Source organism: Stegastes partitus, unplaced genomic scaffold (assembly GCF_000690725.1).
Source record: "Stegastes partitus isolate 25-593 unplaced genomic scaffold, Stegastes_partitus-1.0.2 Scaffold544, whole genome shotgun sequence".
Classification (NCBI taxonomy): domain Eukaryota; kingdom Metazoa; phylum Chordata; class Actinopteri; family Pomacentridae; genus Stegastes; species Stegastes partitus.
Genome location: NW_007578275.1, coordinates 1 through 130,000, shown reverse-complemented (window position 1 = coordinate 130,000; position 130,000 = coordinate 1). Strand labels below are relative to the sequence as shown.

Sequence of the window (130,000 nt, the reverse complement as noted above, 5' to 3'; positions counted from 1 at the left end):
GATACAGTCCCTCTGCGTCTTTCAATGATTTATCAATTTATAATGTTTGTTAAGATAGCTTTTCCGTGGTGTCCCAGTGGCTCAACGGGTAAAAGACGTGTCACGTGTTCCTGAATCGCTCTGGAGTCGGATGTTATCTGTGCTGCCGTTCTCCCGTATTTTGTCTAAAGCGATCAGAATGTCGCAAATGTATTATTAATACAACAAGACGGCTCAAAAAGACAATATAGTATTTCCTTAAAGGTTGGGGATCTTGCCCGAGGAGGGGTCTTGCTCTCTGACAGTCCAATGGAGTGCATAGATCTGGGGTTAAGTCATCTGACCTGGCAGGCTGGTTAGTTGCCTGCTTTTCCCCATAATTACTGCTCAGACAACCAAACTTTTTCCCTTTTCCTGCTCTTAAATCAACACCAATCCATCCCTCAGACCCTCTGTAACCTCTGCGCTGTCAGGCTCTGACATAACCTCTACGTATTGGTCTCCCAGAGTCCATCTGTCAAATTCACTTTGATTTATCAATATGACACATTTGTCACAGGGTTTGGTAAGGACTTTTTCAAAACACATTGCACCCCGAACAACATCTAAATCCTTATGTTGTAGTCTTAAGACCAAATACTGAAGCATAGAAGTAGTTACAAATACACATAAATCATCATGGAATGGCTGTCTGTGTTCTGTCACAGTTGTCATCAGATTGGTTGCTTTATGCATAAATGTTTTGTTGTTGTCATATTGGGAGCATTTCATAGAAGTGAAAAAGGAAGGGAAGAGCATTGCTGGGAGAAACATGATAAAGAATCTTTGCTTTTAATAAAATTAGTTTATGTGCAGGGCTGCCCTGTATATTGACATTATGCATTCAAGCCACAGCAATCCAGAACCAAACAGCTTGTTCTCACCCAGTGGTTTATTCCAGCAACAGACATGCATATGTAACTACTGCTGCCGCCTGGTTTAAAGTGGATGCAAAGAACCCGGGACGAGGGGGGACAATCGCGGCCTGCGAGTGAAAGAGTGACAAAGAACGAAAGGCAGATTAGCAGGATGAAAGGAAATAAAAGCATAGCACGAGAGAAGGAGACCAAGATGAAAAGAGAGAAAGCAAGCAAAGGGGAGCGAAATCAAGTGAAAGTGAGAAAGAGCAGAATGGCTGCTGTCAGCTGAGGCCCACCACAGTGAAACACTAACTGTAGCGACAGGCTGATGAGTCAGTGTCTCTTTAAATGGCAGCTTGTCAGGCCTCCAGCTCTGAGGTGGGCTGCCGACCTGTCAGGGCCCTCACCACATTAACCAGCTGACCCTATCATCCTTAACATTGCTCCACCACCGAGTCGCCTGTCACTAACTCTGCCATTTGGCTTTCCAGAGATCTGCCAGAGAGGGCAGGCACAGCCACCTCTTAGTGTTGTTTATTGATTTCTGACCCGCCGCTTAATAGTTTTCCCAGTCCCCCTGAATGGCTTTTGTAAGCAATAGGGTTTGTACATCTCGCAGATCAATACCTTTTATATTTACAATAAAATTGAAACGGCTTCTTGGTGGGGCTCCCAGCACCTCGGCATTTGTCATCCTTCTGCAAGGGAAAACTATGTCATTATCTGAATTAAAACATTTATTTCTGATTAAGAGAGTGTCCTATCTCATTAATTTTCCCCTTTCCAATACAAGGGGAATGGAATCCTATTGATTTTTGTACTTTTTACACGTCTCCACTACTGGGAAGATAATTGAGAAGTTAGCCAGAATAAATGAAGTTTCTAGTCTTGCAGGGCAGCCAATACCTTGGAAATGTGAGGTGTTTTTGTGGGAGCAGGCCTTTAATTTTGTGCCAGCAGAAGACAGGGGGACTGAACAAATTGGATTAAGGCTGGGGGGGTGGTTGGGGGTCTGAGAAGGTGGTGGGTGGGTGGCCGGGGGTGTACCAACACTGTGCGTGTATGTGTGGATGGGGGTAAACTTGATATTTCAGCAATAAGACTGAAAACCCCTCCAGCACTGACAATTTTTCACACTGTAAAGATGCGTCAAGAAGCACAGATTAAAGCATTTTAAGACCATTAATGATAAGTCGCTCTCCCCCGCTTATTGTTGAGGAAGAATTGAAAGACAGTAATCAATGTTTGAACTAGACCTTTTAACGCAGCGGGCCTCATTGATTAAGCATTATCAAATTAATGAGATTGAATTAAGTTGTGCCTGTTCTTTGCTTCGTGCTGCAAGAACCCCGGTAGTCAGAAAATATTTAAATTTCGCACACATGAAGTTGTTTTCTAATTTTGCTAAATATTTATCATATTAATCATCTTGAAATAATCACATTAATTAACCACTTCTTTTTTAATTTGTTAATAAATGAAGCATTTGAAAATCGAGTTAGTTTGGTGACGTTTGCGGTGATCTGTGAAATATTTTATTTATCTTTAAGAGGCTTATACAAAAGTGTGCGTATAATTTTGTTTCATACTGAGAGAGCAAATCTTATTTTCGGACCCGTCTTGATGTCCTTATATCTAAGTTTTCCTTCTGTTTATGATCTCATAAATCTGTTTTGCTCCTTGTGACAGAGAGAAAGAGAGAAAAGTCACAGAGTTGGAATGTGTTTAAATGTTGCCCGCTTGCCGTGGCATGGCCAGTGTGCAGATTTTGAGAAGGCAGGGCCATGTGGTCAGCTCCAGTTTGCACAAGCCCTGCGCAGCTGATATGGGGGTCGTGAGAGGGGTGACTGAACACAGCAATTGGACCTCACAAACACTGAAAGAGGCTAGCGTCGGCCTACGTCTGATGCTGCCCGATCTTGCTTCGGGGACTGAGAGAAAATGTTGTCGGACTCGGAGAGGGCATCGTCCATCATGGCCCCAGTCCGCCTGTCAGCCGGCTGATTGTGGGAGAAACGAGAGGGTGAAAGAGAGAGAAGAGAGAAAGAAGCCCAGGAGTCCACCAGCAAGGCAATTGTAAGAGAAACAGGAGGAGAGCTAGAAACTAGAAAAAAGAAAGAGAGGAAGACAAGGAGAGTATAGCCTCTGCGCCCATCCACTGACTCACTGCCTGGCTTTCGGCCACAGGGCCCCTAAGCGGCTTCACTCCTCCGCTCCATCCCTCCATTCCTCAACCACGCTGCTCCACTCTCTCTTCCCATCAAGAATGCATCCCTCTTTCTTCTCCATCACTACATCTTCCCATCCTTTGGCCGTCTGAAGCCTTATCTCTTTCTCACTATCCAATGATCCCTCCGTCCTTCCATCCCTCCTTCATGGACAGCTGAATGTGAGGCTGATAGGCCGTGGAGTGAGTGGGGCAGCTGCCAGCGCCCTGCAGCAGAACCGTCTCTGACAGGCCACTAATTCAACCGACAGAAGAGAAACCACAACCAAACACTCGGATTATAGGTCCAAAGAGAGGGGAAGAAAAGTTTAGAAAATGGGAAAATGAACTAGGAGAGAAAGAGGTGGTAGGGTAAGGTCTGGGGGAAAATATTCTCTTTTTCTCTCCAATGAGTTTTAATGAAAGACTGAATGGGGGGCATGGTGGATAGTGGAAAATGTACTTGGGAAATCTGCTCTTTAAGGAACAAGGAGTTGATTATTTAAATACATTTAAATCACAAAACTGTCAAAACCAGAACAGACTTGAATAAATTACATTGTAGTTGAATCTTTTTTTTTTAAAGAGGCTAAAAGTGATAATTATCGGGCATCTCATAAAAGGACAGCAGTAGAGTAAGTGGACTATGCTACATGCTCACAAAATTGCACATCTGTTGAATTTGGGTGTTAAGGAACTGAAGCCATTTAAATCCAAATCCGGTACAAGAACAGCATCAACTACATTACAAGGTAGTCGAAGCAGCATCTTTGAAAGGGGCTTATGTGATAATTAATAGTAATCTGTTGAAGTTGACAGCATTTATAGTAAGTGGTAAACACTCACAAAATTGCACATCTAAAATTGCAGAAATACCCTCAAACTCCTTTTACAGATAAAACTGTCGAGTCTTTTGAGACAATACACGGACAAAGATTAATCTAAATTGCCTCTTATTGCATGAAACATGTAAAAACAGTGCTCAAGAGAAGCTCAAAAATAAAGAAATAAGACAAAAACACAATATACCTCCTCTGCAATAGGCCAGGCATTAAGAAGCACCACACCACCTCTTTCCATTTGTTTATCTGTATAAACGTACTCATGGCCGGCCAGGAACAGTGTTCAATGAACAGCTTAATTTGTGGATGCATTTCTATGCCTAAAGTAATCTAAGGAGGGATGCAGAAAGGTTGGGTACATTCATCACAAACACAAGCTTAACATAAGTGAAAAATTACAGGATTCCCAATGACCTTCCAACCAATCAGGCCTGGTAATTACACTCATTCATTACAAAGGAAGGGAGAGATGGAAGAATACAGAGATGACCCTTCAGGACAACAAAAATGTTTATAGATGGGAACAAAGAGGAAAATGCTAATGGCTCAGCTATCTGGCTGGATGGCCCTGAGACAATGCAGAATAATAATTTTCCATCATGAGCCAACTATAACCATCGCAGAATTTTACATGAGAATTTCTATTCATATTTCAGCAGCCATTTTTCCGCCCCTGTAGGATAGAAGAATGTCATTACACACCAAAAATATTATGTGCCACATCATATTTCTAAAATAGTATATTTAGAAATGTAATAATAACATAATATTACTACATTTTGAGTTAATCAGCATTTAATGTGCCCACATCTTTCTCTGAGCGTAATTACAAGTCCGACCTTATGAATATCACTGATTCTGCTGCTTTATTTTTGGATTCTTTCCATCATGAGATACCTTTTATTCTTTGTGTGCCGCTTGTAATAATATCACTGGGACTCGATCTCTATGTATATTTTAGTTATCTACTTTACATTTCAGAAAGTATTCATGTATGCATTCAGAACATTGATGTATTTTTGGCCACATATTAGTCAGACTGAAATGATGAAGATTATCAGCTTTCTTTCACATAACTACAGTGTGTCCAATAGTAAAGTGTTTAAGTTTCAGGTAATGAAAAGGTGCGAAAAGTAGATCTTAATTATGCAGTATCTGTAAATGGGTAATTAGGATGAGATTAATTTTGTAATGAAATACGGTGTCTGTATTGGTTTTAAGATTAAACATAGTGTTAGGACTGAGAATGGGTTAAATGTGGATTACGCTGTTGTTGCAGAGCAGACAAAGTGACGTTTTATTGAGTGTGTACACTAATCATTCACAACATTAAAACCACTGACAGATAGAGTGAATAACATTGATTTTCTCATTACAGCGCCACCTGTGAAGAGTGGGATGTATTAGGCAGAAAATGATCAGTCAGTTGTTGAACTTGATGTGTTTGAAGCAGGAAAAAATGGTCAAGTGTGTAAAGATCTAAGGGCCAGATCACGTACAAAACGACAGGTCTTGTAGAGTGTTCCCAGTATGAAGTGATTAAGGTCTACCAAGAGTAGCCCAAGGAAGGATGGCAGGTAATATATTAGGGTACTACAGAAGAGCTACTGTGGTACAAACTTGAATGCTGGCTATGATAGAAAGATATTAGAACACACAGTTATCACATAGCTGATGAGTGCAAATTCTGACCCCGGTTCACCACCAAAAGCACCTACAATGTGATGCTGAGGGTCAGATTCTCCTGGAAAACATTCATGTGGATATTCTCGTAGTTTAGTCATAGCAACTGGAGTTGCTTGAGTTTCTTGAAGACATTTCACCTCTCATCGAAGAGGCTTCATCAGTTCTGAACAATGAGAGGTGAAACGTCTCCAAGAAACTCAAGCAAGTCCAGTTGCTACGACTAAACTACGAGAATAATCCTGTCCTGGATGACAGAGAATCAGACATTCATGTGGATGTTACTTTGACACATACTACTTAGACTGTTGCAAACGAGGTACACCTCTTCGTGGCAGTGGTATTCCCTCATAGATCTCAGCATGATAATGCTTCCTGCCACACTGCAAACATTGTTCAGGAATGGTTTGAGAACAAAGAGTTCAACGTGTTAACTGGGCCTCCAAATTCCCTAAATCTCAATCCAATCAAGCATCTGTGAGATGGATGAGAAAAACAGGTCTAGTTCATTTGGGCCCCACCTCACAACTTCCAGGAATTAAAGGATGTGCTGCTAATGTCTTGGTAGCTGATACCTCCAAACACCTTAGGAGTTGTGTGAATTTCAGACCTCAACAGTCCACGGCTGCTATTGCTTTGACAATATAATACAGGTGGTTTTAATGTTGTGGCTGATCGCTGTGCTCTTTGCTACCTGACGGATAGCTGAGTGACTACCTGAAGCATAATGTAATAGTAGAATAATTGTATCTGATGTGTTTCTTGCGTTATTGGGTTGTGATTACGTGTCAGTTCCACTGCTTCGTCTCATACATAATTTCGCATGAACTATATCTAGCACTGGATTATTATTTTTTTTTTGAGTATTTTGCTTGGCTAATAGCTAAAGCACCCACGGCACGCTTATTTCCCACGCACTAACAACATGGAGATTCCTCACTGACTTTAAATCGAATCACTATCATGCATAAATAGCACGATGCTCCGGCACTGAACTTTTCGATTCATTCCATTTCCCAGACGATGGTACCTGACTGCTTTTCTCTGATTATGCAGATGATATTACTTTTTTTCTTTTTTTCTTTGTTGATATGTGTTTAGGTGTCATTTGCAGTGGATGATGTTCTCATTGCTCAGTTTACCGCACCCATAATAAGATCACCTGTGGTATGAATATATTTCCCCACTCTGCTCGTGTATTTGGATTTGCAGGATAAATGAGTTTCTCTCACCCTCGAAAAGAGCGAGAGAGACAGAAAGAGCGAGAGTGGGAGAGAGAGAACACATCAAGCACGTTCTTAGATTCACTTTAGAGCTTGACATCTCGGCGCTCGGTCAGTAAATGGCTTTTCTACAGGAGGAGGTGGGATAGGGGTTTTTATGTGTGTGTGTGTGTGTGTATGTGTGTGTGTGTGTGTGTGTGTATGCTTGCATCAACATCTGCGGACTCTCTGTGAGTGTCTAGGTGCGATTGCAAGACTGTACGTGTGTTTTCTCATGTCTGGGTGTGTCTTTTGTAAGTGTGTTTTTGCATCACTATGTGTGTGTGTGTGTGTGTGTGTGTGTGTGTGTGTACGGTGGAGAGGCTGAATTTTATAGCCACATCTACATCCATTCGCCCTCTTTGTATTCCAGCCTGCTGCCAAAGCACAGGCCTCAGCTGTCATTATTCCCTGTCCATCCACGGAGAAGTTATAGTTGGCAAAAAACCCATCAGGTGGGCAGGACAACGGATAATTGAGGTGATGATCGGAGCTGTTCAAAGACAATTGATAGTGATGGAGACAGGGGGAGCGGGGAGTTGAGCCGGCTGACCGAGCTCTCCGGGGCTCGGGGAGCGCCAGACCAGAATGTGGAATAACACATAGCATAGATACTCCTGTTTTTGTTTTCTTTTTTTTTCTTTTACTGAAAACCACATTAAAGGATATTTTCTAATTTATTCACAGAAAAAATAGTCCCTTTTTTTTTTTCCTGACAACACAGTACAAAATGCCCTGGCCCTGAGACCACCCTGGGGCTTATTAATAGCCCAAATCCCCTTCACCAAGCCTGCCTCAATCACACAGCAACATATTGAACTAGCAGAGAAAGCCATGACCTGAACATCATATTTCCACCTGCTCCAATCCTAGTGACAAGTTGCCAAACTTCAAAATCCCCCAGAAAACCCAGTTAAGGCAAAGCAAGTTGTAAAGGCGTTTTTCATAAGCCAAGGGACAAGGGGGAACAAATGGAGGTTATTACTTTCCTCCATTCCAAATAGCCCCCTACTGTCTGGCTGAAATAGGCCTGGCAAAAAAATGTCTTTATATCTCACATCCATACCTGACATCATACCTCTGGATTTTTCTATTACCCACTGGCATCTTTTTTTATTCTTTTTTTTTTCTCCCTCCATTTTTCTTTGCCCGCACGCAAATGTTATCACCTGAATGTCATCAATTGTGTACATATAAAATCAGCCCGTAATGTTAACACGTCCGCTGATTGACTAGTTTCAGGAACATGTATCTTCAGAGTCCTTGGGTTGTCTTTGCTGAAAACTTTAGATTCTGCCGGCAAACCTAGTTGTGTGTTTCTGAAGCGTGCCGGTTTTACCTGACTTGCATGCGGCCGTCGTGCTTCTGGGAATCGATGGGCGGTTTGAGTCCAAGTGTGCAATATCAATAACTCCATCACACATATAGTGACACCTTCGCACGCACACAAAAAAAAAAAAAAAGTAATAGACGCCCACATAAACACACACTCTTACATTAGGCAGGCATGGTATCAATAACTCTCTCGGTTGTACGATGACGCGCACACGCTGTCACACACACGCTGTCACACAGAGACACTGTATCGATAACTCAATATTTCAGGTGTCAGTCTAGTGTGGTGTGCCATGCCCTCCGAGTGGCGGAGAAGCGCGGGGGGGGGGGAAGCAGGTTGGCAGCAGAGGACAGGGAGGGACACTCCCTGACAAGGCCATCACACCTTTCAATACCTCCGCTCGGCCTGTCATTAGCTTCTACGTGTGTGTGTGTGAACTTGTGGCTTGAGTTGGCACCGTCAGCAACTATCACTCATACCTCCCTGCCCCTAATTTTCACCACACACACACACAAATTCACAAATTCATGCACACACACTTTGTCGCCTCGACATTCTGCAGACTTGGCCTTAAAACTGGCTTATCTGTTAGGGCGACCCGCTCTAACTCCCCCCCTAACCCGTCGCCCCGCCGCACGATCCTCCACCGGCTCCCGAGTATTGACCCGAGCTGTCACCCTGACCGGCACCCCTGACCCTCCCTCGGCGACAGGGGATCCATGACGGGGCCGAAGGTTCAAATGATTTTCCTCTGCCTCCCGCCACCCTGTTTTCCCAGTGAGCTGATTGCTAATGACAACATTAGAAAAGGGCATAATGGAGATTCCACAAACAATTTGCCCCTTGGATTTGCAAACCTAAATGTCTGCAGAAGTTACAAAAGGGTGATGGATGATTGATGTGTTTGCTATGATGTTAATATGAGCAGCAGGAAAACATTTGGTACTTGAAGGCCTCAGTCGGTGTTAAGCTTTGAACAGTTTATTTATTAAAACAGTGAATTAATTTAAATAATGAAATTGTTACATGGGTCTTGGGGTTTTTGGGTACTGATGATGAAGTAATCCCAACATCATTGCCTCTCTCCCTTTATTTCATCTCATCTCTTTACTATCTAGAAAATAAAGGCAAAAATGCACCAAAACAACTCAGAAAAATGACTTGTGTTGATGTCAAACTGCTGTGCCGAAAAACTCCAACACAAAGAGGGCCCAAAAAATGCACTCAAAGAACAATTTTTGCTTTGAAACTTCATTGAAACAAATGGAACTTGCAGAGGTTGAAAGAAAAGCCCGCGTGATGATAATAAAACAGCCCCTGCAGTCTTTTATCTTGTACCTTGAGGATTAATGCTAATGCAAGTTTCTCTCTCAGCGCAACCAATAACATCCTGCCAAATATCCTAAAAAGGATTCCCACAGCAGCCCTGATGCGCCTCCATTACAGGCCTTATAATACCTGCCTGAGATATATGTATTTATGTGGCAGGAAATAACATTAGAGTGAATTGCCATAACAACTTTATAAATCAGGCAGACAGAGGGGTGGCAGGTAGAGGAGAGAAAGGGGGAGAGAGAGAGAGGGGGAGAGAGGCAGTGCCAAGGTGGCAGTAATGCTGATGAGAGGTATCTGAGATGGCATTCATCACCTCCGTGCAGCTTGACATGCATTGTCAAGAAAATGGGTTTCGACCTTTTTTATCTTTTTTTTTGCAATATTTGGTGCAACACAGGATTTTCAACACCAGAGTCGAGGTTCAAAAGGTGCCAACGCCACCCGCGTTGAGCCTCCCGGTCCTGCAGGTCGCCCCGCTTCCCCGTCTATCCTCACAAACGGGGGAGATCTCCCCCATTAATCAAAAGTTACAAACAGACTTCGCCATGTCATAACTCTTGCGATGGGCTTTTCCGTTGATTGATTCCTATACACACATACTGTCTGATTACCATAATGTGTTCTTGTGGCGCAAATTCTGGCAGCAGGGGCGAGCGAGGGTGGGGGTTGATGGGGTGGTGGTGTTGGTAAGGGGGTGGTGGGGGTGGAGGGAAGGGGGGGCTGTTGCGAAGCGAGCGGGAAGTAAATAACAAATGGCCCAGACCCCACCTCATCCGGAGTGATTTCAATCCAATGTTCCATCATAGCTAGTGGAGAGAGGCGAGTGTTTGGGGTTTGGGCTATCAATTACAGATATGTGTAGGCAGGCAGACACTATCATTTCGCTGATTGTCACCAGTCCACCGCAGTGACATCAGGAAGTGATTCATCAGTCTATTTCCTGTGACACCTGGAGAAAGATGACATGCTAGGGCCCGTGGAATTATGGGGCATCCTGGAAGAACGGCTCTTTAACATGCTTGGGGGGCAAACACATTCTAATGCAGACATTTAACCTCTCTGTGCCTGCAATTGCTCTTAGCTGACTGGGTCCATTCATTCACTCCAGCCACCGAGTCTGGGGCTGCCGACGAAACTATCGGTAGCATTTGTTTACCAACGTGTCAAAAAATGTACAAAAGAGTAACTCTGCGCCACTGGAAACTTTGCAAAGTTTCTTTTAAGAAGTAGCTTCTAATAAAAGTCTGAGCATTAAAAACAAACAAAAAAAAAACTCAAAGAGAAGGAAAGAAGGGAAATAATGGATTGTAAAAATTGTGATTTATAATTATTGCAGCATATATGTAATTGCAAATCTCGTAGAATTTAAATGATGTTGTATTTACAACAAACAATATGCAGCATGAGCCTCAGCGCCGCACTAAACAATGTTAAAGTTAACCGAAGCGTAATTTAATTATGGGATAATTATCAAAAAACATGTGCTTAACAAGCAAAATGTATTTATTCACTTGCTTCTAATCATCTGATCTTATTTTCCCTTTCCCCACTCTTCTGTACATTATTTATAGTACACAACTTGCAAAAATAAAAGCCTCTGATTTCCATCACGCTGATTTATTTCTTTATTTATTTACACCTTTAGGTTGCCTTGCATAAACAACAGAATACTTCATGGACGGGAAAAGAGAGTTACACAAGCAATTTGATGTATTCTTAAAAAATGTATAAAAGTCTATAAAAATGTAAGAAACTTGTGAAAAAATGCAGATTATCTTAAAATATCTTATTTTATTTCACCATTAAATTAACCAGCTCTCTGTTAAGTAATACAAACAAAAAGCATCAAATTCTCTTGTGAGAAGTCAGAACTGTGCAACTTTTGGCATTTTTGCTGAAAAAAGTAACCAAATACATATCATGCCTATTATATGAGAGTCCATTAATCAAATGATCTTATTAGATAGCATAAGAAAAAAGACTTTGGGGTCAAATGTGGGCTTTCAGTGCATCTTTACGTACAGTAATTTTATAAAATAATAAACATCAAATAAAAATAGCATCACTTGTTTGGCAGATATGACAGTGCGATACTCCCACAGCGGCAGGGATACAAAGGAAACAAGTAAATGTCCTGTGCCTGGTGTCTCACAGGTCATCCTTCCTCTGAGATTCATACCAAGTTGGTGGTAAGCACAGATGATACCAACAGGCCAAACTTTATTCCTCCCCATTGCAATTGCGTCTGTGAGCAGTGACTCTATCAATCTGCTGGCGCTTGGGAAGATTGCCTAATCTGGTAGCCAGGGGACTCTTATCATCAGTCTGCCTCTTCATTGTAGGTGTGTGTGTGTGTGTGTGTGTGTGTGTGTGTGTGTGTGGCCAGCCAAAGCTTCATTGGTTGGAAATGTATGTACTGCTCCTCTGCTTAACATTATCACCCTCATTTGTAAACACAGTCATCAATCAGACGCCGGCCCCCCACTTATCCAAACAGATGAAGAAGGTGTATGTTCTTATAATTTGCTCTCATCTCAGAGAGAGACGGAATAATAATAATCTCTCCCTGATGCACAGTCGCCCCCTCCTTCTCCTCCTCCTCCTTCTTTTTTTTCCTCCACTTTCATTCTCTCCTCTTTCTTTCCTTCTTTCTTTTCTTGCTTGCTTGTGGATAGTGTATTAATGAAGCGGCCTAATTTGACACCCTGCCGCAGTGTAATGGATTAAAATGCAACACTGCCATCCGTCTGCCAGCCACAAATAAAGCAGGCAGTATAAATATTGTAATTCGTACCTGCGATAAGAATCATGGTGCCACCTCTTGCCTGTGTGATAATAATCTTAACCTGCTGATGGTTTGCAGATTGGAAAAATCGGACTGTGCGCCTGTGTGTTTATGTGTGTGTTTGATTCATGCTTGTGCTGCAAATAATGCACGTGAGAGGATGAACATCCACCCCTTATGCAAAACTGCACACTTTCTTGTTTTCTAGTCTTCTATCTGGTTCTCTTTTTTTTTTGTCAACGAACACACGCGGTATATAAAATTTGTTTGCAATTATTTAAGACGCATCATAAAACCTAACGCTAGACTATTTGACTAATAGCAATACTACCTAATACTGGACTCCTACATGCTATAGAAAAGTATGGAATTAGATCTTACTCGTCTTCAATAATTCAGTAATCTCTAAAAATAAATTGATCTTAGAGTTTTTTTATGGCAGGCACCGAGCACAACAAAATGTTTCCCACCGGCAACAGCGAGCTTATGGTTATTAAAAGCAACGCTAGAAGTACGGTATAGTACGACTGAAGGCACGCTGCCTCTATACATGCCATGACCTGCAATACAGCTCTAAGTGTTTTTATCTGATACGCTCTTGTATTCTTCGGTTATTGCTATTTAATTTTCAATATGGCTGCATTCATTTTATGCAACTCAGCACCTTCGAAAATGGTGACGGTTGTCTCTCAGTGTGTATTCTGAGGTTTTAAATCAAACTGTTTCAAACTGGTTGTGTTAGGTTAAAAGAAGATGTGGCAGCATCATAATCATAACATACCAAATATGAAGCTTATCTGAACATTTCTGAAGAATGCACAGGTTCCATGAAAATTTAATTATTTACATTTTTTCAACTCATTTTTGGTTGTTATTTACATACTTTTGAACATGCTCGTCCCTCTGCGTCATGAAATAGATGTGCAAACACTTCCTTCTGTTCTTATTTAAAGAGAGAAAAAATACGGGGGTGCAGTAATTTAATATTATTTATTCTGTTTGGGCAGAGATGTTGCTGCTTCTTGTTGCTCACTGTTTTAACTTTGCAGCTTGAATAAAAATGCATCTAGAGGTACAATGCTCTGATAACATAATAGAAAAAGAAAATATATTTTAGAACGTAGCATGCATGTTAACTGTTAGATAGATAGATAGATAGATAGATAGATAGATAGATAGATAGATAGATAGATAGATAGATAGATAGATAGATAGATAGATAGATAGATAGNGATAGATAGATAGATAGATAGATAGATAGATAGATAGATAGATAGATAGATAGATAGATAGATAGATAGATAGATAGATAGATACTTTATTAATCCCCTCAGAGAAAGTCAGGTATCCCATAGCTCACATGTACAGACAACAAATAACAAATAAAAGACAACAACAACAGCAACCAAGCATTAAAAGTTAAAAAGTGAGAAAATGAAAATGATGATAAAATATAGCAAATATTAAAAATGGGGGGGGGAATGGGAAAAATCACAATGAAATAGAAGAAAAAATAGAAACAGGGGACTCTCCTGGATAATGTAACAGTTGTGTAAGTTTATGTAACTGATGCTTTTTAGTTGTTTGTACTTTGTTTGTGGGAAACCAGGTTTTGTCGATTACTTTTACATGCAGGTCTGTTCCTAATATTCCATATACTACATGCCCATAAGCCTGTCATGTGCAGTATCTGTTTTTCAGCAACACAATCCTGACTTTACTCCTGTAGATACTTGCACACCAAGCTGACTTTTTAGAGTATTTTTATTTCTTAGATGAACCTTTTAAGTCCTTGTTAACTTGTTCCTTTGCATGCACACACCATAACAGGTCTGACTTTTTTTGACTTCTACATTAATTGCTCAGCTTTGGCACTGCTGATACAACCAGGAGTGTTTCTGTTAAAACTGTGAGTGTCATGACATTGTCTGGAGGTAAAATGAGTTGGAATATTACTTTTGGAATAGTCCTGCTACTTTACAGCTCTACCCTCACAATGATCATCAGCTCATCCCCTGCCACTTTGTAACCACACCTCGTCATTTTTTCTCTTTTTCATCTTGATGTTCATCATCATCATCCAGCCTTTGTCTTTTGCAGCAGGTGTCTTGACTTTAACAACTCGTCTTTGTAAGCCGCTCAGTCCGTCAGCACTTTAGTCACGCTCCAGCAAGGAGCTTTAGTCCTCGCCACTGATAAGAGCCGGACCATTGTACTCAGAGCCAAACACGGTTGACACGCAGAGATAGTCATCTGTAACAACTTCATGAATGGACACGACACGTGGCGAGTTGCACGAGAAAGATAAGTGAGGCTGTTATGAGAAGAGACACTGCTGCCATCTGTTCAGGCTTCCTCAGAGATTTAGACTCATATCTCTTTTTTTAATTGTATGTACAGATTACATTGTAAAACACTTTTAAACAGGTAATATAGAGGAGCTCCTGCTGGTTCTGCATTTTCTTTTGTCTGCTGAGTTCGGTGTCATCAAATCTTATCGGCTAGGATAAGAAGCTGCAGTGCGTTTTGCTTATTTTAAAACTCGATTACATATTTGTCTCATAATGAATAACGTGTCTCTCATCGTTAATGAATTAATGTTTTTTTGGGCTTATTGAATTGAGTCCTTCGTTAAATCTGTTGAATTATGCTCTAATGTTATGCGGCGGCGCCACAGAATCAGTCTGACCCTCTCAGTATCACGGCAGACTATTGTATTCAGAAGTGAACCTCTTGGATAAGCATTCTTGCAAAGAGGGCCTATCCCAACCGATGCTTTCTGAATAGCAAACATCCCAGTTCCTCCATTTGCAATGTAGATGTGCGTGTGTGTTCTCACTCTCTATTGAATTGTTTTCTTAATCGTTTCCTTTGTGCCAAGAAGTAAAGAAAACAGATTGTGTCTGAAGAGCATTGGAAGTGCCAATGACCCCCGGTCACGACAGCAACATTAGGACTGCCAGGACAGCAGATAAAGAGCCAGATGGGTCAACTGCTTTGTCCTGCCATGATTGCTAGCACCAACATTTTCTTAAAGGAGACAAATTTCGAATTCTGTTGTGCCTCTTGCATTTTAAAGAATTGGAACCTTTACAATACACCCAAAGAATTCACCATTTCTGCTATAAACCTGCCTTTAAATGGATTTTAAACCATTTCAGCTCTCTACTTAATGCCATTATTAAAAGAGAAATGCATTTCTAACTCTTCTCCTGAGTCATACATCCTTCTGTAATACAATTATTGAGCAACCCATCCGGTAAACATGAGATCTCATTGAAATAGGATCCAGTGTTTAACTCAATGCATCTCTAATCTTAGCGAGAAAAAAAAAGGCACATATTCAACTTATAGATGCATCGAGCTTTGCAGCAATGATCAAAAGGCCAAAATAGCGTATGATTGGAAAGAAAGCTAATTGCCTTTCAAACCTCTGTGGCACGTTCTATTTATTAATCTGAAAATGGTTCCAAATCTTGGGGATAATGAAAATCTCTTTTATAAATATGTATGCAGTGAAGTCACAACATAATAGGGGCCTGGTGAAAAACAGGAGGCAGCAAGGCGGCTGAAGGATGAGGCGCAGGCCCTGCAGAAAAGAATGTTCCCCCAGCAGAAATTGGTTTAATTAATAGGACATTTTACATAATGATTACAGTGTAATTGCACCGACTAGCAGAGTGTCATTAAATATATCCTTGCTCCTTTACAACACCCTCCAGCTAAAAATAATGAGTTACATTGGAAATCACTATGCAACAGGTTCATAAATAACATTTAAGCCCATACAAGGCAAGTACTTATAAATAATAAATATTTGCCTTTTGTAATTGAAGAAAAAATGACTGCCTCTTTTTTTTTTTTTCAGCCACCGCACGCCGCTTTGTCCTGTTGTAGCCGTGCAAAGGAGATTTTTCCCATTTTTCCCCTCTTGTAAGTGCTGAATAATTTATTTGCTGGCTAATAGTCAACACTGTCAACACCCGGTGGTTAAAATATACCTGTGTCCAGATAAATGCAGCAGCAGGCTACAAAGCGATTATTCCCTGCTTCCAGATATTTTGTTGGATGCAGTCCCTGTATACACTGCAGTAAATCACCAACTTCCAATTACCTACCTCCATAAAACAAGGCTTGTATTCAAATCAGGCCCCAAAAGAGAGACAGAGACGGGACAACTGAACCCTTGCCTGGGGGCGCTGACTGAATGTGTGCATTCATAAGTGTGCGTGTGTGTCTGTGTGTGTGTGTGTGTCGGGGGGGGTTAAATTTGTTTCTTCGTTTAATGCTTATTCCATTTTACTACAAAGTGACACTGCTCCACCATCCCTGCAATAGCGCTTTCATTCTGGTTAGGTTTTTATTGGTGTTAAAAGTTGGCTACTGAAATATTTTCATTAGTTTTTCTTCAACCGAAGAGCCAAAAGTTTCTCTTGAATATCGTCCAAAACAGGATGAAAGAGTTATGACCGAGAGCCATGATTGGAGAATTACCAAAGCGGTGGTAATTGTTCTCAGGGGATTGTTTCGCTGTAAGTGGACCTATCAATCACTTCATGTATTGGAGCTTGGAGGCCTCGCTTAAGCCCTCGGTACTGTTAGATCATTTTCGTTCATCTCCAAAAATCTGCCTTTTAAGAAGAAAAATAAAAAATGGAATCGCACTGGAATTACACTAATGCAACTATGTAAGTAAGTTTAACCAACTTGTGTTGATAAAAATGTAAAAGTTAGCACCAATAGAAGTTATGTTTTCTAGTATTCAGACAGCGTTGTGTATCAGATGTTCTAGGCATCCTGTAGATTTCTGGATTTTTATGAACCCTTTGACATGCTTTAACGTCTGTTTGCTAGTATATATGATATACTGCATGTATTTATAAAGATCAAGGGGAACAAATATGTTTACTACATTGTCGCCTTTGCATGGATTTATAGTTGAGGAAATGCATTCTCAACAAGGATAACCATTTATTTTACACATAGGTTTGTTTTTTTGTTTGTTTTAGAGGGGGGACGTTTAGGATTATGGTTACATAAGGTAAAGTTCTACATTTAAATCTAACATAACTATGTTGCGTGTTATTGGCAAAGTAAGCAATCAGATAAGAGTTCTCAATGAAGCGCTATTACTTAGATTTTTATTACCAATGCATTGATGTGTAATAACAGTTTTACTGGACTGGTCTCAACTTACAGACATATCCAACCAGTGATGGGGTCACAAACCAAGACCGATCCATCAATGCCAATGCATCACGTTTTATCAATGCTTATTTTGTATTCTGCATAGCTGTGTGGTGTGAAGTAAAAACTACAATATTCCCTTCTGCGTGAGAGTACAGTACCTGTAAATGTACTTGGTTACACCACAGTATGCTATATGCTCAGTAGTACAACTTTGCATTTCTGAATGTGTGTAAAATCCATATTGCTCCCTTTCACACACCTCCCACCCACAATGACCTCTTTCATGTCCCCTCATCATGAATCCCTCCTGTCTTGGCTTCTCTCCACCACATCACACTATTCTTCTTGTCCCCATTGAACTAGCACAGAGAGTCTGATAAACGTCTACCCAGGCGTCATCGTCACACATGCAGATTCCCCTCCAACACGATTCGCTTTTGATCAGTTCCCCTGTGCGCCGCTGGATAAAGAGCATTTAAGATGCTTTCCTTGCTGCTGGCCTCCCTGCCTCTGACTGTATTAAATACCCCGCTTTCACTTTACTCACACACACACACACACACACACACACACACTCACACAGTCAACCAAATGCTTCCCTTTCATACCTATATTCTGGCAGCAGACGCCGTCAATGGATTGCATTTATGCAGAATGCATCAATAACCGGAGAAACTAAGAGGCCTTGTCAGGGACGGGGAGTTGTCACTGGCGCGGGCAAATGATTCTACGCGGTGCTCATCTGAGCTGCAATCAGCCCATAATCTGAGTATACATCAGGCCTCTGTGACATGGAAATTTCCTGCTCCTCCGATCTCATTTTCAGATGCAGTAATCACAGGGAGAGGCGCTCAACCTCACCGAAATGTATAAATAATTTTCATTCAAACATATTAACAGTCAAAATACCAGAATCCATCATGGCGGTGCGGAGAGCTTCTTAAGAAGCAATCAGGGCCTCTGCATGTGTTCTTTGTCTTTGGCAGCTGAGAGACAGGGCGCAGATTACTTGTGCGAGCCCTATTTTGCATAATGGCCTACCCCCTTGGTGCTTTTAAACTTTCCTGCCGATCCATTACGTTTACCAAGCCCAGTTCCCTGCCTCTCTTTAATATCATGCTTCCTTGGGAAGAAGATCTGGACGAGGGTTTAAAGACCTTTTTATTAAGGCAGGCATGTGGGCTTCCATCCATCTTCCCCAACCGGCAGACACGTTTATGTTCCATGGACAGGTTATGTACCGCCATCTTAAAGAGCAAAAACTTGCCCTTTTTACTTCATTGGGAGAGAAGGAATTTTGGAGATGAGTTTGTAGTTTTCAAGGTTGTCAGGCCAGAAATATCTTGACCAAGAGTGGACTGTGCTTCTTAAAGCGTATGCCGTGGACCACCAATCTATGTCGGGTGATTTTTCACCAAATTTAACTGTGAACCTGAATAGAGACCCTTTGTTCCACTATAGATAGTGTCATGGGTTCAACACGTTTATGTCTAAAGATGTAAAATGGCACAAACCAGGCATAACACCATCTCATTAAAGCACAGCAAAATATCCCTTTTTTCATGCCAGAGGAGAAAGAGGATGTTAGCGCTATTCACAGGAGGTGAAAATTAAGGCAGTTTGAGCTTGGAAGCCACCCGAGCTTGACAGGACATGGGCTGCAGTTTTATGTCACGTCGTTTATCTGCAGTTTATATTTTCTATGACCGCATTGTCTCTTTCAAGAACCTTTGGAAAATACACAAGCTGTAAAAACAGCCACCTTTTGTCTGCATTGTACCTCACAAATGCTAATGTTTTTGTAACAGCTGCAGCCTCTTAATGATCCACACACACTTTTTCGCAATTTATTTCATTCTAATATCGGTTTAAATGCCTCTTCCTGAGCAGCAGATGTGGGGTCAGCGAAGGTGGAAACCTTAGGAAAAATAGGAGAGTAATGAAACATTCTGAAAACGGTGTAAAGCTAGTGAGGGATGCCCTCATCGTCTGCGATAAAGCACACTGAGGCAAGGCAAACACCCATGGATCACAACCCTTTTCATTACAACAGTAAGAGGATCCATACTTTCCATTTCTCACCATCAGCTTTAAACGTTAAAACCAAAACTTTGATGTAAAGTTCCATAATAAAAAGAATAATAATAGCTCTCTGTGTGCTTACTGATTAATGGGTTGGATCCTAGCTGTGTGCAGACAGACAAGAGAGTATATTTTCAAAATTCTTCTAGCAAGAATTACGCTAAAAGAGATGTGATATACATTTACTGAACACGTTTTTAAACAAAGGATATGATACCTTTACCCTGACCTCCAAAAGATATTCTCCAAAATGCTGATGCCACTCATTTTTTTACATTCTTATCCCCTATAACCAGTGATGGGGTGGCATTAGGACATTGGCTGAACAATGAAGACAGCGCAGATCACATAAACAGTAACTAACATACAGTTGTGACACATTAGCAGGTATGACATTAGAAGAAAAAACAATGACCTAGTACAATTTTAAAATTGATTCAAATTCATTAAAAGTAGTCACCTTTGACAATTTCAAGTTATGCTCCATCAATATGTGACACTTGACCCTTTACACCAGGGGTGTCAAACTCTGGCCCGCGGGCCAAATTTGGCCCGCTTTGTAATTATATTTGGCCCGCGAGACAATACCAAATGACTACTAGAGCTGCCCCGGGTATTATACTGTACAGTGCATCCACCACTAATACTACAAATCCCATAATGCCCTGTTGTTGTTTTGGCGCGTCAATCAGGACAGGACCCAGAAACTCCCTCTCCTCTGTGACAGTAGGCATAGCGACTTCACATTACAACTGTCACTGTGCCACTGATGTGTTTTTTAATTTATAATTTGATTTTGCATGACTCCACTATTAAGTTATATATAATGTATGGTTATAAGTGTTGCTTGTTCCATATTCAATGTTAAAGCAAAATTTGTTTCGGTCCATATTAAAAGGTTCATTTGTTCAATGTTGGCCCGCGACTTTGTTCAGGTTTTAAATTTTGGCCCATTGTGTTTTTGAGATTGACACCCCTGCTTTACACCATCTCATTTTCATTTAAATGTGTGTTTCCTAAACTCTAGCTTCATAGAAATGTCTTAGGTGGTGAATAAGTAGTTAGTAATTCCCAAAACCTTTTGCTTTAATCCTGATTGGAAAAGCAGCCATCCCATGCAGCCTCTAGTACCATGTATATGGGTTCATGTCCTCAAAGCGGTCATTAAATAACAAATCATAAGAGTGAACTTTAAAACTCTTGGTCTTGTCATATCTGTTTTTTGTTTCTTTCTTGTCCTCTTCTCTTCTTCTTCCCCTCTAACTGCCCCTCCAGACTGTAAGGGCAACAAGGAATTATAGCTCAGTGAAGTGCAGTGGCAAAGCCCCAGAGATTCATAGACAGTTTCAATGATAAAGTCCAGTCCCGGAGAATCGCTACTAGTGCAATAACACCGAGAGAGGGTCACAATAAAGTTTAGTTTAATGACAAGAACAAATAACTTTAACATTTGGCTGGGGCACTGAACCCCTTCTCTGGGATCGCATCTGATATATCAGCAGGCAACTGGCCGTGACTGCCGGGCGATTGTGCTCGCCACTCTGGCACTAGTGATGCATGCGGGGTCTCGTGGCAGGTGTCCATTTTATAGAGTTATTCAGTTGGAAATGCTGGACTCTGGCTGAGGCACAGGACAGGGCGGAGAGGCCTGGCTAGATTATTGTTACGGCACAGCTGACATCTCCCCGGCTCGTCTCCGTGCAGCTATCTGGGCCTGGGACTCTACCTAACTGTTAGCGTCTGAGAAGCTAACAGCCAGCGTCAGAGGTGACATCAAGGCTACTGCTGCAGAGCTTGGACGGGCTCCTGAGGACGGGGGCCACTTAGACACTAATTGCCACACAAACGACGCAGAGCAGAAGAAGAATTATAGGTGACCAGCTGTTGGTCAGTTTACTCTTCTGCCGCTTGCAGCCAATAGCGTTAGATTTATGCATTTCATGTTTCACACTGAACGGGGCTGCAACAATTATTTTCTTGATTTTTCCATCTATTGTTTGGTAGTAAAATGCTGCACTGGTAAAAAATGGCCGTTACAGTTTTCATTAAAATATAGGAAATGTCTTCAAATGTCCTACTTTCTCCAGACAACACATCAACACCACCAAATATTCCATTTCTGATCACATATTGACAAAACATTTGCCCATTTTAACACATGGAACTGTTTTTTGCTGGAAAAAAATACTAAAATATTGAACTTATTATCAAAATAGCTGATTGACTCGTCTATTAATTAAGTTGTAATGCTGAGTAAGTAAAGTAAGTAGTAGACTTGTCTTTGGATGCATGTTTTTATATCATCTATGAGAAAAAAAATTTGACGGCAGATGCTTAAAAAAGTTTCAAGCTGTCCAGGTTTACATCAACATGTTAACAACATGAGTGTTCGCGGTGCATCGATGAGAAAAAATGTATGGATCATAACAATATTCAATTTGCAGCCACAGCACCCTTTGACAGGCTACTTAGCCCCAGTGAGTGATGAGCGCCGACGGCCCTGAGGTGTTGCTGATGGCTGCATGGGTCTGCTGGGCAGCTGCTGGTCTGTGGCTGGATCTGGGGGTTCAGGCTGGCGGCCATATTGTTGAAACCAGCAGGAGAGGCGGCCACGGGGAGATGGATAATGGAAGATAGATACTAGCTAACTACAAGCACGGGTTCATTTTCTCACACCTTAAGCGTTGTGGTGGTTAGATTCTCGATTACACATTGGGAATTGATTTGGTTTAGAATGCAAACATTTTAGTAAGCTCTCATCAACTCAAACACGTTTCAGAAACTATTACCAGAACTCACCTTAAATCTTTCTATCTGCACTTACCCATCCCAGAAACCCTCCTTTTGGTTATTTGTCGCCACATTTCCAGTTTACACGGCCTGAAAAGACCCATTCACGACGGCTATTGTTGAACGCGGGCCTCATATGCAGATCCATTTGAAGGGCCATTATCCAAAAAGAATGTGGGAGACAAAGTGACGACAGGCCGGTGACAAATGATCAACCCGATAATAGGCTGTAAGACACACTTACCATGCTAACAACACGGCGCACAGAACGGACGCGCCCCCCGTCGAAAACAAACAATGTGGTTCCAATCTATCATCGTTGATCCGTGTCATCATTACCCCTCGATGGCCACGCGGACATCAACATGACAATGCAACATGCAGGGGCGGCATTAGTACGATAGATTATTATCATAGAGAATGTGGCACAAATCTCTTATGGAGCATTATAGCCGGTGTGGAGAGTAACAAACAAACAGATTTATGTCGTGTTCTCTCTGAGGAGGCAACTTGGCCGACTGGAGCGCGTGTGCATGTGTGCGTATTTACACGAGTGTGTGTGTGTGTGTGTGTGTTGGAAAGCTTTGCAGGTGAAATGTTGTGCTAATTCTGTACAGGTTGGGCTAATGTCGAGCCCCCGGGTCCTGTTCTGTTGGCAAGCTGATTGGTGATTAGAGATATAATTAAGAGCAGCTTTGACACAGGCACTGTCCTCCACCTCCTCGAGCTCCTTTGTCGTCGTCCCCCACCACCGCCGCCGCCATCACCTCCTGCACACATATACATGCTCTAACTGCCCCAGCCACCCAACCCGCAAAGCCCCCCAGGCCACTTCCCATCGCTGTTTATGGTGCTTCCTCCATTATCCGACAACAAAAGGAGCCCTCAACTCACAAAACCCTGGCCAGCTGTGTGCCTGACATGGCAGGGAATACACTGCGCCTCTCTGGCGACAATAAAACGAAACTTGAGTTTAAACAAAAAAAGTTACACCATATTTGCTCAGACTAACTATGATGAAAGGCAATGAAGACAAGGGATCCTCATGTAGGTATCAATATAAATATTACTGGAAGGTCAATTAATATGTAAATTAACTCCTCCATTTAATTAGCTATTTAACTATTTTCCAAGGCATGGACATATTAAATCATGCTTAAAGACCCCTCTAACTAGCCTCCTGACAATAGTGCCAGGGAGTCGTGGGCTCATAAACTACCGGCTTGACCTATAAAGAGCCCCGAGTCTGCTAATTCCATCTCAGCCTAATTTTATGACTTGCATAAAATAACCATAGTGCAGCTTTGTAGCTGTAAAGAGGATATGGGTAATAAAACGGAGCCGGGGAAAGCATCAGAAATCTCCTCTTCACTAGTGTCCTCATTTATTATTCTATTATTCTTTGCAGGGTACCGGGCTCATGTGAAAGACAAATGACCTTATTATATTAAATAATTTGTGAGGATATTAACCGTTAATCACACATAAACAGCATTTAAAAGGTATTGATTTTCCAGCGCTCTCAACAGCTTGTTAAATTTACGTCCAATAACATGATAATAGATAATCAGGTGAATGATACTCATTTGTAGGGGACAAAGGAAAGGTAATGGGCATCACTGACCCTGACTCCACCATATTTCTTTATCCTGTTCGTTCACGACCTTCCGCCAGGTATTTGACCTTGACGTCGTCTCAGCACAGGTCTGCAGTGACTGACAGCCACGCGTTGGGTGTTATGCTCATCCAGGGATCTGTGCTCATACAAAACTTTTCTGAGAGTTAATCATAAAACCATTCTGTGTAACATTTCAGTTATTTAAGCATTGTGCTGAAATCTACAATTACAAATTAAACCTATATAGAATGAAGGCTGAATTCTGACCTTTAAGGCTGAAATGCTTTGTAAATGAATTGATTAGCTGATCGTCAGAAATAAAATTGGCAACAAATTGTTTAATCTTCTTGAGCAATTTCAAGCCAAAAAATTTGCTGGTCCCCCAGTGCGAGGATGTGCTGATATATTGCATTTTATCTTATAGTAAACTGAATATTGTGAGTTAGAACTGAACAAAAATTGATAAGGCCGATTTTATTGATCAAAAAATTGAAACCACTTATCCAATAATAATGACACTAATAATTATCGATATAAGCAATGAAACTAACACCCCTAAATCAGCTGAACAATTGCATTTTAATACTGCCCTGTAGCCCACAAGAGTAACATTTCTACATTTTCAGAGATCTGACTGGCTGCATAAAGGGACAGAAAAAAAAAATACTGGCACATGCTGGAGGATGAGCTATAGTAGAGCTTGGGCCAAAGCATAATATTACAAATACTGTATGTAACATGTCTTAGCCTGCCGAGCCACAATGATGACCCCTCGGTGTAGCTTTATCAGAGGCAACAAACTTTAGGTGAAAAGTTGATAAGCGTTTCTTTGTTTCTGAAACAGCCTAACACTTCATCAGAGGCATCACTTTGTGTTTGGCACCGTTGACAGCTGTATTCTGATCTCCATGATTACTTTTTGATGCAGCTTTTCCCTTCTTCTGTGTGTGTCTGTGTGTGCGTCTCTCTCTCTCTTTCTCTCTCTCACTCTCTCTCTTTCTCTCTCTCACTCTCTCTCACTCTCTCTCTCTCTCTCTCTGTCTCTCTCTGTGTATGTGTGTGTGTGTGATGTCTATGTGTCTCCTGACCGCCTGCAGATACCATTTAGGTTTGAAAAGTCCTCCAAGTTGCTGTTGGGGAAGCTGACTTGCCACAATAATAAATTTGCAGCAGGTAGCAGAGAATAGCGAGTGGCATGCAAATCCGTCTTGGTGTCCCTCTGGGGCCCCGGTGCTCACTGCGGGAGAAAATGAAGCCATGCTGCTCCAAACACTGTCTCTCTTTCTCTACTTGGCCTAAAGTTAATTTCACCGGAGAGAGCCAAATAGGGTGTCAACTGGTCTCTTTTCTCCAGCCATGTAGGCACACCGAGGCTTGTTCCAGAGATGGATATGTGAGAGGATAGACTCACACTACCTACCTGACACCGGCCCTCTTGATTCATTATGACAGGCCAATCTTTTATTAGCCTGGGCTTCGTATTCAAACCCTATCAAGAAAAAAAAAGTGAAGAAGTTGAATTTTCTCTGGATGAATACGGCAGATTTATTATGCGGCTCCTCCTCCCGACCACCTATATAGAGGCAGATAATTATTAGCCTCATGTTTTTGACAAATCTGGTTAGCGGTGTGTTATTCGATCTCTATGCACCTAGATTGACAGATATAACCGCACACAGTCATACCGCTTCGCAAAAGATTATTCTAAAAGAAATACACACTGGAGGACCTTCGTCGGTGTGCTCTCTCCCTCGTGGCTGAAAGGACGGGATCAAAAACATCCCGTTTTACTATTACTAGCAGATTTCAGAACAGTAAATGAATACAAGGGTGGATGGTAGAGTAATTCAATTACTGTGTGGCAGTGCAGGCCTGGTTTTATAGCCTGTTCTCTGCTCTGTGAGCACATCCACAGCTAAATGAACATGACAGGCAATGGTCATCTCCCCCTGTTGTTACAAGATAGCTGTTAGGCTGCCTCAGTAATGATATAAACCAGGCCTTGGGTTCCCAGAGTATTTATGAGGCATAAAACAATATTTTAATTTGGTCAAAGGATTAGATTTTTTTATGTCTGAGCACACATCACCTCATGAAAACTTCAGCACCAATATTGGCTGTCTCGTTAGACTTGTGAAGGCTTGACACCTCGTGGAGCTGCAGTTAATTGTTTTTTTTTTAGGTCAGGGATTTAACAGAAATGTTCTCAGCAAGATAAAAACGTGAAAATGCATTTATCATACCCTAGTCCAACATATAAATTGATATATGTAGAAATTGAAATGCATAAATTTCATTAGTTGATAAATTTATTAGAATAAAGTAAATTAATCCGCATCTATTTTGATTTTTTTTTTAAAAGATGTTTACCATTATGATTGCTATTATAATACTATAATGATCTAATATCAATCAGTATTGTCCCAACCTTTTTGCTGCTGTTGACCCAAAATTCTCCAGCCAGGCCTGTCTAGTCACTTCAAACAACATAAGAATTTTTAGTCCAAGATGACCATCTACAGAAGACAGCAATAAATCAAACTTGCACTAAATTTGTGAATCAGCTTTGAATCCCACCCCAGGCTTTCAAAAACAATGCTTCTGTAAAATAAGTCCAGTCTCTGTATGACAGCAAGCTGGAAAGCCTGAGAGTCAAGACTCGCAGTCGAACTGATTCTGAGGGTTCGTCGGTGACGGTGTTAGTGGATGGATGTGCTCTGGTGTTGGGCAACACGGGTAAACTGTATTGATCCTGATCCAGTCTCATTTTTGTAAGCAGACGGCATTTCACGCTGTGTTTGGGTACCTTTTTGATGGCCCCTGACAGCTTCTGCTGAATGCTGTCAGAGACTATTTGACAGGCTGGACAAGGGTGAGAGGAGGGGGGATGCAGGAAGGAGGAGGAGGAATAGAGTGAGGCAAAAAGGAGGAGGAGGAGGAGGAGGGTATCTGTTCAGCTCAGTGCAGGCTGGTGACAATCGCTTCAGCCTTGGAATCAATTCCCTCTGTTTACAGACCATTTCACAGTCCTTTACCTGTAACATCACTTGTGTCAGTCCCATTAATACCCCCAGATATATAATGGTTGAATTAGCATAATGGCTAAAGCAAGGCCCTGGACTGTGAGCACATAGCAAATGTCAACATGTTCTCTTACTAACCCAATTAGAGGCCATTAACAGGCCTGCTTGGCTGCAAACATCATCAAAGTTAAAGACAATTCCAAACAGCATCTCTCCAACCCTCTTTTTCACTGTTGTAATAGACGGGCCATAGAAACTGAAATGTTAGTAAACAGTGGGCCAGCTTAGACTTCTGCTGGTTCATCTTTAGTCCGCCAGTGTCTTCAGCCTTAAAGGTAAATTGCTGCCTCTATATTAACTCAGTTTATCTGAGTCTACCTGGCTGATACTGTGCAGCCGCTTAGCACAAAGTAATGCCATTCATGTAACATAGGGGACACAAAAAATTCTGAAAGATGATATTTTTGATTTTTTTCTCTAACAGCAAAGTATCACAAAGACTTAACCTAAAATAATATTTTTCCTTATTAAAATCATAAAACACAGTGTGGTAAAGACAAAAAGGTAGGCAGGCATTTGTAGATCATTGATTTAAGCATTCAAATGCGTGCTTACCATGCTTGGCGAAATTTAATGAATTCAAATGCATATTTAGTGGTGGCCTATTAACTTTTCTTTCAATTAACTGGTTCAAGCGATTTACTCAGACAGCAGGCAATCTTGCAAATGCAAGCAAATTGGTAATGGAGCAGTGTGCACAGTTTTCTTATAAGCAGAGAGTTATTGTTTTACATTAAACAGATGCAATTAATAACAGTACTTTACAAAATATCACATACAACACGGTTATTAGAAAATTACCATGATGGAATTTTGATTCATGCACAGAGAGAAAAATTCAGTCTGACAGAGCCAGATGGTCTCTGTCAGACTGAGTTCCTGTTACAAAAAAAACACAACTATAGGTTGTTTGTGCAAGCAGCTTAGTAAGCCCCATATTTGCTTTTCCTTTTTGTGACAACACCCTGTAGAGGCCGTAGTAATTATAACAGGAGTGAAAGAGGGAAAATAGAGAGGAGGTCAGGGTGGATGGATGGGACCAAAAAAATAAATAAATGGATTTTAACACAGGAGGCCGTAAGTCATGTTCCATTTCAAAGTTTATTGCAACATGATCACTGCATAACCTTAATCACATGTTTATTATTGTAATCATGTTGACATAGGTCCATTGTTCAAACCCTATAAACCTGGGACTGTTTTAACTACATTTACTTTTGAGCTTTTATCGTCAACATAAGGGCTAACCATACATGATGTAGTTTGTTTTTGTAGAACAGTCTAGGTTATCCTTATCTTCCATCATTTAATATCATAATATTTTTTTTTTTTTTTAGATTACCCTTTAAGTCATGGGGTAAAAAAAAAAGTCATATTATGAATTGTTATGTGTCTAAATGTCTCACCATAAAATAGTTGCATTAGAGATGTTTTTTATATACAAGTTGTTCAATTTGAAGTAAACTGAAAATTCTTTCATCTCATTGAAACTTTCCAATAATACAAACTGCTTATATTGTTGGAAAGGTCAAACTGTCTAGTTTTATTGGAGATGTGCTACACCTCACTGCCATAAATTTGTGTACAAAGTGTATCAATTGGTCTTAAAGTGTTAACCCAGGACCTGATTCTTCTCTCAAACGAACCAAGTTGATTTTGCACCTAAACTCAAACAAAGAGAGGCAAAAAGTATCTGTGCTATATTTCCTGTTGCCAGCAGGGGCGCTAACTCTAACGCTGATAGTTATTCAGAAGCTATAGGGACAAATGACCTGCGTGGTCCGACAGAGTTTGGATTTACACATAAATCTAGACAGTGTCCCTTTAATTTCACTCAAGCCTGAGCATTTCTCCCATGGTTGTTGTGATGAAAAACTGAAAGACAATAGTGCAAGTGTTAAGCAAAGTCCTTGAAAGTATTGTCTCAAAACTGCAGAGGCAAGCAAGGCCAAGAGATGACTACTCAAGATCGCACATCGTCTCATATGGCCTTCAGTTAGCTGTATGTTGCCCAGATTACAGTTCTGCTCAGGAAAAGCCCCCCGAGATGTCAACAGACCACCCGACTACCAGCATTATAGAAGTCACATGCTCAGGACCTCGGAGCATCTAAGTTGATTACATAATGTGCTGTACAGTTGCATCCGTAGTCTTAGGTGTGTGCTGATCATATATTAGGTTGTCCTCTGTTGTCTTGCATGATGTAAAATGAATGAATGAATCCCTGAAAATGAAGGAACGAGCGTGTCAGTAGGCAGACTTATTTTGGGGACGATATGCAAAGGGACCACGTGATATGCTGTTGCTTGGATTAACAACTTCTGTCTTTTTTTAAATAAAGTTTTTGGCCTTTATTATATAGGAGAGTGAAGAGAGAGACAGGAAAGTAGGGGAGAAGAACTTGCAGCAAAGGGCCATGAACGGGATTCGAACCCATGACCACTGCACCGGGGACTATAGCCTCTGTACATGGGTCACCAGCTCAACCGGGTGAGCTATAGTGGCAGCCCAACTTCTGTCTTTAACTTATTCTCATCCTCCGTCAGTCACTGCAGCATCTCCAGAGGTGCTGCAATTTTGAGCTGATAATATTAGCTGCATTGTAGTGGGACAATTGCAGGATTAGCGTTTATGCTGAATAATGTGTTCGGATTAGGTTTAATTCTGTCTCCAAGGTCCATTTTTTAGACAAATATTGGACCAAAATTTAAACTGTAAGCTTGCCATAAATAATTTCCAAGTTGTTCATAAATCTCTATATTACTTTAACCCAGAAAAGTGCCCCAGAATGGTTGTATAATTACATTGTAATTTATGGACTATAATGTAAAAGATATTTGCAGAGTGAGCAGAAGTTTATAAGAAGACTCTTTTGTGAAAAGTTCTAAGAAAAACAAACCAAAGTGCCATGACAGAAAAAAGCCATTATGTTGACTGGATTTGCAAAGCACTAACTCTTTGATTCCAGCTTGAAATTGTACAAACAGCCACTATAAATGCTCTGTCTAAGAGATTTTTCCCCCCCATCTTCCTCAATGTTGCCTTATAACAAATTGGTCAGAGCCTGGCAGGCAGGTCACTGATGCAGCCACCAGGCCTCACCTCACGTCTGCATCAGGATGCAGCCCACTGTCTGCTGCCCTGCTCGGCTCAACTCAGCTCAGCTCGGCTCAGCTCTGTGGCCCGGCTGCAATGATAAGTCACCCAGCCAGCCAGTATTGATTGGGGGTCCTCGAGGCTTATACAAAGGCAAGGAGGGAGGTGACTGATTGTGTTTTACAGAGAACATTATCACTCCACTCAACGCAGGAGGGCCGACAGAATTTCCTCGCCCAAGAAATGGAGACGACCACCCAGGCTGGGAGTATATGACTTGACTCACTGAAGCGCTAAGTTCAATTTGAAAGCCAAATTGTGAGGCTTAGAACAAAGGGGAAAAAGGAGAAATGGTTACAGTTTGTCTGGTGATTTTTCTCCCTTTAGCGTTGACCAGTCCATACAATAGTACCCTTTCTATAAATTCATAAAAGCACTGAAACAAATTGCCTTCTTCTGTACGTGCTCTGCATGCTTTCACTTTAAGCCCGAGCAGAGTGAATCTCTAACCACTATAAAGTCAAGCGTAGTCTAACATTTGCACAACTTACTTGATTATTTTATTGCGTTTAGTTGATATAGTAGGATATTTTAGCTTTGGATTAGTTTGTCAAACGTAGGCTTCAAACGAGAGCACTTAAACCAGTCGATGGATTATTCTACTACTTCTGGGAATTTAAAAATAATTTTATTTCAGTTTGTTTTTACAAAAAGGATTTATCCCATATCATCAGCTTCAGTATAAATTTGTTCTTAACTCTGTTTGCTGATTAAATGTGGATCAGGTTGAAACAAAATGTCATAATCCACATCTTCACATAAATGCTATTGACTCACTCCATGTTTCTTAACCCTTTTCCTTTACTACCTCCTCTCCTCTCCTCTCCTCTCCTCTCCATCTTTCTTGATCATTTTCTGCCTAAATAAAGCTTTCACTCTCTCTGAGTAATCAGGCAAGAGTATCAGGATCTAATAGACTCACACAAGCTCCCTTATCAGCCAGGTGCAATCTGAGGCTGCTGCCGCTTAACAAGGAATTAAACATTTTTCCATGCTGCTGCCAGCACTTTAATTGATTGATGCTAAAAGTTTGGAAAATAAAAGCCTGGTGCGTTGAGTGCAGCGCTGCTTTCCAGGCTGTGCTGGACCCCACAGAGAGAAGAGTCCTGGATTAGAAGTGGCAGTTCACATTTTCAGCATCAGCCTCCCCTGTCATGTCGGCCCAGTCTGGATGCATGTGTAGGTGCAAGCGTGTGTGTGTGTGTGTGTGTGTGTGTGTGTGTGTGTGTGTGTGTGTGTGTGTGTGTGTGTGCGTGGCATGTGTGTCTGCCACTTCACATGGAGAGCAGCGGCTGAAAGACACATGTACTTGAAATAAGGGAATCAATAGAACACTTAATGAACAATTAGGAGAACAGCTGTAGGCCTGTCAGGCACCCATCTGCACACAGATCTGCTCTTAGAGTGAGGGTGAGGCCTCGTTACGGCTCTCAGGCTATCGCTTCAGGACATGTGCAACCCCCCCTTTAGCCTATCTACATCCATTTACACCTTGTCCCTCCCTCCGCTCCAAGCTGCGAGAGCCGGGCCCAATTTAGGCAAGCAGACCTCCATCTCCTTCCATCCCTCACCTCGCATTAGCAGGAGAAGCCACTAAAGATATGGAAATGGCACAGGACATCCTTCAGGCTCGTGTCAGGGGAGGGGGGGATCGATAAATTTGACAATGCATGGCATTTAATTAAAATGGCTGCCGGAAGCTAGGCAGTTTGTTTTTCTGTGTGGGACCCAGCCCGGCGTTTATTGCTCAAATGAATACATAAGTGTATTCATAAGCACCCTGTACATTAAATCCACCTCACTCTTTGAGATGGGTTGGGGGGCCTTTCAACTTTCAACGCTGAGCGAGCACCCGGACAGATGAAATTAATATCTCCACCTCTCCCCCCAGTGACTTTTAACGTATTCTTGATGCATAAAGAGATATCCACCTCAACGAGGGCACTGACAAATGAACGTCGACCACAGTCAGCTCTCCTGATTTGCCTGTCTGTGACAGTGGCGACCTTATGTGCCAGTCAGAACGAAAAATAGTCAACAGTAAACGTACACTGACAGAGGTGTTGGATAGATAGGTTCAGCCTTCGTGTGGGTGTCTGACGTTTTTACGTGTAGATCAGCAGGCTATGACTGACAGCTATTATGGCTAACTATAAGCACAGAGATCCAGGATCAGCATCAGAGGATGGGCAAAGTCTGATAATTGACCTTGCTCAGCCTCTCCGTCGTTCTTTATTAAAACTTCATTTAAAGAAGAACAACCCCGGGTGGCTGCTGCTGAAGACTCTTTATCTCCCGCTCCCTCCGCTGCTATAATGGATTACATAGGAATCCATTATGCATTCCACACAAGAAAGAAGTAGGGCCCAAGACCTGCTTAAAAATATATTTTTAGTACTGAAAATTAATGTGTTCACACAAGCCACTGAATCATTTTAAATGTTCTTTTTTAGTATATTAGGTATATGTGTTGAAAAGACCTATATTTCAATGAGGCTGTGGGCCCAGCGGTGTGAGAGTAATGGGCGTGCTAATTTATTCATGATTTTAGCCGTGGCGTTATCAGTGTTTTTTCTTGTGGTTGTTATTATATTGTTTAATAGTATATATTGCATGCTTTAAAATCTATGTTGTTGTGGAGCACCACTCTCACACACCTCTACCTTCTAAACACCATTAAGGAAGAAATAGTCTGCATGCATTCTCTTTTAAACCACTGACACCTTCACGCAGTCAGCAGGCTTTAAGCACACCCACTTTGCACTCCATTGTGGCCATCATACCCTATAGACTATATTTAGGTCAAGATCTTTATAGCTTGTGCCACACAGACTGTGGTCCATAGACCATTTTTAGACCTGGTACCTGCTTGTATCTGCTGAATCACTGAACTCCATTATTTTTTTTTCCACAAATTTGAGAGTAGAAATACTGGAAACAAAAGGACTAAGCAAGCTTTTTGTAAAACTAACTTAGTATTTATTATTGCCTAACATTATATGGTAACCAACATTTTTAGAACGCTGCAGGAAAAATAAGAGCTTTGCACATGGCAGAAATTTCACCATTTTGCAGAAAAAGTACAGGTGTTATTAATAACAGTGTTACTCTTGGTATTTGCATGCCACTTCCTTCTTGTGGCTTACTAACAGAGCCACCATTAAGGTTTTTTTCCATGTGTGCTTTTCTGGAAATGACAAAAGTCAAAATGTCTGCCTTTTAGTGACACCAGATAGTGACACAGTGAAGTTAATTTCTGCACATTGTAAAAGAAAGTGGGCAGAAGAGGATTATGAAACTGAGGTGATACTGAATACAGCTGACACAAAGGCTTTTGTGTTCTGATGAAGTGGTGCAGCGTTGCCAAGTTAGGCTGTAAACTTGGAATTTCTAGTGCTTACCACATGTAAAGAAATGTATATATTCATTGGTGTATTTTTTTCAGGCATATGCTAACTAGACAAAGCAACAATGAGGATGTAACATCATCATATGTTTCCAAATTCTTCATTTGATACGTCCACACTTTAGACTGTCCATAAAGCCTCTGTGACATCTCCCACAGGCTTCATGAAGTGTGGTGGCTCTCCTTGCTATCATTTTGGTAATGCCTGACTCCTTCTAACACCCAGAAAAGAGTAAAGAGGTGGAGCTGGGCTGGAGCTGAGGTGGTCCCTACAAACATCTTTGGGCCTTAGACTGTCCTGTGACTCAAAGTGCCCATTATTTATAACTTGAAGCCTCAATGCAATTTAAAGTAAAGAGTTCTACAAGAGCAGCCAATGTACAACCTGACACAAAAGAAATGAGCAAAAACCAGTTTTTCACCAAACTGTAAACATGTTTAATTGTGATGTAAAGTTGGACATTTTAACATGGGGATCGATGCGTACTGACTCACTTTTTGAACCAGCCTCAAGTGGCCATTTGAGGAATAGCGGTTTTTGGCACTTTGCACATTGACTTTTCAAACCCAATAGCTGTCACTTGCTCCACACAAATGCACATAAAACAATTTTCACTTTAGAAAGCATTTAAATAAATCTTCATTTGAGTGACCTAAACATTATTTGAATGTTAATAAATGTAGAGAAAAATGTCTGTTTTGCAATCGTCAGTATTAGTATGGACAATACCTAATCTAATGCAGCCATAATTAATGTTATTAGATTCATGTGTTTCTCCTTGTTTGACAAGTTTATGTCTTCTGTAAAAAAAAAAAAAGACAGTCTTCTGTAGTCACTGTCAGTGGTCAGTTGGGCAAATTTACACGTGAAAGATAAACCAAAGCCTAATATCACATTTAAACACTTTCTATTTCATTGATTCTATTGGATTTTTTTTCTCAAAATGTAGCTGTTTTTAACATCTGTGTGACAGAGCCTTGCAGGTATTGTGAACTCATACATACGTTGTGTTCAGTGATTGACTGTACATGATAAGATTAAAGTATTACCATGTTGTATTGTATTTTCTTTATTTATTGTTATTGTTCTTTTTTATTCTCACAAATTTGATTTCTTGTGTGCATTAGTCACACATGTTCAACTGTTTGTATTAGTTTTATCAGTCACCTGTAATGTACAGCACTTTGTACTGCGTGTATGAAAGGTGATATACAAATAGAGTTTGACTGATTGAGTAAATGATTGGTTCATGTCACCTTTCGGACATTTCTGACTCTGTGTGGTACTCCCTCCCTCTCTCTCGCTCTCTCTCTCTCTCTCTCTCTCTCTCTCTCTCTCTGTCCTCTGTCTCTCATATGCCCACTCAGCAGACTGCAGCTTTAATATTTGCCTTGGACAATGGTCCACTCATTGTCCACTCAAGAGTTTCAAAATACAGAATGATTATCATGTGTATAATTTTTTACAATTCTAATTTCTGGGGTATTAAAAGGTTAGATTGCACCATTAGGTTGACTGTGAGCACAGGTGCTGATTAAGTTGATTCACTGAGGCAATTACAGCCAGATCCCCTTTAATTACTGTGGGTTTTATTGCAACTGCGTGATAATGGTGCACAGGGCCTGCAGGAGTTTTAGATGGAGATGAGATTGCAAAGTATCACACAAAGACACAAATCTACAGGATGGAGGAGATCCTTCACACACACACACACACACACACACACACTGACATATGCACACACAAAAAGAGGAAAAAGACTAAAAAGAGGAGGGAAAAAAAGACTCACATTGCTTTCTCTCAGTTTTTCTCTCGATTTATCACTCTCTGTCACATTCACACACTCTCTCTACTGTATGTCATTAAGCGGAGAGGTTAGGGAATACTAACTGGACAAAACTTACAGGCCACACCATGGCAAAGACGGATGCTGGTTACAATCCAAAAGTCAGGTGGTGCAAAGACTGGCGGAGTCTACGTGTGTGTGGCGGATGATACGCACTCCTAAATTCATAGCATGTCCTGCCACACACGTTTTACACACACAGACAGGCTGACAACCTCCTAACCTCCACTCCCACCCCCCTCCTCCTCTCTTTCACACGTACACACAACACACTTGCGACCCTGCTCAACACAGGCATGCAATAAGAAACAAGTCGACAGCTACACAGCAGGCAATATCCCCTGCCTTCAGCCGTGGTGCCTGTTTCGGATGCATCTGGTTAGTAAAAGCTGACAGAGGGCTGGCCATGCCTCAGAGGACAACAGAATGAGGAATTTCGGCGTTCCTCCACATCACCCCTGAGAAGCAGGAAACACAGGCGTGCCCTCCCTCCCCCCACCCCCCACCCCACCGACCCCCTCCACAACACTCGCTCACACACTAACACAACCGGTGATGTGCTCCTAAGATTCCCTGTCACCAGGAATGGAAATCGAAAGCGGCACACACATCCGTTATCTAAATGTTAACTCCAGTGCCCTTCTTGTTGTCACAGCCGGGCGAGGTTAGCCAACACTTGGTGAGGAGCTTTGCTTTGGGCCTCTGCCATGGGAAACCCCTCTCTGCTGGAGGAGTGTGATGCAAACCCTTCAGAGCTTCATATCAAATTGTGCTTTTTTGTTTTGTTTTGTTTCGTTATGGAGGTCAAGTCAAGCAAGGAAGGAAGGAATTGCTGCATTGATCTCTTGCGGCACACATTCAAATGTATGTTTAGCACCATTTGATTTGTTTATAGTTTGATCATTTTCAAAGAGGTAATTGGTCGATTCCTTACGAAAGAGAGAAGTAAAATGAAATTTAGTATTTGTAAAAGGCTCCCTTTCACCGTGGTCCAAAGAAAAGTCATATGAATACAAACAGTAATAATTTACACCAACACTTTAACAGGAGCAACTTCAAAGGACGTATGCTACGTTTGATTCAGATAAGATGATGCTCTACTTCTGCTGAATGCTGCAACAAGTTCTGAAGTTGTTGCTTCATAGTATCCTCGCATGTTCTAGTGGAGCAGCTTCAGTTGTGTCAAGACAGTCGCGTAATATTCTTAATGCTTGATTCATTATTATTTGCTGTCTGGCGTTGTCCTTTTGTTAGGTGCATGAGTAGCCCAGTCCATCCATCCTTCCAGTTTTTAAACAGCTTTTTTCATTTAGTGTGGCAGTGGACTGAAGTCACAAACATTAAGCAAGTGACACTTCAGCAAATGAATGAACTGTCTATGTTTGAAATCAATAACATAATGATATTATATTTTCCCAATATTGATGTAAATGTGGGCTGCAAGGTGGCTCAGTGAAGGTCGTTGGCTCGCGTCCCGGTGAGGACACCCAGGATCTTTCTGCGTGGAGTTTGCATGTTCTCCCCGTGCTTGGGGGGGCGTGGGTTCTCTCCAGGTTCTCCGACTTCCTCCCACACAGTCCAAAAACATGTTGAGGTTAATTGGTGATTCTAAATTGTCCGTAGGCGTGAATGTGAGTGTGCTTGGTTGTCTGTCTCTAAGTGTGGCCCTGTGATAGACTGGCGACCTGTCCAGGGTGTCCCCTGTCTTCGCCCTAAGTCAGCTGGGATAGACTTTGGCCCCCCGCAACCCTAGTGAGGATTAAGTGGTGTATAGATAATGGATGGATGGATGGATGGATGATACAAAGTATGCAAAATCCCATTGAACAATTAAACTAAGTTCAGTGATGTACGTTTGACTGCTTTGCATTATTTGGACAAATGATTTACGTCTTTAAAAACCAAAGTAAGTCATTTTGCCATGTTTAAACTACTGGAGTCCCTTTTAAAGGATCTCTTGTTCAATGTGTGTTCAATTTAGTTTCATTTTCTTTGTAGTTTTGGAAGCACCCGTGTCTTCACTGGAGTCTTGTCGATACTTCTTTGTAGTGTGTGACAGTTGTTTTAGCCTCTTTATGTTGTTTTATGGTGAAGTTTTAATTCTGCAAGTTTTCTTGAAGACGAGATTTTAATAATTAATCATCATAATTTGTAACAAATTATATAATTGTACACTCACAATGTGAATCTACTGAAAATGTTGAATTGCTGCCTCCTGTATGATGAATTTTTCTGTTCATCACAAGATGAAACACATTTGTCCTGCTGCCGCATTTATCTGGAAAAGGTCGTGAACATTTTCACCCACTTTGGCCTTTTGTTAGTGCAAAACATAGTGAACATTTTCACCCACTTTGGCCTTTTGTTAGTGCAAAAATATTTACATTCAGAAAAACGAGGAACCTCTGACCTGGTATGTACTGTAGGTCACATTCACGGGGTGGAGCGCCCTCAAAGCTCCCGTCCTGTGTGCTGCTGATTAATCACAGCATCATGACATCTGTCTGGCTTCGGCCCAGAAGAGATGTGTGAGGCATGCGGTGCCTCAGCACTTCTCCAGGAGCTCCTGTGAACGGGATAGATTGGGGGTTGGGGGGAGAACGAAGGGGTAGGAGGAGACGGGTGGAGACAAGTGGACAGTTGCATGGACAGACTTGAGACTCTGAATGCAGTCTGATGCAGCGCGGGCGGTATTTACGCTCTGACGGCTGCGGGATCCGGGAGCTGGGTATATTTAGCCGCCCCAGAGATATCACGCCGAGATGAGATTTCAAAGTGAAGTACCTGTTTGAAGATGCATGGCATTCCACAAGGGTGGGCAACGGCTACTGGGTATAAATCTAGCACCCCTGCACCTGGTGTGAAGACAGGGAGGGGAGTGTGACACCTAAGATTTAGAATGTCTAACACACAAGCCGTACATGTGTAAACTACACATTCATCCATATAAATTTACACACTACTTATGAATGAAAAAGACCAGACACATCAGTTTTTATTATTAACACCCACGCAGCTACACACACAGATGTGCATACTGTGCATATTACAATTTCACCCATGACTTTCCCTTTTTTTTTTGTGAAATCTAATTCCCCTGGACGTTCTTTTTTGTCATCCATCATGGTCTGGAGGAGATCCTGAGAACCACGGGGTTAGAAGGAACGCATAAGGCCCTCGGTGTAACACACTCATCTTCTTCAGTGTGTCTTAATTACACAAATCTTGTATTGTTGTCATAGAAAGAGAACGCTTTTCTATTGACATTGTGTGCATGAGACTCAAGATTGCTTGAGGTGCTCACTCAGGTCTGGATGCAGGCACCTTTCTGTTGATACCATTCATTTTACATTAAGTTTGTTGCTGGGGTTTTGAATTTTTCAGGTTTAGAGACATGTTTACTGCTTCCTAAAAGGTGCACAAACTAACTCGTGATGCGTGATTGCATTGAAAATGAGCACATTGTCGCCAGTTTCCTCTAATGTTTATTTGATACTCATCTAAGAATTCACCTTAAATGACTTCAACAGCTTATCTTGGCATCAAGGTTAATCTGGCTGCTTTCACATAACAACTTTGGTCTGAGGATCAAGGAGCTGTGACGGCTGCAGGACAAGACCTAATCAGCGGTTTACTCTAAAGCCAGGTACCATCTTAAAATATTAGCAGGCCTTGCTTGATCTCCTTCCCCGCTGATCCCTCTGAGGGCTGCATGCCGCGAGCCATTTCCTCCTGTGGATGACACCAAAATAAAATCTTTATAGGGCGTCTCTGTGTCTTTGCGTCCACCAGCTCCCCCCCCTCTCACTCTCACCCATCCGTCCATCTGTGGAACAGAGGAATGACTCTCATGGACTCCCTCTTTGTGAGGAATTTGCTCGGCTGAGATTTTCAGGAATCTGCAATATCATTGACACTTTAGGCAGCTGTGTCGAATGGCCGGCCATGGTCTTTGTGTGTGTGCGTGTGTGCGATCAGCTTGCTTTGTAAAGCCACCACTTGCTTATTGCATTTCCCCCGAGTCTGTGGCTCATTAATCAAATATTCATACATCCCGTGTAAATACATGGAGAACACAGTCAACCCTCAGATCAGTCTGTGCCCCCCAGCTCAAACGCTCTTTCATGTTTCTGACAAAAAATCCCAAATGTCCCCCTCCCGATGCGTCCCTCCTGTCCTTTCAACCCTCCCGCTTCCTTTCCAAGGCACAAGAATGTCGCCGCGTATCCATGGCTCTTGCATATTTGATTTGATGTTCTCACTCTGTCCACTCTGCCCAGCCACTAAAAAAAAAAAAAAAAAACCTGGATGAACACACAGATCAGACAGCAGATCTAAATGATGCCTTTATGTGCTTTGCCATTGCTTCTCCATGGTAGAGAAGAGAACAGATGAGGGATTCTTCTTCTTTCTGTCCATCCATCCTCACCCTTGCCCTGGCTCCCCCACAGACGGGACAGTTCCCTCCTTTAAAAAGCACGGCTCATCATAACACAAGAATTTGTATTGTACAGGAAAACAGTCCGGCATAGCTCAAACTAAGGGGGCAACAGACAGATTATCCATGGTAACAGAGCTTTGCACACAAGGATATTTTCTTTTCCTCCACAGAGGAACACAATTGCTGCCAGTGTCACTGGGTCACATTTTTTCCGGTTCCTGGTTAATGGGCTGTAGAGATGGTTAGCACGTACGATTAGTTTTAATCTACTACATTTGACTGGGAGAGAAAGGGATTGAATACATTTCAACACACCACTGAGGTTTGTATCTAGCACTGAAAACGAGGCAAATAATTTTTTTTTTCCCCTCCAGAGTTGCTTCAAATTCTTCCAAAAAACCACACAAACAGAGTACGAAAGTGGAACATTTAGACTTTATTCAGCTTTTTTTTTGCCTGGCAGTGTTAAAACATTTTCCAAATAATTGTTCAACATATTTTATGCAAACAGACATGCAGTGCAGGTGTCGCAATGTCGGAAAAGCACATGAGAAAGATTCAACAGTCAGAATACTTCAGTATTTTTGAAGTAATAAATCAAAGTGCGTGACTGAGTTGTGTAGCCTAACCTGTCTTATAGTGTGTTTATTCTCTTGTAGTTTGTTGATGTGTAGGTTTTGTAAAAGTGTGTTGTCAGAACAGCAACAAATCTTTACTCATTCTGGAGAATAGAACTGGGAACAATTAAAAGCAAGAAATGTGTTAAGGAACATAACACAAAATGTTACAAAATACCATTCATACGAAAAATCTCTTAAAAACACTGAAATATTTTGCCAAATATTAACTAGTTGCACTTAAAATATACAAGTAATACTACTGAGTCGGACACTGAATATAGTATTTGTTTCTGTTTCTACATGTGATAAACTGCTAGACCAAAAAGTTCAGAAAGTCTCTATATTACAAATCCCTGAAATTAATTTAAGTGTCTTTTTTCTTCAGATGCTGTTTAAAGTGTGTGTAAGTCCTAAACAGACGATACTCTCACATCCAAAAACAATCGTATTGTAAAGTGCAATCTATAACAGATGGTGCTTCGTGAGGTATAGAACATGACACCGTTATCACCACTGGTCGCTTTCACTGTGATGCTTAGCGCAGACAAAACTCTCGAAAACACACAAAGACGAGCAAACAATCATATCGTCACACAACACCGTCGCGTATTATTGCTAAAGCGAAAGAAATTAGCTCTGGTGTGCTTAAAAGTAATGTTGGCAGAGTTATTAAGAGTCTCCCTCAAAGCATGTGTCCCATATGCTTCTGTTGTCGAGGTGCTTCAGACAAGTGAAGAATTCATCTCGTTTAATGAAATGCTTTTGGCAAAGAAGTTTGGAAAAGTTACTTGGCTCTGTCTATCTTCAGAGAGCTCTTGGCTCATACTAATTAAGGGTTTTACCATACCTCTTAGGCAAATGCTACTCACACTAAAGAAGCTCTGTCTAGATTGTAACAGTATTTCAGTCATAGTTTCTACTGTTATCCTTGAATTCCCAAAGCTCCTCAACAGGAGTGTGATGAACTGGACATAAAGAACTTTACAAGCAAATCCCTTCAAGGCGTATGATGTAAGGTGCAAAAAAACAACTCTTCCAAAATCTGATATGTTAATAAAATCGCTATTAACATCTTGTCTACAAAAATACAAGTGATGGAGTGAAATGAATACTGTTCCCCTTAATGCTACTCTTTGCTAAATGAGTATATAAAAAAAATGTTAGGTCATTAAATTCAACAGTGCACCAAAAAAATGTCCCAAGGCTTCCTGACAAATTATTCAGTACTTTTACATTGCCAGGCAACAAATAATGGTCTAACCAGTTAATAACAGTTTTGTCTAAAATTGCCCAGCGACACAGTTTCCAGGACGTATAAAGTGTATTAATGTAGTTTCGAAAAGTTCCATAAACTCCACAACAGTCTCCTTACATGAAGCTCTGGATGTCGAGCAGTCGGATTTATTAAAAGTGGACGTTGCCAGTCAGGACTTTTAAACAGGGCTGTCAAAGTAGCACAAAGTCGCCGGTGGTGGTGACCGTTCTTCGCGGGTCACAGATGAAGGGCCATTCTTTCTTCTCCGGGGTCAGGCCTGCCGACAGGTCGTAATCTCTGCAGTGACCTTGTACGAAAGTGAACGCGGGGTATTTCTCCTTCGCTGATGGCTGCAGCACCTGGATCAGCAGCAGACCAGAGGCGTGTTTTCTCACTCAATGCTAGTTACGTTAATTCTAATACATGTAAAGAAGTCCTCTGAGCAGGAGTGTTGTACGTTTAAGGTGGAGAGGGAGGTTTACAACATATATCTAAAGTAATGAGTGCTGTGAGAAGCCTAGTTTGAATCCAGTCATATTCATGGCTAAATGGTGCCACCTACTGGTCAACTGATATAAGACTGACACAAATAATTTCCTCTGATTGTGCAGTAATGTTCAAAAAATAATAATAGCATTTGTGAAGAAAAATTAAGAGCATTTGTAGAGCGATTTTCGTGCAGCTTTTCCCACCTTAGACAGCTCCTGTGTGATTCTCTCATAGTCTTGAACACTTCTGGAATAGAAACCAATGGTGCAGCTTGGGTCCATCTTGCTGAAAGGCATCTTCTTCGGTGAGGGGCAATGATACGACTAGACAAAAAGAGACAAAAGACATTGGAAAATATTCATCAAGCTGAAGGGCCAGGTAACTGCAGGGCATACATACACCCCATGACAGCGTCAACACTAAATAAGACGTATTCTGCTTCATTTGATGAATGAAATCCTATTTATCTGCTGTCACAGCATCCATAAATTTACAACTGGGGTGTGTTGTCACATTGTATACTACAGCATGCAAAAGCATAAAACAAAGTTGCTCTACAGTGCTGTGTGCTGATTTTTATGTATGGGTCCTGAAATATTAAGGCTCACAATGCCTTATCCTGTATTTGCCGTATTTCTCTTAAGTGGCAGCTTCACTTATCTGAGCGGCAAATAAATCAGCAGATAGGGACTCTGTAATTGGGCCGAGTGCTGCTTTAAGATTCATACCCTTAAGTACTAACAGAAACTATTAAATTCACATTACGTGGGCCCCAGTCAGCTCGTCTGTGTAATTTCACATTACCTGGAGAGGGAAATCGCTGGTGCTGACATCCACAAAAGACTGACAGTAATGAGGGTCCATGTAAATCAAGCTGTCATCTGCAAGGACAAAACAAAAGACAAGTTATTCAAAAACATCAGATTATTACAAAAACGCGCTTCTCTCCAATTTCTATGCAGAGTAGCTCAAAGTCACCCGCTTGGCCTACTGTTAGGCTTGTGTGCTTCAAATATGCCTCCCAGAAGGTTGTTGCTTTTTAATATCCACCAGGGTGGATTAAATTCTGCATAATCAGATGCGTTTGTACAAGCACATTCTTTACGCCCGCAAAAAAGAGGTTGTCATTTAATTTTTGTGTGGGGGAATTACTTTTACAAACACGCAATTATATTCGACCATTTGCATATGATAAATGCAGTGCTGAGCCGCGCCTTGGCAGGGAGAATGTATTGCTTGTCATTTAGACATCATCCACCACTGTATTTCAAATTGGTAAAATGTAAATGCGTAAATATTGACTGCCAAGATGTACAACTGAAGGTTCCTCCTAGCTCCTGAAGGTGATGAAGAGTGGCTCACTTTGGGGCCTGGATGAAATTTAATGCATGCCTCCTATGGAAATCAATTACAGCTCACAACTTGGGAGGTTTACTTGTGATAAATGGGTGAGGCTTTGATGGGTCAGAGAGAATAAAGTAAGCCCTGCTTCACTTGCTTCCATCTCCACTCCTCTCCGTTTTCCTCACGCAAACAGGAATACATTAACTTACTTTGTCTCTTCACATAAGAAGGGTATATTATGCAAAATAATTTGCTATTCACACCAACCGCTCTCTGTGGGTCTTTCTCCGTTTTCCATTACACTAACACTAACCTTGAAATCCCACAAAGTAGCAGGCCTGTTTGGGCTTCCCTCCGATGATGCCTATGCAGTACTCCAGGCTCAGTATTCCCTGAACAGAGAAGAACAAGTTTCCTACTTAATACACTCCCATGACATTTAAACTGATATTCTAAACTCACCATTCGACCTGACTTACTTCACATCTCCAAGCAGCTTTGTTCTTAAATATGTGAATGACCATGTAAAATCTTGTCACCGAAATTTAAATTATATGGCTAAATGAGTTTTCAAAACTGCCCAGACCTAGATGTGGCTCTCACCTTTGCAAAGTCAAAGTACTCGGGGTTCGTCTTCTCCCCTCCCAGCCTCACAGGGATGAGGATGATGACGGCTCGGTCGTCTGGCGAGGTGGAAGCAGACGCTGGTTGGTCGTTCTGTGGTAGAGGAGGGGCGTCTGATGTCTCATTGGAGATCTGCCCTGCTCTCGGTGCCCTGTGGCAATCGACGACATCAGCACTGTACACTATGAAAGATCAATAACACAAAGGTCGGATTGAGGCCATTTTGTCTGCCCAGTCTGTCTGTAAATCCATTCTGTCTGTTCATCAGGCTTTTAGTTGTATTTTGTTGGTTTTTAATAGAAAAATGACTGCCTCTAAAAAAAAGTTTGCCAAAAAATGACCCCGATAACATCTAAATATGCATGTGTTATCTTTCCACCAACATGATTTTGTGGGATGTTATGTGTGTCACATAATTCTTCAATTAACAACCAACATCTCTATTCTTCCCATCCACAAGTGTCCACTAGTTAAATGAGGCTGTAATCAAATTTAGCTTTTCTTTTTCCCCTCTTTCTGTTCAAATCTTTCCCTCTGAAAGATCATTTTGCGGTTGCTTTATCTGTATACGGTTCAAATTACAGTACCCACCATGCATGCTAAAGCCATTAGAGCTGCAACTAAAGGTTATGTTCTTTATCAGTTAAACTGTGTTATGTCTAGCACTGTCCCCCAGTGTCAGAGAAAGAGAATAAAATGTCACACTCTCAGAGAGCCCAAGGTAATGTCTCCATATATCAATTTACATTTGTATATTAACAGGGAAACTCTGCACGTCCTCATAGTTTTAGAAGCAAGAAAATGTTTTGCATTTTTGCCTAATACACGACTAATAACTCTTTATCAAAATGATTGAAACACTGATTTTAGCACAAGATTTTATGACATGCATTGTGTATATGGTGTAAAACTTTCCAAAAGTCTCATCTCTTTGTGACTCTAATACCACACTTCCAACACAACAAGACACCTGCTCTCCCACAAACAGCTATCTTCTGCTATTGAGAAGACAAACATGAATCAACACCCAAGTTATTGAGGTTAAGAAGAGGTCGGAGTGGGAGGTTATAGATTTGGAATGGATGTGTTTGTTGGGGAATAGACACAGTGAGACTCCTGTCACCACTTTAAGCAGCTCCAGTCTTACAGCAGGAGAGAGACGGTAGAAAAAAAAAAGGAGGGTCTGCTTGGGCGCTGTGCCCAGTATCCTGTTTTATCAACAGCAGGCTCATCTTTCATACCTGTGCAGTCCTGGGAGACATAGGCAGTTATACCCGCCAAGCCAGGGTCCATCGCCTCCTCGACAGCTTTCCTAAGAGAAAGAGAGAGGAGAGGAAGACGAGAGGAAGAGAGAAAGTGAGTGAAAAAGGGACGTTTACATCTGGAGGTGATTCTGATTAGGCTGTATCATTTTACAATTAACTTATAAATAATGATATTTAATGAAAAGTTAACTATAGTCGGATCAGCAATCTTTTTAACAACAATTTTACAAGATTAAAATCAATTATAAGCTTGAAATATATAAGCATCTTTACAAACAACCACACAGTCGTTGACACACACATTGCTGAGTTCTTATTATACTGCTACAACTTCAATGTTCTTTTATCACACTGTAAACACGCACTTGGTTTTGTTGTGAATACAATTTGAAGTTTCATTACCACAAATGACTATTGTCCACTGTTCACTACAGGACAGTGCCATTCCCAGGCTTTATAACAGGTGTATCAATCTTAATACTTCCACTGTACATATGCATAGTTATAAGAAATATAAAAATCCTGCAGTATCTGTTATGCAAATTTTTTAAACTGTGATTTTAGGCAATTAAGTAATCATCACTGTGCATTTTTTAATTAAATATTTTGCTGCCCTCATAGAGCTGAAATGATGATAGGAAAATGTGTTCTGTTAAATTAAATGACTTTTTTAATAGTAATTCATTAGGTAATTTTTGTTTTTTACATTTTATATCCATATAAATATTCTAAATGGTAGATTTAATGAAGATGACTGACCAAAACACCAGATGAGAACATTAATTCACAACAAAAGCAGCTTTAATTGTGCCCTAAACAATAGTAAATCATGACAGATTATCATGATTTAAAAAACAAAATAAAATAATGGGGTGAATGTGACACCAACATTCAAGACTTACAGCTATAACACCTGCTGTTACTCACTTGAGGATGTGTGCCACCATAGCCGGTCCGTACCAGTCCCCAGCCTGTTTTCCCATTGTCAGGCCCATGTGGACAAGCCTGTGGAGGCCCAGCTGAGCCGAGGGGCTGTCCCCAAACCAAGACACCAGAGTGCGGTGGTACATCTCCTTCAAATGTACGTCTGCCTCCTCTGCAGATCCAGAAGCCTGTGTCTGGGGCGGCGGTGATGATGAACCCTGATCGGAGGGACCGGGGGAACTTTTCAGAGAAGCTTCCAGAGAGGTCACCAGACGCTTGGCTGCAGTGGTGGTCCACGTCTCTGTGTCTAAAGGCTGGAGTGTCAACGCCTCTGACCAGGTCCAGTCTGTGGGCAAAGGACGTATGAAATAACACATTAAACAATCATCTTTAGATACTAACAACAAAATCAAGCTTTAAAGTTGCGAATGGATACAAATGTTACTCAGGTCTGTTCAAGTCTCCACACAAACTTAACATGACAATTTGACATATTTCTTGCAAAATCTTGGAATAATAATATCGGATGATGAAGGCCAATATAAATACTACCTACCAATGCATCAGTTTGAGAAAATCACACAACACTGATCTCCATTTAAAGAGTGCTCACATTTTGAAAAGATGCTGCTGTCACTTTCGATAAAACTGAATAAGATAGGCTTAAAACTTCTACATATCTCCCACAAACATTATACAGCAAATGCATGTAAGTGATCTGAGCAAATGCAACCTGACAACACAGACAATCGATAAAGAATCCACACATCACACCCACGCGCAAGAAAAGGCTGTGGGTTTTTAAAGCCTGGTATGCAAAATAATGACATGTACTTATCTGACCAGCTCTCTATGAATCTGTCTGAAACTGATAATTCAACACATCAAAGTTCCCTTTAGAGTATTAAGAACAAAAAGTGGTTCAGACCTTGAAATTGAAGGTTTCTGTCTTATAGAGCCGGCACCCTTGTGTGCCCTGGTACAAGAATAGGTGTCATTCTGTTCAATTATAAGTTTGATTGTTCCAGTATTTCACTTTAACAGTGCCTTAGCCTTACAAACAGGGTGGGAGCTGAAGGCGGAGAGAATGGGAGTGGCCCAGGCTATAAAACGGACCAGAGTAGAGTCTAAGGCATTAACAAAATGACCTTGATTCAAAGTGAATCAAAGTGAAATTGATCAATAAATATCCTGAAGTGGCCATTAGTCACTTTATAGAGAAATATTTCATTAGTGACATATTTTAGATTTGACAGAAGAACAAGCTTTAAATATTGTTTTCTAAATGACTGCATTAAACCGACAGTCTTTTCATTATGTGAACCCATCAAGTCTAGGGCACTTGAGAGACAATGGATCTCGTGAAGATATGAGGAATTCACTCATTTTAATACCTTGCATCAACTAAATAAAACTTTCGGTTTCAGGTTGAGAATGAGGAAACTCTGCAAAGTGAAAGCAAGTCTTGCTTCCTGCTTAGATATAACTGATTCTAAAGTCAAACATGAGACACAGTTGCTTAATCCACCTAAATTAGGCTTCTACATTAATAAATGAACATTTTACCGTTGTTCTTTCTATCCATTTACACATTCAGGGACATACACGAGTTCGTTAAAAAAATAAAAATTGGAAGCAGCAGGGGGAGGCAGAGAATTTGCTTTTTCAAAACCAGTATTTCCCAACTAATCACATCAGCAGCCATTCAGCCATGAGCCACACCGAGAGGTCTGAACTATCTTTGTCAACTGGTAAATATGCCAAGAAATTATGTGTGCTCACACACAATAAAAGGAAACACACCAAAGCTAATTCCCCTGCCAAATGATTTGGTAAAAATTATGGTTAGAGGCATGAAAGTAAAATCACTAGTGACAACTCAACAAGAAACCGAGAGAAGAGTTCTAAAAATTAATATTATTTTGTGTAGAAACACAATATTTAGTATCCTCCTATAACCCTTAAAAATGTTTTTTTTTTTTTATTGTCAACTAATTTGTTAATTATTTTCTCAATTAATCGATTAGTTTTTTGATCTATAAAATGTCAGAAAAGGTTGAAAATGTTAATGCTTCTAATATGTTATTACGTGTAGTATGATCAAATGTCTTGTTGTATCCACAACCCAAAGACATTCAGTTTACTGTCATACAGGGGAAAGACACCAGAAAATATTCAAAGTTTAAAATGTTGGAATCAGAGAATATATCTGTGATTTCTTAAAAAAATTACTCAAACCAATTCATCCATCATCAACGTAGTTAGTGACAACTAACAACTGAAAATCGGTAGTTGAATCACCACTACTATAAATACTTAACCTCCTCTTTTGGCATTTTTTGTCTAGACTTTTCAAACATGTAGCTGAATCACTGTAAGGGGTTTCACCGTAGCTCAGTCGGAGAACCATCATGTCCCTCACCTCTGCCCAAGAAGTGCAGCGTGAGTGCCTGAGCCACCATCATCTGTCCGGCCCTCAGCATACAGCCCCAGCCGCAGTCGGAGGTCAGGATGCTGCCTGGCAGAGGAGGGAACTCTTCCCTGTAGGTCAGCCACAAACGGGACGCAAAATCCTTCCGGAAAGCTTCCACATCCCCCATAACAAAGTCCTCATCAGACGCTTCATAGCAGGCCTCAGGAAGACTGTCATCATCTGAAGCAAAGAGATGACAAGTGGTTCTTAGTATTTGCAGTTGAATTTGTTTTAATATTCCTACTGCTGTTTGTGTTTGGTACCCAGAGGTCCAGCCAGACAATGTTCATAAGGGTGTATGGGAACTGACACACCGCGTTTAATGTAACCCTAAATTGATTCAAACAAGGAACAGTTTCCTTTCTAATTGTTGATAAAGTTTATAATGTGATTGCAATTTAAGTTACAAAGACAAGTACAACACAGATGTTTATGATAAAAGCGTCCTTGTTCTGTTTAGGACACTGTGCAGCCTTTTGCTTCTTTCTGTTGGCTGCAGGTTCTGGGTCAGTCTTGCAGTGTTCAGGAGTTTGTCTGACTTGTTTTCAGAGCTCTTTAAAGTAGGTTTCATCCCCACAGTATTTAGGAGTCTGCATCAGAGCTTCAACTAAATCCACCACAAACCTGAATCATACACACATGAAGTAACAAAAACATGTCCAGATTCTTTATTTGCATATAAAACATACTGATACACTTTTCATTCACTGCACTATCAAAATATACCTGTACGGGAACAATGGCTGTAACCACTAGTAGTTGCTGGATGTAACTCCAGTTCTTGTATATGCATAGCTCTCTTATAGGCTTCACTACTGTTTGTTGGGGGTCACTTGACTTTAGTCTGTGGTGGAAACCCCTTAGCTCTAGCCCCGTTGGTCTTGATTCATAAGCTAGAGGCTCATGTGACGCCACATAGTGGGCATTTTTATTTCAGGATAATATCTTCAAAGGGCTATAACATGTACTGAAAACATAGTGGCTGGAGTAAAAATATTTTCCTTCTGCTTTACTGGCTAGACATTTGTTAATGATGCTTTCTCCCAACAGTGAGCAAAGTGCTTGACAGCTACTGATTTACTAGTTAATGGCCTGACACTGGTGCTACAGAGCACGGCCGTCATAATTATTGGTGCACGCAGCCACCTACTTGTACGTAATCGTCATTACAAAGAAAGCAGTGGTTGTGTATTTCATGTGTAACTGTACGTGTTTGTACATGTGTGTGCACCATACCTTTAGCCTTAAAATGGTAACACTTTCCCAGGAGCAGCACCGGAGAATTTCTACTGAATGATGTCTTTGATTTGAGAGCCCAACCTAAAACACACAATAAACAGACAATATATCACAGTCTGGTTGATGGTTTTGAAAAGAAAAGGCGCCTTAATATCCTGTTTGCTCAGTTGACTGGCACACCTACTGCACAACACACATCAGTCAATGTTCTGGCTCAGGCCCAAGATTCCTGCCCACTACAGTTCAGTTTTTTTCCCCTGCACTTTCTTGTTAAGTGGACAGCACAGAGTGACAGTTGTGTGTGTGTGTTTGTTTGTTTAAGTAAGTGGCGAGAAAATAAAAAGGATTGCATACAAACCTGTGTGGACAGTATGACAAAGAACTATTTTAAGGGCTGACTCAACAGCAGTAGGTTCTCGTCTCATTGAATCCTGCTGCTTGTTTATGTTTGAATGTTTCCTGAATGTTTGGGTGGATCTTACTGTGGTTTTCTGCATTTCAAATGTGCAAATTCCACTTTGCTAATTCAAAGATCTGACACGAAAAGTGTGCCGTGGAGCATATTGACAGGTGAAAACAGCACAGCAGTCAGTGATGCATGGAAGCTTTAGGAACAAAGTGGACACACAGGGCTAAGCATGGGTGGCAGAGCAGAGTGTGTGTGTGTGTGTGTGTGTGTGTGTGTGTTGGCCTCGAGCAAATTACTTACTGTACTTCACATTGTGCCACACTGACAAGAACTTTGTCTTCAATTTTTCCACCTCGTCGCTCCCTTTATTCTCCATTTGGACCAGCGAGGGAGGGAACCCATTCCCACACAGCATACAAACCTGGTACACGGTGCACACACACACACACACACACACGCACACACACACGCACACACACACAAACACACACACACACAGCTGAGTGAAGCAGTATCACTTCACTTTGAAACATTACATGGAATTACAGCTCGCAGTGAATTACACCTCGTTACCTTAGAGCTTCTTCGTTCCTGCTGTTTTCCGCTCACATACGCACCGCAGCTCAAAGTACAAAGCGACACATTGTGCTACGGAGATAATTTAACACACAATCTTTCGTCCATGACTTGCCGTGTAACTTAACACTCCCCTGCTTTTGCCAATGTTTACACTTTGAGGAAGTGGAACAGACGAGTCAGGTGATCTCGCGGTGTTTCCGCCGGGACTTAAAGGAGGCGGTTGGTTGAAAAGCGCACTCGAATTGTAAATTGAGGTAGCCCAAGCGGGCGGGGTTTAACTGGTTTTTCTGACTTTTAATGCCGTCTTTAACGATACCGCTCTTCTTTGGGTAACGCTATTGAGAAAAACAAGCGCTCCGAGTTCTACAACGTTCAGGGTGTGGAATAAAAATGTATTTATCACATCGTTTCAAATTAAATTCCCCTCTTCATTACTGTACGTTGCTGATGGCTATGTTAAGGAAAAACACTGCAGGTGAATAGGGTAAAAATATTTAACTAAAACATATCAACTGATTCAACTGAACTGATTACTTAGGCCATAAGTGTTTGAACTAAAGTTTTTTTTGAAAATGTTTGTCAAATTATTTTTTTTTTATTTAAAAAATAAAAAATATATATATATATGTGTGTGTGTGTGTGTGTGTGTGTGTGTATAAAGCTGTTGCAAGTTGTTCACATTTAAAATTTTATACAAATCCAGATATGAAAATACATGGACAAAATGTTTAAAATATTTATATTGTAATAAAAGTGGAGAGTTTAGTGTATGTAAGTGCTACTGAAGTGGAGATTTCAGGCTTGGAGTATACAAAAAATACATTTTTGAGAAAACAGCCTCAAAAGATGTGTTCTATCATTAACAAAAAAAAAAACAAAAAACAAAAAAACAACTACAGACTTAAACATAAGAAAATATACAGACTGGAGTAAAACAAACACCTAAATGTGTATTTTATTTCCCTAAGTCTGAAAGTCTATACCACCAAATATTGCAAAACCGCAAAACTGACCAGTGCATCAAAAAGCTGTTTGCATGCAAGATCTTGACCTAAAATAACTTATTCAACTGTGACTATCATTCAAACATCAATGGTTTACATTAGGTTACATCACATACCATAACAGACATGTACACGTGCAAGATTTTACTATTGTGATGCAATTATGCTGATTAGAGGAACTCTTTGGTATAACCTGTGTAAATGTCTGGAGTCATGTGTATTGAATTGTTCCAATGTTGTGTATTCATATTGTACACAGGACTCGCTGAGAAAATTTAAGCAAGAACAGTTAAAGTAAAAACAACTGACAGCAAATGAAAAGCATGACTGAATGCTGAATGATGATTTTTTTTTTTTTTTTAATATCTGACAGTCTCAGAAGACGTGACCTCTCACTGATTGTGTTTCTTTTGCATTGTTTAAACAGAACAACTTGGTGGTCTTCTGTATCTTGTCTGCATTATATTAATTTAGGTTGTTTAGATGTAAGGTTGTTTATGTTCATTCCAATAGTACATGGGTTTGCGTTTCTCAGCTGTGCTCCATTAACCTTGTTTCAAGAAAAGATAAATAAATAATAAATAAATGAATGAAGTACATTTGTTAAGCAATGTAGTGAACTGCAAATTTCAAGTACTCGTCATTTACTTTATTATTCTCTTTTTGTTACTACTTTACAGTTTAAACTCCACTACATATGCTTTTGCAACTTTAGTTAAACATATGTAGTGGAGTTAAATTAATTAGAAATGCACTTTCATAATCATTATCCCTCCTCACCCTTGTAGTCCCTGTACTGCTACCAGACCATATCTTTTACTGAAACACAGTTTGTTTGGATAATGTTGCAGAGTGTGGCATAATCAAATTAAAAGGCTAACAAGTTTTTTGTTGTGTTTTAATTTTATTTATTTATTGTATTTATTTTATTATTTTTTTATGTAATTTGGTGCAATTCCAGCTGATTTTTTTTTTTTTTTTTTTTTTAGAGCAAGTTTAATGATTTTAACATTACTAAATTGTTGTTACAAGGCTGCTATTTATTCTCTAATTTAGATTTTTAAATAAGTTCCAGTAAAAGTAATTTTAAAAACTGTGGAATTAAAAAAACAAACAAACAAAAATCTCTGGTGATCAGGATGAGCAGAATTATTGTATGTCAAAATGCTCCCAAGTCTCTCTTAGACATGGTGCACAAAGTTCTTCATTTTGGCCTTTACAGCTTTTTAGTTTAGATCTATTTCCAGTTGATTTTGTGTGTTTTTGAAGGCTGAAACTTTACCCAATACTTTATGGATATTCATGTACAAATGCCTGATCGATTCCATGGTTTGACCATCGTTTTCTTACATATATATGCTTTTACTTATATTAATCATTTTAATTAATGCTTAAACATGGTAAGGTTAATTTTTTTTTCAGTTGAACAAAGCAAGCACTGTGAGGAAGCGCCATTTAACTCTCTGCGACTGTGACAATATGTCTCTCTATTTTCAGAATTTAGAGAAACCAATCAGTTGATTTAGTGAGAAATTATTCAGCTGGTTAACTGTTTAAAAAATAAAAAATATTTCAGATTAGCTCCACAAAGCCAGTTAACAAGTGAATGCATCAGTAATAATAATCAGATGTGATAATTTTACGTACAACAGTCATAAGGAACAGTTTTCTGTGATGGGATATTTTTTATTTTATGTACATATTCTCAATTAAACATACATACTTTTTAAAGTGACATTTTCAGCTCAAACTTTTTACTTGGAATTTAGTATTTTTGTCTTTACTTCTTCCGTGTTTAACCCTCCTATTATCTGTGGGGTCAGTTTGACCCCATTTAATGTTTAACACCTCCGAATAAGTGATTGACATATTTTTTTTCAGTTTTATTTAAAAGGCTATACAAACATAAACTTGGGTAATGATTTTATTATGACAATTTCCTGGAGGTTTAAATTGTTGGGGTCAGATTGAACCCAAGGATAAAAGATGTCAGTAAATCTGAAGGTAATAGGAGGGTTAAAATAAGCCTACTGAACACAATCTCGACACTCAAGGTATTATTGCATGACAGTGCGCAGGGACTTTTGTTGGGGTGTGTTCTCTTGCCCAGCTTTACGGTCATTACGGTAATGATCCATTCTCCCGTTTTCCCGTTTTCCCTGTGGCCGTAGTGAGTGAGTGAGTGGAAAGCGGAGTCTGCCTGCTGCCTGCCTGGGAATTTCGCTAAAGCACATCAGCGGCCACTGCCATGGCTGAACGCCGCGCCTTCGCCCAAAAAATCAGCAGGTAAAGAGACGGGAGTCGGAAACGAGGTCTTAGAAATGCACACGGAGCTCTGGGTCGCCTTCATGTAGGTCGCTCTCAGCCCACCGCTGGGGAACCCTGTGAAGGAGGCCCAGTCGCCAGCACAGCCTGGCTGCTCCGCGCTAGCCGCTCGTTAGCTGTGAACGGCAGAGATGCTCAGACCCACCCAGACACACAGCGACACCGCTAGCTCGGCTTTTACACACAATGCTAACAAAGGGGCGATATTGCTGTGTTAATGAATGCGCCCTGGCCGGGGAGGAGGTGGGTTTTTGATAATTAACAGCACCGGAATAGACTTGGCTACTGTAAATTGAAAACCGTTAATTTTGGACAGCTAGCTGTCTCGCCTACAGGGCTAACGATGGGCTGCTAGGTACTACTGACACTGGCAGAGATGTGACTGAACTTTGTTAGCTAATGTTTCAAGCTGGACCACAATGAAAGGAAGGAGCTGATGTCTTACTTAAAACAAAAGCCTCCCTCAAGTGCTATCAAACAGCGATATTGTAATCTCCTCCCCGCCCCTCAGACAGATCCAAGTAATCTCTTTAACAAAGGGCTTTGTGCGAGCTGTCAAACACCATCATCCCAGTCACAGCTCCAGTTCAGATACATGGATATAACGCAGAGATCAACATGGCCATGTCTAATCACTGTTATTGCTGATCTCTTAATACAGTCAGTCAAGTCATTCAAGTATTTCATGAGCAAGTATATGCCTGCCAGCTTGCTGGTCCACTTTTTCCTCTGTGTGAACATCTGCACTAGAGGAATATGATAATGTACACTCCTCTGGTGGGTTCATCAGTCAGAGCTGAGGCTTTTAGAAAGAAACTGCAAAGGCCATGCACATGCTCCTTTGTGTTTTCCTCTTCAGTTATAGAAAGGTTAATGTAGTTAAACCAACTAAACTTATTTATCTATTGTTTTAAAATTTAGCAAAATGATGAGGAGTTATGCTTTTGATTTTAAAGATTTTAAAGTTAATGACTTTTTGCACTTGCAGGGAGCTTTCTTTTTTATGTCTTGATTGAAAGAGCATAAAATCTAACTCCCATTAATCAAGTCCACATCTAATTATTGGGATTTTGTATTGATTGTTGCAGGCTAGACATCCCTGTGGCAGGTTAAATTGATTGGATGCTTCAGAGACGACTAATTGGACGGTCAACTAACAAACCTGCAGATAAACATACACAGTAATATCACGCATGCCTTACATTGTCAGCTGTCATGACAAAGTATACTGTAGCAATAAGTAGTGACACAGTCTGAACAAACTGAACAGCTTTATTGTTGGTTATTGTATCAGATTGCATTAGGTTGTGCGAGTCTTTGTGATTTTATATCTGTTGTGGGCAGTTGGCAGTAGAAAAAAATCCATTTTCTTCTCTGTGGAAGGAAGAAAATGAAGGTCAAAAAGTAACTCTTATTCAAAGCACTGTTTGCTTAAATTATTCATCTGGCAGCTGGAAAAAAAATCCCTTTTGTACCTGTTCAGGTATGCTCACTTTTAGTAACAGAAGTTAATTAGCCGTTGTGACATTTTTTAGGCAAATTGCCTAGCAGTTTACAGTGTGCTTTAAGTTAAATGGTTTGCTTGTACTATAATACTGAGTTGCTGCTAGTTTATATTTTGTCCCAGGGAGTTGTTGTTACCATCTTGAAGTGATCTCCACTAAGTATATTTGCTTAATCAAGTTATTCCTCTGTGCAGTGACCAGTGCTAAGTAAAGGTCTGGTGAGAGCCGTTGGGGAGGACTGTGGAATGTGTTTGTCGGTTCAGCGTTTCTGCTTTTCTCCAGCGGTGACAGCACTGCACTGCAGAGGCCACTACCACAGAACATTATCGTGTATATCTTAAGCTGGCAGGTTGGATCGTGCCATTTTCATTTTAGCTTTCCTCTTTAAAATGATAAGCCAGACTTTGTGTTAGGTATCCTGTTTGTGCGCAATATATTTATGATGAATAAACACAATCGCGGCTTTCAGGAACTAGACTTGGTTGTGACATTTGTGATGACCTCCCTAACTGATTCACAGCTAATCTTTGCTCTCCATTACTGTAATCAGGGCCAAGAGTTTAAAGTCATCTTCAAACTAGTCATTGCGATATTGCTTTCAGGATGGAGAGGGAGAAGAACAATAGATAGTTTGTTGCTTATGGGGATAAAATGGGATTAAAAAAACGTAGTTAATCATATCCATGGATCCTCATAGCCTCTGTGTTACCTGTGTAGCGTAACCTTGAGTCTTTTGTGTGTAGCCTTTTTCCTTGACTCTAATTTGTTATTTGTTTGTGTCACTTTGGGCTACTTGCTGCGTTGTTGTTTTGTTCAAGGCAAAGGTCTCTGAGTGGGTTTGGTGGTTGCCGTGATTTAAAGGACCTTCGTATGTGTGCGGCTCCAGCAGCGGTCGAACACCAGGAGCTTTGTGCTGACCACTGAGGTCCAGAGATTTTTATTTGTTTCTGTCCTTTCCGTCTGGCTGTAATATACTGTACAGTGCCGTCTGAGGTGACACAGGGAAGCAATGAGCAGAAAGAGAGAGGGAGCCCTCAAAGAGCGAGAACTATAATCCTCGATGTCAGTTTGCCTCGTATTTAACATTCCAGTCTATCGCTCTAAGTGTTGCTCAGGGCAATTAAATCAACATTTCATCCATCTGTATTTATGGGTATGTGTCTCATCTTTAAATCCTTTCAGTTGAATAGCAGTATGTTTTGCTGGAAAACAAGTGTTGCTTTACATCGGAATCATGAGAAAACTCTTTCACATGATATTAGCCACATTGCAACAGCAATTTTATTCCAGAGGTTCCCTGAAAATGTAAAACACGCATTGCATTCGAACTAAATGTTAAATATCACCCATGCTTAAAGGTTAAAGGCTTTGAAATGTTTAGTTTTCAGTGCAGTGGCTGCTTCTTTTCAGTCACCGGGACAAACACTGTGCTTGATATTCTAGTGTGTCTTGTTTGACAAGGTTGAAAAGGTGGCACCGTTATTGTGATTATGCAGTGTTCTTTGGTACAGACACAAACATGCTCCTTTCACTGCACATGTTTGACACACGCCTATCATATTTTATTTTGTCATTTTGGGCCTGATATGTTCCTCTTTAGTTACACATGAATTTCTTGTATTAAAACTATATTTTAGTTTTACTCATTGCAAAATCGATTGTATAGTGTGACACCATCCTTTTTGTGGTAAAAACATACGGACAACATTGCATTGTGAGTTTATTACAATTAACGCTGCAATTTGTAGTTACTGATAACGATGCACAAGTTTGATTTTGACTGTATTTCCTTTTTTTCTCTCTTAATCCGTCTCTCCTCTGTTTGCAGGACTGTGGCAGCAGAGGTTAGGAAGCAGATAGCTGGCCAGTATGGGGGCTCCCCACAGCTCTTCAAAAACCTCAACGTTGGGACCACAACAAGCAACACAGTGAGTGATCCGAGTGACCACTGATTACTGATTGTGTTTACATGTAAACAGTTTGCAGTTTTGTTGGTGCTCTCTGCTCCGTTGACTAAACATTATGCAAACAAGAGCCCTCTTTTCTGTATCTGGGGATCAGAGAAACCAGACGTCGTCGGTTCTTCTGGAGAAAGCGGATTTCTTGGCTGTATATACTTGTATATGTATGTACACATGAGCAGGACAAAGACTTTAGATAGGGACAGTAACTCTGACAGCCGAGTAGAAGGATAAGAGAAGGGATAATTACCCGTCAGAACGTAAAACATTATAACCCGCCTAAATTACAATGTCAGTGTCTCTACTCTTAACGGTAGCAATACTGCTGATCCTTCCCATTCGCCTTAATATAATTCCGATGTCACATATGTTAGCACAGCGAATATGAGCACATGAAATGATGAATTGCCTTTCTCAAATACCTTTTTATGTCTTTTGGTTGAAATCCAAAATGTGCTATGCTTGGCTCATTGACGTATGATTTCTGGGTTTTGCCCCTGTGATTTAGTAAAGTCTGACTGCAGTTTTAAATTGAAATGCGTTGTGTAGGTTTAAATTAAATATTGCATATTTATCAGTTTAAAATGCGGGTTTCACCTTAAGCATGCATCATTAAATATTCATTCATAATGTCAGCTTGAGACGACTGTCGTTTTCTGTTGACTTTGTGGTTATCTGAGGGACAACCGCTGATTGGCCCGTTTACCACATTCAGTCTCTGCTGCTGTATTTGTAGGGTCGCCTATGCGTAGCTCAGTAACAATGTTTGTTGAAGGGGAATTGCCAATTGACCCTAAACAGCACAGAGCCCAAACACCAGCAAATACTCCCCCTTTGTTCCTTAATTAGGCTACAGTTGGTTTTTAATTAAACTGTGAAAGGTATTTGTGTTCAAATTCCTCGAGAGTTGAGGGACAGACACAAAAACACACTCACACATTCACACATAAAATGGAGCTGCTGAAACACATTCCCCCTGGGTTCCTCATTTTAGAAGCAGCCTAAGTCCAGTGAAACCATTAGCCACTGCTTGATAATCTGGTTGCTTGTATTAGCTTGAGGACATTTTTAAGGCATTTGCCCAAATCACAGATGCGTCTTTCTCAGAATTGAGTTTCATATTTGAAATGAAAGATGATCCATGATGTAGAACTGCTCCCTTAACAGAAACAACAGAAATGACCTCATAGTTTAGATCTGTTTTTGCTGTGCATGGTGTAAAGTAATGGAATGACTAATAGTCCGTAAATCTTTCATTTGAGGCTGTATGGGCCCCAGAAAGCATTTGTTGAAAAGCAGAGACATTGAGATTTAACCAAGACATTTCTGTACAATGAAAATAAGTGTAGACAGGAGAACTGTGCAGCTGAGTATATCTTCACAGCTAATTAACTTTTCCCCGTCCCTCTGATCTCTCCCTGTCACTCTTTCTCATCGCCCACCAGGTTCCCCTCACGGAGGCGGTGGAGCCGGTGGATTTTGAGGAGTACCTCATCACTCACCCTCCCATCGTTGAGTCCGGTCCCCTGAGAGATCTGATTGAGTTTCCTCCGGATGACATAGAGGTCATCTACACGCCCAGGGAGTGTCGCACAGTGGTACAAGCTGTTCCAGAGGAAGGGTAAGGGTGCTCTGTGGCTGGAAGAGGTTCAAGTGGCAAGTGTGGAGTAAAAGCACGGTCTCATGTCACATTGGCTCTCACAGTGTTGAGCTCATTTTACAGCAGTGAGTGCTGATTGAAAAAAGTTTTATTGGATCTATCCATTTACTACATCTACAAATTGTATTAGTAAGTCTTTAAATTTATACATATATATTTAAATTAGGTACATTTTAGAGAATAAGTTAGGAAGATGACAACAAACTAAATAAACATTTACAAAACAGATGAATCATAAAAGATTAAGGTTCAGACGCAATCCAGATTCAAAAATAGTAAAATGTATAAATAAAGCTGACAGCCCCACATATTCTCCTTAATTGTACAGTGTATTGGGACCATGCTCCGTTGTGATTCTGCACTTTGATTAACATTAAATACATTTAGACGGTGATCATAATTCTGTTGTATTTTGATTTACCACTTGATTAGACATTTCATTTTCATTTTCAAACTCTACAATGTTCATTCACTTGATGGCAGGATGTTGTCACATGCCAAGTCTCCCTCTCCAGATTGTCAGCCACATCTTTTCAGCGTTCTTGCTGCCTTGTATTAGATCCTGCAGACAAGGAGTTTTTTTCTCTGTATAAAAAGACAGGAGGATAGCATGTATGATTGTAATGGTTGACATGGAGCCAAAGCACCCTCTGGTGGTCCATTTTTTGACACATGTAATCAAAACTAAAAATTATCAGTTGTGAATTTACACATATAGCTAATTTTGATCTTGTTTCTCATCTTAAACATCGTAACTACATGTTGTCATGTGTGTTTTTAGGTAACATTTACAGGAAGCTTGTGCAGTGCAGCTGTCCCTCATACTCAGGCCACCAGCTTGCACATGGCTAAAATTATGTATTTACGTTCTAATTTAGAACCTCTACCTACTGTCAGTTGATTTGGACGTCCGGATTTAGTCAAATATGATAAACATTTAAAATTGCATTCGTGTGGTTCTTTTTTTCGCCCTGCCTTTTTGCTGAGGCACAGCTGTTACTGTGTTTACCTTCAGTTCAACGGTGGCACGTCAATTTAGAGCAGCAAATAAACACCTACATCATAGGTGTCTGGTTAAACTGTGCAATTACAGTTTATTCTTGATCTTTTTATTCAATGTAGCTCTGACTCTTGGTATTTCAGAAGAGGTGGCAGATATGCTGTACACCAATCAGCCACACTATAAAAGCCATCTGCTTGATACTGTTGCCAAAACAGCTGTGATCCATCAGCCATGGACACATGACCTTTGGGGGTGTCCTGTGATTTTTGGCACTGGGACATTAACAGCAGATCCTTCGGGTCTTGTGGGTTGTGGAGTGGGGCCTCCGTGGATCTGACTTGTTCCTGTGGATACTTGGAAGCTGGGTGAAGGCCTTGGACTTCTGGTCATGTTCCCCCAGACATTCCTGAGCAGTTTCTGTCGTGTAGTGAGGCATGTTGTCCTGCTGGGGGAGGGCGCTGGTGCTGGGGAGTGCCATTGCCATGTGGGGGAGAGCTAGGCCATGTTGTGTGTCAAAGTACCGTCAACATGAATGCCAGGACCCAAAGTTTCCCAGCAGAACATTGCATTGTAGCAGGAAGATCAATGTTATTCACTTAACTTGTCAGTGCTTTTACTGTTGAGGCTGATCGGTGTAAGTGTACTTTACTGTGTGGTCTGTCAGAAGGATTAAATGACATTAGTATAGTAGCTGGCCTTCTATATCCACATTTACTAATGCAATTATAAACTGACTCCGCTATGGCAATAAAGCTTGTTTGACTGACTGAGTTTGTCTGGCTGCAGGGACACCGATCCTCATGTCAGAGACTGTGTCAGATCCTACACAGAAGACTGGGCTGTCGTCAACAGAAAGTAAGTCTGCTTGTTTGCTGTCAAAATCTGTATTATCCTTGTGAAATGTGTATGTTCTATGTAGAGCATTGCATTTGCTAAGGTACTGACAGTGTCCTAAATGACTGCTTTCTCCTTTAGATATCACAAGCTTGGTACGGGCTTTAACCCCAACACTCTGGACAAACAGAAGGAGCGCCAGAAAGGCCTACCCAAACAAGTGTTTGAGGCTGATGAGATGCCAGACAATAGTAGCTACCAGGATGACCAGGTACTACATCTTTTAGCTTAAACAAACTGATGTGACTGCTGGAGTATTGAAGTGCATAGGTTGTCTTTACCAAGGGGGTGGAAAAATGACCAAAGCAGCTCTGTCACTTTATCCAGTTTGTCTAAAATGTAGTTCCTGTTATTGTCTGTAGTTGTATGTAGTTGCCTGTTATTGATTTGTCTTCATTATTGAACCACACTCGAGAGTTTCACATTTGTGATATAAAGATATCGCTTTCAATGCCTTTAAAACTTTGCTATAGTGTGTGAGTTGGTCTGTCTGTGAGCCACATTTCTGTATTTTGGTTGTCTTGTAGGATGATTTGAAGCGGCGATCAATGTCTATCGATGACACTCCACGGGGCAGCTGGGCATGCAGCATCTTTGACTTGAAGAATTCCCTCCCTGACGCCCTCCTCCCTCACCTCCTCGACCGCGCCCCCAATGAGGAGATAGATAGGCACAATGAAGAGCAGCGCAAGGCCAACCGCCACCGGGAGCTCTTTGCTCTACACCCTGCTCTCGATGAGGTGCAGTATGCCCCATTTCCAACCCAAACCTTTTGCTGCTAGTCAGTGTAAATATTGTAATTTTTAGGGTTACTATGTCAAATAAGCCAATGAATTCAATCTTTGTTTTTAAAACTGGCCCCATGATGTCAGTGGTTTTATTACTTCTATATGGGATCTTCTATTTAAATGTGTAGGAGGAACCCATTGAGCGCCACTGTGTGCCTGAAGTACCTAAAGAACACTTCGGCCAGAGGCTACTCGTCAAGTGCTTGTCCTTGAAGTAAGTGGTGGACAGCCTTTTTCTGAAATAAAAGCCGTGTAGCTCTTTTATTTAACTGCTGCTTTCTGCTGACCCACTCCTTTTTCTCTCCCCGTTGAAGGTTTGAGATCGAAATTGAACCCATATTTGCTAGTTTGGCCTTATACGATGTCAAGGAAAAGAAAAAGGTAAGCTGTTATGCTTTCTTCAGTGCCTCCTCAGCCCTGAGTTGTTGGGTCACTTCTGGAAACCATTAAAATTGTTGGGAGGCCAAAACGAATTTGATGAGTGGACGATAAAATTTTATGTTGTGGGCCTGTTATGCTTTTAGGAATGCAGTTAAATCAAACACTGGAACTATGTATCTATCGGAACAAGCCCATCTAGTGCTGCTTCGGTCTGCTCGCCTTTAGCTCACAAACACTAGAGGGTAGCAGTCATCTTGATAAGTAGATCTCTTATATATGTCGCCCTGCATAGAAGCTCCAATATTTCACAGGTGGTTCATTTCTCACTTAAATGCTGCTTTTCAATCAGGTTAGAATAGCAAAGCCTTTGAATTAAAAATTATTCAGCATTCAGTGATCCAAGGTATTGGATTTTTATTAAAATCTGTTATTTTGCAACTAATTTTGGTAGCTTGTCGATATATGCGCATCATTTTTCAACCTAATTGCAGAAAACATCAAGTTTCTCCCACTTTGGGATTAACATATTATTTTGCCGACTGTTATTGTGATGATCCACGCATTCAGACATAATAAATAATAATAAATAATAATAAAGCACTCAGTCATACCAAGAATAGTACCCAAATGTAAATGCTAACCACGCCATATTTATCTTCCAAACAGTACTGCTGCTTTTAGTCTAACTGTGAGTTTTCAGTTTTTCCCGATTCTAATATTTCATTTTAAAGCATTTTTCGGCTGATACCTATAATGATGGCGATGTGCATCGGTACACATTTCTGTTTGATAATATTTGTGATGGTGTGCTCATATTACATTTCACGATTACCACGATTAAATTATAATCACCTGTTTGTCTTTCTGCATGTGTCTCTCAGATATCGGAGAACTTCTTCTTCGACTTGAATTCCGAGCAGACGAAAGCAATGTTGCGTCCGCACATTCAGACGGCAGCCATCTCCACACTTGCACGCTCTGCCGTTTTCTCCATCACTTACCCCTCCCAGGACGTCTTCCTAGTCATCAAGGTAAAAACAGTTACGCTATAATTTCCTCTGTCCTATATGTGTTGTCTTGAATGATAAACGACCATGATTATAAGATGACTGTAAAAGTGATGGGGGCAAACAAAATACTTCCAATAAACCACGACCTAATGTAGCTTAACAGATGATTCAGTCTCCTGTCTCTCTGTATTTGCAGTAAAGACATCAAGAAATGCTTTCAACTTGTTTTCACTTGTCAGAATTTCCTCAGTGGCAGCAAAAACACATCGTGTAGATCTTGATTTGTAGTGCTGACTTACTCTGAAAGGCACACTGTAAATGGACTTTAAAAAAAAAAAAAACACTGGCCGATCAAATCTGTGGAGGAGAAATGATTACAGTGAAAGTCTGTCATTTCAATAAGACTATTTGGTGTTGTAAGTATGGTCCTTAAATACATGACACCCTCCATTTTTCCGACATAAGATCCAGAAGTAAACATGTAATGCAGCATTTTAAATACTCCTACGAAAACTAATGGACAGTCAGCCTTTGTCTGCTTTGTCATTGCTGTGTGTTTGTGTAACTACTGTAAACTGTGTGTGCTTCATCATCAGCTGGAAAAAGTACTGCAGCAAGGTGATATTGGAGAATGTGCTGAGCCCTACATGGTCTTCAAAGAGTCAGATGCTGCCAAGGTATGATCAGTGTGAATTAGATGTTGAATGATTGCATCAAATAGATAATAATAATACTAACACTTGATGCTATATGAATGTAGACCTCAAACACATGTTTGATTTTAAAACTGCATCTATCAGTGTACAAACTCATTTTTCAGTGAATTTTCAGTGAAGTACATCTTAGTTTGCAGCTTGTAGTACTAGATCTCGTGAACTGTTTTTATCCTTTTTTAATAAATCATGAGAGATAACTCATTTAACGTGCCTTTTTTAATAGAACAAGGAGAAGCTGGAGAAGCTTCGTAGCCAGTCGGAGCAGTTCTGCCAGCGTCTGGGCCGCTACCGAATGCCGTTTGCGTGGACCGCCATCCATCTAATGAACATTGTGAACAGTGCTGGGAGCCTTGAGAGAGATACAGAGCTGGAGATGAGCCTCTCAGGTCTGACCCTTTTAACCCTAGCTTTTAGACTGTCAATTTAAACATACTGTAGAGTGTGTATCACAGCATCTAGTTTTTACCAGTCACAGTGAAGAGAAAAAACATTAAAATCAATATTTACTTTGTAATGGACACTTTTTTGAGAGTTTACACACAAAAAATAGACGGATGGGAATCAATTTATTCATTTGCGGATGTGAATATGACTCCAAGTATGTGTCGAATGAAGGCACTTGTCCTTCACATTACCAACAGAATTTGCTGATGTTAAATTCCTGTCATCGGCTTCTTGTGGGATCCAAGGCTGTCTATACACCTACTACCCATTTCCTTGTACATTGTTTAAAAAACAATATTTATTTGCTTTTTATGGCTGCTTGCAATCTCAATGTCACTTATAGTTATCTGGGGACGTAGACCATAAAAGACCCGGCAGTCACGCATGGGGCTCATGGACATGTCAATACATTGCCACACTTAACATTCTTTATCTAAAAACACGTTCCCATGACAAATAGTAAGGAAAGCAAATTCAAACAGAGAGCAAAAACATCCAAACAATGTATCCAGCCATATTGATCCTTGTGTGTTATTTTGAGTTTGACCCTTGATGTTTGTCTAACCTTTGACCTCACAAGGTATCTTTGATGCAGACTGTGGATGCTGCCGTCTGTTACTAGGCAGATTAGAAAAAATGTTTATGCAGATTAGAGAAAAATATCCTCTGGGTCGCAAAGGACAAAAATGGATTCATATTGAAAAATCTTGGGGGAACCAGAGTTCTAGAAAGGTTTTTAAGATTTTGTCATTTTGTCTGCGCACAGAGAGAAAAGGCTCATGGTCAGAACGGAGGAACTCGAGCATCATGGGAAGGCGTTCTCTGGAAAGGACAACCAGTGGAGATGAATCATGTAGTCTGACAGGTTTCAGGCCTGCAACACTTACCATCACCAACTTCTTTAAACAGGTCTGTGCACCTTTACCTGTACATACAGTATAGTACACGCCCAAATGTACTATATGTTTGAAGTTCACGTAATTTATGCACATAGTGAAATGCATATTTTCTATTTGTAATTTTTTCTTTGTTTTTTTTTGTACTCCACATTTATTAGGAGGGGGACCGGCTGAGTGATGAGGATTTGTATAAGTTCCTAGCTGATATGAGAAGGCCCTCGTCAGTGTTGAGGAGACTCAGACCCATCACAGGTACAGAAAACACTGGAATTGATGCCTTTTTGTTTCTTTGATTATCTTGATGTAAAATTTAAAGAAATGGACCACTTTATATTGACGTTTTCTTTTTCCTCTGTGACTGTCTGCCACAGCCCAGTTGAAGTTGGACATTTCTCCAGCTCCAGAGAACCCCCACTATTGCTTGACCCCTGACCTCCAGCAGGTTAAACCTTACCCAGACAGCAGGGTGCGGCCTACCAGGGAGATCCTGGAGTTCCCTGCTCGGGATGTATATGTGCCAAACACTACATACAGGTACAGGACAACTTCTGTCTTTTCTCACTTTAATCAGTTTAGCCTGGAGAGTATAATAATTTGCTTTCACTCTATTTTACCTTTCAAGAATAATAAGGGTTTCATGCTTACACATGGACTATGATCATCAAAAATGCTATATTTCAGTTAAAGTGTTCTTACTTGGCTGCTTTTTTGAAAGTGAGTTGGTTAATGGGTGATTATACCATCAGTTAGGAGAAGCCTTTAATCCAAAAATCATGCCTTTAAAAACCAGTGTGTGTCAGATTGGGCTTTGTTCAGTGATGACTGACATTGTGGTTGGTTAATGTTCACCTTGTGTCTGATAGTGGACACAGTGTCTGCCAGTAAACTGAATACACAGGCAGACATGACCTGCTTACAGTGGCAGACATGATGTGTGTACTTAGTGCACGTATTCCACCTGAACAACGGCTATTTTTGTCAAGGTCACTGAGAGAGATAGGTTACTACCAGACATAACTGGCACCTGACAGGGTCTCACTACCACAGGCCTTGTTTGTCTGCAAGTAACCAGGTTCCAGACCTCCTTATCCAACACAAGCCATTCAGTTTTTTGGTTGTCAGTGCGCCTGACCCATTCACCCTGAGAGAATATTTTCAAATTTTACAGAAATGTCCACTCAGACTTAAGAACGAACTGATTTGTTTTTAAATGGACAAAGTTCAAGTTGGATGGCCTCACAAAACCCGTTTTTGGTTGTAACTCCAGAATTTGTACACTTACAAACTTTTACACAAATGGGATGACTTTTTATATCCAAGAGGTCACAGGTATACTTCAGTGTGGTGTCAAAATATTCTGCAAAAACCTTTTTCTGGCAAATATTCAATGACATAACTCAGGATAAGAAGGTGAGCTTGTGACCATTTTTCACATTTGATTGGCTACTGAAGTGGTAACACTAATTTTGGATGTCTGCTTTAATGCTGTGGTGATTGTTGAGATCTTTTGCGCTACCTGGTCGAAGACATGTGTGAGGCATCCACGTTCTAGAATTGGTCGGTACTTTGCACCAACATTGATATTTGAAGCATAGTCTGCTGACACGGCTACAACTTTGTGTTCTATCAAAAGAAGCATGTGAACACGAACCTTTGCTTTGTTTCTTTCAATGTACCTAAACACTTCACTACAAATAAAAAGAAAAATGTGGTTATGTTAGATAGTTATTTGGACAGATTTATTTATTTATTTAGTTTTCATAAATATGATTAGTTAGCGAACATAGCTACTTGTCAGGGTGACAGGTGTTAGTATGAGGCACATTTACAGTACAGTTAGTTATGTTGTAATAATGGACAGGAGTCAATATGACTCAATAACAGAGGAAATACACAGAAATTATGTTCTTTTGACAGTAACAGCATAATCATATAATAGCATGAACATGGTTTAAATACTTTACAGAATAAAAAAAACATAAAACAGACAGAAAAACGTAATCAGCTTTGTACCATATTTCCTCAAATAATGACGGTAGTCAATTTAAAAGTCTGGTCTTGGATAATGGCTGTGGACGTAGTTGAACACGTAACAACTGGCATCTAGCTACAGGTGGGGTGAAAAAAAAAAAGCGTTGCTTTGTTGTCCTTGAATACCTTCTGGCTGTTATTTTATATGTGATAAAAGCCCCGTTAAGAATGAAGGGTTTCCGTTCACTGAAAGGTGGCTTTTAATTTGAAACAATTACACGTGGTTTTAAGTTTGTATTAGCAGTGTAATGTGGTCATTTTAATAAACAACTAACTATAATGCTAAACTAACTATACTTATCAAACTGAAGAATTAGAATCAAACTTCTGCCTCTAATCCAAGGTTGCTTCAGATAACGTCCTTTGACCTTCTGCAGTTGAGGAACAAAAGGCTGCGGTAACTATTTGAGAAAATATGGTATGTTCATATAAAACAATATACAATATTTCGTACTGAGTTTGGTAGCTGACATTGTACCCACTTTGTAGATTCTTTTTTTTTTCATGTAACTGAACAAGAAGAAGTCTTCACTAGAAAAAAATCACCAGCATGGGCACTTTTTCAAATACTGGAGATGCGGCTGACTTACATAATGTACTTGCTTTGTGTAATAACCTGTTGGTATTTGTGTCTGTAGCTCCTGGGGACATGCAGTACAGCATCACATTGCTAAGATAAAATAGACTTTACATACAAGCAGTCAAATACATGTAAGTTTACCTAAAAGATACTTAAGCATGTCATTTTTAGAATTGTAGTTTCTTCATAGTTTTTGATCCTACTGCAACACTGTGGCATTTTACAGCCAGCACTGAATTGGGTCGCTGATGTGGATCAATATGTCTATTTTGCAAGTGGTTGCACATGTTGCATAATGGCAGCTCTACTGTCCTTGCTGGATCAGACCCAATAGGTTAACAGCCTACAGGTCATGGTTGCATCATTTTGACAGTTCAGCATAATCTGACTTCTGACATTTTTGACCGGCTTTCTGTTGATCAGTACTAGTTTCTGACAAAATGGTGTTGTGAAGCAGTCAGCTGAATACTGCAGATAACTTGTGTATATGGAAAGCCACTTTCCCCTACTATGGAACTTTCTGGCTGAACATTAGATATACTATCATATGTGGGAAATGCCAGTAGTATTGTGTGAGAAACTGTGGGCTGCTTAGTTGGGGCAATCAGCAGTCAGAGCTGGTCGTATGGTGATTTTGGTCATCTTGAGGGAATATGAGGACCCTGTGCCAGGCTTCCAGTGAATGCCCTTCCTCCTCACAGAGCGTCCCTTTGCCCTCAACCAGAAGTACCTTCCATTAAGGTTTGTTTCCCCGCAGGCGTTGAACCACCAGCCACCTGCCAAAGGGTCAGGACAGGAAACACAAGTTACATCAACACAAATTGGCCTTATCTTAATGATTTTGTCCTCTGAATGTTTTACACAACCGTTGTTTAAAAAATTACAAAAATGCCTGCAATGCGGCTCATTGTTTTGTTTATTGCTGTGATGGGGATACAGGCCATTAAGCTGCACTTTGTGCTGAATCAGCTTGTAAAACTCTGTACCTGTGTAACTGCGAGCGCAGTTGGAATTTCGGTGGTTGTCATTATTTCTGTCTCTTGTGGAGAATCTCATGCCGGTGCTGTTGGCCATGGCATCCGGCAGGTCACTTGAGAGGTGGCTGACATGAAGGGCATAGTCCTTGGAGGGGCCTTCCAGTGAGAAGCAATACTCAGCCCAGTGCTTCTCCTCCTTCCAGTCCTCCAGATCAACACGCAGGATGTAAACTCCCTGCTGTGTAAAGCTGTGAATCTTCTTCAGGCCCAGCCAGTAGTCCTCTGCATGACACATTAATCAATCCAATTAACTTGTGTAGACATTTCATACATAAAAGAAACTCTATTCATAGGTACATGTCTCTTTGTCTGTCAGTAGGTAATCTCACAAACATTTCAGTTGCATGCATCTTTTTTTTCTTCCTTCCAAGACTTAATCAATTTCTTGTTCATCTCCAATAGGCTTTGAGTCATGTGTATTTAATTAGAAAAGGCATTATCATGTAGGGTATAACCATTAGACATGTAGTTGTGAAAGAATGTTGCAACTAAAATTCATAGCTGCCATTTCTTTGAAGTGCAGCGTGCCTGGACCAATGAACGCCCGTCTGAGTGTTTCAAGTGCTGCAGGGAAAGCTGCCAAACTGGCTGTGTGCTCAGACAATACAGGAAGGCACTTTGTCAGTTCAGGGCTGATATTTAACGATCCCTGTTTCCCGTGACCATGACTATAGGGAGCACTTATAAATGCCCCCCCGCACTACTAAAAAACGTATTTGCAGGCTAATGCAGTAGTTAGGACAAACTGTACAATGCTTGTATCACAAAATCAATTGGTTAATTGCTAGAAAAATAACTGACAACCATTTGGATAGTAAGTTAATCGTTTATGGCATTTTTCAATTAAAAATGCAAAGATTTTCCCAGTTCCAGCTTCTAAAATGTGGAGATTTACTGCTTGCCTGGTTAATGTAATATCTTTGGGTTTTGGTCTTTTGGTCGTACAAAAACTAGCAGACCGTATAAATGTAAATGTATTCCTTTTTTTTTTTTTCTCCAGGCACCAATATTTCTTTTAAATGAAACTCTTTAGCGTCAAGTTCAAACAGTATGTTGTTTTTAAAACTTAAAATAAAAAAAAATAGCATTTACTTTATACAAAGTTGAGTGTACTCACTTTCCAGATCTCCAAAACCTTTTTCATACTTTTCCCACGTCTGGTCAAAATCCACTGAACCGTCAACTCTGCGCTGGATCACAGTTGAGCCCCCATCTGTAGAGGAAATGAGAAAGATTTCTAAGCACACAAAAGTTTGCTCAAAGATAAGAAAGACTACTTATCATCGATAATGTCAATAGGATATCCACCCTATTGTCTGCCCTCGCGGATAACTCCTTCCTCCTCCTATCTAGCTTGATAACCTTTTGTTTATTGCTCCCTGCCTGTTGATTGGAGATGTGTGCAAATGCCAGTAATTTATCCTATAAATGTCAGTGCCTCTGAATACAGAAATGGTGTTTCTGGTGCTCTCGCTGAGATTACTGAAGTCTCACTCACCTGATCCCATTTCGCAGTAAACATTGAATGGCTCTGATTGGTTTGGTTTGATAACATAGATTCCGCTGTTTGCCTCTCCTTTGTTGAACAGCTCACTGCAGTCCATAGCCAAGTCTGAAACACAGTAAACAAAATTAAACTGAATGCGCGCAAATTGCAATATCCTTTTATTTCAAGATGTTACGTATTTACTAAAACATTTTGATTGTGTTTTACGTCATTACCACTTGTGTCCAGACCAGTTGAGTTTCCCGTCAAATATTCAAACATGTCCGGCGCCGCATGGTCTGGATCCATCGGCTTATCAACTGTATCTTGAAAACTGTCGAAGCTGAGCTGCAAGGGAATGCAAATTGATGTTAGATAATGTTTTAAACCCTAGAAAAAGAAATCCCACTTGCCGCTTTCCTAAAGCAGAATTTGAATAGATAATTCAAAGTACCTGATCAAATTCTCACAGGTGATGAAATATAGTGAACTCTTGTACAACTACCTTTTCCTCTAGGTTTTTGATCTTGTTTTTCTGGTGGTCAAGCTGATCATGCTGCTCCTTCACAGCCTGGAGAAGATTGGTGATCGTTTTCTCTTGCGCTTCAATCACATCCTGGAAAAATACAGAGATAAAAACATTATTCATCCATTATACGTGTGCATGTGTTGGACTTTACAGTGTTGTTTAAGGAGAGCAGCTTTTTAGTCCTGTGAATAGTACTTTTTTTTTTTGTAGTGTTTTTCTGTAGTGAGTGGAACTATTGATTTTAGCAGCATAATGATGAAATTGACTTGTTATTTGTACCAAACAATTAACACAAAAAATATTTTGCAGTGAGTTAAGTTGCTTTCTATCTGGCAGTAAACAGTTGCAGAGTTCTATTGCCTGTACTGTATTTAGACAACATGTAAGTGGAGTTGGAATCAATAATGCAACATGTAGTTCAGGATTCATTGTTAATCAATAATCATAAATATAGTACTGCAATAGATCACGCTTAAATGAAGATGGATGCTACCACATAGGCTTATCTTGGACCTGTTGCCATTTTCTGCAGCAGTATTTTAAGTGGCATGTTGGTTGATATGAACAAAGTTAGTTGAGATATATTTCAAGTATTCAACCAATTTCAGAAAAAAACTTTTGGTGCACTAAAAGCTTGCCTTCTCTCCATTCACTTCTTTTAATGGACAGATCTCCAACTTGCTGATGTGCTTAAATTTAAATAAGAAAGTTGTAGCTTCAGTAGCTTCTCACCTTAAGAGTTGTGATTTCACTAAGCTGGTCAGCAGGGACCATGTTCTGCGATATTCCCTTCAGCCTCTCCTCAAGGCTCCCCACCTTGCTCTGCAGCAGTGTACGCTCCTGCAGAATGTTGTTGATCTTAGAGTTGATTTCCAGCGACAGGTTCCTGATCTCCTCATTGTTGGCTTTTAAGAAATTGGTGGTCTTCTTGAGCTCTTCCTCCTCCTCCTTGATCTCCGAGGTGACCACTGAGAGCTGGTAGAAAGAGCGGTCGAAAATGTTCAGCTTTTGGAAGATGTCATTGATTTGGGCCTTGGTCTTGTGGACAAACTCCCGTAAACTCTGTCCGAGCTGGAGGAGGCCGTTTGCTAGAAGGCGAACATCATCCAGCATGGCAAAGCGAGACTTTGCCTCGGTTGGACTCGGTGCTGTGATGAAGACGTGCGAAGGCAGGGTGGGGTACTCGTCTCTACCTGAGGTTTCCAGATGTGCGGCAGCAGTGGAACTGACGAGCACCAGCAACAGGCAAAACAGCTTCATCATGTTTTTTCTCTTCCAATCCTGACTTGTGAAATATTTCCTAATAGTGCTCTAGCTTTCCCCCACTTCTCAACACTCTGTTCTCTCCCTCTGCCTATAAGCTAGACTTCCTTGCTGTTAAAATGATGTGAGAGCAGCAGGCTGCCTTGTGTTATATACTGCCCTCTCAGTAGAGGAGGGGGGATTAGCTGATCATTAAACCCTACTGTTTTTAGCTTTGTACCCCACCTCCTCCTAAATCCCTCCCGAGCCCTCCCTCTCCCGAACAAACAAATCACAGCAGTGAGCAAATGACATATATACCCCCCCCCCCTTCTCTACTAACCATTTAACCCCAATCCCCTCTCCATACCACACCCTACCCTACACTGCTCTCCATCTGTGGTGCAGCACTTTAGCTGATCAGCAGAAAGCCAACAATGGCCATCGCTGTTTTTGATGGATCGTCAGTCTGATCAATCTCAAACCTTATAACCCTGCACACACTTTGCTCTGATTGATAATGCTGTGTGTAATTAATGCTCCTGGGTTTGATTTAGCATCCTGCTGAATCAGCCTAGCACCAGGCTCTCCTTTTGTGTGGGGAGGGGAGTGGGCCTGTCATCTGTGCCAGGGTTGAGCTTCTGGGCATGAATGATGTTGGAGAGTTTGGACAGTGTGTACTCATCATCACGGTTTTATTGCTCAGTCTTGTCAATTTTTTTCAGGTTTGTCATGCCTTGTGTGATATATTTTAATGCCACCATACATGAAATAGGGAATATATAGTTTACTGATTAGCTTGCAGCTGAATTCCTATGCAGTGAGTTCTGTCGTAAAAGAAAATGTCTTTATGGGAAATTCTTAGTAAGTTGTTTCACGCAGACTTGCAATGTAGGTAAAATATGCTGACCTTTAACCAGAGAGAGAGGGGGGCTAATCAGTGAAATGACTGGGTGTAGTATTTAATTGTAATATAAATATTATAGTTTTTGGCACTTGACATGGTTCTGCATTTCTGGAATAAGGCATATAGCTTAATGCATGTTCTGCTTGAATTTGTTTCTTGTCTATAAATTTATTTTATTTCCCCCTTTTGCTTTTTTAGCATTTCTGTGAATTAGTGTTTTTTTTGTGGTTAATTTGTTGGTTTGACTAATAAAGAGTTTGAGTTAGTAAAATATATGTTTGCTGTTTCACTTGTCAAAAGAGGAGAAATTTCTTGGGTCAGATAATCAATCACAAGGTTGTGACATCATTATAAAAGCATCCACAGTGTCACACACAATAGAGTACATAGAGTATTAGAATACATTTAAGAGGAACTGTTACAAGGAATTTGATTTGTTTTTTAACAAGTCCTTAAATATGAGAAAATTACAGAATTTTACAAATAAAAGAAAGCATTGGCATGCATTGACTAGAGTATTTGAGTCTCAACAGACTGGATGATGTAACACATGGTCGCTGTGTTAGTGAAGGGAGGAAAATAAACAACAACCAAGATGAAATGCAAATACTCCCGAGGTATGTAGTATAGACTTAACTTCACAGCGAGCAATTCAGTACTTGGGCTGCAGAAATGTTTCTTCATTGTAGTGTGACCAGGGCAGCACCATTTATTAATAAAAGCAACAAGCCGTCTGGCTCTGTTCTTACTACTCGTTCTGCTTCTTCAAATTGTCTGAAAGACATCAGTGCTAACTAAGAGATCTGGAATACTTCCTGGAGCCATGTCTTTGTGAAACTCGCTGTCACACACAGAAGCCCCCTCAATTCCTCAGCAGGGCTGTTAGCTTGTCTTAGCTTGATGATAGAAGGAGATTCGGCTTAAGCATCCCAGTCTCCATCAGTGTCAGTTGTCTGGATGTCTCTGTTTTCCCTCGTTGCGTCGGTTTTCCTCTGTATCCTATTCATGTCTTCCTCTGACTTGCGATGTTAAGTCCTTTGCTATTATTCTGGTCGCCATGCAACAGTGTCGTTGAACAAAAGTGGCAACAACAGAGCAGAGGTCCCAGCCTGCACATAGCAGAAAATACCAGAATACTTGGCTTTGGCTTAAAATTTTAGCACCTCGACTGTTACAGTGTACTTTAAAATACCACATAGTCGTCTTAATGAGCTCGCTCTGGTAATTTGTGGTTCCAACTTGAGCTGTCAGTAATGCAGCTTTTTTTTTGTTTTTTATACGAACATAACAGAAAGCAAGGGTGGTATGGAAAAGAAGAATTGCCCGTGAACTGAGTATGTGTGTCAGGAATTTGCTTCATCAGCATAAAGCTGGTAACATTATTCACTGTCCTTTATTCCAGCACAGTGGTTAGCGCTGTGGCTTAGCAGCAGGAGGCTGGAGAGTTTGAACCTAACCTGCTGGAGCCTTTCTTTCTGGGGCTGACATGATCTACCCATGTTTGTGCCCAAGTTCAGTTTTTCAGTGGAATTTTTACTGAACAAGTTATAAACATGCCACTGAATTCCCTCAGCAGTCAGTTTGAACGATGTCATGTCCTCTGCAGTGTTTGTTTTTTGGGAGTAGATTAGCAACTTCTGAGTTATTGTGTGATGTTTTCTAAAAAATGTAATTCTATGCATTACCCTCCTCTTATATTGCCTGTGGGTGAGAGTATGGCGGATAATTCTTCCAAAAGATATTACCAAATTTTGTGTTTTGATAATGGTGGTGGAGACTGCGGGCAAACATGTCAGTGTAGGTGTTTAATTGGTTAGAGATGTGGTGACTGAAGCTCATAGCATATGATTCATATCATTTTTGTACTCATCAAATCATTCAGTGATCCCCCATGCCCTATAGATGTTGGCATTGTTATCCTGGAAGAGATCCCTCCTATCAGGACAGAGATGTTTCATCATCGGATGAAGGTGATCACCTACAACAACTCTGTTGATTTGCAGTAACCCTTCCCTCTATGGGGACAAGTGGACCCAAGCCATGACTGCAAAATGCCCTCACAGCACAACACAGCCACCACATTCACTCACAACAGGGGTCAAGGGCTCATGTTTTTCCTTTCATTCTTCACCTGCCTGTACATAGTTGACTCCGCCATTAGTCACTGGGATGACAAATTTGTTGTTGAGAGGAAAATGTTTACATTTTAATGCATTTAAACAGAATTATTAAAAGATTTTTTTTGGGACAAATTTTCTGTTCATTTGTGCAAGCTTATAAAAGGCTCTATGCGGCATTGTACTAATAGTGATTAAAATGTCTTTAGAAATGCTTTCTAAACTATTTGTATTTACATCGTTCACCTTTCCCCACAAAAACTCTCAAATTTAAACTTAAAAAGTCTGAAACAATTTTGTCACCATATTGATTTTGAGGAAAATGTGAAAAATCTGTGTAAACTAGAGACAGAGCTGTCTATAGAGATTAATGTCTGGGCCTGGTGGAGTGTAATCCAGGGGTGCTAGATCACTATCATCTGGCATTTAAGACTGTAAAATAAACATACAGCCTCTACATTGATGGATCTTGTGTGCAGATCCGTTTCATTTGTACAGGATGAAATATGTAAAATTAACCGTTCATAAAATTTGGCTTGTTGACAGGATTCTTGAAGAATAAATCACAGCAAGTTGAACTGTAAATTAAGTAAAGCGTGAGAAAACTTTTTAATACTTTCTCTTTTCTTTGGCTTTGTAATGAGCTTTTTAATTTTTTTTTTCCTGTAGCCATAGGCAGTTTTCATTGGAAGTCACACACACTTTTCATCACTATTTCAACCTTTGAAACTTTCCCAAAATCAGTGAATTACTTTGTCGCCTGTCCCAGAGAGTAAACGTCTTCATTTAGAGTTAGTAAACAGTGGCATTTTCCCCCTATGTAGCTCAAAGTAGTGAAAGTGCAGAGGTGCCATCTACAAGTTTAACAAAGTGCTGCAGAGTTTGCAGTGTAAAGTTTGCCTTCGCATGTGTATTGATTAACCAGAGTTAAATATGATGAGATGACCTGACCAATCAGCAGCACTTCTCTTTGTGCTTATATGGGCATTTTAGGTTTGCCACGGTAAACTCATCTTTGGGTCTATTTCAGTTCAAGTTCAATAACCCACTTCAAAGCAGCCAAACGACTGTTAGTACATGCTAGATGGAGGTTAACTTATAAAGGGAATATGTACAATTCTAATGATCAAACAAAGATTCCCACGCTTCCATGTCAGTTGTGGTTCCAGCTGTGGTCTCTGTGGGCCACCCCCTACAGAATCGACTACGTCATTGTGGTTTGTCAGCTGATCCCAGGTTACTTTACAGCCTCCTCTTCCCCCTTCCCAGCAGTGTTGTAAGCCGTGTTTTTGACAGTGTAGTGCCATTGCCTCTGCTAGCAACAATGACCAGGACTATGAAATACCACAGCTTTGTATTTTTTAACTGAAGCGGAATCAGCAGACAGCCACCATATTGTTTATTCTTGGAGAAAGTTTGCAGATGTGCAATATAATTAGATTTTTTTTCATCCAGTGGTTGCTTACAGGATGACCGTGGCTCTGATAGTTTTGTCACATTGGTGCTACACCTTGTAGAGACCTTTATCCTGCAATTATCAAAAAATGGTTGGTGTGATTAGGACCACATTTTTTCCTTTCATGCACAGCTGGATGACCAGTTGAACAAAGAAACGTTTTTCAGGAGTCCCAGACCATTAGTTGCCTCAGAAGCTCCAGATTCACTTTGTATCTTTTGGTACCACACAACAACTGACAATGTCAATTAAGGCAAGGCCTTCAGTGTTGGCTCATTTTGTGTCTGTGTCTTTTAGATGGGCCCTATGCTCACATTGTACATGTTCCTGAGAAAGGAACCTTTTATGTAATTGTCACAACAGGACCCCAACAGGTAAATGTTTACCTGGGGCCCTCCTAACAGGTTAATCTGGGCAAACTTTAATGGAACTTTTCAATATATGATTGAGGATGATAACAAACTCTCATTACTCCTATCAAGTCATCAACTAACTTTATAGATAGATAGTATTGACCCATAGTAAGTCACATACTCATCATTCCTCCCACTTGTTTTTGAAAAACGAAGTTTAGGATTCTTAGGTTTCAACTTCTATGGTTGTGACAGGCCAAGCCTCCCATTTCTACCAATCAGAATATGGTTTACCCACCACCAAGGCCTTGCCCCTTTGAATTGATCAGTTCATGTAACATGGTAGGTAATTAGGTCAAGCCCTTGTAAAGACTTCAAAGGTTTAGAAATCCGAGTAAGAGGTTGTGGATCCTGGTCACTTAGTGGAAAGAAACGGACCTTGTTACTGAAGTTATCCAGTATTTTATGTGTTTATATATATAATCCGATGAGCTGTTTTGCAACATTATGAAATGTACTGTGAAATATTAAACACACTTGTCTGTTTGCTTGATATTTCAAAGTATAACAATATACATGATCACATTTAGATTCATGTATTTTAAATCTGAGCAGCTGTATGCTGTTTTATTTCAAAGCACAACTTAAAGATATGCTGAATTCATATTATGACTAATTTTTGCTTCATGACGCTAATGTATTGTTTGCTGGATTTCTACAATATGACTAACTAACTGCTCATTAAAGGTATTTATGGCCTCATAACTGATTTAAAAAAAAAAAAAAAACGATTACAATGATTTCAGAAGGATGATGATTTGCTTTTAAATCATTTGGTAAACGCTGACATGTCTTTTACATACTATAAAGTTAGTGTCATACTTATGATGTTGGTTGTTCGGCTTTATATTCAGTTTTCTCTATTGTACCAGCTTTTTATGTTGTCATGTGACTTCGGTGCAGTGTAATATAATCTCTGATGTTTCTTGTTTTCTCTTCCTTTGTGTCTGTACACATATATGTATGGTTTTCAGGAATCTACTGTACGTGAACCCTCAGAGTCTTAACTTTGCAAACCGTCAAGGCTCTGCTCGAAACATCACAGTGAAAGTGCAATTCATGAACGGAGAGGATCCAAACAATGCAATGCCGGTACGCCATACTCTAAAAGAACACAATTCTTGTTTGTGAACTGATCGAAGTTTTTTCAGTCTTAATGTTGTATCTTTGCCATTTGTTTTATTTTGTTGCCAACTTTAGACTTTTAGCATTAAAATGTTATTTTAGTCAGTGCAGTGACAGGTTGCAGTATTTTGCAAGTTTATGTTAGGATATGGTAGTAGTTTTACTGTAACATGGCTGAATGCATTCGTTATAGGTTGCTTTTTTTTTTTACTCCTCAGGTGATATTCGGGAAGTCAAGCTGTGCAGATTTCTCTAAAGAGGCATACACTGCAGTGGTGTACCATAACAGGTGAGTACATTTAGTGTCTTCTGCTTGAAAGAAACTGTGAGTGGTGATTTAAACATTTACATTTACCCAAACATTTTGACGTTATAGCTCCATAATAATAGCATAACGTTTCTATGATAGTGTGAATGTAGTCAATCCTGTTGGCAGTGTACAGCAGCCTGAGGAGCTCAACACGTTGCAATTTGAGAAAACACGTAAAAAAAAATAGAGAAATAAAGCAAATCCAGCAAACGTCTCCACAGCAGAAAACACAACCAAATACAGAACTGAGCAGCAAATAAAGAAAACACAACAAATTTGCCATAATCAAAGTGGTTAAGATGTTTTCCTGATTTGCTTGCGTTCTATGCATTTTGTCAAGTAGCAGTGCATTGAGCTTTCAGGACCACCGCAGCAATGCCAAGCTACACATGTAGTTCAGCATCAGCATTAAGTCTACTCTACTCTTTGATGCCTTTATTTTAAGAATAGTCTGAGTCTTGTTCTCAGTAATGTCAAGTAGTGTCCTTGGCACAACTTTCTTCCATCTCTGAGGGGTCTCTATTTTATTACCACTATTAGGTGTTTTTTATGGCATCCAGTAGTTTGTCATTTGTCACCCAGAGGTCACACCTTCATGGCTAAAATGAATCAATCTGTGAGTAATGTACCGCTGTGATTAGGACAAAAGAAGTAGAAGTAGTGTTCATATAGGTAACGGTCAGTAAAGTCTAGGGGTTCCACCAGTGTATTGCAAGCCTGGCAGCTAACTGGGCGGAAACATGGTGATTGTTTAATTGTATTTTAAAAGATGCTTTTCAAATTACAGTTACAGTGTGGCGGCTACATTGGAAACAGATCTAATAGTTGGAAAGCTCACCATCAACTTATACTGTTTAACACGCAATAGCGATATACCACTCAGGTTTCATTGCTCTCATTGGCTTTAGAGTGATGTTTAACACTTGACACTATCAACAGCCAACATTACCTAGCAACCTTAACTATCCAGCCAAACAATAAGTAATAGAGGTCCTTCCAGTTTTGACTTTTAGGGATAATGTGAAGAAGAAACATAAAAGCTGAGTAGACAGTTTTTCAGATGGATACATACTAGAAGTTATGGCGATTAGAAAAAGACTAATATTTACAACTCCCCTCGTCTACGAAGCCCATCAGGTGAGTGCCTCTTGCTCATACAGCCAAGCACCCTGTCATTAGTAAGTTATCACAACAACTCCAGGACCCCACCTTAAGGCTGTCATCAGTTTGTCACTGGCCCCCATCAAAAATTGACTGAAATGGTGTCCTGATTGTGGGACATACCAAGACAAATCCCTTTGGATTGTGTGACCTCTGACTGGTTATAGCTAATGGACATATCGACTTTTTGGGTGGAAACCCTACAGTCTGCTCATTCAGAAATGATGTAGTATTACTCTTGAGAAAGCCAAGCTCTTTATGGCTCTTCATGGAAGATAGGAAGACATTTGATAGGCAAAAAAGACATGATTCTCTTTTATAAGGGACGTTTTGAAGATCTGGAGAGCCTCTGACCTTTGTACTTTGTGCTACCCACTATGTTTTCCACAGCAATAAAAGTTGCTCCTGATGCTGTTGTTCCTTAAGGATCTTTCCTTTTTGGTACAGAACCAAAATGTATGTTCCCATGAGAAATCGGGCCCTTCTGTGACCCTTTTAAGCACTTTTTGTCATTTCCGTCCTTGCGGCAATCCTAGTGGATTTGTTTATAGGCCTGCTTTAGTTGTGGGTTATTTTTCCTGCAGACAAAATGTCCTCCTGTGGGACTTTAAAAGAATTCAGTTGAAGTGAATAATGATGTGTTATATAATTTCTTTCTCCTTAGATCACTTAAAGTCCACAGTGAACCCTTGTTCTGCCTTGTGACCAAGATTTCCGAGTTATAAATAGAATACACAGAAATGTCAGATGATTTGAATATTTATACTTGCAGGGCTGGAAATGTGTTAATATGCAGCTCTATAGCTTGTATGTAATCCTGTCTAGCTATAGAAACATTGATCTAACCTTTTTAAATAACTTTTATATCTAGTTGAACAAAAGTGACATATTTATGACTGACTAAGCCACTTAACCCACATTCAAAAGCATGTACTGCAGAGTACCAGCATTGAAGTGTTTCTGACTACAGAGCAGGCAGTCAGCAGAGAAAAGCAGTTACACACTTGGAGCCTGGATGCAAAAAAAAAAGACTTTCAGTGTTCTGCATACACAGAAGCTTGCTTATGCTTTGGTTATATAGCGTGTTCGAACAGTGGCAGATCCATAGTCTTTTAGTGGATATAATTAGAACCTCAGGCAAGTGGACGGACATCGACATGGCAGTCTGGATTGTATGACTTAACCTGTCTACGTAGCACGGAAACAAATCTATTTAGGGTAGCTGGCTTTCCTAATCTATCAATTAGTTGAATGTAAAGCAGTTTTTAACACAGTTGTTGAATAGTTTTTATACTATTGCTACTCATTTCTGCAGATCCCCTGACTTTCATGATGAGGTCAAGATCAAGCTACCTGCCTCTCTGTCAGACCACCACCACATTCTCTTCACCTTTTACCACGTCAGCTGCCAGCAGAAGCAGAACACACCACTGGAGACCCCAGTGGGATACACGGTAGGTAAAGCCATGATCGCACTCAAGCCATCACTGTGGCTGGAGGTAACAGCTGTTGTCCTGTCAGTACTATGGCTTCCAGTCTTGCTTTAGACATACTCATGTTCATATGTGACACACAATTTGATACATGTTGTCTTCCACACAGGTAAACACTGTCAGTTAAACCGCATGCATTCAATTTTATACAAATGTGTCCACTTCAAAGGAAATTGTCTGTAAAAGACAAATTAAAATGTGTGTTTTTTGTCCTTTGTGTTCATTTTTTCTTTTCTAGTGGATCCCCATGTTGCAGAATGGCCGACTTCGAACAGGACACTTTTGTCTGCCTGTGTCTCTCGAAAAACCACCACAATCCTACTCTGTTCTCTCCCCAGATGTAAGACACAATTTTTCAAAAATGCAACCGTTTCAAAGTTCGAATGATCAAAAGAGGCTGTTCTGATATTTGTCTGTTTGCGGTAACATTTCATGTATGGAAGGGATTTACAGAGTTCAGTCAGAAATCTCAACAAAAGAAAACCCTCTTTTAATTGTTAGGTGAGGTAGATCTTCTTTAAAGCAGCCTTTAAACCCTATTACTATATGCTGACATAGTGTTATTCAATAGCTCTCTCTTGTCACTGTTTGTGTCCATTTTGCCAGTACGGCCTGGATTTACTCAGCTATTTTTGTACTTAAGGTTCCTCTCCCAGGAATGAAGTGGGTGGACAACCATCGAGGAGTGTTCAATGTGGAAGTGGTGGCTGTTTCAACCATTCACACACAAGTAAGAGTACTCTATACAGCAGGTCTACAGTAGCTAACAGTATTATGTGGATTTTTCATAATTCAGCATCCATTTTGGTTTTCCAGAGCATGCACATTTCTCTGTCTCTGTAGCATAGTGACTTCATGGACTTTGCAACAAGTTGGAAGATGTGCAGACATCTGCTCAGAGCCTTGCATGCACGTTCTGATAATGAAATTTATAAATGTATGATACTCAGACCTGTGTGTACTCGCAGGTGTGGAAACAATAACACTAGCCTTACTCTGCTTCATCTTTCTTGCTGTTTTCAGCTGTACATATTTTAGTATAAACCATTAAAATTAGAATTAGTAGAGCAGCATACTGTAATGTTAGTTTCCACAGAATAATTTTCACAAGCATCACTCAGGTAATAATTTGAAAGTTCAATGAAAGCTAAAACAACCACACAGTGTTTTCACATCTAGGCAGTAATTCCTTCCCAGCACCAGTTCATTAGTGGCTGAGTCTTACCTTGCCAGTAATTTACTGAGGCCTACTCCATCTATGTGTCGGCTGTGGTGTGGAGGGCTTGACTGTGGTCCCTAAGAGCCTAACTGGGACTAATGTGCTCATAAATCACTGTTCCTGGCACAGATTAGACTCACTAGATTCTCCTGTGTTCTTGTAGTAATGTTCGTTTTGCGGTTTTTACTCAGTGAGCCAACTTGCCGGCTTTGAGACAAGTACAGAGGAGTAGATCCAAGCTTACCTTATGTTTTTTGACTTCCTTCCCTCTTTTTCTACCTGTAACACAATTGTGCTTTTTTTAAGCTTGGTCACTTCTTTTTGTGCTTTTTTCTACCCATTCACCTTTCTCTCATATTTCATATTTCTCTCTTCTTCTTCTCTTCTGTTCTTTTACTATCCGTCTATTTGTATATACCCTTTTCTGTATTGTCTTGCCAACAAGGATCGTGCCAGGAAATTGCTCACTTTCTCTTTTCCTCTGTGCCCAAATTCCTCCCCCTCTCCCTCACCAGGACCAGTACCTGGATAAGTTCTTTGCCTTGGTACATGCCCTGGATGAGCACATGTTTCCAGTCAGAATAGGAGACATGCGCATCATGGAGAACAACCTGGAGACCGAGCTCAAGTCCAGCATTGCGGCTCTGAACTCTTCCCAGCTAGAGCCAGTGGTTCGATTCCTTCACCTTCTACTCGACAAGCTGGTGTTGCTCGTGGTGCGGCCTCCAGTCATTGCTGGGCAGATAGGTATGACACTGGATTGCACTAAATACAACTAAAAGTGAATAGTTTACATTGGTTTGACAGCAGCTTGGAAACCTGAATCAAACCACCTGCTAATACCATCATTGTGATGCCACGACGATAGAAACCATCAGTATTATACAGAAAGGCAGTGTAACAGGATGTTGCATCACAGACAGGTGTCTCATGTAGCAAGAATGAAGGCCACCTCTAAAGCAAGAAACCCAAATAAAACTAGTCAGCAAGTCTCCTTTCACTGCAGCCACAGCTGCATCACATCTAGCAGGAGCATTAATATTAACCCAATAAAATGAAAAAAAAAAAAAATATATATATATATATAAATGTAAATATAATTCATTTTACTCACCAAAACTTGTGATTGTTTGAACACAAACTCCATCCTCCCTTTTTTCCTCGCGAAGAGTTCAGTCACTCTGTTGAGCAGGTAGTCCATGCGTTTCACTTCCAACAATAAGTCCCGTTTTATCGCAATGGAGGCTAATGCTGAAAGTCAGGTCTGTCCAGTCGTGTTTCTGCCAGAAGTTTTAATTCACTTCAGGGCTGAGAATGTCCGCTTGCTGAACTTAAAAAAAAAAGAAGCAAAAAACAGCTATTAATACTTTTACGATGAAGATTTAGCTTGTGCAGGTTGCTACAGATTCAAACTACTAGCTTTGGCTAAGCTCTCTGACCATCCAATCAGAGGACGTGAAAGTGCTGACATCATCGTAGGCCAGCTAGCTGCCCCTGAGACCACCAACTCTAAATCTGATTGATTAAAGCAACAGTTTCATCGCAGTACATTTTAAACTACAGGCACTTTTGATTCTGAAGGCCTCAGGGCAGATTTCTTTGACCCTGGCAAAACACGTGATGGCTGGAACATGATTGGATAAAAGCTCTAATATAAACATACACTGCTGGACGCACCACAGCCCAGAGACACGCTATGAAATGAAGAGAATAGACTATTGAGAATAATGTAAAAAGATAAATGGGAAAATATTACAACACCAGTCAGTAATTCTGATAGAGTTTTGGCCAGCAGAGAAGGCCTTGCTGGCTCTGATGGCACACCACTGCATATGCTACCTATAGTGTGCTACCTAAAACTCTGGATTTGAACTTTTCTGACATCTGTATTGCAAAGTCCACTGTGTTCTGCACAGTAGCACTTGAACAGAATACTGTTTTGTGTGTATGTGTGTTTAGTGAATCTTGGCCAAGCGTCTTTCGAGGTCATGGCATCCATCGTGAACCGCCTTCATAAGTACCTGGACACCAGCCAGGACATGCATGGTCGCAACAGCCTGCTGTCCTCTTATATCCACTACGTCTTCCGCTTGCCCAGCACTGACCCCAACTCACCATCCCCAGGTAACTTGCAGTCAACACAGTTCATTTATTTTTTTTTTGACATTTTTCTGTTATTCTGTATCTTCTGTTTTCTCCCTTTAAGTTAACTTCATCCAACTCCCTGACTCACCTTCACTGGGTGTCTTATGACCAAACCTGCCAGCCATAATTTTTCTTCCTCTATTTCTTTTTTTTTTTTTTGTTTTTTTCCCCCTCCCACATCCATTTTGCCTTCTGCCTGTCCAACACAGACTCCAACTCATCTTTAACAGGTAGATATGGTCCAGTACCAGATGTCTTAATCTGTATGCAAATGTTTCACCCTTTTAAACATTTACGCTTGTTGACGTAATATTTGCTTTGGCACAACATTTGATGTGCGGTGTTTGGTATGTAAAGACAAGCTTTTGCAATCCTTCTGTATTGACACGTGAGCCTTTCACTGCCAAGACACAATGGTTGCTTAACTAATAATAGATAATAGAATAAATATATCTATGAATTTCTCCTAATTTGTTGGTTTTACCCCAGTTGTCCCATTTTTTTCTTAATTTCTGTGTTTTTCCAGGCCCCGGAGGGTTGGGAGGTTCAGTTCACTATGCTACCATGGCTCGCTCAGCCGTTCGACCAGCCAGCCTCAACCTCAATCGCTCCCGTAGCCTTAGCAACAGTAACCCTGACATCTCTGGTACGCCCACGTCTCCTGACGACGAGGTCCGCTCCATCATTGGCAGCAAGGTAAGGTTGTCAAACAGGGTCTGCGGTTATACTTGAACCTGTAACTTCTTTCTATCTCAGTAGTATTAGAATTTTATTTTCTGTTAAAGCATTAAAGAGCCACTTAAACTCAAGTCAAATGTGGTCCTAATGTGGACAGAACTAGCGGTGATGGATATTAATGCACTACACTGGGATTTCAGATATCATAGTCAATTATTTCACATTGCTGTAGTCAAGCAGCACTTATTGATTTTGTGATGTATTTTAGACAGACTCATGTGAGGTAGTTTTACTGAATCTATTTTACTTAACCCACATCAGGCTGAGGCCTCCATGTGCAGTGTGACCCAGGGGACTTTTTTTTATCAATAGGTAAACTGTATAGCCAATGCGTAAACATAAGCTTGGACATCTTATCGCTCTAACCGCCGTAACAGCAACCTGTCACACACACGCACAAACAATGCTCAGTGTGTGCAGGTTGTGAAAAGCATACATTTTGGTATACAGTCAAATCAGTAAAGCAGATGGTGTCAAAAAAATCCAATAGCAGATTTTTTTCAACAAGACATTAACAGTAGCAAAGTTTTTTCTTTGTTCTTTTTTTTACAATTTAATTTTATTTATCTGTTATCATGTATTTTGTCTTGCATAATTTGTGATTTCCCACTTCAAACATTTTTTTATTTAACCTAAAAAGGACACAAGTAGTGAGTGAATGGTGTAATGTGCTTTTCTAATGGTCTTGCTGTACTTGTAACCATGATATGATGGATGCAGCCCCTGTTTCTGATGTATGTTGCCTGTGCTGTTAATACTTAACTAAACCTTTCTTCTCTTGTCTCTGAGGGAGGGGAAGTTATTTTTTACACAGAGAAAGGGAGGGAGAGAACCTATGTGCTTTGCTCCTCTGTGGTGATGATTTGGATTTTTTTAACTTTACTGACAGCTAACCTTTTTGGGCCCTTGGCATCTTCCAGAAATCCTGACCTCTGAACCTCTTTAACTTGTCATTATTCCTTCCCTCCTCCTTCCCCCGTGCTGCTCGCTTGTTCCCTTTGCTTCCCGCCTGCCTTGCGTCCTTTGACCTTGGCACCCCTAGGGCTTAGACCGCTCCAACTCGTGGGTGCACACCATGGGCTGTAAGAGTGCCCCCTGGGGATCCAGCCCTGGGTCCGCTCCAGAAACCATGCAGGTGGTTTTATGAATGCCCCGTCCTCCACTTTACCTCACTACAAAAACAACCTTATTCACGCTAAAGGATACTGCGATATTTGGAGTTTTGGTTTATTTGTGGGCTTTTTCGGAGTCACTGAAAGTAAGATCATCGTTGGGATATGGGGGCAATCCTTGTAAGATTTTCATTTTATGACCTTCAAAAAGAATGGAGAAAAAAAAGAAGTAATATTCACATCTTTATTTTATATACTCAGCCTATCGTGAAGCTGCTTGCATTGGTTTTACGTGACTACCAACCATTTTTTGCTAAGTTTTTCCAAACTAAAGAGACTTCTACACCATGTACAATGCACCTTCTGTAGCACAAAGACATAAAAGACCGAAACTTCGGAATATTACAGTATTCTGTTTAAACTTTAAATCACAACCCTCCCATGATCTCATACATGGGAGTCACAGCCGCCTCCATGACCCTCCTGCTGTCATGTCTTAGGTCTTAGGTGCCATCCCTCTTTGCTTAGCGCATCTAGCACCTCTCTTTTTCTCAGTATTTGCATGAAACGTCGTCTAAATATAGCAATGCCAGTTGTAAATTAAGTACAGCGTTATCCATGGCAGCAATTTCTTGTACATTGTTGACCTCCCTTTCCCACCATGTTGGATTTGCGTTCCATTTTCTGTCCACAGTGGTCCGTTATTGATAAAGTTAAAACAAAAAACATAATCTTTCTGTGTGTATGTATTTCACAGAGGATTGTTGGGGTGGTAGAGAAAAAGAGTAGTGTTAGAAATCATTTCCATCAACAGACTAGACTAGAATTTGCTTTTGTTTTATTTCATTTCTTATTTCCCTTTCTCCTTTCTTGACTTCCTCCACTCTCAGCCAGTATACCTGCATGACTTTCTACTAACCCTACATGCCATTCACTTTGTCACTGGAGCATGGTATATCTGTGAGTGTGAATGTGTATCTACATGTGTAAAGTCTGCTTCACTTCCCATCTTCATGTGATGTCATGTCCTCTGTCATTTTAAGTTGTCATGACATAAGCGTTTGTTAGTTACTAACTTGCAAATCAGGTAACGAAGAATAAATGAACTTTGCATATTGTAATCACAGAATCATACCTAGATTACAACTTTAAATTAAATGTGCCAACACTGACAGAGCTTGTACATTACAGTATTTAGCCTGGGATGGATTTTTTTTTAATTCTACCTATGAATAATGATACCTCTTGATATGGTAGGATAGTTTCTTTTTATGTCATTTTATGTCTCTAAAGTGTTGTATTCATCTGGAGGGATGCAGAATGGCGCATCATAAGCAATGGCTGTAAAATCAAGGAAAACAAATCAATTTTGTGTCTTCACTTGGCCACGTGTGCCTTTATGCAGCCATTTTGCATCTCTACCTTAAGTCACTCAATCTATCGATGTGTCAGCCGTTTTAGATTACGGGTGCAACGCTTGTAAGTGTTGTGGCCCTGTCCTGTGTCTAAATGTTCTGTGTCTTCATGTATGACAAGTTTGTGCAACAGGTCACAAAAGTGTGTTGTGTGCATGTGTGTGTGGGGGGTGTATGACCCAGCACACACATTTGCCTGTGTGCTGAGGATGAAGGTGCAACCCCACGCTCCCGTTGCTCCTCCACTAACCTTGCTGTCACCGTTCCATTCATCCCACTCATAGGCCATGGAGCGCTGTGGCAATCGCATGTCTTCGCACACTGAGAGCGCCAGTTTCTTGCAAACTTTAACAGGACGGTTGCCCACAAAAAAGGTAGAGCCACTTGCACTGGGGGAGGAGCCAACCCCACCCACCTCCTATTCGCCTCCTCACCTTGTCTTGTCTGTGGATGTGTGCCTCTGGATTGGTTGATGTCGTATTTGGTGGTTGTGGAGTCTTGTTGAATGCTGTATGTCACTGATCTGCCTCTTGTTCTGAACATGTCGAGGAGTTTTTGATGTGACATGAATGTTGGTTGTAGTCTGGCTAACGCTGACTGTGTGGTACAGTGAGCTGTGTCCACGTAGTCTGGGAAGTCTTCATTAATTATGAACCATTCGTTTAGTCAGAGAGAAACCTAACGCTGTTTTCCTTTCAATCAGGTCTTTGATCCAACATGAGATACCAGCAAACATGCAAACAGGTGGTTAGGTTGTTAGCTATCAGGATATAGTTCATGAAGATTACTAATAATAACCCTTGAACCCCAAAACTTGCAATCAGATATTAAGGACATTTTCTTTTTTTTAAACCACCAAAATGTCATCATTATCAAAGAAGAAACAACTAAAACAGACAGAATAGTCACAATTCCAACTTTCTAACTGTCCTCTAACTAATTATGTGGGACATATAGTTCTGTCAGGAAAATTAACTAAATCTACAGTTAAATTAATGTTATTTCATCAAAATCACTTGATTCTATGTGTCTTATTTCAAAATTCTTCAAAAATAAACAGTTTGCCCCAGATCCTGTTAACAATTACAAGTCTGCTTACCCACTCAGCTGTGACCCACTGTGCAAAAATTCCGGGACTGTTCAGCTGAACTGTAGAGTATGCTTACACAGAGCAGAGAGGAGACAAATATGGGAACAAATTAGACAGACTGAGAGCAAAATACAACACAGTGGAGAAATAAAATGAATGCAACATGGCTCAAAAACTGTAAACAAAAGAGACACTTTTTTAGATACATTCAGCATGGTAAACTGTCTCTGTTGAGTCAATGTGCAGAGTAGTGTGATAAACACATAGTTGTAGAAGTAGTACAAAAGTAATTAGCAAAACCTTTCTAAAGATCTGTACAACTGCCATGTTGTAGTATTATTCATACCTGAGGGCACTTGGAAAAATGTTGCACATGTTAATTCTAGGTTTTTAAATTTTCATTAAATAAATAATCATAGATGTAACATATTCGCTTAGCAGATGATCTGTATCGCTTATTGAGAATTTCCTGGAAATGAAATGGTGAAAGAAAGACACTTTTTACAACTAATTTAAATTCCAAACTCCTCCTTCTCCCTAAAACCTTGTCCAGAGCAGGTAAGCAGTGCAGCATCAGTTGATTAGGTAATCTAGATTAAAAGAAAGTCGTCTTTATGACTCTGAAAACTGTGGCTTTAAGTTCAACATACCTTGCTAACCCATAAACCTCACTTGGAGTACACGCCTCATATCTGATCTACTTAATTGTTCATACTAAGGAATGCTCAGAGGTCAATACTGGCTTCTTTTCAGAAGCATAACTGACTGTTTATTGTAACTTTTAAAGGACAAAGTTAACAAGATGTGTCAGGTTGCACTGACGTCTTATAGATTTTAAATTTGGCATCAATCAGGTCATGTCCCTTTCTTATCTTCATTATGTCAGCAAGATTAAGGAAGACTTTCCAGACTCTGTACAAGAGTCAGTGTGTTAGCCAGACTGTGTTGGATGTTACTGTTGCATAACAGCACACAACTGGATACATGTTACTAATGCACAATATTTAGAAGAAATGCAGAACAGTACATTTTTCTTGCCATGCAAAAAAAAAAAAAATCTTCTTTCCATATATAAAAGAAAGCATATTTCAGCCATATAGCATTTTTAGAATGTTACACTACAAAATGCAGAATTTTGCATGGTGATAAGAGTGCATCTTCCCAAAATATTGTTGCACACAATTAAAAGTTATAGCTTTGTGATTGTTTTTCTTTCATTTTATTTGCTTAGAGTTTAGAATTGAAACACCTAACCTCACTTTGCCTTTAATAAAGTTCATTTTCAGTGTTGTGGGCGCAGGAGCTTTACTGGACTGTATTGCTTTTTCATATAGAGAATGTAGTATCGCTATCATTGTTAATACTTTTGATAACGAAATTGTCAGGTTATTTTTACTTTTTTTGAAGTGACATGTCATGTACTCACCAACATCTACTGCCAGTTAGATTTTATTTTACACCATAGCCCCCATAAGTAAATACATTTTGGAATCCTTTTCACAATTTATACAACATGTAGACCCAGCTTTGTTTTCTGGTATGATGACGAGGGATACTTTTCTCTGGTGCCTCACATTTTTTCCCGTCTGGCTCTGTTGCTTTCTGTTTCCCTCTCCCTCTCTGTCCTTCCCTGTTGTCCTCTTGAATTTCCTACTTAGCTCTTCCATGAAGAGTTGGCCCTCCAGTGGGTTGTGAGCAGTGGGAGCGTCAGGGAAGGTGCTCTGCAACAGGCCTGGTTTTTCTTTGAGCTCATGGTAGGAACAAAATCTTCAAAAAAAAAAAAAAAAATACGTTGACTTGGGTTGATATATTTCTCATTGGTTTTTTTTCTAAAATCCATATGAATTGCTTATTTTTCATCCTATTGTACACGATGACCACAGGTGAAGAGCATTATCCACCACCTTTACTTCACTGACCGCTTGGAGTCACCCAGGAAGAACCGTTTCCCTGAACGCTTCATGGATGACATTACAGCCCTGGTCAGCACCATCGCTGGTGACATTGTGTCACGCTTCCAGAAGGTAAATAATGACCCCACGAAATAGTGATAGCATAAAGCCTCTCATGGTATCAACGATAGGCGCACAATTTTTGGGATGCAGACTGGAGTATTGGCTTGCTGCCTACAGCGTAAGTTGGAAAACCTTTCTGGGAAGTTAGGTAATTAAAGACATTTACTAATGTTATAATTATAAGATGAGAAGTTGTATAAAAGCTCATTGTTCTTGTTTCTGGATATTATGATATGACAAACTTAGTTTGAGACTAAAAGACATGCTTTTGACCTTTACCTCTGTAAAGCAGGTTCAAGAGTTTTGTTTCTCATCTATTTAGGATCTGGAGCTGGTGGAGAGGCTAAACACTAGCCTGGCCTTTTTTCTCAATGACTTGCTGTCAGTCATGGACCGAGGCTTTGTCTTCACTCTAATCAAGGCATACTGGAAACAGGTACGTTCCTTATTTCATTTTTAGAATATATCTTGTTCTGTATCTTGCAGGATACTGAAGTTCCATCAAGATCAATGTGAAGGTGTAGGTATGCAAGAGTTTGCAAATTAAGTTGTATTAACTGAGGCACCTATTTTAGTTTTTGATTTATGTTCATTTTAGGATTTTATAAATAGTACATTTTAGAATTCTTTTGAATATATTAAGATCTGAGATCTTGCAATGACCTTTCAAGAGTTCAGTTATTTTGATGGCACGTGCTAGCCATTTTTATTCCTCTGTGCCAACAACAGCCATGGATGGCATAATGTTTGTGTAGCATATAATATGAGTTTGGACAGACGTGGAAGTAAAGTGTAACTTGACTGGTTGACAGAGGCAAACAAATGTGAGGTGATAATTCGTTCTTTAAATAAGGCATTGCAAATAAGGCAAGTGTTTAAAAATATACATCAGTGTTCTCTGTTTCCTCTTTGTAGGTGTCCACAAAGCTTTATGCTCTGCAGAACCCAACCCTTGAGTCTTTGAGGCTGGATTTTTTAAGAATCGTTTGCAGTCACGAACACTACGTCACCCTTAACCTGCCCTGCAGCCTGCTCACCCCACCTGCCTCTCCTTCACCCTCTGTGTCATCAGCAACGTCACAGGTCGGACAGAAGAGATGGAGGGAGACTGTACATTGTCCCTTCAGAAATCCTAGTTATCAACATTAAGATCTCAGAAAACTTTAATTTTAGTCACAGTCAGAAATACAATACTTATTATGGCGACTGTCTTCTTTGGACTCTCTCCCTTCTCCAACAGAGCTCTGGGTTCTCCACACATGTCCAGGATCAAAAGATAGCCAACATGTTTGAGCTGTCCGTCCCGTTCAGAGAGCAGCATTATCTGGCTGGACTAGTACTGTCTGAACTGTCAGTGATACTGGATCCAGACAATGAAGGGTTAGTATGTTTGTCAAGATTGTTAAAAGAAGAATTGTGTCTGTTTGTCAATGCATCAGCTAAACTGCCGAGTGGTGTGGTGAGAGGAAAATTACATTCAGGCTGTCACCTTCTCTTCTGTTAATGAGAGATAAGCCTGTGTACATTTACTTTTCAGTATAGACTGTGTGTAAAAGACGGATATAGGCACTGTGATGTAACCCATTGTTATTGTGTGTGACTACCATTTTGAAGCCTTGAGTTTGGAATTTGGCTGTAACGACCTTGGTGTTTTGAAACCAGACATTACGAGTGAAGTTAGCAATTGAGACCATAAAGTCATTAAGCAAGTGTTTACTGAGGTAATAGATCAAGTAAGAAGTGGGGTAATTTTTTGATAGGCTTCTGTACAATTGGATTTGTTTTTCTCAGCCAGAGGAGGCAATTAGAAAGAATGCGTGTTTGAGACACTTCTAAATCTAAATCTCTTTTCAGACAAGATGCTACATCCATCTTTTACTTTCACTCTGTACTAATGAATAACGACAGATGTGTTAAACATATGGATGAGTTCTGGTTATATAATGTTTTCGTCTTGTTCCCTCCCTCATTGTCCTTCTTGCTCTTGAGATAAAATATAACTACTCCTTGTTCCTTTATTTTTGTATTTTAAATCCTTTTTTAAATGTTACTTTTGCACTCTAGGATGTTTGGTCTACATAAGAAAGTGGTCAGCGTTGTTCACAACCTTCTGTCCAGCCATGACTCTGACCCACGCTACGCTGATCCAGAGGTCAAGGCCCGGGTTGCCATGCTTTATCTGCCTCTCATTGGCATTGTCATGGAAACACTGCCCCAGCTCCATGACTTTACAGGTACAGATGAGCAATTTTTAACTGAAAACTGTTTTAAAATGGAACTATCCATTCATCCCTGTGGAATACAAATCTTTAACATCTTAATCTCTGTCGTGTCTTTTGTACTCAACTCTTCTCCTCCTGCTGTGCAGTCAGCAGCACTTGTATAAGAGTTCCCTTTAAACATAATTGAGAGTGACCGGTGTAACTTTTTGGCAAAGCTTTGAAGTTTAAAATGTGGCAAAATGCCAAATACTGTGAGCTTTTCAAACAAATGCATGTGTGGAGTTATATGTGCCCTCTAATAGCATATCCCTTTCAACCTAGAAGGCTATCAGTTAACCTGTAAAGGATGTTGTCCCTTCACATCATGTCCCTGCTAATCTCTAAACTCACTTTACCCCTACTGCATTTCCTTTTCTGTCCTAACCCCCTACTCTAGTGAACCTGTCTATCCAGGCCTCCTTTCTAATATGATTTTGTCCTAATAGTATTCCACAGTTTGTACACTCATAAGCGTTTGAACATTAGCTGTAGTTCTTTGCATAAATGACATGCTCATAACATTTTTCATCCTCAATTCGCACTTAGATTTTCTGCTCTCTCTATTGATCCAGGTGCAAATTATGCTCTTTTCCTTTTTTTTTTTTTGCCTTACTAGAGTCCCATAACCAGTGGGGTCGGCCCGGTGGTCCCCAGGGGGCAGCGGTGGGCAGCAGTGGAGAAGAGACGGAGGGAGAGGGTAACAGCATGATCAGTCAGACTGTCGCCATGGCAATTGCGGGCACCTCCACTGCATCTCCAATGTCCCGACCAAGCAGCTTCCTGCTCAACTCGCAGGTAACCGTTGCAGAGGAACCGCTGGACACAGTGACTGTGATATGCTGTTAATTAAGCATTGTCACTGCAAGGATTAATACGGTTTTCTGACTCAGATTCTGATCTACAATTACAGGAAGCAGCTCATCTTTGTATAATACTCTTTCACATTCTTTCTGTACCTCTGTGGTCTCTCCTGTAATTCCTCCTGGTTCACCTCCTCAGGCGAGTCGTCAGCACGGAAGCTTCTCCGCTGAGTCGAGTCGTAGCCTGCTCATCTGCCTGTTGTGGGTGCTGAAGAACGCTGACGAGCTGGTGCTACAGAAATGGTTCACGGATCTTTCGGTGTCCCAGCTCAACCGCCTGCTGGATCTCCTCTACCTCTGCGTCTCCTGCTTTGAGTACAAGGTAGCATCAACCGTGAATGCGCTCGCTGACTGACAAGTTGAACCAATTAACCACTGTTTTTCTGTCAACAACACACAGAAGGGTGGGACATCTGCAGTGTGGGGTGTGCCTGCTTCTTCAGTGTATCTTCCTCTATAGTATATTTAATTAAACAAGCAGAGAATCCTTTGAGCTAATATAATACTTCTGGTTGAAACTGAACACTCTTATTAGAGTGGGCTACTGAAAGAGGCCTTTTTTTGTGCTCTGGTAGTGACACAATTCCTAATCTTTTACTGTTCTTGTTATTGTCTTTGAAAAGAGGATTAGTGCACTCTACTCTTCCATATGGAGCTTCTCTGTGACTAATATGCTTTGGCTACGGTGGAGACAGAATAATAAAAGCAGACAACTTGCTGCTTTCTATACTCATCTATTTCTTCCTGCGTATTTCAAGCACCTTCTGCTATGCTTTGTGTTTGGTCTTTGCTCTTCTGTACTTGCACATGTACTTTCATGCTACTAACCTACTTTGCTTGCTGGGTGCTGTGCTGCAAATAACTTCCCCGCTGTGTGTTCTCTGTCCGTCCACTCACCCTCTGCCTCATGGATACAAGGCCCATGTTGTGTTCACCATGCAGGGGAAGAAGGCCTTTGAGCGCATGAACAGCCTAACCTTTAAGAAGTCCAAAGATATGAAGGCCAAGCTGGAGGAGGCCATACTGGGCAGCATCGGGGCCAGACAGGAAATGGTGCGACGCAGCCGGGGACAGCTAGGTGGGAGCTTACATTCTGACACCTGCTCAAACATTTACATACAGATACCGGTACACCCACATAAGAACTAACACAAAGAACACAGAAATGCTGACCCGAAGAGGTTAATTTGTGACTTGAACAGGCAGAAATACTCTCTGCTATATCCTGCTTTTCAACCTGCACACATGCAAAACACACATACATACAAATGGACTTTTTGATAGCCTTGTAAATACAGCCAGAAACAGTCAGTCACGTTTTTTCTGTGTACACACAGCCTCTTTCAACACTATTAAATAAGTAAATAGTGTTTCTCCACCATTTAGAGCGGAGTCCATCTGGCAGTGCTTTTGGCAGTCAGGAGAACCTTCGATGGAGGAAGGACATGACCCACTGGAGGCAAAACAGCGAGAAGATGGACAAGTACGCTCGCTCTTACTCACAAGTTCAATTTCTTAATTCTTATTTTAGTCACAGAAAAACCTTAAAGGTACTCCCAGGACACTTATGCTGATTATTTTTCTAAACAGTGTTCTAGGTCATTGTTACAGCAACACATACACAAATCAGGTTTTCATCCAAATGTATTTCAAAGAAAATGCAAATAGATGTGTGTTTCCATCCACTTGCATTATGCAAATCTAGGGAGTTGAGCCTTGTGCCATTAAACCGCTGCAGAGGAGGAGGGTGTAACACTGTGATGCAATTAAAATAGCACCAGTTGAATCGCACATTTTTGTAAGCCATGTAGAAAAAAAGATGGAAATCTTTGTTTAATGTATTAGAGTAACTTTTTATTTACTATTTTTAGTGACAAATAAGTCATTTTGCCAAGTCCGTTGTTGCAACTTGATTTCATCAGACAAACATGAAAGCCTTTGATGAGAAATTTGGACTTGGTTTCTAAATATTGGCTCATCTGCACCAAATAGTAGTAATAAAGTAGAGCACTCAATTAAAAGCATAAACCAATACATTATATTTAAGTGTAAAACGGTGTACAATAATCATCCTTTAATGTTGTTAACAGGATATCAATGCTTAATTGTATCTAGGAATACGTGCCCATCACAAACTTCATTGTTACTTTCCATATATTTTGACTGGATTTACAAAGGAACAGAATCAGATTTGTTTACTGTATGACTGTGCCCATGTTGCCATGTTTGGCCACCAATCAAAGATATTTGTATAGCATGTACTCTTAAATCTTTTTTTTTTTTTTGTCTTGTGTCACTATTTTTTGTCTGTTGATGACAAAAAAAATATATTGGTTTGGTATTTTATTTTGATTTCTGTTCTTTTGTAAATTCCGCTGCAGCATTTGTTTTCTGTTAATTTCCATTTGCTCTCTCATGTTGCTGTGTGTTTATGTAGGAGTCACAGATCTGTCAGGTATTGTATGATCCACATTTGCTGTGTGCTTCTCTGAACTACCTTCTGCTTTTAGTGCCTCTTTGATGGTCTACTGTCATGCATGTGGGAAGTCGAAGAGTTAAAATGGACACAAAATGAATTTATTGGTTTGTATCAGGGTTTTGGCCTGATGAACTTGGCTTTGAACAAGTCATAAAATTATTTTCTAACATGGTGGCCAAGCAGCAAAGCGGCGTAGGCACACGCTGTGTTTCTGTCGTTTCTCATGCACCTTTTCCTCTTTTTTTTCTTTTTCTGCAGTCTACAGCAGCCCCTAGAATTGCAAGCTGTGAAATTTTACAATGTGGTACACTGATTGGGAACAGTCCCCAGATTCTCTATGCCAAGTTTCATGGCTGTGCCTCGAGCACTCTAGCGCTACCAATAGGTAGAAGTTTGAGGTGTGTTCATGCACTTTTGGACCTTTTGTAACATGGTAACATGGACTTTTTTGATAAAGCTCAGTTCAAAGCACCCTGTGATGTCAATATTGGACATAAAAAAATTGCAGGCCACAAATTTGTTCCAATCTTTACCAAATTTGCTACACATAATCTTCACAGCAAGCTTCAGAAAAGTAGCAGATGGGTTTGGGATTGTTAAAGCCTTTTATCAATTACAGTCAATTAAAATCAGCAGCAAAGCCACAGAACAAGTACTGACATTGTTTTATGTATTAACACCAAACTTGGTGTATTGACTCAGCACCCTTTCCTGAGGTTATCAAAAAAGATGCTCAAAAATGATATGTTCATATAGATACTTGCTCATGTATGATCCTCAGAGATTGCTGATCATAACCTCAACGTATGTCATCTTGTCTGAAGCAGGCAAATGACCAAAATAGGACGTGGCGTAATATCACTTGATCTCTGGTCAATCAACATAAAGCTTGCTATCAGTGCCACATCTGTGCAGAGCCGTACTTTTATCATGACCAGATCAACTTTTCGTGGTGACTGTGCCCTGCTGACCTGCTTGGCCCCAGTTCAGCAGCTTGCTGTCTGCAACGATATTTAATGATTTTGTTTTGCCATTCATTTTCTCTCCATTTTAACTTTTTAAGTTCAAACATGCACATCAGTGCACCAGCAGAGACCCCCCGATCCTGGTTCTGCCCCTCGAATCCCCTGCCCCATCAGTCCCTCTGTCCTGGTAACAACATATGTCTTGGGGTTGGTTGGTAGTGGTTGCAGTGGGTCTGTTTGGCTTTTTAACCAGTGTGCTTCTTGTTTTGGGGCTCTGACTCATGCGTCTCTCTGGTTGCTGCTGCAGTAAAACAAAACCAAAAAAAAAAACAAGACAAATGTAACAATGGCTGTTTTTTGTTGTTTTAGATTATTTTTTTGCTCCTTTAAAGAAACAATTAATGTAATAGGCTTTATGAGCAGAAGCCAGTGCTGTTATAGTTTCATACACGAAACCATAGACGTGTAGATTTACTACATTTGTCCCTCGTGTTTCACCTGTAGACCAGAAATGTTTTGCTTTAGCTGTTCACGTAATTAACAAGGAAGAACAGCCTCCTCAGTGCCTTTAAACCACTTAAAATACAGTTCATGGAAGTTGTAGGTTTAGGCTAGCTGTGTATTACTGGATCAGCATTGGTGCTTTGTAGATTAAAAAGCGTATTTAAGTACGGCATTGGATTTTACCTTTTTCAAGACAAACAGCTTTACCGTAATTGTTGTAAGAAAATATCGTGTCAAGACAAACAGCTTTACTGTAATTGTTGTATGAAAGTATTGTGACTGAGGTTCCACATGCCTTATTCTGCCTCAGAACCTCCTACATTGTTTAGCATTGTGTGCAATGACTTGAATGTGGTGCTTGGGAGCTTATGCTTTTAATAAAAATATATGATCATTTTGGTTTATTTTGTGACATTGTCTTCTTGTTTCTGAATTGTAGGACAAGAGCAGAGCTGGAACACGAAGCCCTTATCGATGGTAACCTCGCAACAGAAGCCAATTTGATTATTCTCGATACTTTGGAGATCATTGTACAGGTACACGAGCAAACAATACTGATCCATGCAAAATTCAAATATGGATAAGCACTGTCATTGTTGCTGCTCATATGACATCTGCACATGTCCCTTTCCTTCTAGACGGCATCAGTGACGGAATCCAAGGAGAGTATCCTGGGTGGGGTTTTGAAGGTGCTGCTCCACAGCATGGCCTGCAACCAGAGCGCCCTCTACCTTCAGCACTGTTTTGCCACACAGAGGGCTCTTGTGTCTAAGGTTAGACGAATCAACTTTTCTAATGCACCTAACTTCATCTCAACTTTACATTTTTTTCCCAGGATTACATATCATTTTGTGTGTATTTCTCTCTGCACTCCCTTCACATGTAGTTTCCTGAATTGCTGTTTGAGGAGGAAACCGAGCAGTGTGCTGATCTGTGTTTGCGACTGCTAAGGAGCTGCAGCAGTAGCATAAGTACCATCAGAGCCCACGCTAGCGCCTCGCTCTACCTCCTCATGAGGCAAAACTTTGAAATCGGCAACGTAAGTATAGCCGCACAACCTAAAGTTAATAACCCAAAATGTTGCTTTATTAGTTGGATAAGAGCATTTTCATTAGCCTGGGATGATGATTGGAAATGTTAATGAGCCTCTGGAATGTAGCTATCGTAACAGCATAGTTCAGAACAGGAAAAATATACTCTTGGTGAGGCACTTCTTAGTGATTCTCTTATGTTTGTTTATTTCTATTTTCTTCACTGTGCATCACCCAAATAAGCCGAAAACCAAACACTGCAGTCAGCCGGTTTTGCCCAATTAGTGATACATTCATCATTTGCTTTGTTATAGTTAAGGCAGACTTTTCACATAAACCTTTGGAAAATGACTTCCAGGCTGAACAGGGCATTTGTGCTGCACAGTATTTTACTTCCCAGTGCATATCTGTCACACAAAAACCAGCAGCCTTGAGAAAATATGTTTTGCAATCTGTCTTCTTCTGTTTGTGGTTGCACTTTCCAGAACTTTGCAAGAGTGAAGATGCAGGTGACCATGTCTCTATCCTCGTTGGTGGGAACGTCTCAGAATTTTAATGAAGAGTTCCTCCGTCGTTCTCTAAAGACTATACTCACTTATGCAGAAGAGGACCTTGAACTGAGAGAAACCACTTTCCCAGACCAGGTACTAATTAATCCATCAAGTCATTTGTTTGTTATTCATCACAGTGATCGGCCGGAATGGTCTCTTAATTTTTACTGCCACTCAGTTTTATTTATTGAACGTTCAGATTTTAACTGCAGCTTATTGTGCTGAACCAAGTCTTCATTTATCACACAGTAAGCTGTGTGTTTACCCCAGGCGTTCTATTCTTATACTTCCAGGTCCAGGACCTTGTCTTCAATCTGCACATGATCTTGTCTGACACGGTGAAGATGAAGGAGCACCAGGAAGACCCTGAGATGTTGATAGATCTCATGTACAGGTACAGAACAAATTTGCAATCAGGCAGCTCCATTTGATTAATTAAGTGTTTATTGTCTTATGTTGTTATTTGCTGTGTGTGATCCGACTGTGTTTTTGTCCAACTATAGGATTGCAAAAGGTTACCAGACGTCCCCAGACCTGCGGCTAACGTGGCTACAGAATATGGCTGGAAAGCACTCCGAGAGGAACAACCACGCTGAGGCTGCTCAGTGTCTTGTGCACAGCGCTGCTCTAGTAGCAGAATACCTGAGTATGCTGGAGGACCGCAAGTATCTGCCTGTAGGCTGCGTCACCTTCCAGGTAAGGACAGCTCTAGTAGAAATGTTTGTACATATGAGGTGTTTCAGAAAAGTTTCAGGACTGGTGTCACAAAAGATATATTTCAAATCCAAACTACAAGTTTTCCACTTCTAAGTAGTCCTCCTGGAGTCTGACACACTTTCCCAGCCTTCTCTGCCACGCCGCCATGCACTCCTGGAGGGATTCTTCCAGGATCCTCCATCGTCACAGCCATCTTGATGTTGTCCACGTCTTCAAAACGGGTCCCTTTGATGACTTCCCCTTGAGGAAGAGGAAAAAATCCCACGGAGCCAGGTGGGGTGAGCAGGGAGGTTGCTCCAGCACGGCCATGTTCTTCTCAGCCAGAAACTGTTGGATGCTCAGGGCATTGTGAGCAGGCGTGTTGTCATGGTGAAGCAGCCACCACTTGTCCTGCCACAACTCTCGTCTCTTCTGGCGCACTGAACGAAGCAAACGCCGCAGGATCTCATTTGTAGGCGTGCTGGTTGATCGTCTGAAGGGGGAAACCCGTTGTTTGCTGTTTGGGTTTGAAATACACCTTTTGTGACACCAGTCCTGGAACTTCATTGACACACCTCGTATGTCTGACTTCTGGAGTAATCAACACAACTTTTTGGCATAAGAAACGTCTGCTAATCAGTGTTCTTGCACCATATCTTTCTTCTTTTTTTTTTTGTGCTGTGTGTGTATATGCGCATGTCCTGCAGAATATTTCTTCAAATGTGCTGGAGGAATCTGCAGTCTCTGACGACGTGGTGTCACCAGATGAGGAGGGCATCTGCTCAGGGAAATACTTCACTGAAATCGGTCTCGTGGGCCTCCTGGAGCAGGCTGCTGCCTCCTTCTCCATGGTGAGAGATGGGTGATTAGATGGATGGATGTTGACATTGATGTTGCCAAGTCAGGGATTTTTGAACAAGTGGCCCCCTGTCTCTCATTCCCATCAAACAAATAAATGTACAATACCGAGGCACTAGTCAGGCACGGCTTAGCTCGCCTGACATCTAAATTTAGACCTCCAGTTCAGAGACAATCTCAACATTTCGGCTTTGGTGTTTTCTGACTAACTGACGGATTTTAATGGCTGATTGCACATAACTAATGTTGGTTTTGTTCTCCCTTCAAGGCCGGCATGTATGAGGCAGTGAACGAAGTGTACAAGGTACTGATCCCAATCCATGAAGCCAACAGGGACGCAAAGAAGCTAGCCACCATTCATGGTAAACTACAGGAAGCCTTTGGCAAAATTGTTCATCAGGTAAAAACACACGCGCAAGTGAATTTCCTTCTCCTCACTCAGCTCCAGTGGCTTGAGATGACTCTGAATTTACACAAGAACCAAAGGACAAAAATGTTGTTCATATGTCCGTGTGACCCAAATTTGAAGCATTTCCATGGTCAGAGTTCGACTATGAGAAGATCACATCTGGGTTACATAAGAATTGAAAGGGTTTTTTTTGTCAGTTTGTTCTTGTATAAATCCAGCTCTAGTTGTGTTAAAAATCACACAATAGCATGTTTAAAGATCAGCACTAAACACCCCAGAACTTCACTGTCAGTCACACGAACCTTTGCACAAGTCCACTTTTATCGCACATAATAAATGTTATATTAATGAGGCAGTGTAGAGGGTTAGGAATTATTCTTTTATTAACAATGTGAAGCAACACAAAGAGCACAAGGAGCAAAGCTTCTCATCTGCAGTGCCTCAGAACACTTATTATTCATCACAGTTTTGACACAGTTAACGACACCAAGCAGGAAAACTGCCGGATGTGTAACGGTGTTGCTTCCACATCAACCTTCACACAGACAAAGCTATGCATGATGTTATTATTATTTGGCATTTAATTCCAATGTATTCATTTATTTATATTATGTCTGATACCTGGCATGCTGTATTTTATTTGTCAAGTATGAAATGAAGGATGCATGAGATGTGGGAAAGACTCCAGTTGTGGTTCTTGGTTAAAGGCCAGTTGTGTGACTCATAACGATGACGTCAGGTTACTGTGTGGTCAGGGTTACAGTCGTCTGGTGTGCAGAGCAACTGCTCTCACAAAGTTTGTTTTGGGATTCATTCTATAAGGATAGTATCCCTTGATTGTTCAATTAATTTTTTTGGGAGGATTTATTTTTTATCAGAGGTCAGATGCTCTGTTCTCCAGCTCGACAACTTAGTAAGTTGGATTAGTTTCAAAGGGTTCATCCTCCTTGTTGTAACATCATGTGTGTGCCACACCGTGTGTGTGTGGGGGGGTGTATGTGTCTTGTCGTTCACATGTCCTGTATTCTCTTTGTTACACAGAGTACTGGCTGGGAGGTAGGTGGCTAAACAGTTCCTGCTTGGCCCTGCTCATGTTGTTTATCTTTTCGTATTTTTATTTTGATTTACTCTCATCTTTTTATTTGCTAGCTGTGGGCATTCTGTTGCTCTCTTTGCTTTGTTACATACATCCAATCCATTAACATCTGCAGACAATGTCAACTGTCTGCCCCCGCTGGGGACACTTGCTGTGCACACAGCGACACCCTCACCGTTTTCCTCTCTCCTCCCTCCTCTGTGCAAGAGGAGCTTGTGTGTTTTTTTTAATTTAAATGTGACAGTGTTGACAGGCTGTGCATGGGAGCCACGGTGTGTGACACTAATGACAAAAGTCTCAGTGAATGCATCACCTGCACAATCCGCACTTTTCCCATCCTCATCTTCTGTCTGTCTGCTGGTGTGTCAGTCAGCACACACTCATTGACTGGCACCATTTGCTGTCACACTTCATCTCATCTCATCTTCAACCACAGGGCTCGATTTCAGTGCACTGTTTTGACATGAAGGGTATCTGTTAGCCTTCCTGCTCTAGCCGTGGGTCATTCTTGCCACACACAATTAAATGAGCCTTTTAAATCACAAGGTGTTGCAAACTTTGGGTCGAAGCTGGAACCAAATTCCTGAAGCAGTCAGGTTTTTTTCAAGAGGGTTCAACTCATAGTAATCACAGGATTACTTGATTTATCCCTTTTGTTTTGGATTAGTTGTTATTCTTGCCCTTTCTTTTAATAGTTTAAACTAAATCGACCCCTGATTTTTTTTGTCATCCATTCTGTTCTTTTGTTAACAGTATTAACCTCTGAGTTCTCATGGTTTGTTGCATGAACTGGACAGAGCACTCACTGTCCCTTTATGGAAATGCACTTGAGAGTGCATGGTTTGTCTCTGAGGGTTGTGGATCTTTATTTTCTCACTTTCTTTCTTTTTTGTTTGTCACTGTCTGCCTTTGCATGGTCCGGATCCTCCACAATAAGTTTATGTTCTTTCTCAAAATCAATGGAGATATTTTTTGCTGTTGTGTGTCAGTTTGTGTTTTTGAAATTTCTGGAGGAACCCAGTCCTGATTAAAATTTGTTCTGTTTTCTCCTTTTTGATTTCCCTGGTTGCCGACCCTTCCTTCCCACTTTACTTAATTGTGTCTTGTGGTAAGTTTCTTAGTTTTCAGGGCTTCTTAAATCACTACCTAAATATATGTTTAAATCAGGAGTTGGAGTAGCAACATGATTTATTTCTTTCTTAATTTGCCACCAACCACCAATAATTGTCAACACGGGTTATCATCTTTTCCAAGAAGTTTTGTAGCTATTGCCTCAGATTTCAGAAGCTTTCCTCTTTTCTTGCCACACACATACTTACAGTTTTTTTTTTTTACACACACCTGGTCACACCTGCTGTACCTCCTGACAATAAATATTTACTTTTTTGTGATAATACTCTCTGGAAAACCTTCCCAATTAGTGGTCAGTGCTGAACAAAATTTTGATTTTCTGGGTTTTGATTGGTGTCACTGAACATCGTTCTTCCGAAGACGTAACAGGGTGACGTGATTTAGGCCATTTTTGTTCTGCAGACACTTGTTCTTCAGTGTTCATCTTGTTCTCTTCCTCTGTTCATGACTCTTGTGGCCGTCTGGTTTCTGCCTCTTTGATCGATGAGCTCAAGCTGATTTTTCATAAAACAGGCAAAAATTGCACACATGAGCAAAACATGTACATATGGGCGTACAGGAGATATGAGAGTTGATCCTGATGACAGTTTATTGTTATTATATGCAGATGCTGTACTCATGGGGAACATTGGCTGTTGTTTCATGTTGAATTTGTGGTTGAACATAAAAACGTGGTGGTTGTTGACCTTAGTCTTTGCTACTTTCTGTCCTACACTGGAGTCCATCCATGTCTAAATACATTTTCATACTTCTGTACAGGTTGCTACACATTGAACACAATAAGCTAATATATTCACATATATGTGTAACAAGACATTGCTATCATTGGCATCTATGTACTGACATAATTTTGGAAATCTTTAAGTGATTGCTGTCGACAAGAACTTACCGATCTTTTGTCACACTTTTGCCATGTGTTGTATATTTGAACAGTTTACTTACCATGCACAGCAATATCAGCTATTATTTTATTTATTAATAATACAATTCAGATTACAAATGTGTCATGTGCTAAGTTGCTATCAAAGCAGTCTTCACCTGTGCAGCTGAGATTTAGGAATGATGTCTTACTCGATAATGTAATACTTGTGCACTGGCTGGAGGTCGTTAGGCGTCGTAGAAGACTTTGACATGGTGCCACTTTGCCTGCTACACTCCCACAATATAATATTAAAACAGTTAAAAGCTTCACCTGGTGATACAACAGCTAATCTACAACGCTTGAAGAATCTTACCAAGGAAAATGATATCAGCAGACACTATATATTGAATGACTCTGATTGGATCTGGGGCTAACAAATAGCTTGATCAGGACGTCGCTATTATTCACTAACGTGAGCGGATTACAGATCCCGTAATAAACCTCCTGAACTGATCACAGACTCATCAGGACTGGCCTGATTTTAAAACTCCTGCAGTGTGAGTCTGGCATTAGCTGTGAATACTTAGAATCAACTACAACCTTTTCTCTCACCGTTTACGCCTTTGAAGGGAGCCGAGGTCTGTCATTGTTGTATGGGTTTGCCATCAGAGTGTCAAAGAGCCATCGCTAATGCCTACTGTTCCACAGTAAATTATGTTATGTACCAACAGTGATCAGCAAAGACAAGCTCACTATTATGAGAGTTTAGCATTTACTCTGTACTTCTTTCCAGTGTCTCATTTGGATCATGTCTTTTTTTGTCAAGTGTTTTACAATTTTTTTTAAATTTAATTTTGAATTTTGTTTTCTATTCTAACGCTCATTTTCTTCTGCTCACAGGACGGGAAGAGGATGTTTGGTACATACTTCAGAGTCGGCTTTTATGGTTCAAAATTTGGCGACTTAGACGAGCAGGAGTTTGTCTACAAAGAGCCTGCCATCACAAAGCTGGCCGAAATCTCTCACAGGCTGGAGGTGAACATCACCATGTGACCTCTGTATTCTCTGTAATGCTGTGATACCTCAAATTAAAGTATGTTTGTATTTGATAGTTTTCTACTAAGAGGTGAATAAAAAAAAACCCTGCTCTGCATCTTTTCTGTTAGGGTTTCTATGGCGAGCGATTCGGAGAGGACCAGGTTGAAGTCATTAAGGACTCCAACCCGGTGGACAAGTGCAAGCTGGACCCTAATAAGGTTGGTGTTGGGTAAAGCATACACACCCATATGGTGAATATTATAGTCTGAAGGCTTTACCATATCATAAAATGAATCTTTTGCTTTCTGCAGGCTTTCATCCAGATCACATATGTGGAGCCGTACTTTGACACTTACGAGATGAAGGACCGCATCACTTACTTTGACAAGAACTACAACTTGCGCCGCTTCGTCTACTGCACCCCTTTCACCCTGGATGGGCGGGCCCACGGGGACCTGCACGAGCAGTTCAAACGCAAGACCATCCTCACCACCTCCCATGCCTTCCCTTACATCAAGACACGGATCAACATCATCCACAAAGAGGAGGTAGGAGGCACTTAACAGGCAGTGTACAGGAAAACAAGTCGAAGATAAGTGACCTTTGACTTGCAGCACCGTCATCCATTAGCTTCCATTTCATTTGCATTGTGTAAATGGTCTGGTCTGCACTTGCATAGCGCTTTTATCCAAAGCGCTTTACAATGTGTTTCTCATTCACCCATTCACACACCAATGGTGACAGAGCTGCCATGCAAAGTGCTGCCTACCATTGGGAGCAACTTTGGGTTCAGTGTCACTTCCGCCAACCTTGATTGAACCACCAACCTTGCGACTGGAAGACAACCCGCTCCACCACCTGAGCCACAGCCTCCCATGTGCAACAACACACCATCCTTTCCTGTCCATCCTTGGAAGGAAGGCATTTTGAAGATTTGGTGGCCCTAAAGGAGATCAGAGAATGATGTTCTGTACAGGTTTAGCTCTACACCTCACCCTGATCACGAACACTGCTTAAATCTGTCCTTCTCCAGATCATATCCACACCCATAGAGGTGGCAATAGAGGACATGCAGAAGAAGACTCAGGAGTTGGCCTTTGCCACCCACCAGGACCCTGCTGACGCCAAGATGCTGCAGATGGTCCTACAGGGATCGGTGGGCACAACTGTCAACCAGGTAAGGCATGCAGATCAAAATGGAGCTAACGATTCCATCAAGACAAGTGAAGCAGTAGTGTGATATTTACCAGCTTGTCTGTTTTTTAAGGGTCCTTTGGAAGTGGCGCAGGTGTTCCTGTCAGAGATCCCCAGCGACCCAAAACTGTACAGACACCACAATAAGCTACGGCTGTGCTTTAAAGACTTCACAAAGAGGTAAGCACTGCTCCTGATGAGTCCTGTACCGATGGACAGAACGTTGAAAAGTGGGATTTAATACAAGAGCATGGAAATTATGAGAACATAATCTCATCGTAATGTGCTGTATGTCTCATGATCATCAGAAAATGTTGTATTTAAGAGGAAAGAATGTTTGGGGCGCTGCTATATCTCACCTGGTTGAGCTGGCATCCCATGTTCAGGGGCTTTAATCCAAGACGCAGCAGTCATGGGTTTGAGTCTCGCTCATGGCCCTTTGCTGCAAGAGCGTTTGATAATTAAAGTTTAATCATGGTGGACTGTTTCATGTGCCGTGATGGCCGGTAGGAACGGGTTCACTTTAATGACACCCACTGACAGTTGCCTTAAAGAAGAATTACAGTTTATTTCAAACACTTGTATTTTCCATTAATGTGGCTCTAAGTGCTCATGCTGACTTTGCACTCTTTACTTTCCACAGTGGAGATTCTAGGAAACAGCTTTTAGCAGGGGGCAATTAGCATCAGCTCCCTGCAGCTTTCCAAAGAAAGCTCATTTTTATACATGAATCATTTAAACATTTGCTTTTAAGTCTGACTTTATGGAAACAAAGAAATTAGCCATCTGGAGTAAAAAAAAAAAAAAAAAAATGTCCTGACTGCTTTAGCGTTTCCGTACCGTATGGAGAGCTGAGCAATCAACCTGCCACGTCTTGGTTCCAGTTCATTTTCGGGCAGCATCTCCAGGACGACAGTGTTTATCAAAGCTGGAGATTTATTAGTTGTAGTGTCGCAGCTGGGATCCTTCTCATCCATGGAACATTTCCAAATCTGCCATCAACGAGTCTCACTCTTTGTGACAACAGTGTTTTGTTTTTTTTCTCTCAGCTGGCAGCAGTGAGACCATGAACACAGTCAGTGTTGTGTTTCTGCCTCCATCCCCACAGTCAGCCTCGCTCATGTAAACAAAGCAGCATGTGCAGATGAATATGTTGGTAATGCTGACTAATAGAAAGATCCCTAACACAGTTAACAATATGTCCGTTCCAGGTGACTAATTCTGTGTAATGTTAGTCAGACTGGAGACAACCATTTAAATGATTCATGGAAGAATCTGTTTTTTTTTTTGGAAAGCTGCTTCTCCCACTGAACAGCGATCACAAGTTGTTTCATGAATCCTCATTTTCCACAATCTCTACATCAGAGGTGAAAAACACAAAGTTAGCATGCCCTGTAGAACCACATTAATGGTAAATGTGTCAGGTTGAAATGAACCGAAATCCTCTTTTAACTCAAGTCCATTAACCCTTGTTTACACCACAAGAAGCAATTTCTGCATTTCTCTGCCTTCCCTGCCAAAGGTGTGAGGACGCCCTGCGTAAGAACAAGAGCCTGATTGGTCCAGACCAGAAAGAGTACCAGAGGGAGCTGGAGAGGAACTACCACCGGCTGAAGGAGGCCCTGCAGCCGCTCATCAACAGGAAGATCCCCCAGCTTTATAAACCTGTACTGCAGGTCAACTCACACAGGTAGGACTCAGCACGCCTTCACTGTGACAGCAGATCATGCGTTGTGGATAGTAAATTAAATCTGTATTTGTTTTTGCTTCTGTAAAAATCACGCAGCAAACGGACAGCTTGACAAGGTAGTTTGGGATTTACATTTTGTGTTCTGTATTTTTGTCATTTGCAAGGTTTTCACTGATGACTTACTTTGTATTCCACAAAGGAAAGAATGCATTTTTTTTTTCCTAGTTTATTTACAGCGTTATGGTGTTTATTCATGTATCAGTTAATAGCTTTGGGTCCATATGTAGAAATAACCAACATACACACCAGTAGCACATCAAGAATTAATAATATGTTGTAAGGGTGTGCCCTAATTACAAAAATGACATTTTAAGGATACAGTAGACACTTTGCATTTTTTATTCACTTCAGTTTCATTGCATACAAACACAGGAACTGACATTTTAAAGTGGCAACAGACAACACGTTTCCAAATGCTGTTGCAAAAGCTAAATCACTTTCCATTTTGCTCCGAGCTGCAGTGACGAACAGCGTTAGCAGCATGGTTACTGCTAAGGCCACTCTGCATCTGCAAATTCATGATGGTATGCTGAGGTCCATGCGATATAAACTTACAAGTTATTTCTCCAAGTACACAACCTCTCCGTGCACAGCCTAAATGTACTGAATCCCATTTATTAATGAGCAGGCGGGCATTTTTACTTACTGATCTGGCAGAAATAACGGCCGACTGGACATCTGTGTTGAACCCTCATAAGTCTGGGAGCTCTCTCTCCGTCCAGTGAATGCTCCTCTGAGGTTTACTCTCCATCATTATCTCTGTTCTGTGGCTCCTCCAACACCTGAGCTCTTTTTCTTTTGCCGCAGTTTCCTCAGTTACTCGGGCTTCATTTTCCCTGAGGATTTGACACAGAGTTGCATCATGAAACCTTACACAGAACCAATCTAAATGCAGATGGTGCCACTGTTCTACAGGCAGCAATCAAGGAAAGTTAAATTTAAAAAAAAAAAAGAAAAAAGTTGTCTTTTGTCACTTTAACCTTCGGGGTCAGATCTGTGAATGAAAACTACATCTGCTGCTGGAAATTGAGAACTTACAAAACCTCGAAATGATGTTTCAAAAAAGATAATACAGCAACAGAAATGACAAAACGATAAGGCTACAAAATCAGTTCCTTCAGCGTTGAAAATGTCTTTGTGTGAATAAGATGTCTTTTATTTTGTATTTGCAGAGATTCCTTCAGCAGAATGAGTCTTCGTAAGCTTGACATTTGAAGATGAAGAGAATGCACACACACACACAGCCACACACACACACACACAGCCACACACACGATTGAAATTGCAATATTAATTTATTCTCAAGTGTAAATAGGAGTGTCTTGAAAGTTGGTCAGTGTTTCCGAAAGCGAGAACGGCTAAACAAGTTGCAGCTTGGTACGTCATTCCAGTGTCTTAATTTGTTTACAGACAAACTGTTACACAATCAGAGGAGCGAAACAAGTGGATCTTAAAGATTAAAGAGATACCTTGGCATTTAGAATTTCTCTTTGCAAGTCATTTTAGTCGGGAACAAGTTGCTCGCACCTGTCCCCGATGCTACTTTATAAAAAAGCTAATAGCGTTAGCCCTCTGTTGGAGCCACAGACTATGAAGAATGCTCTGAGTTTCCTTTTATTAGTTCATTAAAGTGCCAAAAACCCTTTTTGCCGCCAAAATTTTTACAAGCGTCTGCAGAAAAGGTACGATTTTAAAAGTCAAGGTGTCTTTTTAATTATGTACGATGTGTCAAAAAAACAAAAAAAATCTGTATTCAATTTCATGTGTGCACTTTTTTTATTATGGTGTAGCAATGCATTTTACAACTTGAAAGTTTATGTAATTCAAAACAGGGGGGGGGGGGGAGAAGGGAAAAAAAAAAAAGAAGAAAACATGCAAAAAACGGTACCAGTATTTATCATGATGCTTTATTATCATTTTTAGTTGAAGCGACAATGTTTTAAAGTTAGGTACTTTAAACATCCTTGTATAATTTTATGTAGTTTTGTTTTATTTTAAATATTTTACTAAATAAATATTTTAATGTTCAGATGGTGTCATGTGATGATGTTTCTCCAATGAGTTGTTTTTAATGAGAACAAACAAGTGAATGAGGCAAAGTATCACCATGTAGCTTGTCCACAATGAGGAGGACGTGAAGGTAAAAACTTTATTGCTTATAGTTTGAGCTTTGACATAAATGACAGCTGGAATGGGGCACAGTTTAAAGGACACTCCAATCAGGACTGCATCTGTTTTATTACAACAATTACACCAACTCTGCATGTATGTGAGTTAAATACTCATCTCCCGATTAAATACCAATGATTTATAGTAAACTGAGAATCACTTGAATGACTCGTGAAAAGCTGAACTAGACACGTACGAGTCGAGCCCTGAAACCGTGATTGGACCTGAGATGAGCGATGTCATCGTTACTGTGTTTTACCGTAGTACTCGTTAATGACTGTGGTTATAAATGCAATATTTTACATGAGAAATCAGCGAACCAGTGCAGCGGATTCAATCCTTGATTAGTGACAGTAGTTCCTCGAGCACGCACAGGGACATGCTCTGAATGCAAACGTCCATTTGCTTTCTTATTGTTATGGCAAGATTCTAAAATGTTAAATGCGGAGGAGACAATCATCCGTTTGGGCTAAAGAGTCTCAAAAAAGACTTGAATCTAAAATTTGGGTTAGAAGAATAACCATGTTTATACGGAGCCGGACACTTGAAAAGACAAAAGTTTGTGCTGCTTGTAGCTGTTATCAGCCACAACATTAAAACAGCCTGCTTGTCTATGTGTCACCAAAACAGCTCTGACCCATCAGAACATAGACACAGAACCTCTAGGGGTGTTCTCTGGTACCAGGACACAGGTAGTAGATTTTTGGGGGGTTTTGTGGTGAGGTCTCCATGAGTCTGGCTTGTTGTAGCACATCTCAGTGATGCTTTTGGCTCTTTGTCGTGTTCCTGAAGCCGTTCGTTCCTCACCAGTTTGGTTTTTTTGGTGTTGCGGGGCGCCTCGTCGGTCTACAACATTGTTTAGGTGGGAGGTATGTGTTCAAGTAACATCCACATGAATGCCAGCGCTTCGTGTTTCCCAAGATGATTGCTATTATTCACTTCACCTCTCTGTGGTTGTAATGTTGTGGCTGATCTCTGTATGTAAACAGTGACAACGGCCCAGAGCAGCTTTGAGTGGAACTGCTCACTAAACTCTAACACAGAATTTCCTCACGTGGCTTAGAAACATTTAAAAAAAACTTGTGATTCTGTTTTTACTTTTAAAGCCTCCAATGTGACCCAGTGCACTCTCAATTCTTAACAGTTGAGTCTTTCATGAAACAGAAGTGGAGGTATGCTGTGGGAGTCGGGGTCTCAGTGGGCACAGCTCTTCCTCTAACCCCTGTCGACCCTTCCTCCTCCTCCTCCTCCTCCTCACTGCACAAAACTAAGTTACAGCTGAAGTTGTGTGTGAAATAAGAAGCTTCAAAATGACGGATGCAAATTTCAAATCCTGATTTGCACATTCAAATATGTTCATTGTTAGCTACACACTTAAATATGGAAGCTGTTTTTTTTTTAATTTTATATATAACCTTGCAAAATGTATCCTATAAAAAACCCCAATAGCTTACTCAAAGATTTATTTAAGCATCATTCACCATAAATTGGCACCTTAAATAGTCTGATATCTGAGCTGAGTGATGAACTGCAAAAGTGAACTCGAGTACCAACAAAATATTCAGAAACTTTGCATTAAGAAACTGTTTTATGTAATTGCACAGCGCTCAAAACATTTAAGGGAACACTTCATGATGTAATTTTGTTCTCAATAAATGACACAGTGTTCATCGATGCTTGGACAGGGGACAACAAAACCCACAATCACTTCCTAGATTGAGATCCCAGAAGTTTAGCTGAATCGACGTTACACCGTGATGATTCAGTGTTCCCTTAATTTTTTTGAGCCGTATATGTTGCTACTGAGTGTCCTACACTCTAGGTTCACCAGCATAGATGGTATTCACCTTAGGCCTTTAGATATACAAAAATATGTACACGTTTGTATGTAAAACCCTTAAATAAGGGATTGGTTCACAGGAAAAACCTTTCAGAGGTGAGTAAAGGCTCTTCTGAAGAAAAAACAAAAAATTATACAGCACTTACAGAAAAAAGAGAAACTTTCAGCCTTGGGGGAAAAAAAAAAAGACATTTCCCAACATTTTACATTTTCACTTTAGTTCAAAAGTGCTTTTTCACTTTGTAAGAATGAGCCATACAAACTTAGAAAGACAAAAAAATAGAACAAGGTACAGACATTGACAGAGTAGTAAAGCCAGTGTCAAAGGAGTTATAGTACAGTAAAGACCGTAAAAAGACCCTGTACAGGAAAAAAAAAAAAGAAAAAGTTGTAGTCCTCCCTGGCATTCAGAAGATCAGATCATCATTTGTAGTATGTGTGTTTATTTCTAAAATATTACTTTGAATCCATCCTGGCCTCCACCAGCTGAGTACCTGCATATGAGTTCATGAAGCAGGAAATGGCCTTGGTCCCATAGAGAGAAGAGTTCATGTGGCAGCCGCAGTATTTTTGGCACGATTTAAAAAAATACATCTGTCTTTAGTCTGGGGGCTCAGCTGCAACCGAGTGTTTATTTTAGTGTCCGGGTTCAGGCATCCTTCTGTAAAACAGCAGGTAAGGTGTCGATGAGGAGCACGTCTCAGGAGAGCAGGCTTGCAGGAAATCCTCCTCCTCAAACAGACGCACTTCAGAGTCATCAAACAGCAGCCATTTGCCTTCATATTCCAGGAGGCTGTTTAAAGCCTGCTGCTCCGTGGCCTCCACCCCGCCGCAGGGAGTCATCGATGCCTCCTCGGCTGCCTCTGGCTCCTTTTTAAGTCCAGCTTCAGTGTTCTGGCTGGTGCTGTTGATGGTTTTTCTCCGCTTAGATCCCTCTGTTGCTCCACCGCTGCCTGCCTTCTCTGTGTGTTTGCTGCCTCCGAGCTCATAACTGGACAAACTCCTCTGGCCTCCCAAGAGTCCAACTCCACCCTCTGACAGCTTTTTGCTCCCTGATTTAGCCAGACTTGCCCGTCTCTGTCCCCTTGCATTGAGGCTGAAGGATACCTCTCCATCATCGTAGTCCAGCCCTTCGTCTTTGATCTGTGCGCCCTCTTTACTTTGCTTCTCTTCTTCCTCCTCCCCTGACTCTTTTCCGTTCCGCGACCCGAACTTGGCGTCTTTCAGGTCAGACATGCGGACGTAGGCGGTGTAGTGGCCGCTGCTGATGGTGACGCCGCTGTGCATGACCACAGCGAAGAGCTGGTAGTGATGCCCTTTAGTGGACGAGGGACGAGTGCACCATTCCTCCAGGGACAAGGTCAAAGGGGTCTGTAAGGGAGTGTTCACCTTAGAGAGGCCTGCGTACGGGTCCAATCTGGAGGGACGACAAACAGGCACATGAGATCATATTAATACAATGTTATACCACAGCTCTTACCGTGTCATTATTGCATTTAAAGGCTAATTTAAGTGGCTTCCTTTAAAGTCAGTAAATGCCACGTAGGGACCAACAACAAATAGATCCTGCCCATGTGAGCACTCTCACACTTTTAGGCTGTCGTCTTATACAGTTAGATGTTCTTGAAAGCAAATCTGTTGCTTCTATGTGCCAACAAGCTGGTTACTATTGTACACTTAGGAAGGACTGTCAGCTTTTATGTCAATCGAGAAAAGTGGTTTAGTTCGATTCTTAAAATTATGCGTGATATCTGAGCAGCACAAAGTATAAAAAATGAGGAGGACAGCTAGCAGTTGATTGGAATCTTCTTAGAATTTTTCTCTTAAATTATTCCTGGAAGATTTCAGCTTTTGAGTTGGTAAAGAACACCCGTTTACTTCATGCACCAATAAACACAACATCTTTTGGAGAAGCAAGTAATTAAGATCTGAATTAAAATATTAAATGATTGACCCATTTGAACATCTGTACATTTCTGTGACTGGAAAAAGGTCAACTTGAAAAACGGAGTGCTCATGTGCCATTCACGTTTTAACACATGGTGTTAAAAAAAACATTCAAAACAGTCTCTAGACAAATGAGGCAGAGTTATTCAAAGTTATTCAAATTTTTTTTACTTTTTCTAAATGATGTGTTTTTTTTGTTTTCTTTTTGCTGAGCTGCAGCGGAGAAACACACGAGGAAAAAGAGGCAACTTGCAAAAACACTAACTTTAGAAAATATCCACTTGGTTCATCAGCTCCGACACCTGAAGCCTCATATAAGCTTCAGCTGGACTTTACAATTAAGCTTTGCACAAAAAGCCCTGTTTGATTTTGTCCCTCATAGCTTTAATCCACAGGTTGGAAGGTAGTTAGAGCTGTCTGCCCTGCTGCTGTGGACAGGAGGAGTGACTACAGCGATCATAACCTCCTCCAGCGTATATGTGTGCTGTCAGATGTGTAAACTCACTCTAAGCCGTTGGCGGAGAAGCGCTTCAGGTGAATGGTGATGACTTCGGGAGTTTTGTCAAACAGCAGACTTCTCTCAGCCTCCGTGTAATGATGGCAGGTCTCACAGAAGTATTTGTCCTCCCCGACGATGCGCTCCACCGACGCAAACTGAGCGATGGCCCATTTTAGAGTCTTCAGCTCTGGTTTAGGGTCTGGAGACACTGAAGGAGGAAAAATACAAGGTATTGACTTTATCATTATTGTTCTTTGCTTTGTAGTGTGAAAGGAAGGAAGCATGTAAACTTAAATGACACATGACTTTTGTCAAGTTGTTTTTTAAGCATTGGAAATTAAAATCCTCACCCTCAGAAAGGTCATCTGGGCTGCTAGGTTGATCATCGAGCACGGGGACGCTGATGTCCTGGAAGTCTTCCCTCCGCTCTGTGAAGCTCTCACACTCCAAACATCGAGTCCTCAGAACCAGCCGACCCTGAAACAGGCGCTCCATCAAGCCCAGGCCCTCGGAATCTAACAGAAACGGAGACATGGTCAAGTGCTGCACTGTTATTACGATCTGTAGTCATATGTAGGTGACAAACAGTCTGAGCTACAATCGCTTTATTGCCTTTTTCTTTTTTGTACATTCCCGTTCCAATGCTTTGAAAGTTGTTTTTAAAATGGAACAACCCTGAAAAGAAACAGAACCCTTAGCCAAATTATTTTTTTAAATCCCAAATTACTTTTGTGCACTTTTCTCAAGGAAACATGAGGCCTTAATGCTGAATGTTTTCTGTTATTACCAAACTGCCAGCTTTATTCCACAATTTTCTCCAGCTAGAAATATTATATTATTTCCTTATAAGCACTTCTTTCTCCTCTGTTAGTACTGTCCATGCCCTGTGCTTCGTACAGTAACTATCTCATACCTTGATGTTTCACTGCCTTCTTGTCTTCAGCTGTGTTCTGAGGTGGCATCTCTGGACTCTTCTTCTTCTGGTCATCCTTCAGATCTTGTTCCTCCTCTGCTTTGTTCTGGTTCTTCAAAATCGTAGAGCTCAGCTTCCCCACACTGCGGAACTTGGAGAAAATACTGGGCTGTTTCCCTGACGGCCTCAACCAGCTCAGCTTTGCTCTCTTCTTCCTCTTCCCATCCGTCTCTTTGGATGCTTTTTCATCCTTCCCCTCTTCGTCACTTCCTCCTTCCCGGTTAGGTTTCTCCTCTTCTGCCTTCTCCTCTCCACCTTTACTCTGGGTGTTGTCGATTGCGATGTCACTGGAGGACTTTCTTTTCGAGCGAGTGAGGGGCACATTTATACTGTTGTCTTCCGCAGTGTCAGATTTCTTCGACTTGACAGATTTTGGCTTTTTCTTGGCATTTCCCACCTCAGTGTCACTCTTTCTCTTGCCGCTGACTTGGCCGTCCTCTTCTGTGGGAGGTTTGGATGCTGTGGCAGAGCTGCTGGAGACCGAATGGAGGCCGTTTTCCATTTTGACTTCTGTCACGTCGTCATCCTCCTTTTCCAACTGCTGCTCCTTCCTGATGGTGTCACAGGCCTCCTGGATATATCCCAGGATGCACTGCAGAACTTCCTGAGCATCATGCTGAAGATATCCCTCATACATGGGGTTCAGCTGCCTGAAACACAAAACCAGAACAGACAGACAAATGACAATTTTGGCGATTGACCAACTGTCTCAGGGACTAATCTGGTTAAAAAAAACAACTGCTTGTTTTAGCTTTAAAAATGTCAATGACACTGATAATTTTTATGGTTATTTTTGACTGTAAAATATCAGCCTGGGCCTTGACTGACTTTAAATGTGCATTAGTTTGACTTTTCAACACACTAGATCACTCAAACAAGCCTTGCATTTAACAAAGTTATGTGTTATGTGTGAGTCTGATAAGTATGTGCCTAATTTAATGTTATATATGCCTTCATGTTTGTAATTTGGAAGGATTTGACTGTTTAATCACAACATTTTATTACATATATCAAAACAATTCATATCAAAGAGTAACTGAGTCCTCTTTGTACGTTGCTCACAAATTTTGACATTTCTCAAACAGAAAGAGACAGTTTTTTCTGACTTACTCTCCAGGTTTAGGTAGAAATAAGCTACATTTCCTTGTGAATGTAGGACTTCAGTAGCAACGGGGTAATAAATATATTTTAAAATCAACACATCATTACCTGAGTGTGTGTAGTAGTTTACGAGGCGGTGTAGCCAGCTCTCCTTCGCTGAAGCTGTCAGGACTGAGCAGGAAGCTGGACTGCAGCTGCTCCACTGAAAGTATCAGACTGTTGAAGCTCCCCAGGAGCTCGAGGTGAGCTGGCAGAGCCTCAGATGCACAGTCTGACTGCTGCGAATGTGGTTGAAGAATTACAAGCATTTACTAGAAGCTCTTTGATTCATATCTGGTCTATAAAGTCAGTTTAGGAAGTCTGGACGCAATAACAGGAACATCTGTATCATACAATAGCTTAAAAATGACGTGTAGCCGATACAGCTACTGATTAGTGGTGTTGATTCGTCTGTTGCAAATTCTGAAGCCACTCTTCACTTATTCAAGTTTGTAAAATACAAATTCTGGTACCAACCTCTTCACTTTTATCAGTTTCATCCTTTGGTTTGTCTTTTCTTTTAGACAGGTTGTGCAGCTTCTTTACTCCTTCTCTGAACCCTGGGCAGTAATAGAGAACCTGCAGAAGCAATCGTATTTCAACACAAGATTAATTAGAAATCTCAAAACACCTCCCTAAATGACAAGTGTTTAAGTAGGATGTTAAATCTTGGTGATCTCATGGGAAACACAACAAAGTGACAGTCATCTACGTTTTGCTGTTTTACTCACAATAAACTAAAACAGTGACATTAAAAAAAAATAAAAATTCATACCAGAGGGTAAGATATCCATCAAAACCAGTTGTACTGGAACAGCCTATAGTTATCTATTACATCCACAGATACACTGACAGGTCTAGCACATTTTCATCAGCACTTCCTTGGACTACAGCAGTAACTACCAATAAATATAACCTGGATGAGCAGCTGACAGTGGGTTGATGTTAAAGATAGACGAAACACTTAAAAGATAAAACAGGCCAATCACCCAAATGGAAAATGACTACCTAATTTTTGCTAAAAATAACTTATAACAGGCTGGACAAAAAAACAACATTTAAGTCTGGTGCAAGCAAAACTTAAGACTGTTAAAACACTCTAAGGCCTTTAGGCAAATTAAAATCAATGCTTTTAAAGTCTTTTCAAAACCTGCTGGATTTCCTGTACAATGTTAATGCAGTGAACAGTAAGAATACAAGTCGTAAAGTAACTTAACACTGACGTTTTCTGCTTGAATACTAAACAAGAGGCCACCTTGCTGAATAACCAGTGCCCTAAAGGAAGGGCTGTCCTGATGGATATTATATGTTCTTCTCACTACAGGGGAAACATCTTTACTTTTCCAAACAAGAGCTGAAACATGACCCCACAGCACATCACAGAAGCACACCCTCACATGATCCATACATCAAGCTTTGTTCACTGAGACAGAAAAACAAAATAGAATTTATTAAATTAAGAGCACAAGACTCCAATCAGCAAAGTCCAGTCCAAAAGAAGACTGAGTAGCAGTCTTCTAAGAGGACGGGCAGCATATCTAAACCACCTTTCAAAAGAGGAAACTAGGCCTAGTGTTGGAGTGGGCTAAAACATAAGCTGGTACTAAATCTGTAATGATGATGATGAATCAACCAAATGTAAAATAGAAGTATTTTTTACCAGTGGTCTTAGATTTGTGGACCTCACTGCATGTTGCTGCCAAACAGCCAATAAACATAGAAACCCACTCTCTCTGTGATAGTGACCCACCTGTAAGATACTGTTCAAATAGCAGGTGTTTCCCAGGTTGTTGAACCCCACAAATGGCACCAAGGTCTCTCTCTTTTCACATGGCAGAAGAAGGCCAGGTGAGGCTGGACATTGAGACGGACCAGGGACCACCTGATCACAGCTGCTGAACAGCAGAGGAAAAAACAAAAAGAGAAATCTATCAATTGCTACATTCGTACAATCCCCACTATTTTTTATGCCATGAAATAAAACTATCAACATGTATGAGAGAAAGCATGACTAATGGCCAGTGTTCATTTACAATTTGCTCAAAATAATTAACTTTGCATAACATACACAATGATTTCATTAACAGCTATAAACTGATAATATACTGCATACTGAAATATGGTATTGCAATATGCGTCACAATTTAGGTGGATATGATGACATTTTTTGCATTCCTTTTCCTATGAAACATCTAAAAGTGATTACAAGATTGTAGCAGAGGTCTGTATCAAAGGACAATGTCACACCACAATGTCTCATAATGGTGACACATTTTGCGACCCAAGAAGATGGACATATGGCGCATTGTGGACGAATTCGCGGAGCGCAAGGCACGTCGTGTGCCCTTTAAATAGTGGTGAGTAGATCTACTTTTTTTTCCTGAATTTGTGATTGTGTGTGAGCTTGTGGGCTGCTGTGCCAACTTTCCAAAATGGTCTAACTATTCATACAGTATAATTAAAAAAAAAACAAAAAACAAAACACATCAGTAACTCTGCCAGAGTGCTTCTTTGGGTCACTTTGCCGGTCCCAAGCTAGGATAAAGAGGAGGGCTGGACGTTATTTCCACCACACATAACAGTCAGTTTGATTAAATTTGATATTCTAACATTTAATAATACAGGACAAATTTTATTTATCTAAATGTGGGTCTAGCCAAAGCATTAGTCATTAGTTATTTTGAGAAACGGTCTATTTCACATGTGTCAAACCCAAGGCCCGCCACATGATTTTGTGTGGCACACTAGAGATGTGTGTTTCCTAATCTAATAAATTAATGGGATTTACGCAATATAATGTTATAAATCATGTTACAATAACACAGCAATGTGCCTACACAGGGCTCCAGACTGTGACCAAACTGGTCTCATATGCGACCATTTTTGAGTGACTGACTGTGTGCCAGCTAAAATTTCACGTGGTCACATTGTGCCAGTGAGTGATGATCATTAGGCTGGCTGATCTGGTTCCTTCCATCCACACAGGTAGCTGCAGCAAGATATTGTGGTTGGAAAGGGTTTTTTTTATTTTTTTAATGAAACTAAATTGAACAAAATATTAACTACAATAAAATCAGCAAGAAAGTTACTGTTAAAAAAAAAAGAGTCTATTTTTGTGCAGTTGTGATTACGCGTTAGTTTCTGTTTTTATGTATGTGTGAAGGTTACATACAAACATATATCTCACTCATCAATCACAGGTGAGAGCAATTTACTCTGCAGGACCTGCAGGTGTGCTTGAATGGGTACAAACCTATCCCTTGAATTTAAGGATTAGCCGTCTCTACTTTAAAAGCCACTTTTGGCTTTCAAAGACTGAAGTCAGCACAACTGTGTGAGTGAATATGATGCAGGTGGGCCTCCAACCTGCCAGCCTGGCCCTGTGTGCAGCCCTATAATAACCTGCACAGTGACATCAGACTCACCTTTGCTCAGGCTCCTCTGGTTCAGCTGTTTTGGGTTCATCTGTCTGAGTTTCAGAGAAATCCAGAGCTCGTTTGGTTTCCTTCTTCTGGAAGAACTTCAGAGAGAGTTTACTTTTCTTCACAGGGCTCCCCAGCGCCGCCACCACGTTCTCGCCCTGCAGACCTGGCATCGTTCCCCGCTACCTTGATGGTGATTTCTATTTTCTACTGAGACGCAACAGCGCACCTCACTGGCAAAAAAAAGAAACAGAATTTGATTTCAGTAGGCGCCATCAGAGTTCAACGAGAACGAAAGTAACTGCGCACTCAAGTTTACGCTGTGTTGTTGCTCAACTACAACAAAACTGCGCCGATTTGATCAATTCAGACAGTTCTGGATCAGAAAGTCAAACCCAGTCACCGAGTGAACCACGTATTATATAACACGTTAGCTGGCTAAGGCTAACTTAATGGAGCCGCTCTTGTTTCTCTGCCTCTCTCAGCAACTGGAATACAGCTGTTTACGCTAGCAGCCGTTATCTCTTCAGCTCGAGTGAACCGCAGCGACGCAGAAACAGCGCAAAAATAAACCGACGATGTTGAGCACTTTGCTCACAACACAGCGACAAAACTGGGTCGACACGGTGCGGTGAAGAAGTGGGAGGAGAAACAGGCAGCACGCCGCTTCAAACTGTCCACTTCAACCAAACGACTTATCGAAACCCCCACAGTGTCGAGACGTTTTTAAATCTTACCTGAACGAGTCATTCCAGATGTAAGTCTGATATATTTCACCAAATATCCAGTCTGCGAACCATTTACACAGTGTTTGACAATTCAGACGGTGCCGCAGAAGTTGGCGCTTTTTCCTGCTGGAGGACGCGCTGGCCGTCACACCGCCGGTGGAACAGCCACACCATATCCAAATATTCGGCAAAAATGTTCCAACAGCGGTACACCCTGGTGTTAAAAGTATTTCAGGCGTATGCGTAAAACTTTCAAATGGACATAGACCTCTTGAAAATTATATAACCGCAAAGACTTTCGTTCCAGATTTCCGGCTTAGATAAAGACACCTACTTCATTTAGGCCCTTCCGGCCAGTTCCAGACGCCATCTTTGTAGTTTTTTTGTAAAGCGGTGGTCAAGTTAAATAAGTAACACCAGTAGTTTTTTTCAAATTAAACGCGTAGAACTAGTTGGTTGACGATCTTTTACGAGGCATAATGAGAAGTCAGACCAAGCTTTAATTATCAAAAGCAACTCCCTTGGAAAGCATTAATTGAAAGTTTGTACAACATAATATTTTTGTATTTTTGCTTAAGAAATACCAGTGAATTGTAAAACATCATTTGTGAGTAGTTACTTCCAGCTAAATAAATAAATAAATAATCTAGGTATTTAGCACCACTGGTCAATCGTTTTCAGAAATCGAATAATTCCTTTAAAAAATAGAGTAATTCGTAATAGTACGGAAATGGGGACCAGTTTTGTAACACTTTACATCTCCATGTCATTTCAGTTAGCATGCTGTTGCATTAACAAATTAAAATTTAGATTTTGTCATTTTGCCAATGTGTTTTCTGCTAAATTCGGGTTAGAATAAGTGTATACTTGTCAGCTTAGGCCTTCTACCCTTTTGGAGCTTTTTTCCTCAACTGATTTGTTTGAGTTAACATTTTCTCTGTTACTATATTAGTCTGATGGTGTAGTGTTGAGAAAAATGTGATGCAGAAACCTGAGCAAAAGTTACAGTAAGTTACACAGCCATATTGAGTTCCACTGGGCTGTCGTGCTTTTAATTTGAAGGCACTTAAAGGCAAAATCTATTTTCCACTGTATGACTTCACAACACTCCTTTTCGCATGACCCAGTCAAATAATTTAATTTGTGGATATTTTTATATTATTGAGATGCGTCTTACAACTATTACTCTTCCTTATTTAAAAAAAAAAAAAAAAAAAAAAAGATATTTCTTGCACAAGACTAAACGTCAGACAGCAGCTGATGACGGTTGTTTCCTGCAGTGTCCACTATGAGCCTGCAGGGGGCGACACTGTCCGGCGAACGGGAGGCTGGAGCGGCCAGCAGCATCATTCCCACCTCCACCACAGCATCCCCTCATCTGACAGCCAGCAGGCTATCCTTCTTTCCACGATTTTCCACGGTAAGATACTATTTTCTCTGCTTTCTGCGTTAATTGATAAACCCAAATCCGCTTGAATCGCTCTCCGGGGGATGAGCCTGTTTAATCTCTTTTTGGGCTTATTTGTATCAGTTGCACTATGTTGGCTTTAATAGGAGCTACTGAGTGTTGTTGCTGGCGTGCGTTTTTACGATACGTGTAGGATCGCAGCACCTGAATGCAGCACCGAATAAATGGGAAATGACAGGTGCGTCGTTTCATCCCTGCATGCATCCAGTGTGGGCATTTGTCAATACGACGGTATGTCTGCTGGACGATCCGCTGCTGTAGCTGCAGAGTGGCTGCTTGGTCAGCAGCACAGATATCGATGGACAGGAGCTCCTGTGCTCCAGCTTCCAGAAACCACTCAGGTTTGCTGGCTTGGTGATCAAGTGATGTTGCAGCAGGGATGCTGATAGTGGATGGAGGTAGTAGTTTGGAGGGTGCAGGACTTGCTGTGGGACTGATGATAGTAGAGCCACTGCATGCAATCACCATCCTCAGTCTGATGCCTGTGTTATCTCTCCAATCTGCAGCTCTAAGAAGGCTTTAACTGTACATTTCCAGAACCCCCATACCTCATTTAACCTGGGAACCTTAAATCACATTTATGGTGTTTGGTGATTGCTTTATAAGATAGATTTCATTACAGATGAAGTAACCAGCGTGTGATTTAATCCAGATTTACAAAGGTTGGCCGATGAGAAGGTGTGAGGTTTGCTTTCTCGCTTTCCCATCTAAATCCAAACCAGGAGATGCCTTATAAAGGAGGATTACTGTGTTTCACTTCCATCATCACCTCCTGATAACATCGTTTTCTCAAGCGAAGTCAGAGCCCGCCACCCGTGTCCTCAGCTGCAGGCAGTGAAATCCACACAAGGCCTTGTTTTTGATTGGCTATTGCATTACACACTAGATGCAACAGGACAGCCAGACACTGAGCCAGATCACTGAACAGATTTCAACTATTAAATACGTGGTGGTGAAAATATTCTCTCTTCCTGCGATATATTCTTCAACTTATTGGAGACTTTTTCCATTTTTAAAAGGCAAATCACTGAGTGAAGGATAAAGAGGAGGGAAACTATCCACTTCATTCAATTTAGTCAAACTGCACCTGCTGTGAATGTGATCATTTCACAGATATTGCCACCTACTGGCCAATCCACCAAGAATTTAACCTCTAACCTGTGGTAGTAATGAGGTCCTTTCTCCATGCACTGGGCTATGGAATTGGCCTTTATCAAGGCAGGCTTTGTCCCAGGAGGCACGACGCTCTCACGGCCGGAGCTGTGGAGGTGGGTGGTGTGGCGGCTCAAAGCCCATGACACGAGAAAACAGCCCCCTCCAGCCTCCTGCCTCCAGCCGCCTTCTCTCCCAGGAGGGGAACAGTGGAGGGAAAATGAAGGCATGTTGAGCGACAGGCAATGGTGCACTCCAAGAATGAGAGGCATGTCGTCAAATCTACTACAGTTTGCTTCTCAACAACAAACCCTTTATACACACATGCATGCAGTGATTTTCCTCCACTTCTTTATCCTCATAAACCATCATGCTGATTCCTACACTCACATACAGTCCACACATGTCCACGAATAACCTTTTCCTGCCACTGCATTCTATGATGAGCAGATTCAGAAAGATGCATGCATTTATGAATGCATGCATCTTTTATTTTCTATCGCTTTTGTCTTTCATCGATTAAATGCCCTCAGCTTCCCAGAGAGCAAGCTGATGTCATCACAGTGCCTGTTTTACCCAACCTGCCCAGAAGTTAAAGTTTTTTCATTTGTAGTCATGTAAAATAGAGCTGGACTGATCCTTTATTTTGGGAGCAAATTCTGATATTGATATATCAGCCAATGCTGTTTAGATATGTTGCAGTCATACTTAAAAGTAAAATGATGGTGTCATTGTTCACTTTCCACCAATGTATTTCACAAACGAGTTGGCAACTCACCTCGAGGACAAACTCTGGCTTTCTCAGCTGTGATACGTACTCTGCTACATGTGCTGCAGACAGTAAGGGTGCTTTAAAATGAAGTCGGAGCCGCTTTGCTCGACGAATTATGTGATGATACAGTTTCTGAATCACCCCAGATATATTTTCCTGTATTATTCAATTCAATTCAATTTTATTTGTATAGTCCAGTTTACAACATATGTCATCCCATAGCGCTTAACATGGTAAGGTATAGACCTTACAAATTTATGTCCTGTAATAGAAATCGTTTTTTTTTGTTTATGCTTTTTGATATACTCTGCTGCTGATATACGACAGTTCTGTTACAGGCCAGTATCGGCCTCCAATATCAGGCTGGTCAGATTCTAATGTAAAAGAGAGAAAGCAACCTACACATTTTTGCAACTGGAAAAAAAGGGGTTTGTTAAAGCTTGACTTCTTCATTAAACAACTAATTGCAATAGCACTATATGAAGGATTTATTGAAAATCACAGCAAAAACAAACAATTTAGCCAAACAGTTAATGTTCTCCTCTCGGGGCATCCAGACCTCTGGGTGAGAACCGCTGGATTCATCACCTAATTTTGGCAACTTAACACAAACATACTGCGAGCGGTAAACTCAAGTCATTAGCGGTTATTTTAGGCATGAAGATCATCTTTGCTTTGTTTTTACATAAGCCGGTTTATTTATTTTCGCTGAGCACCCCTGCAGACATTTCTTACAGGCTCTGCACAGCTGAGAAAATAGTTCTATGTGTGTCAGTGAAAGTAAGTTAATGAGACTCTATATGAGGTTATGCATGTGTGCATAACCTCGCATGCATATGTGCATATATCAAATCAAATCAGATCAGAGCTCAGGCTGCAAATAGGACCTCTCACTCTCTATCTCTCTCTCTCTCTCTCTCTCTCTCTCTGTCTCTCTCTTTGCATACTTGAGAGCATCTAAGCGACTCCCATTCGGTGCGTGCTGAGGAGGTGGGTGTATCCAGCCCAGCCGTTCTGATGTTAGGAAGCAGCAGCTCTTCCATCCTACTCAGTCTGCTCTCCACTCTCCCTGCTCTCCTGTTTCAGCCAGTCTGTCTGCCCTCTAGCGTAGTACTCTCCTTTCACTCACCACTATTCATCACCATCTAGGATATATTTACACAAACCCACGTAGGTAGACAGAGCACCGTCCTGGTGGACTGAAGGGTTTGCGTGCGGCTAGCAGATAGAGATATATATTTTTAAACATATATGTGCATTACCCTGGAAAGCTGTAGAAAGTGGGGCTCTGTGGCAGTGCTGCTGGAACTGAAGTTTCTTTCCCACTACATTTTTTGTCCCAAAGGATACCACACACAGCTGCAGAGGTAAGGGAAGCATAGATGTGTCTGCACTTTTCTCTACTTATTTCTCTTTATTTTACTGTTTTGCACTCGTTCTCCTTTCTCAGCTGTTTATTCGGTTTATTTCTTGTGTGCTCTCCTTTTTTTTTTTTTTTTGGCATCCTCACCTTTTATTTTTTCCACTTATTAATTCTTCATGTTTTCTTTTTTAAAAAAAATCTTTTTGCCACTGTGCTCTGTTTTTGCATTTATTTTTCTTCTGTCCCAACAATATTCATTCTGATTGCACATTTGGCATTATCTGTACAAAAACCAAGAGATTGCATAGCAGCTATACTGTGAAGACTGTAGATTTTATCTTCTTTCTCGCTCTGTGTGCTGGTTTTGATTGAATTTCTTCTTTTTTTTTTGCCCTGAGCTTTGAAATCTTCAGCATCTGCGGTGTAATCGGATACTGCCAGCCAGGCATGCACATACTGTACATATTTGTGCACATACAAACATGCTAACAAAGGAAATCTCTATCTTTATTCTCCTTACTCTCCTCTCGGCTCCGTCTGTTTGTCTTTTATGCCTCTCCATACCAGTTGATCCTTCCTCTGGAGCGTTTCATTAGCAAGGCCAGGTTTCAGTAAAATTGCCTGCTGGCCTGACTAATGTTTTTCAGCTGGAGCCTGACATGTGCACATATGCACACAGTTATAATACAGACATGGTGTTAAAAATGCGTTAAACAGGCAAGGGGGAGAGAAAGCGTGGTTGTTGTTCAGAGTGATCATATATGCAACTTTTGCTTGGTTGCTTCTGCGTTAATTCACGGTGCATCTCTTTGCTTTGCTTGCTCTCCCTCCTTCGAGCCTCCCTGTCTCTCTCCTTCTCTCTCTTACGGTCTGCATGTATTCACAGTTAGTTTTGGTCACTGCTCTGCCTGCCTGCCACAGCCCATCGGCCATGGTTGGTTGGCTAACCGCAGCTACACAACATTAAAAAGGCAAAAAGTTCCTAGTACATGGTGCATGTTCACAGGGAGCCACATCGTGCGGCTGTGTGCTGCGTTTACCGACATTAAGAAATCCTCCATCGACGCTCGGGTTAAAGGGCACATTGTTATTCACACATACACATGCGCTGTCCTCCGAGATACGGCTGACCCGCATTAGCGCACAGCCCCCTCGCTGTGTGTGTCTTTGCGTGTTTATGTTTGCATGTGTGTGTGTGAGTCAGTGTGATTTCCTTGGAGGTGCAGAGAGGTGACTCATACCAGCTCTCATGCTGGTGGCTGTCAGAGGCGTTCAGTGTAACAATGCTATGATGTGTGATTTGCAAATTGACACTGTCTGATGAAACCGTGTATCTGTGAAATGTCAACTTTTCAGGAAATGAAAACAAGCAAGAGTGCCTTTTTTAAGCCTGATATCCATGAATTTTTTAGACTGTCTGATGAGCTTTTGTAATCCCAAGTCTCACAGAATCTTCTCTACACTCTGAGAAGTTTGTAATATTTTGAGTTAAAATATTAAAATAAAATTAGCAAAAGGAAAGTTACAAGATTTGTATTGCGCTACAATATGAAATTTGTTTGGAGCTGACCTCTGATGTTCCCACTGCAAACCACTGCTGTGTGTGTGGGTTTATGTGAGCACAGTGTCCAATAGCTATGATACTGTTAAAGCAGCCAATACAACAAAACACACAAATGACAAATGCATAAGAGCAAAAAGCACATTTGAAACAAAAATCTGTTAACATGTACAGTCCACAACAGGATTGTCATGCGTGTATGATGTTCTTGCTTGTAGCCATGTTGGTCAACTGCTTTATGCACAGACTGTCATGGTCCCCTGAGGAAGAATCTTAATGACTGAGGTGATCAAATGACTTTTCCTGTCGTGCCAACATGAGGTTGAGATTTCACAACAAAAATTGGATGGAGAGACATGTAGTGAGCTAGTAGTTACCTGTTGACCAGTTAAGCTGCTGCTGGCAGACTGGACTAAGGACTGGTGGGTCATGTTTCTGTCATACCAATCATCACCAATCCTTAATTTTATTTCAGATCTTAATGAAAGCTCCGTTGTCTTTGGGCTTAGAACTTCCAGTCCCAAGTACTTGGTCATCTGTGATCTTAATTCTGTGTGAATCTGCCAGTAATTTGTTAAGCAAAAATTCCCCTTCAAACCACCTACCACATTGCACTAAACAGAGGTCCATTATTAGTCCCGTAGGAAACGGCATCTCATTTTGCATTGTATTTTTTTTTTTTTTTTTTTGTTTCCTCTCCACCTTTCTTCTGCCTCCTTTCTGTTTAAGAATTAATAAGGCAGTTATAATTGAAAGCTTGGAGCTTTTTGGGTGCAGATTCAGGAGGCTTATGTCTCTACACAGCATGGAGACCTGTTCACAGAAAGCTCACATCTATTAGAAGAGTACAATCTTGAAGCATGATTAAATGCATGGCTTGTATGGCAACAGACTGCAAGGAACATTTTCTGTCTTTTGGACGCCTCAGCAGTCATTAGTTATTGAGGGCTCAGGAAATAGAGCAGGTTACACAAGGTTGGCGGCTTGAACCTCCTTGTTCCAAGGTGCTTCTGGGCAAGACACTAAACCGCAAGTTGCTCCTGATGGCAGATGAGAACCTTGAATGGTAGCTCTGCCACAATTGGAGTGTTAGTTTATGTGTGATTGACTTAAAGAGTCAAAAAAATCTATGTAATTACAGACCTTTTACCATTTATTTAGTGGAGGCTTAATAATATCACATGCAAGGACAATGTCAGTCAATTCCAGTGAAACACACTCTTTGCTTATCATGTGAATGTGCCACATGACAAACAGATGTGGGGGATAATTTCTAAATCACATGAGGTTCCCAGGTAATACCAGTCCTGCATGCAAACATAAGCCTCTTGTCACCTCAGAAATCTCCCTTGTGTGGATGCTACCACTCTACATGAACCTCTTTGATTCAGAAAAGTGTGCCGTTAACTCCACACTGCTGAGAAATGTAGCTAAACCAGTAATGCTGCTACTCGTAGTGAAGCAACTACTCAACACTGATGATGACTTTGGTGATCCTGATTTTTTTTTATCCAGTGACATCATCAGGTCAAACTCTGAATTTGTCCAATACTTCAGTTTATGAGTAAATACCTGCAAAAATAACCTCAACATCAACCGCAGTTTGGGTTTGGTTCTAATTGAGCATGTTGACCTGCTAAGCTAAACCCGTGAACATGGTAAACACATCCTAAATGTTCGCTGATGTTAGAATTTAGGTCAAAGCATCACTGTTGAAATTAACTATAAAGGGAAAAACAAATATTTTCTGGGGTAAACTAGCAGAGTAGTAAATTAGCCCAGTTTGGTTGTCCAGTGGAAACCAGACCATTAGGGACCAGGCCTTAGGTAGAACTGTATAGAAAAGGCTTAGCAGCTTAATCTGATGGAAAGTGTATTGAAGCACTGAGGCAGACACACACACACACAC

At 40.8% G+C, this 130,000-nt stretch overlaps 4 protein-coding genes across 8 annotated transcripts; 1 reads left to right on the top strand and 3 right to left on the bottom strand.

Annotated features, from left to right (window-relative positions):
• Positions 1–41,923: 41,923 nt before the first annotated feature.
• On the bottom strand, positions 41,924–51,331 carry atg4c (autophagy related 4C, cysteine peptidase). The gene is made up of 11 exons (XM_008288160.1): positions 51,156–51,331; positions 50,883–51,003; positions 50,171–50,254; positions 48,884–49,114; positions 46,465–46,807; positions 45,514–45,584; positions 44,252–44,454; positions 43,962–44,040; positions 43,109–43,185; positions 42,508–42,627; positions 41,924–42,174 (listed from the first exon to the last, which is right to left on the bottom strand). Exons 2-11 carry the CDS (start codon positions 50,995–50,997, stop codon positions 42,007–42,009), a joined length of 1,491 nt encoding a protein of 496 aa, XP_008286382.1. The 5' UTR covers positions 50,998–51,003; positions 51,156–51,331; the 3' UTR covers positions 41,924–42,006.
• Positions 51,332–54,330: 2,999 nt separating this feature from the next.
• dock7 (dedicator of cytokinesis 7) lies at positions 54,331–111,086 on the top strand. 4 transcript variants are annotated; one of them, XM_008288158.1, is made up of 51 exons: positions 54,331–54,451; positions 57,824–57,923; positions 59,402–59,577; positions 61,406–61,474; positions 61,595–61,724; positions 62,041–62,253; positions 62,430–62,515; positions 62,616–62,682; positions 63,564–63,713; positions 64,289–64,369; positions 64,632–64,794; positions 65,619–65,761; positions 65,910–66,003; positions 66,123–66,285; positions 78,524–78,641; positions 78,893–78,963; positions 81,461–81,599; positions 81,877–81,978; positions 82,282–82,368; positions 83,373–83,604; positions 84,817–84,981; positions 85,212–85,232; positions 85,529–85,698; positions 86,783–86,875; positions 88,552–88,641; positions 91,016–91,111; positions 91,241–91,381; positions 91,695–91,808; positions 92,288–92,455; positions 92,613–92,752; positions 93,437–93,606; positions 94,250–94,428; positions 94,633–94,815; positions 95,412–95,571; positions 95,880–95,976; positions 98,881–98,977; positions 99,080–99,214; positions 99,328–99,480; positions 99,958–100,116; positions 100,317–100,417; positions 100,527–100,719; positions 101,427–101,570; positions 101,846–101,977; positions 103,028–103,042; positions 105,985–106,110; positions 106,242–106,331; positions 106,425–106,661; positions 107,147–107,290; positions 107,381–107,487; positions 108,830–108,997; positions 110,230–111,086. In XM_008288158.1, exons 1-51 carry the CDS (start codon positions 54,414–54,416, stop codon positions 110,270–110,272), a joined length of 6,453 nt encoding a protein of 2,150 aa, XP_008286380.1. In that variant the 5' UTR covers positions 54,331–54,413; the 3' UTR covers positions 110,273–111,086. The 4 variants fall into 4 exon arrangements, with proteins under 4 accessions (XP_008286380.1, XP_008286381.1, XP_008286378.1 ...); XM_008288159.1 differs by lacking the exon at positions 85,212–85,232 and having other exon boundaries at positions 95,436–95,571; XM_008288156.1 differs by lacking the exons at positions 85,212–85,232; positions 86,783–86,875 and having other exon boundaries at positions 95,436–95,571.
• angptl3 (angiopoietin-like 3) lies at positions 67,477–72,780 on the bottom strand. Its single transcript, XM_008288155.1, has 7 exons — positions 72,147–72,780; positions 71,391–71,501; positions 71,122–71,233; positions 70,898–71,011; positions 70,517–70,612; positions 69,349–69,621; positions 67,477–69,138 (listed from the first exon to the last, which is right to left on the bottom strand). Exons 1-7 carry the CDS (start codon positions 72,675–72,677, stop codon positions 68,954–68,956), a joined length of 1,422 nt encoding a protein of 473 aa, XP_008286377.1. The 5' UTR covers positions 72,678–72,780; the 3' UTR covers positions 67,477–68,953.
• A 106-nt stretch (positions 111,087–111,192) lies between the features above and the next one.
• Positions 111,193–121,901, bottom strand: usp1 (ubiquitin specific peptidase 1). Of its 2 annotated transcripts, none has more exons than XM_008288153.1 (9): positions 121,785–121,901; positions 121,051–121,280; positions 119,376–119,520; positions 118,103–118,204; positions 117,695–117,864; positions 116,426–117,135; positions 115,863–116,027; positions 115,519–115,720; positions 111,193–114,483 (listed from the first exon to the last, which is right to left on the bottom strand). In XM_008288153.1, exons 2-9 carry the CDS (start codon positions 121,218–121,220, stop codon positions 113,703–113,705), a joined length of 2,445 nt encoding a protein of 814 aa, XP_008286375.1. In that variant the 5' UTR covers positions 121,221–121,280; positions 121,785–121,901; the 3' UTR covers positions 111,193–113,702. The 2 variants fall into 2 exon arrangements, with proteins under 2 accessions (XP_008286375.1, XP_008286376.1); XM_008288154.1 differs by having other exon boundaries at positions 119,376–119,517.
• Positions 121,902–130,000: the final 8,099 nt, after the last annotated feature.

Excerpts from the sequence above, each read along its gene's own strand:
- angptl3 (XM_008288155.1), bottom strand. The coding sequence starts at position 72,677 with ATGATGAAGCTGTTTTGCCTGTTGCTGGTGCTCGTCAGTTCCACTGCT. Across the intron at positions 71,234-71,390 it reads TCAAAAACCTAGAGGAAAAG|CTCAGCTTCGACAGTTTTCA; the intron begins GTAGTTGTACAA and ends ATTCCCTTGCAG. Across the intron at positions 71,012-71,121 it reads AACTGGTCTGGACACAAGTG|ACTTGGCTATGGACTGCAGT; the intron begins GTAATGACGTAA and ends ACTGTGTTTCAG.
- atg4c (XM_008288160.1), bottom strand. The coding sequence starts at position 50,997 with ATGCTGTGTGGGAATGGGTTCCCTCCCTCGCTGGTCCAAATGGAGAAT. Across the intron at positions 45,585-46,464 it reads ATGGTGGCACACATCCTCAA|GAAAGCTGTCGAGGAGGCGA; the intron begins GTGAGTAACAGC and ends TCTTTCTCTTAG. Across the intron at positions 42,175-42,507 it reads TCACACAGGAGCTGTCTAAG|GTGCTGCAGCCATCAGCGAA; the intron begins GTGGGAAAAGCT and ends CTGCTGATCCAG.
- dock7 (XM_008288158.1), top strand. The coding sequence starts at position 54,414 with ATGGCTGAACGCCGCGCCTTCGCCCAAAAAATCAGCAG. Across the intron at positions 82,369-83,372 it reads TTTCAACCATTCACACACAA|GACCAGTACCTGGATAAGTT; the intron begins GTAAGAGTACTC and ends CTCCCTCACCAG. Across the intron at positions 100,720-101,426 it reads TAGGCTGCGTCACCTTCCAG|AATATTTCTTCAAATGTGCT; the intron begins GTAAGGACAGCT and ends CATGTCCTGCAG.
- usp1 (XM_008288153.1), bottom strand. The coding sequence starts at position 121,220 with ATGCCAGGTCTGCAGGGCGAGAACGTGGTGGCGGCGCTGGGGAGCCCT. Across the intron at positions 117,865-118,102 it reads AAACTGATAAAAGTGAAGAG|CAGTCAGACTGTGCATCTGA; the intron begins GTTGGTACCAGA and ends CCACATTCGCAG. Across the intron at positions 117,136-117,694 it reads AAACTACTACACACACTCAG|GCAGCTGAACCCCATGTATG; the intron begins GTAATGATGTGT and ends TTTGTGTTTCAG.